This window comes from Podarcis bocagei (assembly GCF_964188305.1).
Source record: "Podarcis bocagei genome assembly, chromosome: 3".
NCBI lineage: Eukaryota > Metazoa > Chordata > Lepidosauria > Squamata > Lacertidae > Podarcis > Podarcis bocagei.
This window is the reverse complement of record NC_138127.1, coordinates 99,502,580-99,624,475: the sequence shown is the minus strand read 5'-3', so window position 1 is coordinate 99,624,475 and position 121,896 is coordinate 99,502,580. Positions and strand designations below refer to the sequence as shown.

General features: G+C 46.3%; 1 protein-coding gene and 2 long non-coding RNA genes across 5 annotated transcripts in view; 2 read left to right on the top strand and 1 right to left on the bottom strand.

The window, feature by feature from the left end:
* The first annotated feature begins 622 nt into the window (after positions 1 to 622).
* On the top strand, positions 623 to 78,851 carry LOC308584271. 2 transcript variants are annotated; one of them, XR_014006726.1, is made up of 3 exons: positions 623 to 830; positions 60,823 to 60,963; positions 78,303 to 78,851. It is a non-coding gene; the product is annotated as an uncharacterized lncRNA (long non-coding RNA). The 2 variants fall into 2 exon arrangements; XR_014006727.1 differs by lacking the exon at positions 623 to 830 and adding an exon at positions 30,019 to 30,116.
* Positions 78,852 to 80,029: 1,178 nt separating this feature from the next.
* Positions 80,030 to 88,136, bottom strand: LOC308584284. The gene is made up of 2 exons (XR_014006739.1): positions 88,042 to 88,136; positions 80,030 to 80,638 (listed from the first exon to the last, which is right to left on the bottom strand). It is a non-coding gene; the product is annotated as an uncharacterized lncRNA (long non-coding RNA).
* A 20,232-nt stretch (positions 88,137 to 108,368) lies between these two features.
* EFEMP1 (EGF containing fibulin extracellular matrix protein 1) overlaps positions 108,369 to 121,896 on the top strand; it is a 70,780-nt gene continuing 57,252 nt past the window's right edge. Inside the window, exons 1-3 of one of the 2 annotated variants that reach the window (XM_081188710.1) lie at positions 108,369 to 108,610; positions 119,896 to 119,985; positions 120,712 to 120,799. In XM_081188710.1, the coding sequence (XP_081044836.1) occupies positions 120,716 to 120,799 (84 nt within the window). In that variant the 5' untranslated portion in view covers positions 108,369 to 108,610; positions 119,896 to 119,985; positions 120,712 to 120,715. The remainder of the gene's footprint in view (positions 108,611 to 119,895; positions 119,986 to 120,711; positions 120,800 to 121,896) is intronic. The other variant, XM_081188709.1, reaches the window with a different exon arrangement.

Below are 121,896 nucleotides of genomic sequence, written 5' to 3'. Positions count from 1 at the left end.
CAGTGGCAGCGCCACGGCCACTGCGAACATCTAATTACCACCCAAAGTTTAAACTCTCCCCACTGAGTTCTTGCTTCCCAGCTGAAACATTTCAGGCTTCTGGCTTCCCGGCTTGCAATCACACCCAAATCATGTTCTTTAACCTTTTGCATTTTGGAAGTCGGGGGGGGGGGGTGGACGACTGATTGATCCCGCTGTGCTCATACCTGAAGCTGATCGTTTCCTTTCATTCTCAAAATCGTGTGTGGTGCAAATTGTACATTTTTTTTCAGAGTTGGGAGTTTGTTTGCCCAGGGTGGTGATGGTGTAGAATTAACAGAAAGGCATCTTGCGTTATGTACGTACGCTGGCGTGCATCTGTGTGTGTGAGCCCAAACGTATAGTGTATGTGTGTATCTTTGTGTATACCAGCTCAGAAAAACCATAGGTCCTGCAGTGATGAGGGAACGGGAAAAATCAATACTTGCCATGTAGCATGTAACCAATAGAATAAGGGGAATGATTTATGGATGGAAGGATGCAGTCAGAATCATCTGGGGCCTTGTACAGAGAGGGAGAGGGAGAGAGGGAGGTGGGGGTGAGCCGGACTGCAGTGATTATTCCTACTGTATGGCCAGCGCTCTCTCTCTCTCTCTCTTGCTTTTGCTCTCTCTTTTCTGCAGCAATAACCCCTTTTCTCAAAGCACTGCGGGACATAAGCAAAAGACCAGCAACGTGTGGCATGTACCAGCTTTTATTGCCGGGGCTCAAGGATGACGCTATGTCTCAGGTACACTTCGAAAGAAAAAGAGAACGATGGACTCTCCAGAGTCCGCTCAGTCTTCTCCCAGGTACGTCCGCTCTTAACGTTTGCCATATCGGATGGGCTTCGCGTGGCTAAGATTAAAGAGACCCGGTTTATTGTTGTTGTAGTAATAGTTGTTGTTATCATTCTTATTATTGGGTCATTTCAATATTACAAGACGCCCAAAAAATTAACCACCAAAAAACCGTGGAGACATATCAATGGAAACTCCTGCATGCTAAGATGAGTTTCTGCTGGGCTGCTTAAAAAATAAATAAATTAGATCACCAGGAGAGGCAGCAATGTATTATTTAATGACTGCTATGGTAACTTTGAGCAAGGCAGCGCTATTGTCAGTTCCTGAAAACAAACAAACCAGGGAGGAAGGGTCTCTGGAAGATGCGGCTAGGATGAAGGCTTGGCAAAGTGAAGCTCTCTTTCAGCTGTGTCTCTCTGGTGCCACCTGAGTGCATGCATTTACTCAGGAGTAAGTCTCGTTGGTGGCAGCAGAACTTGCTTGCGAGTAGGTCTGTGGGCTAGGATCGGCACCGTAGGTTTGGATCTGTGACTTGCTTCGTAAAAGATTGTTATAACTGTGCTGCGTGTGGCAAAAGAGCCTGATCAATGCCAAACTGTTTTGTTTTGTTTTCAGTGCCTTCTGTCTATAATACACATATATATTACACACACACATACACACACACATATATTGCTGAGAATGGAATACTCGGGTCATGTTTACAGCCATAGAGTTTGTCGCAAAGTAAGGTCAGAAGTGTGATTTAGACATTTACAAACAACTTACTACTGCGCTCTTTCCCCTTTCTCCTCTCAACCTCTGTACAATATTCAAAAACAAGTCTTCCCAGTCATTTGCCGGCCACGATATTACTGTGAGGTTGCTGTGAAAATTCCCACAGAACAATGGGAGCGACCCTGTCTCAATAGTCCTGTCCAAGTCATTTGTGAGTCTGTCAAAATAGGTCAAAACAGTGAATTTCAGCTATACAATTCTATAATAATATGTAACTTTTATTGACAGCAGGGCACTGTTCAGCCATTTAGGTATGGAAGCTCACAAGTAAACTTTCTGATTAATTTGCCCACGTGTGATGTAAAGATGAGGTCACATTTATTATTATTATTATTATTATTATTATTATTATTATTATTATTATTTGGTTTTCTGCTGAACAGGCCAAACAGCAGCACGGTAACATTATGTTGTGTTGTTATTCTGCTTTTTTCCCTCTACTTCTTCATTATTAAATGCATCAGCTATACAGTTTGCATTCCACTATGGAAGAACAGATGGACATATGGATTTCTATCAAGCAATCACAAATATATATTGTGTATCTATAAGTCTGTCTGTCTAGATCCACACCTATCTCAGCCAATTGCATTCAACAGTAGTCCTACCCGGAGTAGACCCATTGAAGCGAATGGGCACGACTAATTTAGATTCATTCATTTCAATGAATGGAAGGTGGAAGGGGAGTCCTCCACGCTGCAACATCTTGTTGCAGGTCTCCAACAGCAAAAATCAGGTGGCCTAGCAGCTATTCAAAAGTAAGGTAGTGACTTCTGCATACTTTGGGGGGGAAATCCCTAGGAATGCAAAATATGTGCTAGTAAATCAAAAAGAAATGTATTTTAAACCCCACCACTGTCCCAAAACGTTCTGACAAGGACCTGTCAGCTTTCCCAGGCATGTGGACTGCTGAGGTGTCACTCAAAAAGGTGGGAGAAAGTAAAGTGAGAGAGAAAGGAACCACCAACCCACTATATCAGAATAAAATGCTTAGGTTTGGGGCTGGAAGCAGAGCGGGGAGAGGAGAGAAACTTTTCCTTGTTTCCCTTCTTGAAACTCCACCCACCTCAAAGCACAAAGGCTCCTGCTCCAACCTGTTAGATACACCATAACATTTCACTGCTGGTCTTCACTAGTACAGTGGTACCTCTGGTTACGAACTTAATTTGTTCCGGAGGTCCGTTCTTAACCTGAAACTGTTCTTAACCTGAAGCACCACTTTAGCTAATGGAGCCTCCCGCTGCCGCTGCGCTGCCACTGTGTGATTTCTGTTCTCATCCTGAGGTAAAGTTCTTTACTCGAGGTACTATTTCTGGGTAAGCGGAGTCTGTAACCCGAAAGGTCTGTAACCTGAAGCGTCTGTAACCCGAGGTACACTGTACAGCACTGAAGCTTTATATAGCTCATTTCATGTTTCCACATATAGAATCATAGAATCATAGAGTTGGAAGAGACCACAAGGGCCATCGAGTCCAACCCCCTGCCAAGCAGGAAACACCACCAGAGCACTCCTGACATATGGTTGTCAAGCCTCTGCTTAAAGACCTCCAAAGTAGGAGACTCCACCACACTCCTTGGCAGCAAATTCCACTGTCGAACAGCTCTTACTGTCAGGAAGTTCTTCCTAATGTTTAGGTGGAATCTTCTTTCTTGTAGTTTGGATCCATTGCTCCATGTCCGCTTCTCTGGAGCAGCAGAAAACAACCTTTCTCCCTCCTCTATGTGACATCCTTTTATATATTTGAACATGGCTATCATATCACCCCTTAACCTCCTCTTCTCCAGGCTAAACATGCCCAGCTCCCTTAGCCGTTCCTCATAAGGCATCTTACCTTTCCCGCCCCGACCTGGCCACAGTGATCCATGCGACAGTCATCTCCAGGCTTGACTACTGTAACTCGCTCTACGCGGGGCTGCCCTTGAAGCTGTCCCAGAAACTCCAGCGGGTACAGAATGCTGCAGCGAGGCTCCTCACAGGGTCTCTGCCATGGGAGCATATTCATCCAGTGCTTTTCAAGCTGCACTGGCTCCCGGTGGAGTACAGGGTCAGATTTAAGGTGCTGCTTTTGACCTTTAAAGCCCTTCACGGCCTAGGACCCTCGTACCTACGGGACCGCCTCGCCTGGTATGCCCCACGGAGAGCCTCAAGGTCCATAAATAACAACACCCTAGTGGTCCCAGGCCCTAAGGAAGTTAGATTGGCTTCAACCAGAGCCAGGGCCTTTTCAGCACTGGCCCCAACTTGGTGGAACGCTCTGTCTCATGAGACCAGGGCCCTGCAGGATCTGATCTCTTTCCGCAGGGCCTGTAAGACAGAGTTGTTCCGCCTGGCCTTTGGATTGGAGCCAATTTGATTCCCTCCGCCCCCTTTTTCTTTTTTCTTTTCCTTCTCCTGCAATGAGGCTCCATTTTAATATTTTAATGTTCCATTATTTTAATGTTGTATTTTATTTTTGTTTTTAAGTTGTAATCACTCATCTTGTTTTTATTATTGCTTGTAAGCCGCTCTGAGCCCGGCCTTGGCTGGGGAGGGCGGGGTATAAATAAAAAATTATTATTATTATTATTATTATCGTTTCCAGGCCTTTGACCATTTTGGTTGCCCTCCTCTGGACACGTTCCAGTTTGTCAGTGTCCTTCTTGAATTGTGTTGCCCAGAACTGGACACAGTACTCCAGGTGAGGTCTGACCAATATATGTGTTTCATGCGTTGGTAAGACTGTTATTTTCTGCATTATTATTTTTTAATGGATAATTTAGGCTAATAATAATAATAATAATAATTATTATTATTATTATTATTATTTATTTATTTATACCCCACCCAGCTTCCAGCAAAATATTAAAATACAATAATTCATCAAAAAAATTAAATGTTTTCCTAAACAGGGCTACCTTCAGATGTCTTCTAAAAGTCAGATAGTTGTTTATTTCCTTGACATCTGATGGGACGGCATTCCACAGGGTGGGTGCCGCTACTGAAAAGGCCCTCTACCTGGTTCTCTGTAACCTCACTTCTCGCAGGGAGGAAACCGCCAGAAGGCCCTCGGCACTGGACCTCAGTGTCCGGGCTGGATGATGGGGGTGGAGACGCTCCTTCAGGTATACTGGACCAAGACCGTTTAGGGCTTTAAAGGTCAGCACCAACACTTTGCTCTGCCACTGAGCTACAGGGGGTTTAGCTGTGAGTTGACATGTTAAGGATTGTGCTGTCAGATTCTTGTTTCAGTGTCCCCATTTTGTGGAGTTTGCTGTTTTCCTATTATGGCTGTTGTAATATCATGAATGGGGACGCAGGTGGCGCTGTGGGTTAAACCACAGAGCCTTGGACTTGCCAATCAGAAGGTCAGCGGTTCGAATCCCCGCGACGGGGTGAGCTCCCGTTGCTCGGTTCCTGCTCCTGCCAACCTAGCAGTTCAAAACCACGTCAAAGTGCAAGCAGATAAATAGGTACCACTCTGGCAGGAAGGTAAACGGTGTTTCCGTGCACTGCTCTGATTAGCTAGAAGCCGCTTAGTCATGCTGGCCACATAACCCGGGAGCTGTATGCTGGCTCCCTCGGCCAATAATGCGAGATGAGCGCCGCAACCCCAGAGTCGGCCACGACTGGACCTAATGATCAGGGGTCCCTTTACCTTTAACATCATGAATAATATTATTCCTATTTGAAAGAAAACGTATCATTTTTTATCTTATTGTTGTTGTTATCATTCACTTGATTCTTCCACTGCTTTATATCTTTAAGGGGGGAAAAAATCTCAAAGTGGTTTACAGCCTACATTGAAGCATCAGATAAAACATTCCAAGCGGGGGGACGGGCCAAAAAAGCTGTATAGATGTGAATGTTGACCACAAAAAAATGAGCTAGCTTGTTCAGGTGGTTCTCCTCACAGTTCAGAGATCTGCCCCTTTCCTTCTTTTGCAGACACCCCATGATCTGCTACTAGGTGGGAGTGTTGGAGGAGGGCCAGCCAAAAGCACCAACCTCTGGGTCAAGGCAGCTCAAAGATATTTTGCCGCCTGACGCAAAGATGGCGCCTTCATTCCATTCCATGTACAGAACCTGAATGTACTGGCTGTTGAATCTTACTTCAACACTGGTGATGGGATGGCATCATCCACAGCGCCTGAGGAGCATTAGGCTACCCCATGAGGTGAGGGGCAAGCTGTGTGGCCACTGCCTCACCCTGCCCAATGGTAGGGACGGCTTTGTCTTCAAGTAATGTCAAACACTGACTGTTTTCGTCGCATTTCTTAGAATGTTTCTTCTCTGTTTCTGGAACGAATGAATTTTACACAGAGAGAGAGAATACAGCGTGCTTACCCTGGGAGTAAAATAAAAGGCATGTTGAGAATGAGAAAGAAGGGGGAGAGAGAGACCCATAGCATTTTTTTGATATCATAATTGTTAAGAGTATTTCTCAGTGCCAGCAAATATAATCAAAGCCTGTTGTTGTTATTAGTACTTTCGTGGTGGTTTATGGCCAGCTTTAGTGATCTCACTCTTGTTTTTCTCTTTCCCTGTGAAACGGAGTTTCATTTAAGTTTCATCTAATGGATGGGAAACCAAGCAAGCCTTGCTGGTCCCAATTAAGACCTTAAAAAATCATGGCGTACAAAGTACATGTGCTTTAACTGGAGACTCAGCTACATTAGTAAAGAAAAAGCATTTTATAAAAGTGACACCAGATGGCGCTGTGGAGTCCCGTCTCTTGCCAACATGATTTCCCATAATAAAGTTTGCAACGCGTTTTCCTGAAATGCATTTTTTTGGTGTCTCAATTCAGCCTGTATCAGAGAGGAGACTATTTTGACCTGTATGTGTCCTTGTGTGTGTGTGTGTGTGTGTGTGTGTGCACGCGTGTGTGTGTGTGTGTGTGTGTGTGTGTGTGTGTGTGTGTGTGTGTGTTTATTTAGTACAGTGGTACCTTGGTCCGTTCCAAAACCAAAGCGTTCCAAAACCAAGGCGCGCTTTCCCATAGAAAGTAATGCAAAATGGATTAACTGATTCCAGACTTTTAAAAGCAACCCCTAAAACAGCAATTTAACATGAATTTTACTATCAGACGAGACCATTGATCCATAAAATGAAAGCAATAAACAATGTACCGCTCTAGAAAATAAATAAGACAGTATTGTAGATGATTAAAACTAAAATTAGTTTCTTTTCTTACCCGCACTGATGATAGTCATTGTTTGGATGGGGAGCAGGGGCTTTTAGCCATTTCAATCAGTAGCTGAACTTGGTTCCACACAGTCACAAAAACAAATTAACTGAAAAAGCTTCAAAAACAAAAATGCAAAATAAATAGCAAAAACAAAAATGCCAAACTTAATCCGTTCTGGAAGTCTGTTTGACTTCTGAAATGTTTGAAAACCAAGGCGCAGCTTCTGATTGCGGCAGGCGCCCTGGAAACAATAGATGACAGCCGCATCAGACGTTCAGCTTCCAAAAAACATTCGAAAACTGAAACACTCTCTTCCGGGTTTTCGGCGTTTGGGTACCAAGGCGTTTGAGAACCAAGGTACCACTGTACACTGATATCTTGCCATTCCTTTTAGGAGCTGAAGTGGCGTGTATTATTCCCCCTTCCTCCTGCTTTTATCCACACAACAACCCTGTGATGTAGCTTAGTCAGCAAAAATAAGAGAGAGACACTGGTCCACAGCAATTCAATGAGCTTCATCGCTGAGGGAGGATTTGAATTCGGGCCTCCCAGCCGCTAGGCCAACACTCTCACCATTCTTGTGTTGTTTTTCTTAGCAGGCAATTTCTCGTGAAGCAAGGGTGAAGACCACTGCTCTCCCCTCACCCTTTATTTTCTTTTTAAACTGCAACATCTCAGGTGTAGGTTTACCTAGGTAAAGGTAAAGGTACCCTTGACCGTTAGGTCCAGTCATGGCCGACTCTGGGGTTGCAGCGCACATCTCGCTTTATTGGCCAAGGGAGCCGGCGTACAGCTTCCGGGTCATGTGGCCAGCATGACTAAGCCACTTCTGGCAAACCAGAGCAGCACACGGAAACGCCGTTTACCTTCCCGCCGGAGCGGTACCTATTTATCTACTTGCACTTGGACATGCTTTCAAACTGCTAGGTTGGCAGGAGCAGGGACCGAGCAACGGGAGCTCACCCCGTCGTGGGGATTCGAACTGCTGACCTTCTGATCAGCAAGTCCTAGGCTCTGTGGTTTAACCCACAGTGCCACCGACGTCCCATGTAGGTTTACCTAAGTGAACACAAATACTGGTACAGGTTACACTTCAGGTTACAGACTCCGCTAACTGGGAAATATTACCTCAGGTTGCGGCATTCATCTCGCTTTATTGGCCGAGGAAGCCGGCGTACAGCTTCTGGGTCATGTGGCCAGCAGACTAAGCTGCTTCTGTCGAACCAGAGCAGCGCATGGAAATACCGTTTACCTTCCCACCGGAGCGGTACCTATTTATCTACTTGCACTTTGACATGCTTTCAAACTGCTAGGTTGGCAGGAGCTGGGACCGAGCAACGGGAGCTCACCCCGTAGCGGAGATTCGAACCGCCGACCTTCTGATCGGCAAGTCCTAGGCTCATAGCCACTGCCAAACATCTAGCAGTGTTTCTCAACCTTGGGTCCCCAGCTGTTGTTGAACTACAACTCCCATCATCCCTGACAACTGGTCCTGCTGACTAGGGATGATGGGAGTTGTAGTCCAACAGCAGCTGGAGACCCAAGGTTGAGAAACACTGGTCTAGAAGCAGAGAGTTCCACAGGGCAGGGCCTGGAACATGAAAGGCTTGGTCCCTAGTGAAGGCCAACCAAATCTCGAAGGTGTGCAGAATCACCAGAGGTGCCCTATCATAGGATCTTAGCAGTCAAGGTGAATTATAAGGGATCAGGTGGTCCTCAGGTTACTTTGATCCCAAGTTGACAAATGCTGACAGATTCTCATGAAAACTCTTACTTAAAAAAAATCACAAACTGTTGTGAAGATGGGGCAAACTGAGCTGAGGACTGATTAGAAAAGGAGAGAAACCCAAACTGAAAAATACATCCAACTATAATTATAATAAGGGACACGGGTGGCGCTGTGGGTTAAACCACAGAGCCTAGGACTTGCCGATCAGAAGGTCAGCGGTTCGAATCCCCGCGACGGGGTGAGCTCCCGTTCTTCGGTCCCTGCTCCTGCCAACCTAGCAGTTCAAAAGCATGTCAAAGTGCAAGTAGATAAATAGGTACCGCTCTGGCGGGAAGGTAAATGGCGTTTCCGTGTGCTGCTCTGGTTCGCCAGAAGCGGCTTAGTCACGCTGGCCACATGACCCGGAAGCTGTATGCCGGCTCCCTCGGCCAATAAAGCAAGATGAGTGCTGCAACCCCAAAGCCGGTCGCGACTGGACCTAATGGTCAGGGGTCCCTTTACCTTTTATAATTATAATTGTCAGAATTTTTAACCTTGAAGTTTGGAGTTCTTTTGTCTTAGAAAAATAATAATCCCGATTGAGACCTCATCCGGACTTCCTTTTACGCCATGTTTCTAGGCACAGATCTGTGCTTCAAAGCACTGTGTCTCAGCACTTTTTCTCCCCAGCGCTTTCCCCGTGAAAAACCGCTCTTTAGTGCTGAATCACTTGGCTGGTTGGTTGGTTGGTTTTAACACAGGCAAGCATTCGCTAATGGCATCTCTCTCCCTGCGCCTTGTAGTAGCGCAGACTGCCAAACCTGTTGCACTCAAATGGGTGAAGCAAAATTGCTACGCTCGTTCTTTAAAGAAAAGGAACATTGTTTTTTAGTTGAGAAGTAGCAAAAGGGACGTAGGTGGCGCTGTGGGTTAAACCACAGAGCCTAGGGCTTGCCGATCAAAAGGTCGGCGGTTCGAATCCCCGTGACGGGGTGAGCTCCCATTGCTCGGTCCCTGCTCCTGCCAACCTAGCAGTTCAAAAGCACATAAAAGTGCAAGTAGATAAATAGGTACCACTCTGGCGGGAAGGTAAACGGTGTTTCTGTGCGGTGCTCTGGTTCACCAGAAGCGGCTTAGTCATGCTGGCCACATGCCGACTCCCTCAGCCAATAAAACGAGATGAGCGCCACAACCCCAGAGTCGGTCACGACTGGACCTAATGGTCAGGGGTCCCTTTACCTTTACCTAGCAAAATATGCTTAACCCCTTTCCTACTGAATGTTTCACTGCCCTGACCCCCCCACCCCCACACACAACACAACTGCTTCTGCTCTCTGTGAGGTTCAAGGTGTGTGTTTGTGATCTGTAATCTCACAGAAGCAAAAAGAGATGGGCATCATTTGGAGTGGAAAACAGCAAGTAAGGCAAGGGTTAAGCTCCCCTCCCTAGGCTGCTTTTCTTCTGAGAAAAGTTAGATTCGGAAGAATATCCCCCCCTCCTATTATGTTTTACAGTGGTACCTGGGTTAAGTACTTAATTCTTTCTGGAGGTTCGTTCTTAACCTGAAACTGTTCTTAACCTGAAGCACCACTTTAGCTAATGGGGCCTGCTGCTGCTGCTGCTGCCGCACCGCCAAAACATGATTTCTGTTCTCATCCTGAAGCAAAGTTCTTAACCTGAGGTACTATTTCTGGGTTAGCGGAGTCTGTAACCTGAAGCGTATGTAACCCGAGGTACCACTGTATTGTAATATTATTGGTGTTGGCCGCCCTGAGCCCAGCTCTGGCCAGGGAGGGCGGGGTATATATATAAAATATTATTATTATTATTATTATTATTATTATTATTATTATTATTATTATTATTATCCAGCAACATCAATAATGAGAGGGCCCAGGGTTAAACAGAAGTAGAGTTCTCCAGCAGGTATCAAGACCACGGGACTCAGCTATACAGCTGCAAACAAAACATTTTCAGCTTGTTGTAAAGTGCAATATACAAATACGACACTAGATGGCGACTAGATGAGCTACGGCAAATCCAATGCATTTTTCAAAACTTTTTTTAAAAAAAAAAAACATTTTTCACAGCGTTTTTCATATGTGTGCAGATTCCACCCAAGATGGCGTCGGTAGAGTCTGTTGCATCAGCAGCAGCTTCCAGAAAGCAACTGAAGCTTTGAGTGCTCAGCTTGCCTGCCTCAACCTTCCTGTTGAACTCGTGCTTATTCTGACTGTCCCCACGGTCTACATACTGAGGTAGATGGAACAATGGTCTGATTCTGTGCGACAGCTTCTTATGCTACTCTATTGCTGATCTGAGCTTTGGCCCAGATTAATGGGTTGTGTTTAGTGCTCTGTTCATGTAGTTCCACTGGCACAGTGGAACTTCGGTTTCCTCTCCCCACCGCCACGCAGTGGCGTAGCGTGGGTTGTCAGCACCCGGGGCAAGGCAAGTAATTTGCGCCCCCTAACCCGTGGATTTGCGCACCCTAACCCGTGGATTTGCGCACCCTAACCCTAACCCCCAGATGTTGCGCCCGGTGCGGCCGGCCCCCCTCTGCACCCCCCACACTACACCGCTGCCCCCACATACCCCGAAAATTCAGAGCTGATGTTGAGGGTGTACAAAGGGCTAAGCAGAGAAAGCTCCATTCTGCACACAGAAGTCCATTGCGCCAACGAAGTTGCAGCTCTTGATACCTCCCCAATGTTGCCTCCAATGTGAGGCCCTGGTGGCAACTGTAGAATAGAATAGAATAGAATAGAATAGAATAGAATAGAATAGAATAGAATAGAATAGAATAGAATAGAATTTATTATTTATACCCCGCCCATCTGGCTGGGTTTCCCCAGCCACTCTGGGAGGCTTCCAACAAAGTATTAAAATACAGTAGTCTGTTAAACATTAAAAGCTTCCCTAAAGAGGGCTGCCTTCAGATGTCTTCCAAAAGTTTGCTAGTTGTTTTTCTCTTTGACATCTGGTGGGAGGATGTTCCACAGGGCGGGTGCCACTACCGAGAAGGCCCTCTGCCTGGTTCCCTGTAAACTCACTTCTTGCAGTGAGGGAATCGCCAGAAGGTTCTCGGCGCTGGACCTCAGTGTCTGGGAAGAACGATGGGGGTGGAGACGCTCCTTCAGGTATACTGGACCGAGGCCATTTAGGGTTTTAAAGGTTAGCACCAACACTTTGAACTGTGCTCGGAAATGTACTGTATAGGGTGTTCAAAGTTGTGGGAAGGGTGGGGGGGATTCATTCAAATTGGCACACATTCAGCTCCCCAATTTTCCCAGCTCCTTGAGTGGGGAATTCTCCTTTGCTCTCTTCTTAAAAGAAGCCATTATCAATCCATTTGTATTTTGCAAAGGTAAAGGTACCCCTGACCATTAGGTCCAGTTGCAGACGACTCTGGGGTTGCGCGCTCATCTCTCTCTATAGGCCGAGGGAGCCGGCGTTTGTCCGCAGACAGCTTTCCGGATCATGTGGCCAGCATGACTAAGCCGCTTCTGGCGAAACCAGAGCAGCGCACGGAAACACCGTTTACCTTCCCACTGGAGTGGTACCTATTTATCTACTTGCACTTTGACGTGCTTTCGAACTGCTAGGTGGGCAGGAGCTGGGACCAAACAACGGGAGCTCACCCCGTCACGGGGATTCAAACCGCCGACCTTCCGATCGGCAAGCCCTAGGCTCCGTGGTTTAGACCACAGTGCCACCCACAAACTTGGGTGCAAAGTAATTGCTAGTGGGCTGTTAACGGCTCATTTTGCTGGTTGGTCGGGGAATGTTCAGCCCAGTCTTTTTATCCCAAGCAAGCCACCCCAGAAATCTTAAAGCCCTCCCCTCCTTTTGCTCCCTCGATTATCCTTCAGCCATTTCCTGGCACCCCCCATTTTTCACCTCTCCTCTTCTCTTCTATTCTCCCGATATGAAAGATAAAGCAAGGTATGGATTCAAACAGTTGTGCAGGCACCACCCAATAAACCACTACTAATTGTAATGGATTTTTGTTGTTTGTTTCTTCTTCCAACGAGATTTCCATGGTAACATTTCCACATCCTATTGTCATGTTGGGGGGGGGGGCGCAGGCGGTGTTTGCTCTCTGAGAGGGTTAACTGTGGGGCAGCAAAGGGCAGGCAATTGGTCAGCCTTTTATTTTCTCTGGTCCTTCAGCAAAGGTTAGTTGAGGTCACCAAAAGCCAAAGGGTAATTACTTTTTCTCTACAGGGTTAAAGTCGCGCAGATTGCGATTGGGACAACTGTACGGATGACCTTCGGTTCTCTCTCTCTCTCTCTCTCTCTCTCTCTCTCAGTGGCGTAGCGTGGGGGGTGCAGGGGGGGCCGGCCGCACCGGGCGCAACATCTGGGGGTTAGGGTTAGGGGGCGCAAATCCACGGGCTAGGGGGTGAAAATTACTTGCCTTGCCCCGGGTGCTGACAACCCACGCTACGCCACTGCTCTCTCTCTCTCTCTCTATCTTTAATTTTCGTTATTTATTTCCTTCTTCTTTTTTTAACCAAGAGCAAATAGCAATAAGTGTGGCAGGCAGGATAAAGAAGCTGGAGATGATAGATAGATGATAGATAGATAGATGATAGATAGATGATAGATAGATAGATAGATAGATAGATAGATAGATAGATGATAGAGATAGATAGAGATAGATAGATAGATAGATAGATAGATAGATAGATAGATAGATAGACATAGATGATAGATGATAGATGATAGATAGATAGATAGATAGATAGATAGATAGATAGATAGATAGATAGATAGATAGATGATAGATAGATAGAGAGAGATAGATTTGCAAGTTAGGCCATAGCATGCTTTTTCAGTACGCTATAATCTACTAACAGCCCTGTTTGGTGGAAATTTTTAATGTTTGATGTGTTATCATGTTTTTAATAGTGTATTGGGAGCCGCCCAGAGTGGGAAACCCAGCCTGATGGGTGGGGTATAAATAAGTTGTTGTTGTTGTTGTTGTTGTTGTTGTTGTTGTTGTTGTTGTTGTGATGTCTACAAAGAAGGAGGGGTCAGTTCAGCAAACCCTAGCTGGAAAAGGTTGAAGTGCAATTTAATACAAAAAACCAAACAAAAAGAACAAACAATTTGCTTCATTTATATTATTATTTAAAAAGGAGCTGTTTTATTGCTCTATGACATCACCTAATTGAATCACCATAAGCTGTATTCACTGGGTGACATCCCATCCGCACCAATCATGTAAAGCCATGATACCGCTTTAAACAGTCATGGCTTCCCCCAATGAATCTTGGGAAGGGTAGTTTGCTAAGGGGGCTGAGAGCTGTGAGGAGGCCCTTATTCCCCACACAGTGCTGCGTTTTCCCAGGGGAAGAAGGATCAACCCTTGAACCAGGCGGGCAGGCTGGTGAGCGATATTTGGCAATCTCCCCCCCCCCCAAAGCTAAACTATGGGCAACCCCCCCCCAAAAAAAAAGCTCAACTCTGGGCAATATCCCCCCATTTTCTTAATTTGAAGTCTCCCAAAATAGGACTCATTTTATACACAGAAAAATACGGTAAGGCTTTTCTCATGTTCCCTGATGTAAATCACAGATATAGGTATTCCAAAGCGTTGAAGGAGACAAATGCCTCCTCCGAGAAAGAGGCTCAGATTCTATATATATACATTTTTATTAGTTTTTAATATATTAATTAACATTCATACAACAAAACTTCTCATCTTATACAATATTTTTTGGACTTCTGTCAACACCTCTGATAATTTCCCGTTCTTTATTACTTATTATGCATTTCTTAATTTCATATTACCTTTAATTATCAACAACTAATAATTCTCCTTATTGTCTTTTTTGCAATTATTTCAAATAATTCACCTTACAAAATTTCTTGCAAACCTGCTAGCGTAATCTGTGCATCACAATTACTTTTCAAATTTCCTCCAGTCTTCTGAGAATCTCTGGTCCCGCAGGTTTCGATTTCTTCCTGTTAGTTTATCTAATTCTGCATTAGTTTCATCCTCCATTCTTTTTTCGTCGGTAGTGGGGGCTCAGACTCAGGGTATTTCACTCACTCGTCTAGGCAAAAAACCCCAGCCTCAGTACATGAAATCTGGGGTTCATGGAATCATAGAACTGTATTGATGCTTTTGAATTCTGTGCTGAAGGAGACCCTTGAGAGTCCCATGGACTGCAAGAAGATCAAATCTATCCATTCTGAAGGAAATCAGCCCTGAGTGCTCACTGGAAGGACAGATCCTAAAGCTGAGGCTCCAGTACTTTGGCCACCTCAGGAGAAGAGAAGACTTCCTGGAAAAGACCCTGATGTTGGGAAAGATGGAGGGCACAAGGAGAAGGGGACGACAGAGGACGAGATGGTTGGACAGTGTTCTCGAAGCTACCAGCATGAGTTTGACCAAACTGCGGGAGGTAGTGGAAGACAGAAGTGCCTGGCGTGCTCTGGTCCATGGGGTCATGAAGAGTCGGACGCAACTAAACAACAACAACAGAGTTGTAAGGGACCCCAGGAGTCATCCAGTCTAACCCCCCACAATGCAGGAATCTCAGCTAAAGCATCCATGACAGTTCAAGACCTGGCATCCTTAACCGAGGCAGCTCTATGCAGGCACAATAATTAAACACCTGCTGGACCTCCCACCCTGAACATCCAAAAGGGAGGGCCACCCAAAGGCAAAATGGATCACACATGACTGTGTTGTAGTTGCTGCTCCTAATTCATATTTACAGCCTTGGTGTTAGCCAATGACTGCAGCCGATGTAAAGGTCAAATGGTGGTTGCTGGAAGTAGCCTCTGTGCGTCTGTGCGCGCACACACACACGCTTGAAAATCGCAATTCAGCACCCCGATGGATGGGCTGCTGGCTTCAACAGATCCTCGGACTCAGCAAAAGTTATAAATACTGATAAAGGCAGCAAATGGAAGATATAGCATGCAATCAATTTCGCTTGCTCTAGATGGGAGAATAATGCATCACTTATAGACTTGGATGTATAGAGCGTTGCATGTAAATTATTGAGTAACTTCCCTGCCATTTTCCCTACAAGAAAAGGCAGTGCGGCAGGAAGAAATTATCAGCACATTGGCCTGGGCTCACGAGAAAGCCATCTGCTATATCCACATCCCTCTGGGGTGCTGCCAGTGGCCTAGAGACTTCAAAGAAGCGTTGTCCTGTAGGGTTCCTGTGTCCCAGGTAGAGCATTAAAATGGTGCCCCATTGCACCTCAAAAGCACTGTAACTTCTAGCTACCCCTATTTAGCAAGAACAACCACCGGAATATCGGGTGCTGACTTACACTGAGGCAGACCATTGGTCAGTCTAGTCAATTGGTCAGTCTCCAGGGTCTTAGAAGGGTGTTTATTCTCAGTTCTAACTTCTGCATGCAAAGCAGATGTCCTACCACTGAGCTATAGCCCTTCCTCAGAGCCTCAGTCTCTGCTTAATCTCTGCATTACACAGTTTTTTTGTGATCAGCTTTTGTTCGTGTGGGTCACTGAGCCCTCCCGTGGTGCAATGGGTCAGAGCCTCTGGCTGTTAACTGAAATGTTGGTGGTTGGAGCCAAACCAGGGATGGCTGTGGGCAAGATTCCTGCACTGCAAGGGAATAAAATCATCATCATCATACAGTGGTGCCTCGCAAGACGAAAAGAATCCGTTCTGTGATTCTCTTCGTCTAGCGGTTTTTTCGTCTTGCGAAGCAAGCCCATTGAAGGATTAGCGGATTAGCGCTATTAGCGCTATTAGCGGCTTTTAGCGGCTTTTAGCGGCTTATTTGCTGATCGGATCAGCTGATAAGCGGCTTAGCGGCTTAGGAAAAGGGGGGAGGGGGAAAAACCAGCAGGAACTCGCAAGACATTGTCGTCTTGCAAAGCAAGCCCATAGGAAATTCGTTTTGCGAAGCACCTCCAAAACGGAAAACTCTTTCGTCTAGCGAGTTTTCCGTCTTGCGAGGCATTCGTCTTGCGGGGCACCACTGTATTTCATTTATACCATGCTGGCCACATGACCCGGAAGCTGTATGCCGGCTCCCTCGGCCAAAAAAGTGAGATGAGCGCCGCAACCCCAGAATCGGCCACGACTGGACCTAATGGTCAGAGGTCCCTTTCCCTTTACCTTAATCAAGGGAAACTATTGCAGTGAATTTTTGTGGTGTAACAAATAAGGCCAACAAACCCTACTTTTGTTTTGTCTGTTAGCATTCATGTTGCATCTCTTCTGGGGCTATGGAAATGATGGATTTCACATGAATTCAACCACAATCCTTAACCAAAAAGGGATAAAAATATCCTTCTCACCCCAAGGATATTTTGAAGCAGAAGAGTGGGCTAATGTTACACATGGTAAAGTGTGTTGCTTTGCCAGAGGTAGTCAAGGGCCCAAATGCTGGGGGGGGGGGGGTTAGTAGTGGTGGTGAGGAAAGGCCTTTAAGGGTTTCTGAAAATCAGAATACAGGGTCAGTGGAACAGGCCAGAGGTCAAGATGAAACGTCAAGCCTGGACAAGGGATGGGAAGAAATCTGATTCAGTTCACATTTAAAGATGTACAGCGGTACCTCGGGTTACAGACACTTCAGGTTACAGACTCCGCTAACCCAGAAATAGTACCTCGGGTTAAGAACTTTGCTTCAGGATGAGAACAGAAACTGTGTGGTGGCAGCATGGCGGTAGCAGGAGGCCCCATTAGCTAAAGTGGTACCTCAGGTTAAGAACAGTTTCAGGTTAAAAACGGACCTCCGGAACGAATTAAGTTCTTAACCCAAGGTACCACTGTACCTACCTAATTTGCACTTTCTGGGGGAAAAAATATGAACTGAAACACATCTAATTTTCAAAATTCGCACTTCTCCAAATTTTGCAATGCTGTTCTTCCACCAAGTAATGTGTGCAAAATACATATACTGCATTAAAATGTGTGAAAAGAAGATACCAAAATTCATTATATGAAGGGAAATGGTTTTGCAACAATGTACACGTTGATCAAAGTTGCATTAAAAAATGGTAAATTCACACTCAAGTGCTAATGGATTTTCACGAGGACCTTCTTTTTTAAAAAAAAATGACAAACTGATGTAGGAATCTGGAGAACTGAAAACTGGAAGGACGAGAAACTAAGAGAAGCTGAAATGGACAAATTTGCCCATCTGTAGTACAAACTCACTAGATCTCATGTAGACCCTGCTGCTCAAGTGTAGCCAATGTCCAGTCTAGGTGGAATCGATTTGGAAACTTTTTCTCTGTGAAACTGCAATTACATCACTCACCACATGGGGCAGTAGTGGCACTTCATCGAGAAGCTGCAGAGATGCGCCTGGCCACAAGGGGCAGTGGTCAGTAGTTCCTGGCACTTTGGCATGAAACAAGAAGGATTTGACTCTTCCTTCCATCCTATCAGAAAGCAGTAAACATCTAAAAACTTAACTATCTTGTCCTTTGCTTTGGTCCAGCCCAGGGCTGGATTCAGGTTTGATGAGGCCCTAAGCTACTGAAGGTAATGGGGCCCTTTATATGTCCAGCTGTCCTTTGTCAACAACAAATTGCCACTGTTGTTTGTGTTGAATATATGCTATATGGTAATTTATGGACCCAATAGGGATCTAAAGCCATTTGCACATCACAAAATATGTATTTTATGAAAGTAATTTTGAACTGAAATACAATTAAGAAGTATATCAACCATGAAATAATTATTAATCTCTAACTTAAAATGATTTTTTATTCATAACAAACTTAATAATGCAAACACATTGGCATTTGACAATAACAAAAGGAACTTGAGAAACACAATTTACAAAAACTCATAATCTAGTCTCTAGAAACCACTGTATATAGAAATGAGCAAACCAGTGATATATCTGAAGGAGCATCTCCACCCCCATCGTTCTGCCTGGACACTGAGGTCCAGCTCCGAGGGCCTTCTGGCAGTTCCCTCCCTGCAAGAATCCAAGTTACAGGAAACCAGGCAGAGGGCCTTCTCGGTAGTGGCATCCGCCCTGTGGAACGCCCTCCCATCAGATGTCAAAGAGATAAACAACTACCTCACATTTAGAAGACATCTGAAGGCAGCCCTGTTCAGGGAAGTTTGTAATGTGTGACATTTTAATGTATTATTAATCTTCATTGGAAGCCGCCCAGAGTGGCTGGGGAAACCCAGCCAGATGGGCGGGGTACAAATAATAAATTATTATTACATTATTATTACTATTTAGGGAGCTGGCCAGCAGGCAGGGCCCATTACTTACATCATAGGAGCCTACACAACACAAAACACTGTTGCTGTATGTAGGTTTTATATTTGTTTTTTATCTTATGTTTTGGAAATGTACATTAGGTTTTTTTCCCTTTAATTTTTTGGGGGGCCCTAAGCTATAGCTCAGTTGCGGATATGCATGGAAGCGAAAGGAAAGTCCAATGCTGTAAAGAAAAATATTGCATAGGAACCTGGAATGTAAGAACCATGAACCTGGGTAAGTTGGATGTGGTCAAAAATGAGATGGCAAGAATAAATATTGACATCCTGGGCATCAGTGAGCTAAAATGGACGGGAATGGGCGAATTCAGTTCGGATGACTATCATATCTACTACTGTGGGCAAGAAACCCGTAAAAGAAATGGAGTGGCCCTCATAGTCAACAAAAGAGTGGCGAAAGCTGTACTGGGATGCAGTCTCAAAAATGATAGAATGATCTCGATACGAATCCAAGGCAGACCTTTTAACATCACAGTAATCCAAGTTTATGCACCAACTACTGGTGCTGAAGAAACTGAAATTGACCAATTCTATGAAGACTTACAAGACCTTATAGAAGTGACACCAAAGAAGGATGTTCTGCTCATTATAGGGGATTGGAATGCTAAAGTAGGGAATCAAGAGATAAAAGGAACAACTGGCAAGTTTGGCCTTGGAGATCAAAACGAAGCAGGGCAAAGGCTAATAGAGTTCTGTCAAGAGAACAAGCTGGTCATCACAAACACGCTTTTCCAACAACACAAGAGACGACTCTACACATGGACATCCCCAGATGGGCAACATCGAAATCAGATTGATTATATTCTCTGCAGCCAAAGATGGAGAAGCTCTATACAGTCAGCAAAAACAAGACCTGGAGCTGACTGTGGCTCAGATCATCAGCTTCTTATAGCAAAATTCAAGCTTAAACTGAAGAAAGTAGGAAAAACCACTGGACAGGTAAGATACAATCTAAACCAAATCCCTTATGAATACACAGTGGAAGTGAGGAACAGGTTTAAGGATTTAGATTTGCTGGACAGAGTGCCTGAAGAACTATGGGTGGAGGCTCGCAACATTATACAGGAGGCAGCAACTAAAACCATCCCAATGAAAAAGAAATGCAAGAAAGCAAAGTGGCTGTCCAACGAGGCCTTACAAATAGCGGGGGAGAGAAGGCAAGCAAAATGCGAGGGAGATAATGAAAGATACAAGAAATTGAATGCAGATTTCCAAAGAATAGCAAGGAGAGACAAGAAGGCCTTCTTAAACGAGCAATGCAAAGAAATAGAGGAAAGCAACAGAATGGGAAGAACCAGAGATCTGTTCAAGAAAATCGGAAATATGAAAGGAACATTTCGTACAAAGATTACCATAATAAAGGACAAAAGTGGTAAAGACCTAACTGAAGCAGAAGACATCAAGAAGAGGTGGCAAGAATACACAGAGGAATTATACCAGCAAGATATGGATGTCTCGTACACCCCAGGTAGTGTGGTTGCTGACCTTGAGCCAGACATCCTGGAGAGTGAAGTCAAATGGGCCTTAGAAAGCACTGCAAATAACAAGGCCAGTGGAAGTGATGGTATTCCAGCTGAACTGTTTAAAATTTTAAAAGATGATGCTGTTAAGGTGCTACACTCAATATGCCAGCAAGTTTGGAAAACTCAGCAGTGGCCAGAGGATTGGAGAAGATCAGTCTACATCCCAATCCCAAAGAAAGGCAGTGCCAAAGAATGCTCCAACTACCGCACAATTGCACTCATTTCACACGCTAGCAAGGTTATGCTTAAAATTCTACAAGGAAGGCTCAAGCAGTATGTGGACCGAGAACTCCCAGAAGTGCAAGCTGGATTTAGAAGAGGCAAAGGAACCAGAGACCAAATTGCAAACATGCGCTGGATTATGGAGAAAGCTAGAGAGTTCCAGAAAGACATCTACTTCTGCTTCATTGACTATGCAAAAGCCTTTGACTGTGTTGACCACAGCAAACTATGGCAAGTTCTTAAAGAAATGGGAGTGCCTGATCACCTCATCTGTCTCCTGAGAAATCTCTATGTGGGACAAGAAGCTACAGTTAGAACTGGATATGGAACAACTGATTGGTTCCAAATTGGGAAAGGAGTACGGCAAGGCTGTATATTGTCTCCCTGTTTATTTAACTTATATGCAGAACTCATCATGCGAAAGGCTGGGCTGGATGAATCCCAAGCCGGAATTAAGATTGCCGGAAGAAATATCAACAACCTCAGATATGCAGATGACACAACCTTGATGGCAGAAAGTGAAGAGGAATTAAAGAACCTTTTAATGAGGGTGAAAGAGGAGAGCGCAAAATATGGTCTGAAGCTCAACATCAAAAAAACGAAGATCATGGCCACTGGGCCCATCACCTCCTGGCAAATAGAAGGGGAAGAAATGGAGGCAGTGAGAGATTTTACTTTCTTGGGCTCCATGATCAGTGCAGATGGTAACAGCAGTCACGAAATTAAAAGACGCCTGCTCCTTGGGAGAAAGGCGATGGCAAACCTAGACAACATCTTAAAAAGCAGAGACATCACCTTGCCAACAAAGGTCCGTATAGTAAAAGCCATGGTTTTCCCAGTAGTGATGTATGGAAGTGAGAGCTGGACCATAAAGAAGGCTGATCGCCGAAGAATTGATGCTTTTGAATTATGGTGCTGGAGGAGACTCTTGAGAGTCCCATGGACTGCAAGAAGATCAAACCTCTCCATTCTGAAGGAAATCAGCCCTGAGCGCTCACTGGAAGGACAGATCGTAAAGCTGAGGCTCCAATACTTTGGCCACCTCATGAGAAGAGAAGACTCCCTGGAAAAGACCCTGATGTTGGGAAAGATGGAGGGCACAAGGAGAAGGGGACGACAGAGAATGAGATGGTTGGATGGTGTTCTTGAAGCTACCAGCATGAGTTTGATCAAACTGCGGGAGGCAGTGGAGGACAGAAGTGCCTGGCGTGCTCTGGTCCATGGGGTCACGAAGAGTCGGACACGACTAAACGACTAAACAACAACAACACAAGCTATAGCTTGTTTAGCTTATACAGTGGTACCTCGGGTTACATACGGTTCAGGTTACGTATGCTTCATGCTAACCCAGAAATATTACCTCGGGTTAAGAACCTTGCCTCAGGATGAGAACAGAAATCGTGCTCTGTCGGAGCGGCGGCAGCAGGAGGCCCCATTTGCTAAAGTGGTGCTTCAGGTTAAGAACAGTTTCAGGTTAAGAACGGACCTCCGGAACAAATTTAGTACTTAAACCGAGGTACCACTGTATGTAAAACCGGCACTGGTCCAGCCCTGGTCAAGATTCAGATCTGAAGAGATTGCTTTAAACCCCATGTTCAACCATCATATTTTGACTGGCACCCACTTATAAATCACTCTCCATCTGATCATCAACATTATGATTCCTTTCTGTCTTTACTAAGGAGAAGATGAGCTGTTCTTGATTACACCTGACTTTCATGCAGTTTCCAACGAGCAATGTTGCAACACCCCATTACCTAAATGGACCCAGGTGCTAATATGAAGATTCAGGCAATAAATAACTTCTGGATTTTTTTCTGTAAATACCTAACCAGTAAGATGCCCTTCATAAGCTGTAAGGCTGAGCCACAAATTCTCACTTGAGAACATTCAGCTCAACAGTTGAATGCTCAACAGCTCAACACTTGTGGACTTTCAGGGAGGTGAAAAACTGGATTGGGAGAGAGAGATTTTGGAGGGTTGTTTGAAAGGTTTTTGGGGTGGGCTTACTGGTTAGGAGTTCAGGAATTAACAGTTCCATTCTGCTTTCTTTTTCACATTTTTGGAAGCTATAGCAGTGATAGAGCTACTCTCAGAAGTTGTTTGTTTGTCCATAATCCCATAATATTATGCCATGATGTAACACCTTTTAGTGGCATTGTGGTGATGCTCATGGTGTCAGCTGCCAACCTAACCCACAATGCTCCTGTAATGAATACCCTAAGAACTCTCCACAAACCACACCCAGCAAAAAAGGATTGTTGTTGAGGAAAAAATATGTATAAAAGGAGAATTCCCTGGTTGTCAAGATCCAGGTTTGGGGCAAGTACTCTTTAATGAGAAAACTCCAGCAGAGACTTAAAATCATAAAAATATGCAGCAATGTGAAGTGTGGAAATAAAGACTGTTAGACCTTTAAAATATACCCTTCTAAGTTCCTTCCAAAGTTCCCCTCTTCCCCTATAATAGAAAAAGACTTTTTTTACGTGTGGTAAGTTAAGAATTGGTTTACTTACAAACTGTTCAAAGGTCAGGTTCGTGTGCATTTCCATACATCATTCAGAAAGCTCAGGCAGTAAAACTTGGCAGTTATAGCGATGAAAGTTCCTAAATTATGGGCATAGGAATTATTGGTACAGTGGTACCCCGCAAGACGAACGCCTCGCGAGACGAAAAACTCGCAAAACGAAAGGTTTTTTCGTTTTCGAGTTGCCTCGCAAGACGAATTTCCCTATGGGCTTGCTTCGCAAAACGAAGCTTGCCCCGGGGACAGCGGGTCTTCTCTTTTGAAGCAAGGGGCGGCGGGGAGAAGCAATCTTCTCCCTGCAGCCCCAGGTCCGGGGACAGCGGGAAGCGCTTCCCGCTGCCCCTGGACCTCTCCCCACCACCCCTTGCTTCAAAAGAGGTCTGGGGACAGCGGGAATCACTCCGAAGTGGGGCGGGGGGCGGGAACACCTGCCCCCACCGCCCTGCTTCGGAACGCTGCTCCGAAGCGGGGCGGGGGGGAGGGAACACCTGCCCCCACCGCCCGGCTTCGGAACTCAGCTCTGAAGCGGGGCGGGGGGGCGGGAACACCTGCCCCCACCGCCCCGCTTCGGAATGCTGCTCCGAAGCGGGGCGGGGGGCGGGAACACCTGCTCCAGCCGCCCCGCTTCGGAACGGTGCTCCGAAGCGGGGCGGGGGGGCGGGAACACCTTCTGAAGGCGGGCGGGGGGCGAAAGTCTTTGTCCCCCCTGCCTGCCTTCCCAGGGGCTTTTAAATCGCCCCGGACAGCGGAGAAGTCCTCCGCTGTCCCGGGGCGATTTTAAAATGCCGCCCGCCAGCATTTTAAGATCGCCCGGACAGCGGAGAAGTCCTCCGCTGTCCCGGGGTTTTTTAAAATGCTGGGGGTGGGAAGAAAAGCCCTTGTCCCCCCCCCCAGCCTTCAGAAGAGGTCCGGGGACAGACTGTCCCCGGACCTGGTCTGAAGGCGGTTTCCCTAGGAACGCATTAATTGATTTTCAATGCATTCCTATGGGAAACCGTGCATCGCAAGACGAAAAACTCGCAAGACAAAGAGACTTGCGGAACGAATTAATTTCGTCTTGCGAGGCACCACTGTATAGTGGTTTGTAAGACCCATGCAGCTCACATGCGGAGCTGCTCTGATCGACTGGATGGGGAAGAAAGACTTGATTGAGCTAAGCCTGGCAGGACAGCTTACTCTATGGTCTTAACCCCTTCATGCATTAATAACATGTTGCTTATTCAAGATTGGTTATCCCACAAAAAGCACCAGTCTGGAGGGGCCCAAGTGTGCCTGCCGATTCAAGTGTTGCGTTCACATGCCTTAGCGATGGGCTGGTTCTCTTGGGAAGTGCATGTAGACTCGCTAAGGCACATGTAGGACACAGGAAAGCAGCATTCTCATGGACCATCTCACATCTATTTTGGCTCTCGGGCAATTTCATGAAGCAAAAGGAAATGCCCTCATGTAGCGTTGTGAGTCTCCACCATTCATGACTAGCAGGAACTTCAACTGGTTGTGGTTTTCTACTTGAACTGAAAGACCCACATAAGGTGCCCAGTCTGGAATGGTGCCTTCCTGCTATCAGCGTGGAAAATTCATCACTCTGGGAATACAGGCATCTGTGCCCCACACCTGCAACGATTCTACTCTCAAAAAATTGACCCTGTTGCAAATGTCAACACCGAACACACACCAAATACTCGCCGAATATTTGTTATCAGCCCAGGCACCTTCAGAGCAGCTGTTGAACATCTGGCTGACAAGCAGCTGTTAAATTTAGCCTTGACACACATCAGTCCCAGGGGATTTGGTCAGAAGGCACATCAATCCAGCACATTTCTGAAGCTAAGCAGACCTGGGTCTGGAAAGGACCTGGATGGGTGACCACCTAGGAACCACACGTAGGCTGCAGTGGGTTCCATGATGGAAGAAAGACGTGGTATTTTGTGGAAGAAAATAAATTAATAAATACATTTGTGGAAGAGCTTCCAAGATTTTGTTATTGTTTAGTTGTTTAGTCGTGTCCAACTCTTCGTGACCCCATGGACCAGAGCACGCCAGGCACTCCTGTCTTCCACTGCCTCCCACAGTTTGGTCAAACTCATGTTAGTAGCTTCGAGAACACTGTCCACCCATCTCGTCCTCTGTCATCCCCTTCTCCTTGTGCCCTCAATCTTTCCCAACATCAGGGTCTTTTCCAGGGAGTCTTCTCTTCTCATGAGGTGGCCAAAGTATTGGAGCCTCAGCTTCAGGATCTGTCCTTCCAGTGAGCACTCAGGGCTGATTTCCTTCAGAATAGAGAGGTTTGATCTTCTTGCAGAAACTCTCAAGAGTTTCCCAACACCATAATTCAAAAGCATCAATTCTTCGGTGATCAGCCTTCTTTATGGTCCAGCTCTCACTTCCATACACTACTACTGGGAAAACCATAGCTTTAACAATACAAGGTTGTTGGCAAGGTGATGTCTCTGTTTTTTAAGATGCTGTCTAGGTTTGTCATTACTTTTCTCCCAAGAAGCAGGCGTCTTTTAATTTCGTGACTGCTGTCACCATCTGCACTGATCATGGAACCCAAGAAATGGAAGTGCCTGATCACCTCATCTGTCTCCTGAGAAATCTCTATGTGGGACAAGAAGCTTCCAAGATAGAGGGTGCAAATTCCTGGCATGGTTGGAACCAAGTTATGACCAAATGATGCTTAAGAAACTAGTGAAGTGGTCCCATTCACGCAGAGACTTCCACTTTCCCTTTCATCACCCTGTGCACCTCTCAAAACTGTTCTGGGTTTCCACCCAACCCTGAGGCAGGGAGAAGAGAAAAGCCAAGTAAGAGGAACGACAGACGTTTATAAAATTAAGGGTGGCATGGAGAAAGTGGAAACAGAGAAGTACACTAGAACTTGTGGACGTCTGATGCAGAAGATTCAGAAAGGACAAAAGGAAGTACTTTTTCATGTAGCGCACAGTTAAACTGCGGAACTCTCTCCCACTGGAGGCAGTGATGCTGCCGATTTGGATGGTTTAAAAAGAGGATTGTACAAATTCATGTTGTTGCTGCTGGCATCCATCTGTCTTCAAGAGTAAAGTCAAACCATTGGGAAGTTACAGCACCTGCTGTGGCAGTAGAGACGAATACAGGAGAGACATGTTTCATTGCAGGTGGGGCCGATGAAGGTTTCCAGTTTTGCTGCTGCAGATGTACCATTGCATTTCTTCCCTCATGTAGCCATGAGAGAAATTCATGTAGGAGAAGGCTATGAGTGGCTACCAGCCATGACGGCAACCAACCGAGGTCCATAGCAAGGTCAAAGACGGAAAAACCTTAAAGGGCGGGAGGGTGAGAAACAGGAACAGCTGATAGGCGGGAAAAGAGGGAGATCCCAGGCCGCCCCTGCGTTAAATAGGGCAAGCCATGCCCCCGGAGCCAGCCGATTGGATGGCCAGGGGGTGACACGGCCGGGGATTCCCCCGATCGTGCAGGAGCTGGGCTTTGTGAGAACAGGATGCTAGACTTTGTGAGAACTTTGTGAGAACTTTGTGAGAACAGGATGCTTTTGTGAGAACAGGAGACTTTGTGAGAACAGGATGCTAGATCACATTGGTGTGATCCAGCAAGCTATTCTCGTGTTCTTAAGAGAGGGAGAAGTTCCATTGCGCATGCCGAAGTCCTTGCGCGGACACAACCACTTTCCAATAAATTCATTGCTGAATTCTGATATGCTTCGGACAGAATAAAGGAGAGTGATCTCCTCATCTCATCCTCCGTGTGCTCAGTGCTATCCCTTCTCCCTTTCTCGTTGCAGTCTAAGCCCCATTTGTCACACAAACGTGGCCCAAACATCTTTGCATTGGGATGTAGCAGCCCTAGGAATTGATCTCTCTCTCTCTCTCTCCCTCTCTCCCTCCCTCTCTCTCTCTCTCTCTCTTCCCCACCCCCACCCCTCCTCTTCCCCAGCAGCCGCCCTGTCCCCAAACCGCCACGCAAACCACAGGATGTGGATCGATATACCTTCAATTGGAATAATTGTTTTCCTTTGTAAGGCCTCCCTTCCTCCTAGCCCTGAATGGAGAACTGTGTGATTGACCTCCAGAAAAACAGCAGATGTGACTAAAGCCGAGCGCCTCTGGCCTAATCACTCAAAAGCTTGGACCTTGGAAAATAACCGGGGAGAATACTCTGAGCAAGTGCTGGGGAGCTGTGGGAAAGAAACAGCAGGACGAGCTTTCAAAGAGCAACTCTTTTCGATAAGATGCGAGCACACACACAAAAAGCCTCCAGACTTCCCAAAATTGGCTGTTCTCTTTTATATTATTGCATGCACATGTAATAGATAATAATAATTTATTATTTATACCCCGCCCATCTGGCTGAGTTTCCCCAGCCACTCTGGGCGGCTCCCAATCAAGTATTAAAAACAATACAGTGTTAAATGTTAAAAACGTCCCTGAACAGGGCTGCCTTCAAATGTCTTTTAAAGATAGGATAGCTACTTATTTCCTTCACATCTGAAGGGAAGGTGTTCCACAGGGTGGGCGCCACTACCGAGGAGGCCCTCTGTCTGGTTCCCTGTAACTTTACTTCTCGCAATGAGGGAACCGCCAGAAGGCCCTCAGCGCTGGATCTCAGTGTCAGGGCTGAACGATGGGGGTGGAGACGCTCCTTCAGGTATACAGGACCGAGGCTGTTTACGGCTTTAAAGGTCAGCACCAACACTTTGAACTGTGCTCGGAAACATACTGGGAGCCAATGCAGATCTCTCAGGACCGGTGTTATGTGTTCCCGGCGGCCACTCCCAGTCACCAGTCTAGCTGCCGCATTCTGGATTAATTGCAGTTTCCGGGTCACCTTCAAAGGTAGCCCCACGTAGAGCGCATTGCAGTAGTCCAAGCGTGAGATAACTAGAGCATGCACCACTCTGGCGAGACAGTCTGTGGGCAGGTAGGTTATATAATAAAAAAAAACGAAAAGGCCTACCTGGAGATGCCGGCATAGAACCTGGACCTTGCGCATGTCAAACAGATGCTCTACCACTGAGCTACAGCCCTTCACCCACCAAAACATCGCAATATATGTAGCTGACTTATACTGAATCAGACAATTGATCCATTTAGCTCAGTATGGTTTGCAATGCCTGGTGGCAGCTCTACAAGTTTTTCAGAGTAATTGTTGCCTTGTTCCATTTAGATTTTGGGGTTCTTCCTTAAGATTCTTCACGGGTTTGGGGTGAGATGGACTTTCCAGTCTGCTAGTGTGCAAGGGACATGGGCCAAGTCCAGACAATTTTGCCCATCCCTAGTTGTACACCTCCTGCCAACCCAGCAGTTTGAAAGCACATGAAAGTGCAAGTAGACAAATAGGTACCGCTCCAGTGGGAAGTTAAACGACGTTTCCATGCGCTGCTCTGGTTCGCCAGAAGTGGCTTAGTCATGCTGGCCACATGACCCGAAAGCTGTACGCCGGCTCCCTCGGCCTGTAAAGCGAGATGAGCGCCGCAACCCCAGAGTCGGCCACGACTGGACCTAATGGTCAGGGGTCCCTTTACCCTTTACCTTTAGTTGTACACCAGCCTTCTAGAGCCATGGAAAAGATGACCGATCTATCTTCTGCATGACAACCCTTCAGATATTTGAAGACTACTGTCACATTCTTCACCTTCTCTTCCCCAGGTGAAAGATACCTAGCTCTTTCTTTTCTTTTCTTTTCTTTTCTTTTCTTTTCTTTTCTTTTCTTTTCTTTTCTTTTCTTTTCTTCTATAATATTCTTTATTGATTTTCATTTACATACTCCACATACACATATTGTTTTACATTTTACATTTATATTTGCTCCTAAGAGCCGACTTCCTTCCTTCCTTCTTCTGGCTTTTTATACCACATCTAAATTTTTCACATTGTCTTCATCCGTTTTGTATATTTTTGTTCTTCTTTCGTATTTGTCCATAGAGTGTCTATAGCCAAATAAATGCTCCTGTATATACAGTTCTTATTGTCTGTCTGTATTGATTCACAACTACCATTGGTTAGATTAATCGCATTATACATTTTACTTTTTGTTATTTTCTTTATCCAGAATTTTTCTTTGTATTTCACATTATGAGGTTTATTTCAGTTCTACTGGTTTCACTATTTCACCTTATCCTTCCTATATATGACATAAATTTTTCCCATTCTTTTTGAAATGTTTTATTGCCCTGTTGTTGAATTTTCCCTGTTAATCTAGCTATTTCTGCATATTCCATTGCCTTCTGTCACCATTCTTCTACCGTTGGTAATTGCTGTTGTTTCCAAACCTGGGCAGGTTTAGCCCATACCTAGATCTTTCAATCGTTCCTCTTGCCATTTTAGCATCCTAGTTATCTCCCTGTAAACCCAGTAGGTCAATATCCTTAAAATGTGGAGCCCAGAATGGGGGACAGTAAGCCAACTGTGGTCTCACCACCTCAGAACCGAAATAATTGTTACCGTACTTCCTGTGAGCTGGACTCTGCCAGTATACTGTAGAATTAAGCTTCCAGATCAAATATAAATGAAACAGGTTCATTTTCCCACACACACAATAGCAGGACACAAATGCGATAAATCGATTTTTTAAAAATATAATAAATATTGCACCAAATTCTCCTTCTCTCTGTGTTTATCAATACATCTACTGACTGGAAATGGATTCCTCTTCCAGCTTATTTGCAAAAAAGAGAGAGAGAGAAATACTTCAGTTTGCTTTTATCAAAAGAATATGTGTTCAGCACACGACGGACATTAGACCTAACCCTTGGGTTTTCGGTCTTTTATGTCTAGCAATTAACAGCCAAACACCTTGTCATAAACATTTTAAAAGGTCAAAGAGATTGCAACAGTTTGGCTAAAGAGATAAATGGTCAAATAAAACATCAAATTGTTAATTCCCAGGTGACAAAAAGCGACGTAGACCCGATCAATAAGGAGGCCCAAAGCATTCTGGGGAAGAGGGAAGGGTCAGCCTTGAAGTGTTAATAACTTGTTCACATTATTTTCCTCCAGTTTATCATGTGACATAGCAGGTCGCCAAGCCTTTTTAGCAGCAAGTCAGTATTAGCAGTCCAGCAAGCAAGGGAGGATTTAGAGAAATTGCTAACGTTTAAAAGGAAAGGGAAAGGACAGGTAAGTCACTATCCTTGCTAAATCTGCATTGTTAGCCAAGCCGGGCAAATGTTTCTCAGGGTTTCCTTTGCATCTTGAGTCGGGTGCTTCATGCTTTCATCAAAGATTGGAAAATCTCCCCCTTTTTTCCCCTCAAACCGTAATTTTAATTGCAAGACAGATTTTCGTTGTCGGTTTCTTTGTGCACATACTGAAAAAACAAAAGGCGTCCTGTGCCTTTTTTTAGTATGGGTTCTTCAGTCATCGGACTCATTAGTTCATAAACGTAAAACTTGTGGCATAAAAATTAAACGGTTATTGGACAGCATCACACAGTTATTTGTGTGTGCAATATATGTTTGTGGGGGGATGTATCTATAGTCAGAGAGAGAGAGAGAGAGAGAGAGAGAGAGAGAGAGAGAGAGAGAGAGATGTTTTTATATATCTTACTGACATCAACTTTACAGTGGTACCTCGGGTTAAGAACTTAATTCGTTCCGGAGGTCCGTTCTTAACCTGAAACTGTTCTTAACCTAAAGCACCACTTTAGCTAATGGGGCCTCCCACTGCCGCACGATTTCTGTCCTCATCCTGAAGCAAAGTTCTTAACCCGAGGTACTATTTCTGTGTTAGCAGAGTCTGTAACCTGAAACGTCTGTAACCTGAAGCGTTTGTAACCCGAGGTACCACTGTATTGCCGATTAGCTCCGCATAAATTCTAAATGCCAAATTCTTTCCAAATAATATTGACAGCATTGTTTTGAACTCTGCTGGAAATAACCATTTAGGCCAAAGCCCATACTATAAATGCCATATTTTAAATATCCCTAGTTATAGTTTTGGATGTCTGTATGTGATGCCAATAAAAGGTTTGATGATGGTGATGATAGTTATCATTGATGGCCCACAATTTCTGGCAGCTGTCCCTGGAAAATCTCAGTCCATGTTCCGCTTCTGATTTGGCTTTTTCTGTAAGGACCAAAGCCGGGTGGTAGAGTTGATGCCTTGCATGCAAGAATGGTCCAATCCCATTCGAACTCCTGTTAAAGAAAAGGATGTGGGGCATAGCTGTCAACCGTCCCTTATTTGGCGGGAAACTCCCTTATCCCAGCGCCGTGTCCCACTGCTGTCCCTTATTGATTATGTCCCTTAAATTTCCCGGGTTTCATGCAGGAGGGAAGCAGCGGCTTGGGGTCCTCCGACGCGAGAGAAAGCGTGCGCACGAGCTGCCGTGTCTCCGTCTCTCCCTTTTCCCCCTTGGGCACATTGTGAGGAGACGGGTGGCGGAGGACAGGCAGGCAGCTCCTCTCTTGCGAGACTTCCGCCATGCTGCCAGGGGAAGCCAGAGGTGTAGGGTCATCTAGTCCAACCCCCTGCAAAGCACAGTCAGTCACAGGAAAAGCAGCATGGCTCCATCAGTGCCGGATTTATGTATAAGCTAAGCAAAATCCCTTATTTTGGCTGCTGATCCCTTATTTTCGAGGCTGCTGGTCCCTTATTTTCAAATCTGTAAGCTGACAGCTATGATGTGGGGAGACCCTGTGGCTTTCCAAATTTTGCTCAACTACAATGCCCATCATCGCTGACCATTGGCCAGGGCTGCCTGGGACTGATGGGAGCTGGAGTTCAGTAACATCTGGAAGGCCACAGATCCTTGAGTAAAAAAAGGATGTTGCATCCGGTGGCGATGCGAACTACTTCCCTGCCTAAGACCCTGGAAAGATGTTGCCAGTCAGAGTTCGCCGTGATGATCTGAATGGACAAATAGCCTGGCTCAGTGTAAGGCAGATTCCTATCGTGGGAAATATTAGGAACCAGATTTTTATTTCTAACACTATTCTGGCAATGCCTTTGTCAACTATTACCAGTGTGTGCATTTAGAGTTAAAATCTGAGTAGGCAGCCAGTAGAGATGCTCAAGAATTGGTGTGCATGTTTAATAATAATAATAATTTTTATTATTTATATCCCGCCCATCTGGCTGGGTTTCCCCAGCCACTCTGGGCTGCTGCCAGCAGAATATTAAAATACAATAATTCATCAAATATTAAAAGCTTCCCTAAGTGAACCAACCTAATATGCGTTTCCTGGGTGGTTAATACAAATTTCCGTTTCCCCACATCTAGAATTTTGCAATACAATTCTTTACTTACATATATATTTTTTTAAAGTAGCGAAATGGATCTTTCAGGCTCAAATGTTTACAGAAATGTGTGTTTCTCAGGAAAGCGAGAGGGGGTAAAATGTGTGTTTGCAGAAAAATGCATTTAAAACCGAGCGGCATTTTGTGAACTTTTAAAACCAAAGCCACAGACCGATGCAGAAATAGGATAGAAAGGATTTCTGAATGAACGCTTGTGGAGAGCCAGTGTGGTGTAGTGGTTAAGAGCGGTAGTCACGTAATCTGGGGAACCGGGTTTGCGTCTCCACTCCTCCACATGCAGCTGCTGGGTGACCTTGGGCCAGTCACACTTCTCTGACGTCTCTCAGCCTCACTCACCTCACAGAGTGTTTGTTGTGGGGGAGGAAGGGAAAGGAGATTGTTAGCCGCTTTGAGACTCCTGAAGGGGAGTGAAAGGCGGGATATCAAATCCAAACTCTTCTTCTTCTTCTTCTTGTGAAACTGGCACTAAGTGAAACCTAGTGGGCAGTTGTATTTTGGCATGCAGACATTTATCTCCCAGCCATATCTAAAAATACAGACGCACACTTATGGAGTAGCAGCTCTCGGATTCCCTTCCATCTCCAATAAGTAGATGGCCTACTCTATTATTATCCTCACGTATTTATTTATTTTATAAAATTATTTATATACCACTCTCGTAAAATATCAGGGCAGTGACATCGTTTAGAAAACCATTAAAAGCAATATAAATCATTTAATTGACCGACTACCCGAGGACATTAATTTTAAACATCGCCATGGACCGTTGCCAGCATAAAGAAGTCTTCAAGAGACCCCTGAAAGTGAAGAGGGGAAAAAACAAGTACGCTTGCCAAATAATAATAGTATTACTTTTTATTAAATTCAGTGCACGAGCTACAGAAAAATCCTGGAGCAGCTCACACCAATAACAAAAGGCTATATCTAAAATACATTGAAACTTCACCAAGAAAAGAAATCAATGGCAAAAACTCCCATCGGGCAAAGTGACGTGCACCGACTGCATGAATTCTACACAAATTCCCTGGAAGAGTAAAAATGTTGTCATCTGGTGCTGGAAAAAATGTCAGTGTTGGCGTCCAGCGAGGTCCCTTGGGTGCAAGTAGGGGGCTACCACTGAAAAGGCCCGTCTTCTCACTGCCACCCTCCGGACATCTCTTGGAGGTGACACCCAAAGAAGGGCCTTGCATGATGATGACTGTAAGGGTCTCGATAGCCTTCATAGCTGTCAACCGTCCCTTATTTGGCGGGAAAGTCCCTTATCCCAGTGCTGTGTCCCGCTGCTGTCCCTTATTGATGATGTCCCTTAAATTTCCCGGGTTTCAAAGGAAGCAGCTCCTCTCCCTCCCTCCCTCCCTCCTGGCCAGGGAGGAGGGAGGCTCCAACTGTGTTGCTTGACTGCGTTGCTCACCCAGTAAGGAGTCTAAGAATGACTGGGGGATGGAGCTTGCATGCCTTGTGCCGATCAAATCGGCCGCGTTTCCTGGAAACTCGCCTTTGCTCAGCACTTCCCAGTGGAGAGGTGACGGTGGTTTTCCTAGCTGCATCCCCTTTGCTGGGTTGCTGCGCTGTGGGAACCACCGCTTGAGGCTTCGTTTGGCTGCTGGCTGGGCTTTCTGCCTTTGGCTCGGAGGGGCTCAGAAGTCGAACATACCTGTGCTCTGAAAATCCCTTATTTTGGCTGCTGATCCCTTATTTCCGAGGCTGCTGGTCCCTTATTTTCAAATCTGTAAGTTGACAGCTATGATAGCCTTGTATGAGGAAAAGGTGTCCACAAGGTTTTCAGAGTCTTGAGCTTTATAGGTCAAAAACAGCTCTTTGGCTTGGGCTGCACACAGGCAGCAAAATGAAGCTGTGTGGTGTTGAAATAGTAGATTTGACTAGATCAGAATGGAAGTGAAGTGGTTTTTTCAGGCTCCCCTGTGTTATTTTTTTAAAAAATCCTGCTATTAGGTAAATAAAATCCAAGCGCAACAGGCAAAACATTGACTAGAATACTCTTCCCTGATGTGCTACCTTTCTATTTGCAGGGAATTTTTACATAGGGCAGCATTCAAAAGTGATATCCCCTCCCCCGCCCTGCAGCTTGACGTGGTACAGTCCATTATACGTACATCATGTGCTGTTGTGCCGTAACAAATGTAACCCGATTCATTCATGATTTTTGACGTCTTTTAATATATTCTATCAGTGAACTCAGTTCGCTGAGGACTGGTCCTTGTGTAGCCCAAACAGTGCTCTCCGGCGTCCGTACAGGAGGAGGCAGTCTTAGCGGGTTTGGAGGAACCCAAAGTTTTGCAGAAATGCATTTTAAAACTTTTAAAAAACAACCCTAAAGAGAAATAGAGTTTGTTTGTTTGTTTAGTGGAATAATGAAGTACAAGTTCTCATAAATCCATATGCAGAAAAGTCTGCTTTATCAAGCAGGATTTGCCCCTCTTTCCCCCATCCTGAAATTGGCTTGGGGGGGGGGTCGGGAGGAGCCCAGAACAGTTTTTAATGTCTGATGCTGTATTGTTTTTTATATTCAGTTGGAAGCTGCCCAGAGTGGCTGGGGAAACCCAGCCAGATATGCGTGGTATAAATAATAAATTACCGTATTTTGCGCCCCATAAGACGCTCCGGCCCATAAGACGCACCTAGTTTTTTGGGGGGAAAATAAAGAAAAAAAATTTTATTTCCCCCCCCCAGGTGCGGGGCTGGAAGAACCAGGTCGGGGAACAGTGGGAAGGCACGCTCTGCCTCCCCGCTGTCCCCCGAGCTTGTGGGGCTGGCGATGGGGAGAAGTGCACCAGTCCCGGGAGGGCAGGCAGCTCTGTGCCGCCATCCCGAGCGGGGCGGGACTTAGCACCCCGCTCGGGATGGCGGCGTAGACCTGCCTGCAGTCCCGCGACGGCAGGCAGCTCTGTGCCGCCATCCCGAGCGGGGCGGGACTTAGCGCCCCGCTCGGGATGGCGGCGTAGACCTGCCTGCAGTCCCGCGACGTCAGGCAGCTCTGTGCCGCCATCCCGAGCGGGGCGGGACTTAGCGCCCCGCTCGGGATGGCGGCGTAGACCTGCCTGCAGTCCCTCGACGGCAGGCAGCTCTGTGCCGCCATCCCGAGCGGGGCGGGACTTAGCGCCCCGCTCGGGATGGCGGCGTAGACCTGCCTGCAGTCCCGCGACGGCAGGCAGCTCTGTGCCGCCATCCCGAGCGGGGCGGGACTTAGCGCCCCGCTCGGGATGGCGGCGTAGACCTGCCTGCAGTCCCGCGACGTCAGGCAGCTCTGTGCCGCCATCCCGAGCGGAGCGGGACTTAGCGCCCCGCTCGGGATGGCGGCGTAGACCTGCCTGCAGTCCCGCGACGTCAGGCAGCTCTGTGCCGCCATCCCGAGCGGAGCGGGACTTAGCGCCCCGCTCGGGATGGCGGCGTAGACCTGCCTGCAGTCCCGCGACGGCAGGCAGCTCTGTGCCGCCATCCCGAGCGGGGCGGGACTTAGCGCCCCGCTCGGGATGGGGTGTAGACCTGCCTGCAGTCCCGGGACGGCAGGCAGCTCTGTGCCGCCATCCCGAGCGGGGCGGGACTTAGCGCCCCGCTCGGGATGGCGGCACAGAGCTGCGCTGGTCCCAGGACCGCAGGCAGCTCTGCAGGGCCACCGGGAGCGGGGCGGAGCTTCTCCCCGGCTCCCGGTGGCCGGGCAGAGCTGCGCTGGTCCCAGGACTGCAGGCAGCTCTGCACGGCCACCGGGAGCAGGGCGGAGCTTCTCCCCCGGCTCCCGGTGGCCGCGCAGAGCTGCGCTGGTCCCGGGATTGCAGGCAGCTCTGCGCAACCCTCGGAGCCGGTCTCCCGAGGGTTGCGCAGAGCTTCCTGAAGCCTGGAGAGCGAGAGGGGTCGGTACGCACCGACCCCCCTCGCTCTCCAGGCTTCAGCGAAAGCCTGCATTCGCCCCATAAGACGCAGCACATTTCCCCTTCATTTTTGGAGGGGAAAAAGTGCGTCTTATGGGGCGAAAAATACGGTATTATTATTATTATTATTATTATTATTATTATTATTATTATTAGGAGAAGGAAGGAATTGTTCTCCTTGGCAAACCAAAATACTCACCCTGATGGATGGATCGATCACCTTAGCATGAAGTTGAATTCCTGCTATGATATATTCCTATTTGGATTACAAACAACTTCTTGTTGTTGTTGTTGTTGTTGTTGTTGTTAATTAAATTGAAAGATGAATTGAAGGTCTCAGGGTGGTTCACAAGAAAGGATAACCTCACACAAACACTACTAATTGATGGTTGGCTTATATTAACAATATTTTAACACATGATTTATTTTAAACTACTTTATGCAAGCTATACAAATAAGTAATGTAAAAAGAAGAAGTTGCTGCCTAAAATACTATGGGTGGAATTGCAGCAACTGGTCTTTAGACGCATTACTGCCTCCAACTGTGGAAGCAGAACAGAGTCATCCTGGCTAGTAGCTTTCTCCTCCATGAATTTGCCTAATAATAATAATAATTTATTATTTATACCCCACCCATCTGGCTGGGTTTCCCCAGCCACTCTGGGCGTCTTCCGACCGAACATTCTCCTAAACAGTTGTCTTTTAAAAGTAAAATAGTTTTAATTGCCTAAAGTCTTTACTTTTATTCATCCTGCACCTTCCAACATCACTCTTTATAAAATGGCCATGAGCTCTAGCGTTAGCGGAGAGGGAGCGAAAAACAAGAGTGCCTCTAATTTCATCTGTGAAAAGTTGGAAAGGGCTGGAATTGTTCCCCCCCCCCTTTCATTAAGAAAAACTGTGTCCTCGCATTATCCGCTCCGCGCCCTCCAAATCGATACAGTGCAAATGAAAGTTGAACTGGAGAGTTTTCACTCCGTTTGCCGACAGACACGACGGATGGAAACAAAAGTTAAAGAGAAATGATTCCGCCAGACCGTGCTTAGCTACTCTCTCCTTCGTGAGGGGAGTGAAGTTATGGATTGGGGGTGGGGGGAACCTGCCCTCCCCTCCCTACAGTTGTTGAACTACAACTCCCATCATAAAGTGGACCCAAATTGGGTCAAAAAAGCAAGATTTTTAATAATACTGAAATAAAATAAATAACCCAGGTTCCAGGGATACGATAAGGAAGGCTAGATGAATAGAATAGAATAGAATAGAATAGAATAGAATAGAATAGAATAGAATAGAATTTATTATTTATTTATTTATTAAAATGATATTTATTGAAATTTAAAGACAATAAAAGGTATACAAAATTAAAAATAAGAAATAAAAAAGAATAACAATAATAAAAGAAAAAGAGATACAAAAATACAAAGACAAAATACATAAAAAGTAAAAAAAAGTTAAAAAGAAATCAATATTTTCATATCTTATATTTCATTAACTTATTTCCTGACCTCCTCACACACCCCTTTTTTGTATTCCAGTTCACGTGGTTAATTCAGCAAATCCTTACTCTCTATCATTTATCTTTACTCAATATCTTAACCTATTATAACTATATATTTTCAACCATTGTCAATCCGTATTTACATATTCTTGTTAATCTTTTTACCAATACCGCTTATTTTCAATCCAACATCCCTTTAACATTCATTAATTTTACAGTATTTCTGCAAGTAGTCTTTAAATTTCTTCCAGTCTTCTTCCACCACCTCTTCTCCCTTATCTCGGATTCTGCCAGTCATTTCTGCCAGTTCCATGTAGTCCATCATAGAATTTATTATTTATACCCTGCCCATCTGGCTAGGTTTCCCCAGCCACTCTGGGCAGCTTCCAACAAAGTATTAAAAAACAGTGGTCTGATAACATTAAAAGCTTCCCTAAAGAGGGCTGCCTTCAGATGTCTTCTAAAAGTCTGGTAGTTTTTCTTTTCTTTGACATCTGGTGGGAGGGCGTTCCACAGGGCGGGTGCCACTACCGAAAAGGCCCTCTGCCTGGTTCCGTGTAACTTGGCTTCTTGCAGCGAGGGAACCGCCAGAAGGCCCTCAGCGCTGGACCTCAGTGTCCGGGCAGAATGATGGGGGTGGAGACGCTTCTTCAGGTATACTGGACCGAGGCCGTTTAGGGCTTTAAAGGTCAGCACCAACATTTTGAATTGTGCTCGGAAACGTACTAGGAGCCAATGTAGGTCTTTCAAGACTGGTGTTATGTGGTCTTCCAGTCACCAGTCTAGCTGCTGCATTCTGGATTAGTTGTAGTTGCCGGGTCACCTTCAAAGGTAGCCCCACATAGAGCGCATTGCAGTAGTCCAAGCGGGAGATAACTGTCCGAAATGACTCCCAGGCTGCACACCTGGTCCTTCAGGGGCACAGTTACCCCATTCAGGACCAGGGAGTCCTCTACACCTGCCCGCCTCCTGTGCCCCCAAAACAGTACTTCTGTCTTGTCAGGATTCAACCTCAATCTGTTGGCCGCCATCCATCCTCCAACCGCCTCCAGACACTCACACAGGACCTTCACCACCTGCACTGGTTCACTAGATTCCCTGGTTGTTCAAAGAGACCCCAGAGAGACGAAGGAGCCTGCAGTCTGGCCAGTTATTACAGACTCTCCAACTGTCCCTATTTTCCAACGACAGTCCTGGATTTACAGAAGCTGTCCTGGTTTCTGATTTGATCCCAGAATGTCCCGCCTTTCCTTAGGATGTCCCTAATTTCATTGGAGAAATGTGGGAGGATATGGAGTTATGCAAGTGAAATATACTCAGTCCTGTCCTGTAGTGAATTCATGCTCTTTATTGCACCTTGTAAAACAGTGATTGAATTGCCCCCCCCCCAAATCTCAGACTTTTATATACATTAGTTACACAATGTTATTTATACATTAGTTACACAATGAGCCCCGTCTGATTGGCTGATTCTGCTTCCCTCCTGGAGCCTGATTGGTCTTTTCCTGCAGGCCTATCAGTTGTTGCATTCAACCATCCAACCAGCCTAATAGGCTGATTAACTTCTTCCTGGAGCCTGACTGGTCTTCTCCTGCAAGCCAATCAGTTGTTGCATTCTAGGATCCTACTTCCCTATTGTTCTAGGATCCAAGATTAGTACATAACACCGAGCCAATGAGATAAGCAACTATACAGCCTTTAGAAGATATCTCAAGGCAGCCCTGCGTAGTTTTGCTACTTTTCTGTTGGCAGCCACCCAGAGTGGCTGGGGCAATGCAGTCAGATGGGAGGGATATAAATAAAGTTATTATTAATACAGTCATACCTCGGGATAAATTGTGCTTCAAGTTAAGTATTTTCAGGTTGCTCTCCGCGGCGACCCGGAAATAACGGAGCGCGTTACTTCCGGGTTTCGCTATGCGCGAATGCACAGACGGTCAAAATTACATCACACGCATGCATGGAAGCGGTGAAACGCGACCCGCGCATGCGCAGACGCGGGTTGCATTCGCGTCAGGATGCGAACGGGGCTCTGGAATGGATCCCGTTTGCATCCCGAGGTACCACTGTAATAATAATATTGTTGAATAGGGTGTCCCTATTTTCATCGGCGAAATGTTGGAGGGTATGTTATTATGCATTTGGTGATGTGCAATGCGAGCACCCTATTTGCAGCCCTGCATTCCAAGGTCTCCTCCAACTCTAAAATACTGGTTCTAGCACATCCTTGCATACCCAGGCAGGCAGCATAAGCAGAACATTATTTATCAAGAACCTAATGAGCTGCCACACAGGAATAGCTGGCACACAGGAATAGCTTGGCCCTTCCGACAGACCGGAAACCAAGCCCTGTTGCTGCCTTCTGCATAATAATAATAATAATAAAATTTATTTATACCCCGCCCTCCCCAGCCAGAGCCAGGCTCAGGGCGGCTAACACCAGTAAAATTACAGTAAAAACATAATAGGAAAAGAAGGGGGGAAACCAATTTAAAATACAGGTTAAAATGCAATTTAAAATGCAGCCTCATTTTAAAAGTAGCCCATAGATCAAAACCATAAGGGGAGGGAGGAACATAAGGGTCAGACTGAATCCAAACCAACAGCTTTGTCTTGCAGGCCCTGCGGAAAGTTGTCAAGTCCCACAGGGCCTTAGTCTCTTGTGACAGAGCGTTCCACCAAGTTGGGGCCAGTACTGAAAAGGCCCTGGCCCTAGTTGAGATTAAATATTGGATCAGGTTTTTACTATGCAGGTACATTGGCTTGGCTGCGCTCTGGATCAAGCCAGTAACTGGGGAGTGGGAGAGGTGCAAAGGGTATGATTCTGGTACACATCGTTCCTCTGTCTGAAACCTTACACCATTAAAAAAAAAATAATCAGGGCCCCTGTCCTGTCTGAATTTCCAAGAGAAGGAGCCCCCTTCTTCCATTCTTTTCTCTCTCTTTTTAATAACAATACGTGACCGTTTAGCCTTCCTAAACAGCAAAGAACAAGCCGGCCGCTGTTCACAAGCCAGGGCCTTTTATGATACAGCGATCAAAAGCAGTAACATGATGAGTTAATTGCGATGGAACATATCTCATCATCATAATTTAACTGCAGAGGCCCAAGAGAAAGGAACGAGAGGTTGGGGCTCCAAACCAAATAGCAGAACGCACCTGGTGGCATTTCAGCAGCAAGGAAATGAAGGGAACTTTGAGCCCACCTTCAGGCATTATTAAAGGGAAAGGATTTCAAACTGAGAACCATGTGCCCTGGTGTGCCCCCTCCCCTTGCACACCCAGGTTTTCCTCATTCAGGAACAAGGTCTATAGGGGACTTGCAAGCATGATTCTTAAGGGCTCTTGGTTATGTAGAAGCTTGCAGGTGCCTTTATCCCAAAATTGTAGAGGTGGAAGGGACCCTAGTCATCTAGTCCAACCCCCTGCAGTCCAGCAATCACAGCTGACAGATGTTTAAAAACCTTCAGTGAATGAGAGTTAACCACCTTCCAAGGTAGGGTAAAGGTAAAGGGACCCCTGACCATTAGGTCCAGTCGTGACCAACTCTGTGGTTGCAGCACTCATCTCGCTTTATTGGCCGAGGGAGCCGGTGTACAGCTTTCAGGTCATGTGGCCAGCATGACTAAGCTGCTTCTGGCGAACCAAAGCAGCGCACGGAAACGCTGTTTACCTTCCCGCCGGAGCGGTTCCTATTTATCTACTTGCACTTTGAGGTGCTTTCGAACTGCTAGGTTGGCAGGAGCAGGGACCGAGCAACGGGAGCTCACCCTGTCGCAGGGATTCGAACCGCCAACCTTCTGATCGGCGAGTCCTAGGCTTTGTGGTTTAACCCACAGCGCCACCCGCATCCCCCAAGGTAGGGTAAAGGTAAAGGGAACCCCTGACCATTAGGTCCAGTCATGACCGACTCTGGGGTTGCGGCACTCATCTTGCTTTATTGGCCGAAGGAGCCAGTGTACAGCTTCCGGGTCATGTGACCAGCATGACTAAGCCGCTTCTGGCGAACCAGAGCAGCGCACGGAAACACCGTTTACCTTCCTGCCGGAGTGGTACCTATTTATCTACTTGCACTTTGACGTGCTTTCGAACTGCTAGGTTGGCAGGAGCAGGGACCGAGCAACAGGAGCTCACCCTGTCGTGGGGATTCGAACTGCCGACCTTCTGATCGGCAAGTCCTAGGCTCTGTGGTTTAACCCACAGCGCCACCCACGTCCCCCCAAGGTAGGGTAGCAGCTGACAAACCAGCCAATGCCGGTAAAGTTGACCAACCCAACTCTGAGACCAATCTGGATTCTACTCAAGTACAGTACATGTTCACCCATAAGCCAAAACTCGTGTATCAAATATGGACAGTGTGTGTGTGTGTGTGTGTGTTTTGTGTGTGTGTGTGTATTGATCAGCCCCGAATGAACTCTCGAAAGGTCAGCCATTTTATCCACCCCAAATTGAATGTCTGCCATTTGCATACAGCTGGAGGTCAGAGCTCGGTGCAAATTGCAGTTCTAATCATGTGTAAATCTAATTGCGCCATTCTTCTGTCATCGGCCTCATGTCATCTGGAAAAGAATTACAGTTTCCCATAAAGCATGCTGGGAAAAGGGCTACATATATAGTTCGAAAGGCTGGCTGGGATCCATTTTGTCAGCGGCGATAAATATCACAAAGCCAGCATTTCACCGTGACAGCGTCTGTCATAAAAATTCTGCTGACCAGTCCTTCATATCCTCTCCGTCGGAACCTGTGCAGATGTTCTAAATAATGACTCTGAAAAGGACAGTTGCAGAAATGGATCAGGTTCAAAAAAAGCCAAGCATGATCAAGGAGCTAGAACAACTCTCTTATGAGGAAAGGTTACACCTAGAGCTTTTTCTTTCAGGGGGAAAAAATGCAAATAAGTGTGTAAAATTATGTGTGGAGAAAGTGGATAGGATCATAGAATCGTGGAGTTGGAAGAGACCACGAGGGTCTTATAGTGCAGTCTTTCCCAACCGGTGAAAGCAGGTGGCGCTGTGGTCTAAACCACTGAGCTTCTTGGCAGGGGGTTGGACTCGATGGCCCTTGTGGTCTCTTCCAACTCTATGATTCTATGATTCTTGGGCTTGCTGATCAGAAGGTCAGTGCAGTGGTACCTCTGGATGCGAACGAGATCTGTTCCGGAGCCCCGTTCGCATCCTGAAGCGAACGTAACACGCATCTGTGTGTACACGGGTCGCGTTTCGCCGCTTCCGTGCATGCGTGTGACGTCATTTTGAGCATCTGCGCATGAGCAAGCGGCGAAACCTGGAATTAACGCTTTCCGTTACTTCCGGGTCGCCGGGAGGTATGACTGTAGTTCGAATCTGAGCGATGGAGTGAGCTGTTGCGCCAGAAGCGGTTTAGTCCTGCTGGCCACATGACCTGGAAAGCTGTATGTGGACAAACGCCGTCTCCATCAGCCTGAAAGCGAGATGAGCGCCGCAACCCCAGAGCCGTCTTTGACTGGACTTAACCATCCAGGGGTCCTTTACCTTTTAACTTACAGGTGAAAATCATGTAAATGGGTGGCCACAGCACGAGGCTTGGGGGCCACCGTGGGATGTGAAAAGTGAAGAAAAAAGATAATTAAAAAAACAAAATCCTGATAGGATGGCTATCCGCTTGGCCAATCGCAAGCAGGTAAGGGAGCAGTCCATCAGGGCCTAGAGCTCCATAAAATAAAATAATAATAATAATAATAATAATAATAATAATAATAATAATAATAATAATAATAATTTATTTATACCCTGCCCTCCCCAGCCAAGACCAGGCTCAGGGCGGCTAACACCAGGTATAAAAACAATTGATTAAAATACAACTTAAGAACAAGATTAAAATACAACATTAAAATGCAGCCTCATTTCCGTAGAAACTCAAATCAAAAACTTTTTGGGAATGAAAACGTCAAATCTTCACCAAGGCCATTTTTGTCCCATGTGTTTGCTTGGAGCAGTCCTGGTTTTTTCTCTGGCGGGAGAGAGCGATCGCTGAGGTTCCCGATTTGAGCAGTAGAGCCCGCGATCCAGAACCCCCAGGTCAAGTAAGTGTGGTGGCAATGGGTAGTGTTAAGTTGTGGGCGAACATAGCAGACGACACAGCTATTTCTCCAGAGCAGCTCTTTATTTGTAAGCTGGACAGAACTGAACAGCAAACAGCTCAGCCGGCCTGCTTTTATAGGCAGCCGACTGTCAACATTGTAGCAACAACAACCCAGGGTTTCCCGCCTAAAATAACTGACGTGGACCTGAGTGAAAACTATCTACAGTATCCCCCTGCTGGCCCAGGGTGAGGACTTCAGTACATAACAGGTAGGGCTGGGCAAACTGGAGCTGCTTGTTGCTGCCGCCAGGGCTGCACCTGGTGGCAGCCTGGGCTTGACTCCCCAAGGTGCAGGGTGCAATCCACTCCAGTGCCTAGCGAATCAGGGCCTTTGAATGTTGCCAAGGGTGCAGGGCGTGTCAGCAGTGTCAGCCCAGTTCTGCAAGGTGCAGGGTGAAATCTACTCCAGAACCTAGCGGATTGGGTATGTCTGGTGCTGCTGACTTGCATCTAGTAAGTGTCTACTCAGAAGACAACCGCAATGAGTTCAGTAGGTCTTACTCCCAGGTAAGGGTGTGGGGAGCTATAGTTTTAATGTTTAATAGGTTATTGTATTTTAGTGTTTTGTTGGAAGCCGCCCAGAGTGGCTGGGGAAACCCAGACAGATGGGCGGGGTATAAATAAATTGTTGTTGTTGTTGTTGTTGTTGTTGTTGTTGTTGTTGTTGTTGTTGTTGTTGTGTTTTATCTAGGCAGCCAGGGCTCCTCCGGATGACAAGATCTTTTTACACCAGGTCAGCTCTGTGTCAAATAACTGGGGTCAAATAAGTGTTGCTTACTTTTATAATACATGGAAGATGGATCTCCCTCAGGAGGTTGTGGGCTCTCCTTCCTTGGAGGTTTTTAAGCAGAGGTTGGATGACCATCTGCCATGGATGCTTTAGCTGAGTTTCCTACAATTTAGGGGGTTAGACTAGATGACCCTTGGGGTCCCAGCTCTATGATTCTATGTTTTTTCTGCTTCAACAATATTTCATTATGTTCCTATCATTTTAAGGAATTGTATTTTGTATAAATTATAAAAATTATAAATACAGTGGTACCTCTGGTTGCGAACCTAAAAAGACCTAAAAAGAGTGCAACCTGAAGCACGGTATCTGCGCAGGTGCACGGTGCGATTCGGCACTTCTGCGCATGTGGGGGAGGGAGACAGTGCTCCTGAAGGTAGGAGTCTATCAATTAAGGAAGATGATCATCCAAATGTCATAGACCAAATGGAGCAAACAGCACGCGGACCTAGTGGTGGGAGGAAAAAATCCTTAAATAAGACACACGGGGGAATGATTAATGGACTTCAATGTCTGTACACTAATGCGCAAAGCATGGGAAATAAACAAGATGAGCTTGAGCTCTTGGTACAGCAAACTAAATATGACATAATAGGCATCACTGAAACCTGGTGGGATAAGTCCCACGATTGGAATGTAATAATGGGGGGATACAATCTATTTCAGAGAAACAGACCAGACAAGAAAGGAGGAGGAGTGGCGTTATATGTCAGGGATGTGTATACCTGTGAAGAGATCCAAGATTTAGAACCTCAAAGCCAAAGTGAGAGCATTTGGGTCAAAATTAAGGGAGAGAAGAATAACAGAGACCTCATTGTGGGAGTTTACTATAGATCCCCAAGCCAAACGGAGGACATAGATGATGCCTTCCTGGAACAGATGGCCAAGCATGCAAAAGGAAGGGAGATAGTAGTAATGGGGGACTTCAATTACCCGGATATTTGTTGGACGTCAAACTCAGCCAAGAGCATAAGGTCAAACAGATTCCTCACTGGCCTTGTCCAGAAAGTGGGAGAAGCAACAAGAGGAACAGCCATTTTAGATCTGGTCCTAACCAATGTTGATGACCTGGTTAGTGGGGTAGATGTGGAAGGATCATTAGGCGCGAGTGATCATGCTCTTCTGAAGTTTACTATACAGCGGAAAGGAGCAGCCAAGCATACTAGGACTCAATTTCTTGACTTTAAGAAAGCCGACCATAAAACTTAGGGAAGTGCTGGGTGAGATCCCATGGATAGCAATACTAAAAGGAAAGGGAGTTCATGATGGCTGGGAGTTTGTTAAGAGGGAAATAGTAAAAGCACAACGTCAGGCAATACCAATGAGACGGAAACATGGAAGGTGCCTAAAGAAGCCAGGGTGGCTATCTAAAGAACTTTTAACTGAATTAAGATTAAAAAAGGATGTGTACAAAAAATGGAAAAGGGGGGAAACCACCAAAGAGGAATTCAAACAAATAGCCAGCACGTGTAGACACAAAGTCAGAAAAGCTAAAGCACAGAATGAACTCAGGCTTGCTAGAGAGGTTAAAAGCAACAAAAAAGGCTTTTATGGGTATGTTCGTAGCAAAAGGAAGAACAAAGAAACAGTGGGGTCACTCAGAGGAGAAGATGGTGAAATGCAAACAGGGGACACAGAAAGGGCTGAACTCCTCAATGCCTTCTTTGCCTCAGTCTTCTCCGATAAAGAAAACAATGCCCGACCTGAAGAATTTGGAGCAAATGATTCAGCAAAGGAAACACAGCCCAGAATAACTAAGGAGATAGTACAAGAATATTTGGCTAGTTTAGATGTATTCAAGTCTCCAGGGCCAGATGAACTGCATCCAAGAGTATTAAAAGAACTGGCAGATGTGATCTCAGAACCACTGGCAGTCATCTTTGAGAATTCCTGGAGAACAGGCGAAGTCCCGGCAGACTGGAGGAGGGCAAATGTTGTCCCTATTTTCAAAAAGGGGAAAAGAGAGGACCCAAATAATTACCGCCCAGTCAGTCTGACATCAATACCAGGGAAGATTCTGGAGCAGATCATTAAGCAAACAGTCTGTGAGCACCTAGAAAGGAATGCTGTGATCACCAATAGTCAGCATGGATTTCTGAAAAATAAGTCATGTCAGACTAACCTGATCTCGTTTTTTGACAGAATTACAAGCCTGGTAGATGAAGGGAACGCAGTGGATGTAGCCTACCTTGATTTCAGCAAGGCATTTGACAAGGTGCCCCATGATATTCTTGTAAAGAAGCTGGTAAAATGCGGTCTTGACTATGCTACCACTCAGTGGATTTGTAACTGGCTGACTGACCGAACCCAAAGGGTGCTCATCAATGGTTCCTCTTCATCCTGGAGAAGAGTGACTAGTGGGGTGCCACAGGGTTCTGTCTTGGGCCCGGTCTTATTCAACATCTTTATCAACGACTTGGATGATGGACTCAAGGGCATCCTGATCAAATTTGCAGATGACACCAAACTGGGAGGGGTGGCTAACACCCCAGAGGACAGGATCACACTTCAAAACGACCTTGACAGATTAGAGAACTGGGCAAAAACAAACAAGATGAATTTTAACAGGGAGAAATGTAAAGTATTGCACTTGGGCAAAAAAAATGAGAGGCACAAATACAAGATGGGTGACACCTGGCTTGAGAGCAGTACATGTGAAAAGGATCTAGGAGTCTTGGTTGACCACAAACTTGACATGAGCCAACAGTGTGACGCGGCAGCTAAAAAAGCCAATGCAATTCTGGGCCTCATCAATAGGAGTATAGCATCTAGATCAAGGGAAGTAATAGTGCCACTGTATTCTGCTCTGGTCAGACCACACCTGGAGTACTGTGTCCAGTTCTGGGCACCACAATTCAAGAAGGACACTGACAAACCCGAACGTGTCCAGAGGAGGGTAACCAAAATGGTCAAAGGCCTGGAAACGATGCCTTATGAGGAACGGCTAAGGGAGCTGGGCATGTTTAGCCTGGAGAAGAGGAGGTTAAGGGGTGATATGATAGCCATGTTCAAATATATAAAAGGATGTCACATAGAGGAGGGAGAAAGGTTGTTTTCTGCTGCTCCAGAGAAGCGGACACGGAGCAATGGATCCAAACTACAAGAAAGAAGATTCCACCTAAACATTAGGAAGAACTTCCTGACAGTAAGAGCTGTTTGACAGTGGAATTTGCTGCCAAGGAGTGTGGTGGAGTCTCCTACTTTGGAGGTCTTTAAGCAGAGGCTTGACAACCATATGTCAGGAGTGCTCTGATGGTGTTTCCTGCTTGGCAGGGGGTTGGACTCGATGGCCCTTGTGGTCTCTTCCAACTCCATGATTCTATGATTCTATGATTCTATGTGCAAGCGGCGAAACCCGGAAGTAAACCTTTCTGGTACTTCCGGGTCGCCACAGGACGCAACCTCAAAAGACAGGACATGAAGCAAACATAACATGAGGTATGACTGTAAAACATGTTCTATTTACACACACACACAAAATACAGTGGTACCTCGGGTTAAGAACTTAATGCGTTCTGGTAGTCCATTCTTAAGCTGAAACTGTTCTTAACCTGAGGTACCACTTTAGCTAATAGGGCCTCCTGCTGCCGCCGTGCCACTGTTGTGCAATTTCTGTTCTCATTCTGAAACAAAGTTCTTAACCCGAGGCACTATTTCTGGGTTAGCAGAGTCTTTAACCTGAAGCGTCTTATTTATTGGGGGGGCAGCTTCCCCTCCTGCCCCGCCTTGGCTACATCCACAGGAAGGAATCAAGGTCAGAAGGGGCCACGGTCGGGAAAAGGCTGGGAAACACTGATCTAATCCAAGCCCCTGCAATGCTGGAATCTCTTTGCCCAACACAGGAGTTGAACCCACAACCCTGGGACTAAGAGCCTCATGCTCTGCAACTGAGCTATGCGTTTCATATGGGAACAAAGAGGCGGCGTCTGTATGATACATGGTTTATTTACATATAATGCAGCCTGGACCTAGATGGAGAAAGCATTCACATCCCAAGAAGATCCTCTTCGTTCCATTGCTGCAGCTTCGGTGTCCAAGAGACCCCAAACATCATGTCTGAGCCTCTTATCTGTAGCATAAAACAAGCTGCCTGCCTCGTGCACTGGCCCCCTCCTCCAAAAAGAGTTATTTTTTTCCTGGTCGCTTTTCTTCATTGCCCACTGCAGTTCTGCCCCTCCCTCCTGGAACTCTGAGCTTTTGTCTCTGCTAACTATCTCTCACCTCAGGGAGGAGCTTTGCCCATTTTCTATCCGGCTCAGAGCTTCTGCTAATGGCCTTCGCCATTCTGGTGTTTCCCTCGCAAAGGAACTTCTGCCAGGCTTTTTCCTGGACACTGGTTTAAACTCCAGACCCCACTCTGGAATTTAATAGTTCGTTTAAATTCTAACTGGTTGATGAATTCAAATATTTTAGGGGACTCTTCCCCCTCCCTCCCACCCACCCCCCCAAAAAACCTCACACCCTTGTGCAAATTAATTGAAACAAAGCATGTTTTCTATCTTACTCGTAATCCTGTACTCAAAACAAACACGAAAAGTCAGTTGATCATTATGGTGTCGGAAGCCTGCAGCCAATAGAAGGAATGATGCGCTCGCCACAATATACTGAGGTTCCACGAAAGAGAGTTATTCCAGGGCTGGAAATGAGGTATCCTGACAGTACTGGGATATTGCGGCAGGACTTAGCCCCCTGTCACACATCGAAAGTGGTGAAGAAATTCGTGGCAGAGCAGCAAATACATGTACTTGATCGGCCAGGGAATTCCCCAGACGTGAATCCCATTGAGAATTTGTGGGCTATATGCAAAAGTCGCCTCCGTGCTGTAGACTGTACGACTATGGAGAAGCTCCTTCAGGCACTGATTCAGATGTGGTACAGGGATCCGAAAATCAACAGTGACTGTTTGAAACTATAGTGCTACCTCAGGTTACATATGCTTCAGGTTACAGACTCTACTAACCCAGAAATATTACCTCGGGTTAAGAACTTTGCTTCAGGATGAGAACAGAAATCATGCTCCGGCGGCGCAGCAGCAGCAGGAGGCCCCATTAGCTAAAATGGTGCTTCAGGTTAAGAACAGTTTCAGGTTAAGAATGGACCCCCAGAATGAATTAAGTACTTAAGGTACCACTGTAGTAGACTCCACGCCAAACCGTGTTCAAATGCTGCTTAAAAATAGCAGAGGTCATATCTGTTACTAATGTACGTACAGTCATACCTCATGTTACGTCCGCTTCATGTTGCGTTCTTTCAGGATACGTCCCACGGTGACCCGAAAGTACCTGAAAGGGTTACTTCCGGGTTTTGCCGCTCGCGTATGCGCAGACACGCGAAATGACATCCCGCGCACGAGCAGAAGCGGTGAATTGCAACCCACGCGTGCGCAGACGCACAGACGCAGGTTGCATTCTTTTCATGTTGCGAACGGGCCTCCAGAACGGATCCCATCCGCAACCAGAGTTACCACTGTATATGTGAGTTTTGTACAATAAGCTACATTGTTTGTTTCAATTAATTTGCACAAGGGTGTATAACAACATATTCCATTAAAAGCTTTGCAAGCTGGAGAGAAGCATCATTCAGTTCTATCAAGTCTCTCTGATTGAGGTATCTGCCTCGTTCAAGTCTATGTGAAAGATATTTACAAAGAGCCTAACCTCCTTCCAAGTTCTGATCTTGGAAAGAGCCAGAGAACAACTGGTGCGAAAGTGAACAGCTACCCATTAGTTAAGCAACGGCCACACTCTGCGCCTGCCTTGAGCCATTATGAGCCTCCCAGGGCCCCCTTGGCAGTCCGTCGCTAACAGCCCCGAAGCAGCAGGAATGTGGAAGGAACAGGTGCTGGGGCTTGCCACAGCTGGGACCCACGCTGCGCAAAGAGAATAAGTGGCGCTACTGCTGTTTTTCCAGCAGCCTTGAATGAAGCCACCTACCTGAAGACGCTTAATTGTTTGACTCGCCTATAGATTTTCTTTTAAATGCCGGGTGCTGGCAACGTTTAACTCCTTCGGCTGCTGTCGACAGGTCCCTGGTGTCGTCGCCTTTCCCTAGCATTGTTTAAGGATCCGGGAAAGGTCTCTGGTCTCTGTAATATGGAGACTTGTGTATGTGTGCTGACGAATGCAGACTGTCAGGTGTGCGTGCAGGAGCCAGGCCCTGTGACCAATAGGGCTCTGCAGGACTGGGGCCTTCCTAAGTTTGTTCTGAAGAGGCAAGGCGCGGCCGCACAGGTGAGGCCGATTGGTAACTCACAAGGGCCGGGAAGGGATATAAGGTCAGCATTTTCCCTTCACCTCTTTGCCACAGCAACACGTTCCCTGCCTTGCTGCATTTGACTCCCTGCACCTTGGACCCCTGACTTCGTGACTCCTTGCTTCTTGATCCTCAGACCCCTGACTTTGTGACTTCTTCCTCCTTGATCCTCGGACCCCTGACTTCGTGACTTCTTGCTCCTTGATCCTCGGACCCCTGACTTCGTGACTTCTTGCTCCCTGATCCTCGGACCCCTGACTTCGTGACTTCTTGCTCCTTGATCCTCAGACCCCTGACTTCGTGACTTCTTGCTTCTTGATCCTCGGACCCCTGACTTCGTGACTTCTTGCTTCTTGATCCTCGGACCCCTGACTTCGTGACTTCTTGCTCCCTGATCCTCGGACCCCTGACTTCGTGACTTCTTGCTCCTTGATCCTCAGACCCCTGACTTCGTGACTTCTTGCTTCTTGATCCTCGGACCCCTGACTTTGTGACTTCTTGCTCCCTGATCCTCGGACCCGTGACTTTATGACTCCTTGCTTCTTGATCCTCGGACCCCTGACTTTGTGACTTCTTGCTTCTTGATCCTCGGACTCCTGACTTTGATTACTTCCTCCTTGATCCTCAGACCCCTGACTTCGTGACTCCTTGCTTCTTGATCCTCGGACCCCTGACTTCGTGACTTCTTGCTTCTTGATCCTCGGACCCCTGACTTCATGACTCCTTGCTTCTTGATCCTCGGACCCCTACCTTCGTGACTTCTTGCTCCTTGATCCTCGGACCCCTGACTGTGTGACTCCTTGCTTCCTGACCCTCAGACCCTCGGCTTCTTGACTCCCGGCTCTCTGACCCTCGGACTCATGGCTTTCTGACTCCTGGCTTCTGGACTCCTGTTCCTGCTCCCACCCTGCCATCTTGCCCCCAGTCCTGACGTCCTCAGCCGGGACTTCATTGCCCGTGAACCGAACCGTGACACAGACCCTCCAAGTGTCCCTATGTTCCAGGGACAGTCCCAGATTTACAGAAGCCATTCTGGTTTCTGATTTGATCCCGGAATGTCCCGCTTTTCCTTAGGACGTCCCTATTTTCATTGGAGAGATGTTGGAGGCTATGGCAGGCTGTCCTGTTTTCATTGGAGAAATGTTGGAGGGTATGGAGTTTCTGCTACCTGAGCCATCAGAAGGCAGCCTTGCATAGGCTGTATATCGTCTTTTGGGCTGCAACCACCAATTCCTGTTCAGCCTCTCTCTCTTTCCGGCTGGTCGAAGTCTTCCCATTTCCCCAATGAGGCTCTGCTCTACCGGAGGAGTGGTAGATATAGCCAGAAGATCTGCTTCTTGGACTTTGATATCTAGAGTCGCAAGGGGAGGCCCTCCCTCCTCCATCCCTTAGTTGCCAACTTTCCTGTCCCAGCCCCCCAGTCTGTTCCTTCTTCCTTCTTTCTCCTTTTCCATCTGGGGCCACCAAACCATGCCAGATCATAATGGAGCTCAGGGGCCCATGGCAGCAGTTGCTCATCATCTGGGAGCTCTGCTGTTAATGTAGCAAACATACTGTGCATGGAATCTGTGATTTTTGTGAAGATTCACAACCTTAAAATGAAAAGAAAAAGGAAATTCCACCCACAGTACATTCACAGCTTATCAGCAGAGTTGCCAGAATATCAACAAGTGGTGCAAAAGTAAAGAATGGACAGGTGAGGGGTGCAGGTATGTTACTTTTCAAAAACATATTGCAAATGCCAAAACCTGAAAATGCTGTGTATTAATAAGGTATTAATTCTTCTTTCATTGAATTATGTAAAAAAAACCCATAAAAGGGCATGCAACTGCAATGTGAAAACCTAATTGTTTTCACTGTTGAACAAGATAAACAGAACAATTTTTGCTATTCACTATTACGAAGTGAATTTCTCACACTGGTATCAGCAAAGAACTTTGCACTTGCAGTGATAGTGTCCGCTAGCGGCCTAGAAACGTTCTGGGATCTTCAGTTCCTTTTAAGACTTAAACAGTGTGCTGTTTTCTCAAATATTGCCAGATTCCAGACATTGTTACACCACGAAGAAGACAACTGGAAATTGTCAAATGCCTTCCGTTTTTCAGAAATGGGCATTTGAGCAACTGCCGGTAGCCTCCTTAAGCGTTCCTGGGAATGAATATAAAAATAAAAAGAAGGGGATTGTTGCTTTGTTTTTCTGACCCTTCAATTTAGATATAAAAAACTTATACTGTGATGACAACCCATGAAGATACTATGGCCATGCTAAATTCACTGTTGTCCTACCAGGCACACTAACTCTAGGGGACGGAGGTGTCATCAGTCCCCTCAAAATTCCTTAGCGGGTGACTCAGCCCCCAATATTGAGGGAACAGAGGAGGCCGAGAGTGTTGAAGGCGCAGCCATTGAAGCTGCACAGTGGTGGGCAAGGCCTTCTCCTGAGGATGCGCCTCATCCCAACAATGTGTCATGCGTCACATGTGTGTTGTCACAGGCACACATTGTGCCACAGCCCCTCAGTTTACAGCCCAAGGCACCACCTCTGTGTCCTACTTTTCTGGGCCAACTGAGGTGGCAAATGGATGGACTTGTCTTTAAGTTGCCAGGCTCAGTATGAGCAAAATAGAGCCCTTCAGACTCAAGTCTCCCATTTCTGAATGAGCTGAACCCCATCTAAAAGTAGGGTTAAAGTTTTGGGGAAGTTCCAAAAAGTTTACTGTGCATTTCTGAAGCAACTAAAGCAGATGGGAGCCTGTGGCCTTCCAGAACCTGTTGGACTTCCAACTCCCATCTGCACCAGCCAGCATGGCCAATGGTCAGCGGCAATGGGACTTGTAGTTTGGCAACACTTGGAGGGCCAGAAGTTTGTGTAACAATGACAAAGCCACTTCCGACCTCAGGAGGAGGTGGTGTTGCGGGCTCACGCCCCCAACACCCGCACGGAGGCTGGCTTCCAGCCCCACGCGATCAGGGGAATCCTCGGGCCGCGTCATCCCCTGGCCAGCCAATCGGCTGACTCAGGGGGTGCGGCCTGCCTCATTTGAGGCAAGCACGGCCTGGGATCTCCCTCTTTGGCCGCTCAGCTTTTTAGGTTTCCCACCCGCCCGCCCTTCAAGGTTTCCTTTCTGACCTTGTTATGGACCTCGGTTGGTCGCCGTTGAGGGGCCTGGTAGGAATTTTTTCCACTTGGCAAATTGGCACTGGCCATTTGGTTTTTCACCTACCTCGTAGCAAATCGTCACAACTTCCTTGGTTTTGGCGGTTAGGCATTGTTAGGGGTATTGTTATGTAGATGTGTTAGGGGGGAGGAGCGCCATCACCTCCCCCAAATATTGAAGGCTAGTCCGGTAAAGGACTCCGGGGGCGTGGCCCCATCCGAAGCCTATGGAGGCCAGGACCTAGGGCACGCCCCCGAGTGGTGACCCCGGGGGAGTCCCTAGTTGATGTGCATCAGCAGGGCTCCCCCTGCTGGAGTTAATCCTTCCTGGTCTTCAAGCAAACAGGCTGAAGCCGGATAGTCGGTTAGGACCAATGCCTAAGCCAATACCGCTCTTTACCTGTAACCAATAAAGTTGTGGCCTATTTTAGCCCATTAAACTAAATACTTGTGTCACGTGTCATTATTTCCTACTGGTGGGAGGCGGGAACTCGCCACGCAACAAGAAAAAGTATACCTGTTATGGCTAGTTGAAATAAAACACTTAAACAGTACCTTTTGCCCCATCAAAGCTTCTTCTGAATGAATGGTTCCAACCTTTTCTTGAATAAGATAGCAGGGGACTCTCTTTCCGCTTCACACAGACCCTCCGAGTTAAAAGACTGGCTCTCTTCAGAGAATACTCTCTCTCCCCTCTTTTCTTTGTAGTGTTTTGGGAATTTGCACACTCACTGCTGCTTGGAGTCAGTCTGCAAACTTCCGCTAACAATGCAATCAAGTAACTTCCATTCCCTGCCTCCTTTTTAGCAGATTGTAGAATAATTTAATAATAATAGTAATAATAACAATAAACTGGGCAAGGAGAGGAGGGGGAAGACCCTACAGCTTTGACAGATGGTACTCAGCGCTTGACTCCTGCTGAGCTCAGCAGGGCCGATGGTTTAGCACTGTCAAAAAGACTCTTGCCTATGAAGTGGATAACAAAGTGTGGGCTGCCAGCCTCCTTTCCTATAGAAAAGCTCGGTTGTTGTAACATGTTGCTCGTGCCTTTCTTTCGCTGCGGTGGGGGGAGCTTAAAAAAAGAGAGACAGAAAACCTCCTGAAAGCTTTCGGCTGCCCTATGCGGTGGGCAGATGCTTTTGTGCTGGAGAAATTGGGAAGGGAAATCAAAGAAGCAGGAAGCGATGCGGCAGGGAGGGAACTTCGGAGGCCCAGGCGAGCTCCGGTGGCGAATTTGGAAGACTTCAAAGAGGATTCCAGCTCAAAGGGAAGACCTAGATATTGAATAGATGCTGCCTAGTGTCGGCGGTTCTTTCCCTTTGCCAAATGAGCTAATGCCAAAAAGCAAAGTGGACTTGGGCTATAAAATGCTGCTTTAGCAGAATTTTCGCTAGCGACCTCTCGGCTGCAAACCTGTTGCCATCCCGCCGTGTTCTCTGTCTCTTCAGACATGCCCTCACCCGCCTGGCCAGATTGGGAGCATTGCAAACAATCCTTTCTGGTAAGCCTGAAAATCTTTTTTTATGGGGTGAGGTAGAAAGTTATGTTAACTGTGGAAGTTGTAACCCTTACCGCTCTGTTACAAACACCTTGATTTTCCTGTTGTGGAAGGAAGAGTGTTGGCCCATTCCCAAAAATGTATGTGTTACAGTGAATGTCCAAAATTAGGTGGGAGGCTGCACTGATAGGCGAATGTTGACAATCCCAGATTAATTTTGAGCCGACATGAAAATGGATATAGATGGAGACATGGGTGTATTTCAACTCTTGGAGAGTACACAAGTAAGCACTTGTCAGCTGTCACCAGTGTATCTGAGTTTTTGGAGATTCACCTGGTTCACCCAGGATGGTCAGCATTTGCAAACTGAATGCCAACCACCAAATTTTGGATACTCTCTTGGTGTAGTTATAAGGCAACCTGCTAAAGAACTGCCACCCGCTGGTGACATTCAAAATCCAGAGTTAATTCTATAATGTCACGCTGCTAAAAAGTTTTAATTTGGCTTCCTTTTTTGGCACGTAAGACGCAAGGGCATGTTGAAATCAACAGCGCGTACTCTTATGTAGGGTTGTTCAGGGTTGAAACGCCAAAAATATAGCACACTGCTCAATATGTCGATTCTCTTTATACTTCTCCATGGACATAATTTGCTTCAGAAAAATTAATGTGGCATTAATAACTGAAATATAATTTGTGGCGTAAGTTGAAAAGGTCCGGTCCCTGAGAATCTCCAGGTAAGAGATCTTAGCCGGCAGGTATATAAAGGAGGGGGTGAATAAGGTGGGAGTTGAATGGCAATGAAATGCAAAAATTACAATCCTTTATAATCCTACACAGGTTTATTTTGCTATTACTTTAATATTTGCCTATTGTGTCTATAGAATTGTAAAGGGATGAGCGCACTCAGCGAAGAGCATTAGAGTACATGTAGTTTGCTTTTTGATTCTAAGGAGAGAAAAACATAGTATTTTGGCAGAAGCATATTCCATTTTCTGAGGGCCACTCCATATATCCTTTTTTATTGTGTATTCATGATGACTTGCACTCATGGTGCTATCGGGGTGATTATACAGAATCCTGCCTCCTATACTGCTTGCACCATCAAAACTTCCAAGACATGCTTCCTTTCCCATCTTTATATGCCCCATAGCTTCTTGCTGAAATTCTTGAACATTTCATCCCACAAATGCACGGCGGAGGGGGGTAGTCCTGCTTTTGTTGCACTATAGTTCAAGAGCTGGGGTATGTGGGGGGTTAGGGGAGGGGTAATATCGCTGGACACGGGTGGTGCTGTGGGTTAAACCACAGAGCCTAGGACTTGCCGATCAGAAGGTCGGCAGTTCGAATCCCCGCGACAGGGTGAGCTCCCGTTCCTCAGTCGCTGCTCCTGCCTAGCAGTTCAAAAGCACGTCAAAGTGCAAGTAGATAAATAGGTATCGCTCCAGCGGGAAGGTAAACGGCGTTTCCGTGCGCTGCTCTGGTTCGCCAGAAGCGGCTTAGTCATGCTGGCCACATGACCCAGAAGCTGTACGCCGGCTCCCTCGGCCAGTAAAGCGAGATGAGCGCCGCAACCCCAGAGTCGGCCACGACTGGACCTAATGGTCAGGGGTCCCTTTACCTTTAATATTGCTGGTGGGGGGCACGTCATGCTCATTCTGCGGTAGTTCGGTCCCCACCCGGCACTCAGCTCTCACCTGTGGCTCCTAGAAGTTGTCAGCATGTGACAACGGCTTCGACTGGCCGGCTAAAACAGGTGAAGATAACTCATGGATCTCAAATGTTCTGTGAGGTTGGGACTTCCTCTGCATGTGAAGACAGGCTTTGATGGATGGAATAGATGAGACCAATAGTGGGTCCAACGGTCGAGAAGGTGGTTTCTTCATGTGCTGTAGAGGGAAAAGAGGGGCAGATGGGGCTCATCAACCTGGGAAGGCAGCCCATCTAGGAGAAGGAAAACTGTGATCTTAAACCTCCACTGCCTTGCAGGATACCTTCAGGAGTAAAAAAAAAAGACCAATCTGGAGAGGCACTGAAGTAACATAAATGCAAGGGGTGGGAGGGACGTTTTTAGGGGACAGGAATGCGTCACCTGTGCTGTATCTTTCCATTCTAACCCCCCAAATCTGCCTCTTTTGGGGGGTAACTTTCTGCCGTTTTGGCTTACTGCTTGGGGTGAAGACACTACACCAGAGAGAAGACTGTCTGTGGGCTTTCCCTCAGTGGAAAGGGGACCAAAACACAACCACTCTACCAAATTCACACATTTTTTCTGTTCTCCAGCCAGGTAATAATAATAATAATAATAATAATAATAATAATAATAATAATAATTAATAATAACAATAATTTATTTATACCCTGCCCATCTGGCTGGGCCTCCTCAGCCACTCTGGGCGGCTTCCACCAAAACACAATAACCTATTAAACATTAAAAGCTTCCCTAAACAGGGCTGCCTTCAGATGTCTTCTAAAAGTTTGGTAGTTATTTTTCTCTTTGACATCTGGTGGGAGGGCGTTCCACAGGGCGGGTGCCACTACCGAGAAGGCCCTCTGCCTGGTTCCCTGTAACTTGGCTTCTTGCGGTGAGGGAACCGCCAGAAGGCCCTCGGCGCTGGACAGAAATGAATGCGTGCTTTACTGGAAAATATCATGCACAAATGCATTGTGTTTGCGGAAGCTGGTTTGCAAAAGTGTTTCTTTTAGGAGAGATTGCATATGAAAATGTGTTTATTGGGAGAAATTCAAACAAGAACACTGATGATTTTCAGGATGCCTTTTTTAAATCGTCACCGCCACCACCATTGCAAACTAATGTGGAAACGCTGACAGGCCTTTGCAGCTATTTGATTTTTATTTGGATCAGCCAGCCACCTTAAGGATCATCAGTAGTGTTTATATTTAATATTTATTTCTTAAATTGCGTTTTATGTTTTAACATTTTACGCCACCCTGATGTTTCATCCTACGTTGGTACAGAAATGCTTTTTTTTAAAAAAAAAATGCATAGAACTGAACTTAAGATTGCAAAAATGAGAAACCAAATACCGTATTTTTCGCTCTATAAGACGCAGCAGACCACAAGACGCACCCAGTTTTTGAAGGAGTAAAACAAGAAAAAAAATATTCTGAATCTCAGAAGCCAGAACAGCAAGAGGGATCGCTGCGCAGTGAAATCCCTCTTGCTGTTCTGGCTTCTGGGATAGCTGCGCAGCCTGCATTCGCTCCATAAGAGGAACACACATTTCCCCTTACTTTTTAGGAGGGAAAAAGTGAGTCTTATAGAGCAAAAAATATGGTCGATCTGCCCATCTCTAGGCACCTTTCGCTTCTGCTTGGGAGCTCATGAAATTGTTAACTCCATTATATTTTCTTTTAAAAAAAGAAATCTGTGCAAGCCACTTTGATGACCCAGTGTGGAAATATTTCCACGAATAAAATAAATATGGCAATTGGTTGAGAGGGGAGCTATTCTCTCCTTAGGTGCAAACTGCTCTCTGCAGAGTTGGGAAGAGGCCCAACGCCAGAGTCTCTGTCTGCAGAAGCCCCAAATCTCCACCTCACCCCTTCTCTAGAGAAATCCCCCTCCTCTCCGCTCCAAGCTCCATCTCCTAGTGAAAGCACAACATGCTGGCAGGTGGCGTTTGGACCCAGGAAGCGAAATCTCTGGACCCTGCATCTGTTGCACCTGCCGTTCTGCGGCTGGGGTCTCTGGCTTTGTTGACTAGAAAAAGAGACAGGGCATCATGCCAGGAATTCGTGTGCCTTCTGAGCCAGATCCCAGTTGCTAAGGGGCTTGGGGAAGACATCAAGAGAGAAGGGGGAGAAATAAAAAATAAAAGTAAATCTTGTTTTTCCTTTTTCACAGAGAGAGGTGTGGGCAGATTGTATGTTAACAAGGAGAGGGAGGGTGTTCTCAATCCCATTTGGAGAAGGGCGGTAGCTCAGTGGCAAAGCATCTGCCTTGCGAAGCAGAAGGTGTCAAGTTCGATTCCTGTCATCTCCAGGTAGAGTTGGGAGAGAATCGCTGCCTGGAAACCCGGAGAGCTGTTGCCAGTCTGTGTTGGCAATACTGAGCTAGACCATCAGAAAGTGTTTATTTATCTGGCGGCAGCGGGGGACCGGACCCAGAATTAAATATAAATTACTAACAGATTCAAAAGAAGGAGGGGGATTTTCTCTGCCGGATTGGAAGATATATTTTGATGCCGCAGCCCTTTGTTGGGTTAAGGAATGGATTAAATTAGATAATGCTGATGTTCTTGATTTGGAGGGGTTCGACAATGTACAGTGGTACCTCTGGTTAAGTACTTGATTCGTTCCGGAGGTCCGTACTTAACCTGAAACTGTTCTTAGCCTGAAGCACCACTTTAGCTAATGGGGCCTCCTGCTGCTGCTGCGCCGCCAGAGCACAATTTCTGTTCTCATCCTGAAGCATAGGCTCCATAGGGTGCACCGGACCATAGAGAGCACCTAGGGGGTTTGGGGGGGGGAATCAAGAAAAAAATTATTTCCCCCCCAGCCCCAAAGAGGCTGCACGCAACCTCTCCCTAACGGAGGAGTTGCACGCGGCTATGTCACAAGCCAAGGCAGCCAGCTGGATGGATCCCGCTGGCTGTTTTGGCTTCCTCTTTAGCCCCTGCTGGGAGAGGCTGCGCGGGGCTAAAGACGCCATAGCCACGTGCAGCCTCTCCCTGCCAGAGGGGCTGCGAGCGGCTATCCCTGAAGCCTGGAGAGCGAGAGGGGTCGGTGCGCACCAACCCCTCTCGCTCTCCAGGCTTCAGCGAAAGCCTTTGGAGCACGGAGGGAGCGCTCCCTCTGCGCTTCGGAGGCTTAGCGTTGCTATCGCTGAAGCCAAGGAGCCTGCATTCGCTCCATAGGACGCACACACATTTCCCCTTAATTTTTGGACGGGAAAAAGTGTGTCCTATAGAGCGAAAAATACGGTAGATAAAGATACAGGTACACAACACATTTCAAATTAAAAAGTGTCTGTGCAACACAGAAAGCTGCCTTAAACTGAGTCAGACCCTTGATCCTCCCAGCTCAGTAATGTCTACACATGAGGTCCCCAATGTGGTGCCCATGGGCACCATAGTGCCCTTAGGCACCCCCTTGGTGCCTTTCAATGCCCCCTGCCCTCCCATTAAAATTTTGGGAAGGTTTTTTAAATATATATGTATAGTTTGGCTGAAGAGGTTGCCTCCTTGGGGGAGTCAAGTTGTTATATTTTGTTTGTTTGGCGTAGATGAAGAAGCTTGCATATTGAGGACTGGGAATGAGGGCTCTTGCATTGATTGCAACTTGGGCACTATTGTAAAACTGCTGCATTTTTATTTTATTTTATTTACTTGCTTGTTTCCAGGACTAATTCAAGAAGATGCAGCTTTTGACAGTCAAAGCCTGGAGCAGCCTGGATCTCAAGGAGAACTTTCTCTCCTATAATCTCCTGGGGCTTTTAGGATCTACAAGTGAGACCCTAATCTAAGTTCCTTCCTTTAGCAAGGTAATGTTATCATCTACCTGGGGCAAGACCTTATCTGTTGTAGCCCCAGAGTTGTGGAACGCTCTCCTCCGTGAGGTCTGTATTAATTCTTCATTGGTAGACAGGGGGGAAATGTGGCTATTAATTTGGATGTTTGGGGATTGGTGGAGATACTTGTGTAATTAGAAATGTTCGTTTTGATTCATTTAGCTGAGGTTGTTTTTTCTATTTCAAATGGATTGCTTTTATTTGCATTTTCAAACAGTAAAAAAAATGTGAGCAGGTGCTCTTTTATTGAAAGATAGTGTAAATAAATAAAATCCTCAAGGCAGGGAACATGTTTTGTTGCTGTTTATATTACTCTTTATTTACAGAAATTGTACTGTATAATGTCTGGACGTTCTGTTTATTGAGCATTCATCCTTGATTTGCTTGCATAAAGCTTATGCCAGAGTCTAGATAATATCTAGTCTTTTTGAACATTTGTTTATATGGCAAATGAGCATTCATTCTCCATTCACCCTGATTTGCTTGCAAGGTGTTCATTCATCTTCTATATTATATTCATTCAGCCCATACATTTCTGTGCATCTTCCCCACCGCAAAACTCCCGGTTCTCCATTAAAGTAGATCTATTGCAGCAGGGGAGTCCTTGAATCTACTTTAATTATGCAAACTTATCATTCCAGTATGTCCAGTCTGGAGAATGCTCTAAGTTTTTTAAAAATAATACCCACGAACTTCCTGCTTCCCTCTGCACCCCTATCTATATCCCTCCCATCAGAAATCCCTCATGTTGTGAAATTGTACCTGCTATCAAATAAGCAAAGCAAGTGGTTGTGCTTCTTTCATTGCAATGTATAAGAGCAGGGGTCAGCAAACTTTTTCAGCAGGGGGCCGGTCCACTGTCCCTCAGACCTTGTTGGGGGCCGGACTATATTTTGGGGGAAAATATGAAGAAATTCCTATGCCCCACAAATAACCCAGAGATGCATTTTAAATAAAAGCACACATTCTACTCAGGTAAAAACATACTGATTTAGAAGGCCATTGGGCCGGATCTGGCCCCCTTAGTTTGCCTACCCATGTAAAATAGGTTTGGATCCTGCCCCAATATACACATTATTTCTTGTAAGGCAGGCAGGTCCAAAGTCCATTTCGGGTGTCTAATCGGTTTAATCCAGCCCCTGTGGCAGTTTATTTCCTGGTGTAAAATCCTAAAAAAAAAACCTCAACAATTTCAGTCCTAAAAAAAAGATCAGCAACTGTGGTCGGCCCTTTGGCCGGCCCTCACGGCTCTTCACTTAATCAAATCTGGCCCTCTTTGAAAAAAGTTTGAACACCACTGTTGTAAGGTAAGGGAGAGAAGAGGCTAGGCTTGTCTCCAAGTGTAACTCCCCTTTTATACCGGGACAGAAAAAATTGTTGTGGCAGAAATGGCCCCTCAATATTCCACAGCCCACATGGTGGGAAGAGGCCAATGGGGTCTATTACGCCTAATACGTCTAATACGTCTATTAAAACCAATTCAATGCGAGTGTCGGTGAATCACCACTTACAGACAGCAGGGGGAGTGCTACGCTCATTCCATTACTCTCTGAATTTTTCTCCTGCTGCTGCGCTGCCTTTCTTCGATTCATCTATAATAAGAGTGCAACTTGCCCAGAAAGAACTATGACAGCAACAAATAGCCCTCGCTGCTTGATTTTAAGGCCACGAAGTTTCCAGACAGGCTGTTCCCCTTTCCATTTCTCTTTTCCAACCGATACCCAACATTCCTGAGCTACTGGGCACATTCAGTCCCCATCATTGGGCCATTGTGGGGGGTAGATTTTTAGTTTGCTTTGTACTTTGCAAGGCTTAGGATGCCTGCCACCTGCAGCATGCCAATACCTCCCTCCTGTTTTTTGGTGGGCTTCTTTGGTGCCATTCCTGTGGGCACTCGCCCCCTGAATTTGCTATCAGGAGGAGAAATTATTGGCTGCTTCCATCAAGCAGTGACAACATTTTAGATTTGCCTTCTTTTTTTCCTATTGTGTTTAAGAAAGAAGAAGTAAAATACACCCAGCTTTTGCTATCTTTATCGACTGGGTGGGGTGGGGAGCCATAGCTTTGTAGCATGCTTTGCATATAAATACCAGATTCAATCTCCTAAGAAATGTTTTGTTGACGAAAGGAACAACCACGGGGTGCTAGCATCAGCCACAGTGGGGCCTGTGGGCCCTGGCATTTGCACAACTTTGCTTCGTACTGATGCCTGGCCTGCCATGCAAGCCCTCCCACCTTTGGAGGTACAGTGGTTGGCAATCAAAGACGGGGCCTTTTCGGTGGTGGCACCCTTGAGTTGTGCACTATTTGTTCCAAGGACAATTGGCTTGTTTTCCTTTTGGCATCAGGTAAAGACTCCTCCTCCCCCCTCTTCTAGGCCTTTATAGGTTCGTTTCAATTTTGCCCTTTCTGGTTTCAACCTTTATTGCTGCTTTTTAAATTTATGGGTTTGCTTTGGCTACTGTTTTTTGTGTGACTGAAAGGCTTGCTTTTTAATGTGAATTGTGTTGTGAAGCTTCCCCTCACCCTTCTGTACAGCCCAGAGAGATGCCTTGAAAGTTTCAGACGAAAGGCAGTTAGGAATCTTTTAAATACAGGTGATAAAGTGACAGTTGTGATTATTACCTTTGTAGGGTCAAAGTCTTCTTCTACAGAGGCCAACAAGCTCTGCTTACAACACATGCAGATGAACACTGGCAGTACACAATGCAGTACAGTGGTACCTCGGGTTACATACGCTTCAGGTTACATACGCTTCAGGTTACAGACTCCGCTAACCCAGAAATAGGACCTCAGGTTAAGAACTTTGCTTTAGGATGAGAACAGAAATCGTGTGGCGGCGGCGTGAGGCCCCATTAGCTAAAGTGGTGCTTCAGGTTAAGAACAGTTTCAGGTTAAGACCAGACCTCCAGATTTGATGTATTTTATATTTCATATTCTTTATTCTTCTTTTTTCTTTTCATTTTATTTTTTTCTTTTATTATTGTTTACTCTGTCTTTTGTTATGTTTTTGTATGAAAAATAATAAATATTATTGTGAAGAAGATAAGAAAAGACCAGACTTCCAGAACGAATTAAGTTCTTAACCCGAGGTACCACTGTATATACATGCATACATAACTGGAAAACGATAGAAAAGAAAGTGGTATTCTATCAAAGGGAGGGATGCATTCGAATCAGAAAACTTGCGTGATCTCAACAGAAATGTTCACAGCCTACAGCTGCAATCCTGCCTGTGAGTGATTCTCCTGAGTAGACATGCATGAGACTGCCATGTTCATATATCAAATTCTGGATATCAGTTTGCCCAGAAGTTCAGTTCTGTTGAAAAAGCCACGAACTATCCTAGTCTTGTGTGTTGCAGAGAATTGAACTGGATGACCCCTTGGTGTCCCTTCCATTTGTACAATCCCATGATTCTACCCACCCCCCAAATTTGATGATAGCGTCCTGGCAAATTGCACTGAATACTTTTTTATAATAATTTTTTTAAAAGCAAGCCAAAGAGCTCACGCTGTGCCTTGCATCTGCCTCCTAAATGAACTCTAATAAGATTTACTTAATCCACTTGAAAAGGGGGGAAATGCTGTTTTTGTCCCCCAATTTGTTGAAACATCTGAAAGTTCGCAAGGTTGCGACCCCTCTTTCGGAAAGGGGAATCCCCTGCCACCTGTAAATATCCTGGGGGAAACAGTTGGGAACAATGAAACACGTGCTGGTTAACTGTTGCCCGGGCAACGGTTACGGTTCATCCGTAGGGGGTCTCCGGCCCCACCAAGGCTTTGTCCGCAGGAGACGTGGGCCAGCTGTTGCCGAATAGCCATTATGGAAGATCATTGTGAACTAATAGTCAGCCGCACAAATAGGCCCCTGTTCGTTCTCAATGGGTTTTGTCTTTTTCAAGGGGGGTGTTCCCTGCACCTCCCGCAGCACATAACTCTCCAAGTTAGCATCATGAAAACAGCCCTTTCCTTTAGATGCATAAATATCCCGTTTATAATACAGTGGTTCTCGAACATTTTTTTCCTCAGGCCACACTTTCAGAACAAAAAAATGGCTCTCGGAATTTTTTATTGATAAGAAATACATTGGAAAACACGAGCAGGGTTGTCCTCGGAATCATTTGCTTACATTTTGAAAATATATCTATTCGTATTCCGCAAATGAAAAAAGAAAACAATTGTTTTGATATTATACTATGCTACACTGAAATGTTTAAATGTTCTTTGATTGTCCTTGAGTTTTCCTGCCATGCTGGTCATTCTCTCCTGCCCCACCAGTGTGGCACACCACACCTTTGAGAACCACTGATTTAATAGAATGGACACCAGCTTAACATTGGTTACTTAGGGCCTTTTCATGTATAGGTTAGATGTAGCAGAAATATCCAATAGGATGGTGCAGAATGATCCTGGGTGAAAGAGTCAGAATAGTTAGGAAATTCTGAGTCCCTGAAGCAAAAACCATTCTGCCATGGATATTGCAGCTCTCTGGTCTTCCCCACCTGCGTTCTTGGGCATTGCATCTCTGGGGTGGCCCAAACAGGCCATCTCAAGATCTCACGGGAGCCAAGGTAGGACTCCCTGGTCCTGAGTGGGGTAACTGTGCCCCTGAAGGACCAGGTGCGCAGCCAGGTGAGTCATTTTGGACTCACAGCTGTCCGTGGAGGCGCAGGTCAATTCTGTGTCCACGGCAGCTGCTTATCAGCTCCATCTGGTGCGCAGGCTGAGACCCTATCTGCCCATGGACTGTCTCACCAGAGTGGTGCATGCTCTGGTTATCTCCCGCTTGGACTACTGCAACACGCTGTACGTGGGGCTACCTTTGAAGGTGATCCAGAAACTACAACTAATCCAGAATGCAGCAGCTAGACTGGTGGCTGGGAGTGCCCACTGAGACCATATCACACCGGTCCTGAAAGACCTACATTGGCTCCCAGTCCGTTTCCGAGCACAATTGAAAGTCTTGGTGCTGACCTTTAAAGCCCTAAACAGTCTCAGCCTGGTATACCTAAAGGAGCATCTCCATCACTGTCGTCCAGGCCGGACAGCTCTGAGGGCCTTCTGGCGGTTCCCTCCCTGCGAAAAATAAGGTTGCAGGGAGCCAGGCAGAGGGCCTTCTCGGTAGTGGCGCCCTCCCTGTGGAACACCCTCCCATCAGATATCAAGGAAATAAACAACGCTCTGACTTTTAGAAGACATCTGAAGGCAGCCCTGTTGAGGGAAGTTGTTAATGTTTGATGTTTTATTGAGTTTTTAATATTCTGTTGGGAGCCGCCCAGAGTGGCTGGAGAAACCCAGCCAGAGGGGCGGGCTATAAATAAATAGATGATGATGATGATGATGTATGAATAGAAGGAGTGGCCTCGTGACCTCGCAAGCTTTGATCCAAGTCACAGACTGAGAAATCTCTGCAGGCAAATGTGATGGCATGACCGTGATCTCACAGCTACCTGTAGAGGTTCCGCGATCTGGAGGCCTTACAATCCCAGGGTGCACCTTGAGCATGTATTGCCAAAAGGGCTGATAAATTCACAGTTGCGCAGCAAACAATTCACTTGTGTTGCTCTATTTTTGCTCTGTTAAACTGGATTACTCTGGAAGAGGCCCCCACTATGATAGCATCCACAACCATAACAGGCAGCCGGTATTAAGTAATTTTGGCAAGATTTATCATGCAGGAGCAAGAACCTGACTTCTGGGATGTTTGCAGGTAGGATTTCCACCTTTTGGTATGGGCTGAAACTGTGTGATCTTAGCAGGACACACCAACTCTTAAGTGATGCGTCTTCCTTCATTTTGGTGGTAGAACATCTGCTTTGCATGCAAAAGGTCCTAAGTTCCATCCCCGGCATCTTCAGGTAAGGGCTGGGAGAGAACCCTATCTGAAGTCCTAGAGGATCACTGCAAGTCAATGTAGACAATACTGAGCTACATGGATCAGTGATCTGTCTCGGTTGTTGGTATCCATCTGTCTCGGGAGACAATGGAAGAGTATGCCCTCAAGAGTGAAGTCAAACTGTTGGAGAGTTGCATGGCGAGTTCCCGACCCCCCCCCCAGGTGGAATTAATGACACATGACACAATTAATGGGCTAAAAAAGGCCACAACTTTATTAGTTACAAGTGATGAGCGCTATTGGCTTAGGCATTGGTCCTAACCGACTATATCTGACTCCAGCCCATCTGCTTGAAGTCCAGGAAGGGTTAATCACCAGCAGGGGGAGTCCTGCTGATGCACATCAACTAGGAACTCCCCCGGGGTCACCGATAGGGGGCGTGCCTTAGGCCCTCACCTCCCTAGGCTTCGGACAGGGCCACGCCCCCCAGAATCCATTAACGGACTACCCTTCTATATGCGTGGAAGGTGATGGCGCTACCTCCCCTCTTCCATCTACAGAACTATACCAATGCCTAACCGCCATTACCCAGAAAGTTGTGACGATTTGCTACAAGGTAGGCGAAAAACCAATTGGCCAATTTGCCAAGTGGAAAAATTCCTATCAGGCCCCTCAACGGCGACCAACCGAGATCCATAGCAAGGTCAAAGAAAGAAAACCTTATAGGGCAGGAGGGTGGGAAAACAGGAATAGCTGGCGAGCGGACAAAGAGGGAGATCCCCGGCTGCGTCCTGTCTTTATAGGGCAGGCCACACCCCCGGACCAACCCGATTGGCCGGCTAGGGGGTGATGCAGCCAGGCACCCCCCAATCGGACGTGGAGGGACCGTGAAGCCTGCAACCCCACCTCCTCTGGAGGCAGAGAGGCAGAGATGAGTCCGGCTGGTGATGAAGCCAGGATGTCTCCCCCTCCTGATGCAGCAAGCTCTCCTCCTCCCTGGTCTCCCAGAACCAGAACAGGGCCGAAAAGGGCAGAGCCGCAGCAGACTGCATGCAGGCGCAGTCTCTGATCACTAGGGGGAAAGCCCTGAAGAGGAAGGGACTTTGATGGCTGCAGGGAGGCAAGGACTTTCAGTCTTGGCAACTGATTCATGGGGCCAGACCTACTCAGCCAAGTCTGTGAAGACTGTGTTTTTGCAAATAGCTTCTTGGGCTTGTTGATCAGAAGGTTGGCAGTTCGAATCCCCGCAACGGGGTGAGCTCCCGTTGCTCTGTCCCAGCTCCTGCCAACCTAGCAGTTCAAAAGCACGCCAGAGCAAGTAGATAAATAGGTACCGCTGTGGCAGGAAGGTAAACAGCGTTTCCGTGCGCTCTGGTTTCTGCCACGGTGTCCCGTTGCGCCAGAAGCGGTTTAGTCATGCTGGCCACATGACCCGGAAGGCTGTCTGCAGACAAACGCCGGCTCCCTTGGCCTGAAAGCGAGAGGAGTTCCACAACCCCATAGTCGCCTTTGACTGGACTTAACCATCCAGGGTCCTTTACCTTTACCTAGGCTGACACTCAGCCAAGTGTGTGAAGATTGTGTTTTTGCAAATAAAGAGTTAATTCCAACTTTGAAGATAGGACTTTCTGCTGGCTCACTCTTTGGCACCAAGCCTCCTTTATCTAGTGCTCTGACTAGAGTTGGGCGGCCTTCCCAAATGTGGCAGATTTTAGTGGCTACATCTTCTTGCTGTCAATCAGAATTCTGTAAGTCCAGTGGTGCCTGACAACAGAGACCTGGTCCCTCCAGAAGGGTCTTTGCTGAGGGCTTTCTCAAACATGGAGAGATGGACAAGTGATAAGAAGCTAAGGGCCTCTTCACATGGTTCTGGGATCTGACAGTGGCTTTCAAAATGCCTCCTTGAACCCTGCTGTTATTAAGCTCTGGCCGCAAAGTACGTCCTCCTTGAGGGCTACAAATGTTTAGCAGAAGGAGTTTATATGCTGTACAAGAGACAGCTGTGCTCTGAAGTTGGCACGTAAGAATCTCTCCAGCTGTTAACCCTGAACTTCAACCTGGGGGGCAAAGAACATAAAAATAGGATTATTATTTTTTGTTTCCACGTCCTTCGTTTTACTACATCAACATGCCGCTTGTGGCCAAAGATCTTTTTTTATGCCTTTTTAGCAACCTTGAGTAATATAAGGGAAACAGAATAGCTCAATGTCATAAGGAAGACTTGGCTTGGGAAATGTTTATCGCTTCTGTCTCCCGGAGCCAAAATCAGGGCATTCTTCTGTCGGATTTGCGATGCCAAACAAGGGACAGACAAATCTGTCAGTTTGTGTTTCTCTCTGTTTCTCATTTGTTTTTACTATCTCAAGTTCAATTTGCCCCCTTTTCTTTATTTTTAATGGGGGAGGGGTTAGAAGTCTGCATAGAAACCACACACTTTTTATGCAGCTTTTTCAATTACACACATTTTGGCAAGGATTTTTCCCCTTGATATAATATATATATGTGTGTGTTCCTGTGCACACTTCCTTTGAACACCTACCATATTTATTTGGTGTAGGCAATTTTTGGCTGGAGAAGCACATTGCAAAATTCAGGAGTGCGATTTCTGAAGGCTAACTGGGCTTTGGTTTGCATATTGGTGCAGGGAGTGCCAATTTGACAATGTGAACTGGACAAATTTTGCAGTCCTTGTAAAAAAGAAAAGAAAGAAAGTCAGCTTTGATGAACCCTTTTACAGTCCAAACCGATGCTCCTGTTCAGCGTGCGCGAGCAGCAAACGCAGAAGTAACCCGTTTCGGTACGTCTGGGTTTGCCGCGGACGTCTGCCGAAGTGGACGCTGGACAGGACGAACTTATACGGAGGTACCACTGTAAATGGAAAAAAGTACAAAGATTCATAAAATGCTTAGGGGTATGCGTACCCCCAGAAAAAAGCACTGATCATTATTATTCTAATCTGAATTTCAGCTACACATTCAAAACAGGGTGTGGGTGTGGGTGCGTGGGTGCAGGTGTGTGAAGCAAACTTGAAAATTCATGATCATTTTTGAAACATGTCTCCTAAAATACATTGCTATAGGTTTGTAGGTGCTGGGATTTAAATTTATTTATTTTTCTTTATTAAATTTGTATACCCTTCATCCGTAGATCTCACGGCGGTTCACAACAAAGAATTTAAAACCGTGTCCCTTGTGTGTTTGAGCTGAGCTCTAGCTGCTTCTAATCCTTTAATTAGCATGCGTGAAAGACTTATTAACTTCCTACACTGTGTACTAGACACCTCACTAATCTCTTGAAATCAGCATGTGTTAGAAAGCAATGGAGTCAACTAATTCCCCTTTAAGGTGTTAGCCTGGAGTGATGTGTCATTCACATAGCAAGACGATCAAAGGGAGAGACACCTTTGCCTGTGTTAAAAGAGGCCAGCGCTTAGCTTAGTGAGGGGAGAGCAAACCGGGATGTGATTTGGAAAGCAAGGCAAGCCTAGTAGAATAGCAGGACCCCCTTAAAATGCTGGTGCAGATTATCACAGCAGGCTCAGGTTGTATATATATGTAAAGAAACCAATATCATAATGACATCACGGTCTTCACTGTGCTCCATTGTACAAATGGAAACACAGACCCAAAGTAAAGCATGCCTGGAACTCCCTGAAATCTCACATTGCTGTCGAGATCGGGGCTGGTGTGTAAGGTAAAGGTAAAGGGACCCCTGACCATTAGGTCCAGTTGTGACCGACTCTGGGGTTGCGGCGCTCATCTCGCTTTATTGGCCGAGAGAGCTGGCGTACAGCTTCCGGGTCATGTGGCCAGTATGACTAAGCCGCTTCTGGCGAACCAGAGCAGCACACGGAAATGCCGTTTACCTTCCCACCGGAGCGGTACCTATTTATCTACTTGCACTTTGGCGTGCTTTCGAACTGCTAGGTTGGCAGGAGCTGGGACCGAGCAACGGGAGCTCACCCTGCCACGGGGATTCGAACCGCCAACCTTCTGATCGGCAAGTCCTAGGCTCTGTGGTTTAACCCACAGCACCACCCGCGTCCCTGGGGCTGGTGTTTAGCAATATTTTTATATGCAATTTTCTCTAACATGAAACATTTTTGCGAACGTAATTTTTTAAATGAAATTTCCGAAATTTTTCAAATTAAATAATTACAGAACAATTTTGTTCCGGAGATTGATTTCCCACCCTCACCTCCGCAGCGTTTTTACTCAAACCCTTTTCGACTACGTTATAGACCTAACGTAGAACAATTTTGAAGGCCTGTATGTGCCAGTGTAACACCCATGCACCCAGTATATGCATGAGGTTATTGCCCCAAATATTTGCATTTTAATGCCGATTAAATTTTGCATTGAAATGCTGAGGGGCCCCGAAGCTCAAGCTTCATCAGTTTTATCATAGGTCCGCCCTTGGGTGCCAGTAAATCTGCCACAGAATTAATTTATTGCTGTGAGCATGTTGCAACGGGGAGGGGATTTGGTTTTCTGCCTCAATTAGCTTCGTCTCTAGGTCATTCCCCTCCTCTGTCGTGCTCCATTTCCTCCCCTGGCCCTCAAATCCAGCTTTTCGGCCCTCTTCTGCATCGCAGGGTAATAGTAATTTGGGGTCAGCGGTAATAAAACATTGCAGCAACTACAGCTGTTGTTCTTTCCCTGTTTGTGTGTAAACCTCTTCCAAGACCACCAGCTCAACGTCTCCCTCACATTTCGCTGCATTCCTTATTACCCAAGATGAACTAAATAAGGCACTCAAGGGAACGAGCTCCTCTTTTCGCGGTTTTGCTGTTTCGCACGTGCCAAATACCACTGGACCAGAATGTAGCGCTGTGAAGGGAGATGCTTGACACTTGCAACACCCTCCAAACGCTTTGGCAGTTCGTTTTCCCAGCAGCATCAGGCAACTCTTATTCAGATCAAATGACTATTCTTTCAGATCCGGTCTCGGGGACAACAATGCTTTCAAATGTACAGTCATACCTCTTGTTACGTTTGCTTCATGATACATTTTTTCAGGTTGCTTCCCGCAGCAACCTGGAAGTACCAGAAAGGGTTACTTCCGGGTTTCGTCACTCGCGCATGCGCAGACACGCAAAATGACGTCACGTGCATGCACAGAAGCAGCGAATCACAACCTGCATGTGCACAGACGCACAGACGTGGGTTGCGTTTCAGGTTTGAACAGAGCTCCGGAACAGATCCCGTTCGCAACCAGAGGTACCACTGTACTCCGATAAGAGATAAAGAAAACACCAAGGCAGAAATGTGTCCTACAACGAAAGAGCTCAGAACAAAAATCACCATGGAAATAAGTTTAGACCGAGAGATCATGACTGCATTTGCACATACCTCTGAGCCATGGTTGAACGTTATAAGGAAGCACCACAACAAAGGTAAAGGACCCCTGGACGGTTAAGTCTAGTCAAAGGCGAGTATGAGGTTGTGGTGCTCATCTCGCTATCAGGCCAAGGGAGCTGGCACGTTATGTTATGTTCTTAAATACATGCAGTAAAATAAAACAAATTTTTACCTTGATTTTCTCTTTAAAAAAAAAAAAAAATTATGCATCTCTTCGGGTGGTGGGGAAGGAGGGAACTGCGTTATGGTGCCCAACCACCTTAATCCAGCTCTTCCCTAATGCCACGTTAGCCGCCAGAGCTTTCAAACCTGGAACAAGGCGTTGTCGCAGTTGTGAGCCGAGTTGTGCAAATCCACTCCCTGGCCAGATTCCACAGATGGCTGTGAGCTGGTGTAATCTCAGCTGGCAACTGTGAGCAGTTAACGAACCCTCTCACAGTGGTATCTGGGATTATGCTAAACACGGCAATTGCGTTGCTCTGTGGCAGATCGATCATGTGCCTGCGGAAGATCACGGAGCAGGAGAAGATCCCTTTGCACGGAAAACAGCCGCTCTCAAACGCACAAGATCGGCATTTGACTTCATTGACTTCTGCACATCATGAAGTGCCCTGTCTAAATTTGATGGCTCGTGCAGATAATAACTCAATCCACTCTAGCAGTATCTTGGAAATATATTTGTCAGCTCGGTTCATGCATATGCAGTTGCAATTCATTTTTCCTCAACCCACAGAAAGCATGCTTCAGAATGATGCTTGGCTGTTTGTGGAAATGGATACAAAATGTATTTTTATTTTATGTTTCTGAATGATAGTCCAGTCTACAAACATTTTGATAAGCCTTTGGCTTCCATTCTGTGAAGGGAGATCTCTTTGCCTCACCACACCACACCCCACAACAGCAAAATATTACTAGCAGTTCTACCACATTCTAAACAACTTTGTGCAACCATAGATATTATGGTTTTATATGCAGATAGCATCTCAAGATACCACAGGAGCCAGCACTAAATCCTAAGCGGAAACAAATGCTCCCCAGATCTGAAAAACTTTCTTTCTGGGCTGTCAAATTTCAAGCATTCCATGAATTGGGAAGCAGCCCCTATGGACACTGTATATCATTTCCTGTCTTACGGGAAGCATCTCTTGAAATAATCTGAACATTTGCTGACTAACTTGTCCTAGTTTAGGTCTTCCACCCACAGGCACTGAACTGAACTGATTCACCCCTCCGCATAGCTTGTAGAGGCAGAAATACTGTTCAAAAGGGAAAAAATTAAGGAAGTGTTTTGAATCATAGAAGAGTTGGAGGCAGCCACAAGGATCATCTAGTCCAGGGATGTCCAACAGGTAGATCGTGATCTGCCGATAGATCACCTGTCATCTGTGGTAGATCGCGGTAGATCGCGAGACGCTTAGTGATTCCACCCCCATAGAAAGCTGTGCTGTTTCCGTGAGGCGAGGTCCGAGTCCAGTCCGAGGTCGAGGGTGCAGTATTGAAGCCGTCCGTCAAAGCTGAAGCTGGGTCCAAGGCAGGGAGTCGGGCGAGGTCAGGAGCTCAGGCAGGAACAGGCTACCAACAATGTTGCTCCCGCAACCTGGGACTGGGGCTGGCCGGCTTTTATCTGCTCCGAGGCATAGGGCGGCCCCGGTCCACAGGTGACTCGCCTCTCCTGGCCTGGAGGCAAGCACTCCTCCTGTGGGAACTTAGTTCCCTCCACCTCTCTGCCCTGAGCCTCTGCAGCTCAGGAGAGGCTGGAGGGTTACCGGACCCAGAGGCAACCTCAGCTTCCTCTGACGGGGCTGAGAGTGGAGCACCTGCAGGCAATGGGTCCTCCATCACCTCAGGAGCCAGAGCAGACTCAGCTGATGCCTGCACCTGAGGATCCAGCACAGGTGAGGACCCTTCAGGCTCAAGCCCCAGCCCCAGTTCAGCTGGTTCTGGAGGCGGGGACTCCTGTGCAGGCTGGGATTCCTCAGGTTCAGCGTCCGAGTCCGAATCCCAGGCCATCACAAAAGCTTTGGCTTACCTGTCAATAACAATGGGCAAATCACAGCCAGTATTTTTATAATGTGGGTAGATTACAGTCTCTTTGGAGTTGGACATGGCTGAATTCTAGTTCCACCCCATGCAAAGCAGGAATCTTTTACCCAACATGGGGTTCGAACCCGCAGCCCTGAGATTAAGATTCTCATGCTTTACCGACTGAGCTAGCGGGCAGTACTACCCCCTGGAAAGCAGTGGGATTACCTAGGGGGGACTAAGAGGCAAGGGGCTGCTGGACTTTGAAAAGCTAATATCACTAGATCAAGGACATCAGTTTTGAATTAATTAAACTAAATATTTTCCATTGGAATTTGAGTCAACATGCAATCGATTGTCACTGTTTCAAATTTTATCGTGCAGTTACCTTCCTTAGTGGGTCATGCAAACCGCTATTCTGAATAATGTTTTTTTATAGGGTGGGGTAGCGGGCACTGGGGGTGAGTTTGTGGAACCAAGGGGGCCGTGGCACAAAAATGTTTGGGACCCGCTGGTCTAATGCAATAATAATCAGTGTGTGAAGTAGGCTGAGGAAGTAAGGAGGAATCATGCATCCTTATGTTCCCCTACCCTCCAAAACAGGGGCTTGCAGAACAGGCTGGCTGCTGCCTGCTGGAACTCGTGGGGTGAAAAGCAGGGAGGTCAACAGTAGGTGGCGCCAGAGGCAATGACAGGTGTCACCTGCTTGGTCTAAATTCACCCTCATCTGCTCTGAGTTCCACAATGGCAACACATGAGGCTGAAGATTCTGCACAGTGGCAGAATCGTAGTCAACAAGGTTAATCCGAGGTGCCATTCAGCACTGGGTTTAGGGCGCCACAGGTGGTTCCCCTGCACAGGGTGCCATGCCAAAGGTGCACACAATTGAGAAGGTCCATAATTGAGAAGATCCATTTGGGGGTGCCAGGTTTTGGCCTTGTTCAGGGCACCAAAGTCCGCCCCTGCACAATTATGGCTAATTGGAAACGGACAGCACCAACCCCTGGACTGGTTCGGGACTGACTGGGGTTGGTGGGGTGGCACCCTGTTCATCCTCATGGACCACCCTTCACTTGCTGTGAGGGTGCACACCTGAGGGATGGGTGCTTCTCCAAAAATCTGCCCACCAAAAAACTGCCACCTCTTTCATCAGTTTTACCTCGCTCTGCCACCTTTAGGCAGGCGCCCTTGCTAGATTGTTTTTAGACGTCTACCAAAGGCCTTTTTATTTCAGCAAGCCCATCCAGACATAAAATTGGACAGTTTATTTGTTTGCAAATCCGTGTAGCTTTATTGGCAAGTGAACATGCTTAACAAGCAATCTCTTTCCTCAGATTCTAATCTGTGTTTCATCCTTGGTTATCTTGTGTGTGTGCATTCCTTGCTTTCTAATGGCTTTGTGGATTTGGGCTGCTTCTGTGTCAGTAATTGTACTGTGTACATCGCCTGGGGGGTTTTATGATTGAGATATTATTAATTAAAGTCCCCTCCCCCCCCAAAAAAGCCTTACATGGGAAATGAGAATGGGGAGGCAGTGAAGGCAGTGGTAGGAGGGCTATCACTTCCCTGCCAGAGAGAGCAAGGGAGGAAAGACTGCATTTCCCAGGATGCCTTGGTGCGAACGTGACTCTTAATTCCATCCATTCCCCCCAAGGGCATGATGGGACATGTAGTCACCATACATGACCCAACTCTGCCAAATGAACTGAAACCTTCTCTGCTGCCTTCATCGCCTCTGCAAGGAAAAGGTGAGACGTGATGGGACAGGTGACCAGGATAATGTTGAGGATGTTGAGCATACCATCCACCTTTTTGAGGACGCATTCCCATGGTGAGTCATGTGATCTGCTCCACACTCTCAGCTCAGAAAAAGTGCTTTGGGGGGTGAGATCTTGTGTAAAGGTATCCCTGCCCGTAGGGGCCAGTCGTGTCCGACTCTGGGGTTGCGTGCCCATCTCGCTTAAGAGGCCGGGGGCCAGCGCTGTCCGAAGACACTTCCGGGTCACGTGGCCTACGTGACAAGCTGCATCTGGCGAGCCAGCGCAGCACACGGAAACGCCGTTTACCTTCCCGCCAGTAAGCGGTCCCTATTTATCTACTTGCACCCGGGGGTGCTTTCGAACTGCTAGGTTGGCAGGCGCTGGGACCGAGCAACGGGAGCGCACCCCGCCGCGGGGATTCGAACCGCCGACCTGACGATCGGCAAGTCCTAGACGCTGAGGTTTTACCCACAGAGCCACCCGCATCCCGAGATCTTGTGAGGCGCCCCAAAAATGCTTTTCTCAGGGTGTGAGAGCACGCAAGATCTCGGCACCCAACATGGTTGCCGCAATCTCACACAGAAAAATGGGCTGTCCTTTTCCCCCAGGGCACTTGGGAGGTATGTATAAAGGTAAAGGTAAAGGGACCCCTGACCATTAGGTCCAGTCGTGACCAACTCTGGGGTTGCGGCGCTCATCTCGCTTTATTGGCTGAGGGAGCCGACGTACAGCTTCCGGGTCATGTGGCCAGCATGACTAAGCTGCTTCTGGCGAACCAGAACAGTGCACGGAAACGCCGTTTACCTTCCCACCGGAGCAGTACCTATTTATCTACTTGTACTTTGACGTGCTTTCGAACTGCTAGGTTGGCAGGAGCAGGGACCGAGCAACGGGAGCTCACCCCGTTGTGGGGATTCAAACCGCCGACCTTCTGATCGGCAAGCCCTCGGCTCTGTGGTTTAACCCACAGCGCCACCCGCGTTATGTATAAAGGTAAAGGGACCCCGTTAGGTCCAATCACGGATGACTCTGGGATTGCGGCGCTCATCTCGCTTTACTGGCCAAGGGAGCCGGCGTACAGCTTCCGAGTCATGTGGCCAGCAATCTCACGCAGAAAAATGGGATGTCCTTTTCCCCCAGGGCACTGGGAGGTATGTATATGTCAGGCATAAAACAGCCGGTCAAAGGAACATTGCACAGGATAGAACGGGGGGAAGTTGGAGGCCACAATACTTCTGAATACCAGTTGCTGGAATCCGCAGGTGGCGAGAGTGGTCTTGTGTTCAAATCCTGCCGGAAAGTTTCCCACAGGCATCCGGTCAGTCCCTGTGAGAACGGAATGCTGGACTAGACTGGTCATTGGCTTGATCCAGCAGACCCTTCTTATGTTCTAGAGTTAAAGGGCTTATTGCCTCCATACATTTTTATCAACCAGAAACAACAGTGAGTGCAAAACAGCCCACCTCCATCCTCTTTAATGTAGTCGATAGTATTTCCAAAAGGGAAGCAGTCCTCCCAGCCTGGTGGACGAAAAAGTGCCTGAACAACACACCCAACCAAATGGTAGATTGTGCGCTGTGGCAGTTTAAAACAAGTGGGAGCTGCAGCAAAATGTTGCTGCGTGGAATTCAGGGGTTTCAGCCACTCCATTCCGTTCCCCCTCCTGGTTTTTTGTTAGCATTCCATGGCTATTGAACACACTCCCTGAGCTCCATGTCTCTTTGTGCTCCCCCCGCCCCAAAAAACTTATTGCCCTTTCCGCAAATATTGAGGTTCCCCTGAGTCTGTACGTGGGTGGTGGTGCTGTTATGGCAATGTAAGGAATGGCACTCACTGCCTGAACATTGGAAATAGAAGCGATCTTTCTTTCTCTCTCTCTCTCTCTCTCTCTCTCTCACACACACACACACACACACACACACACAAAGGTGTAGCCTGCAGAGCTTTTGATGTCACAGATACTGCATCAGGAACTGATTGGATAATAATCAGGCACCATCAGTTCCTAATGCATTGCCTTCAGCATCTAAACGAGCATCAGCAAAATTCTCAAATTAACCCGTCCAGCTATAGTACAGATGCCCCCACTTGGTAGTTTATTTTATTTTTTGTAAGCCAGTTCCAGAAAAAGGTCTGATACCCCACCAGTATTTTGCTCAATGCAGAATGCCAAGCAAGTAACATACCTGTTTTCTGCTGCTTTCCCGGGCATTGGGTCCTTGGTGACACATATTGTTTGCTGTTCAGAAATGATTGTTCAGGATCGTGGTGGCGGTAGGATCCCAGTACGCAATCCCATTGTTAATACTGTTTGTGCTTTCCAATCTTCCAGGGCGGCCATATTGCTTCATTTCCAACCACTGCACTTCCCATCACTTCCAGCCAGCATCCTGTCACTTTTTATAAGACCGTCTTTCTCCATATGAACCTCCCTGGACTCTGAGATCAACCTCTGAGGCCCTTCTTTGTGCCTCCTCCATGAGAGGTCCAGAGGGTGGCAACACAAGAACGGGGCCTTCTCTGCAGTGGCTCCCCATTTGAGAATGCTCTCCCCAGGGAGGCTCACCTGGCCTCTTCATTGTACACCTTTAGGTGCCAGGCAAAAACCAGGCTTTGGGTTGATTGGCATCTGATGCCCTTTCATATGTGTTGTGGGAGGGGGAATTATTGTTTTGTTGTTGTTCGTATTTTTATATTGTAATTTTATTTTGCGGACCACCCTGAGGACTACAGAGGAGGTGCTTTATGCAAATATTAGTATTATACCATAAATTAGGGCTGCTTAATCTGGGTTTTCCCAGGGAATTGCTCAGCAAAATGGCATTCAGGCAGATTTTTGCTGAATCCGCAAAATGTCCGGGAAAATCTGAACGTATGGCAAGTTGGGGCTCAACCACTTTGTCCAGATTTTCACTTTGGGGGGTATGGCAACCCTGCCACAAATGCTCCAGTTTATTTCTTTGTCACACTTTTGATGTGCTAAAGTGCAAGAGTGCCTCTCCAGACAGCAATAATGTGGTAACATTGGGGAAGGATAGCAGAAGGACTAATAAGGCAGAATGATGTGGCGATGGTCCAGTATAAGTCCAGCACAAATACACTATTATTGCATCAAAGAAATACTGCAGAATGTACCAGTCTGGAGGGGTGCTTTAAATATATGGCCTCTTACTTCTCATGAAAGGTCCCTTACCTTTCCCGCCCCGACCTAGCCACAGTGATCCATGCGACGGTCACCTCCAGGCTTGACTACTGTAATTCGCTCTACGTGGGGCTGCCCTTGAAGCTGTCCCAGAAACTCCAGCGGGTGCAGAATGCTGCAGCAAGGCTCCTCACGGGGTCTCTGCCACAGGAGCATATTCACCCTGTGCTTTTCCAGCTGCACTGGCTCCTGGTGGAGTACAGGGTCAGATTTAAGGTGCTGGTTTTGACCTCTAAAGCCCTTCATGGCCTAGGACCCTCGTACCTACGGGACTACCTCTCCCGGTATGCCCCGCGGACAGCCTCAAAGTCCATAAATAGCAACACTCTAGAGGTCCCGGGCCCTAAGGGAGTTAGATTAGCTTCAACCAGAGCCAGGGCCTTTTCAACACTGGCTCCGGTCTGGTGGAACGCTCTGCCTCATGAGACCAGGGCCCTGCAGGATCTGATTTCTTTCCTCAGGGCCTGTAAGACAGAGTTGTTCCGCCTGGCCTTTGGCTTGGAGCCAATTTGATTCCCTCCCCCTCTTTCTTTTTCCTTTTTCCTTTCTCCTCCTGTGATGAGGCTGCATTTTAATATTTTAATGTTTCAATATTTTAATGTTGTATTTTAATCTTGTTTTTAAGTTGTATTCATTCAACTTGTTTTTATTATTGCTTGTTAGCTGCCCTGAGCTGGGGAGGGCGAGGTATAAATAAAAATTATGATGATGATGATGATGATGATGATGATGATGATGATGACACTTGTGGTATCATGTTGTGGCCTCCTTGATGTAGCCCTTCCACGTTCTGGGCTTCCAGAAGTCTTTTTTCAGATGTGCAATAAAAGAAGGCTGAATAAATGACAAAAAGCTCATTTGTTAACACTTTTGTTTTCCCGTCTTAAAGGGCCATCAGAGAGAAATGCCTTTCTGAGCTTTATAAGGTGCCGACTGAAGACCGAGCTGGAGGCCACACGACATCGCCTCTCTCCACTGACTGCCCATCGGATGTTATTTGCATGCTAGCATCATATTCCAGTAAGGGTATGAAATAAGTTACACCCAAGAAGTTTGCTCTTGGGACGCCCCATCGGAGATGCTTGCTGATGAGTAACTGGCCTTTTAAGGCCGGAGACCTCCCCTGTTGTGTTGAAGCTCTGTCCCATTTGGCCTTGGGTTTGAGCAGATCCGCAGCCCTGTCTTTAAACCCCTCTAATCCAATCCTTCCGGGAGCTGCAACTTATTGCCTAAACCAGAGTTGACCTACTCAGAAACGCATAGCTCAGGGCTGACTCACACAGGCCGCTCCAAGGGAGCTGTCACTCAAGGGCCTTTGCACCGCGTAATGCTTCTCATATGGCCGGAGACAAAAAATCCCTGGTCCTCAGCCTGAGATTGCCTTCAGATCAATAATCCTGAGCTCCGTGGGCTGCATTCCTTCCTGGGAAAGCGTCCAGGAGCCTCATGCTAGCAATGGAAGGGGTCTGGGGCAAAACAGTGAAAGGTCATGTTACCTTTGAACAAATGGGCGAGTTTCTACACTCATACACGAACCCTCTCTGTCCTTTGGCCAAGCGAGCAACAGGTACTATCACAGTTCAGAGACCGGTGTGATATTCAGAGCAGTGCTCCTCAAACTTGGGTCCCCGGCTGCTGTTGGACTACAACTGCCATCATCCCTTGGCCACTGGTCCTGCTAGCTAGAGATGATGGGAGTTGTGGTCCAACAGCAGCTGGAGACCCAGGTTTGAAGAACACTGGTTGAGAGTCAGAAGGAGGGTGTGACACAAGGCTGGTAAGGGGTGTGGCATGGGGAGAGGGCATGTGACTCGGGAGTGGGTATGGTCTGGAGAGGTGTCACCACGGGAAAAAGCTGGCCCTTTTTACATGAGGGGATAGGTCAGAACTCCATGTGGTGCTGGCTAGAGCAGGCATAGGCAAACTCGGCCCTCCAATGTTTTTTGGGACTACAACTCCCATCACCCCTAGCTAACAGGACCAGTGGTCAGGCATGATGGGAACTGTAGTCTCAAAACATCTGGAGGGCCGAGTTTGCCTATGCCTGGGCTAGAGGAACCTGCATGCAAAGACCAGGGAGAATGGCTGGACCCAAGCTTGCTGAAGTTATGAGGAGGCACCCTTGGGGCGTGATGCTCTGCCCTCCCTCCATCAAGGCTAAGTTGTATATATGTATAAATAAAACCATATATCTTAAAGACACTACAGTCTCCGCTATGCCTCATTTTAAAGGAACACAAGCCCTGGTTAAGTGCCAAGGCCCCTAGAATCTTGCTACCACTTGGCAGAGATTGGAGTGGCCTGTAACACAGTTGAAAGGTGTGGGGGGTGTTATTAAACTTGTTAGGGGGTGGTAAGGATGACAGGGAGTTGGGGAGAAGGAGGTGGTGCAAGCAATACTCTGCCTACATTGGCTTTTCCTTTCCCCTACCCTGATGCAAAACTTTAGGGTTGTGCAAGGCCCTCAATCCTCTTTGGGGCATTGAGCGATCCAGCATGTATCAGGCCCCAGACCAGATCAATAGTGCCTTGCCCCCTCTTATTATTTATCCATAGGATTCTGCAGTAAGTCCTTTACTTAGGGGGGACTACACTATGTTCCCCTTCATGGATCACTGCCGTGCCGATCGTGGCCACTGGTCCCATCACCTCCGGGCAAATAGAAGGGGAAGAAATGGAGGCAGTGAGAGATTTTACTTTCTTGGGCTCCATGATCACTGCAGATGGTGACAGCAGTCACAAAATTAAAAGATGCCTGCTTCTTGGGAGGAAAGCAATGACAAACCTAGACAGCATCTTAAAAAGCAGAGACATCACGTTGCCAACAAAGGTCCGTATAGTTAAAGCCATGGTTTTCCCAGTAGTGATGTATGGAAGTGAGAGCTGGACCATAAAGAAGGCTGATCGCCGAAGAATTGATGCTTTTGAATTATGGTGCTGGAGGAGACTCTTGAGAGTCCCATGGACTGCAAGAAGATCGAACCTATCCATTCTGAAGGAAACCAGCCCTGAGTGCTCACTGGAAGGACAGATCCTGAAGCTGAGGCTCCAATACTTTGGCCACCTCAGGAGAAGAGAAGACTCTCTGGGAAAGACCCTGATGTTGGAAAGATGGAGGGCACAAGGAGAAGGGGACGACAGAGGAGGAGATGGTTGGACAGTGTTCTCCAAGCTAACAGCATGAGTTTAACCAAACTGGGGGAGGCCGTGGAAGACAGGAGTGCCTGGCGTGCTCTGGTCCATGGGGTCACGAAGAGTCGGACACGACTAAATGACTAAACAACAACAACAACACTATGTTAGAACCTGGTCCTGTTAACATGGAGGAAGGGGGAAGTTCCCATCAGTAAATCAACTTAAGCTTGGTTGATTAATCTATAGCTAAAACATATGGCCCTGATTCCCAAGTTTATCTCCCCATCCCCAACCATAAAAATACAGGACAAACAAATCGCACTTAACTTTCCATTATTTCTTTTCCTTTTTCTTGAAGTGAAAACATGAGGAAAATCTTATTCATCATTAATGATGACAAAATTAACTTTTAGCGTCATTCACATCAGTTCCAGATTTCAAACCACAAGAGACCATCATCCTCACTCCTTCCAGCAAATTCCACCCAGTCACTAATTACGAAAGAGAGATAAAGTTTGCCAACAAAGAAATTAATGAAGAAGATTCATCGCTGCCAATTGACTTTACTACTAAGTTAATGGGGAAAATATGTTGCAAGGAGAGCCACCCAAAAGCAAAGAGAGATTGCCCATTTGCTCAGAGGCGTTTTATTCTAGAAGAAACATTTATGACATTGGCCAGCTTAATCTAATTTGAAAGAGAGAGAAAGAGAGATGAATGATATGAATCAAACTCAACCCTTGCAAGACCGGTCCAAGCCATTTTGTTCCCTGAAACAAAATGCAGGGTGGTATCCTCTATGCAAAGCTGACTAGACCAGCAACTGAGTCCCATTTTTAAAATTGGGATTTTTCAGTCCTCAGGTGTGACACCCAGCCTTAGGGACAAGTTGCCACTTATTGTTAGAAAACCAGCAATTTCACATTTGCATTCTTTAAAGAACGATTAGTTAGGTAACCTCTAGACCCAACAATGTGTTTGTTTTAAATACAGTGGTACCTCATGTTACAGACTCTTCAGGTTACAGACACTTCAGGTTACAGACTCCGCTAACCCAGAAATAGTACCTCGGGTTAAGAACTTTGCTTCAGGATGAGAACAGAAATCGTGTGTCGGCAGCAGGAGGCCACATTAGCTAAAGTGGTGCCTCAGGTTAAGAACAGTTTCAGGCTAAGAACAGACCTCCAAAACGAATTAAGCTCTTAACCCAAGGTACCACTGTCAATAAGCCATAGAACTTGATCTCTTGTCTTCAAGACTACTTGCCTCCATTCCTCAAACACCCTGCCTGAGAAGGTTAGTTCAGACACAGAGATCTGCTGTACAGTGGTACCTCGAGTTAAGAACTAAATTCGTTCCAGAGGTCTGTTCTTAACCTGAAACTGTTCTTAACCTGAAGCACCACTTTAGCTAATGGGGCCTCCCGCTGCTGCCATGCCGCCAGAGCACGATTTCTGTTCTCATCCTGAAGCAAAGGTCTTATCCCGAGGTACTATTTCTGGGTTAGCGGAGTCTGTAACCTGAAGCATTTGTAACCTGTATGTAACCCGAGGTACTACTGTATATATCTTCCACTATGTAGACAATAAACAACAACAACCATTCAGCTCCTTTCCTCCTTCAGAATATCTTTGACTCCCTTGTCACCCCAACATCCAACCTCCTCTCTAGCCTGGCTCCTGCTTCTAATGCAATTAAATAATCTTTTAACGCAGGTCTGAAATGTTTTTAGTGACATTCTCCTTGAAGAGGGAAGGCGGATTACAATACATTGTGTGAGATGCTCTTTCACACGTGCAGAAAGGCTCAGTTCTTATATGAAGGCTAAAGTCCTTATACGCATTTAACTGGGAGTATCACCATGCCGACAAAGGTCCGTATATTTAAAGCTATGGCTTTCCCAGTAGTGATTTATGGAAGTGAGAGCTGGACTATAAAGAAGGCTGATCGCCGAAGAATTGATGCGTTTGAATTATGGTGCTGGAGGAGACTCTTGAGAGTCCCACGGACTGCAAGAAGATCAAACCTATCCATTCTGAAGGAAATCAGCCCTGAGTGCTCACTGGAAGGACAGATCCTGAAGCTGAGGCTCCAATACTTTGGCCACCTCATGAGAAGAGAAGACTCCCTGGATAAGACCCTGGTGTTGGGAAAGATGGAGGGCACAAGGAGAAGGGGACGACAGAGGATGAGATGGTTGGACAGTGTTCTCAAAGCTACCAGCATGAGTTTGACCAAACTGGGGGAGGCAGTGGAAGACAGGAGTGCCTGGCGTGCTCTGGTCCAGGGGGTCATGAAGAGTCAGACACGACTAAACGACTAAACAACAACAACAACCTCTTTAGCTGAGATTTCTGCATTGCAGGGGGTTGAACCAGATCACCCTTGTGGTCCCTTCCAACTATACACTTCTATGATTATAAGTCCTACTGAACTTAGGCTGTGTGTACACTGTACATTTGAAGCACATTTACGGCACATCACTTTTCCCAAAGAATCCTGGAAACTGGTTTGTTAAGTTTGCTGGGAAATGTAGCTCTGTCAGGGGATAAACTACAGCTCTCTGGATTATTCAGGGGAAGAAATGTGCTTTAAATGTGTTTTGAATGTATGGCACGTACGCAGCCTCAGTGGGAATTACTTCTGAGTAGGCAAGCACAGGGTTGTGCCGGTAAATCTCCTGTTTCTGTGGGATGTAATGTTCATACTTTCCTGCATTGTTAAATGGTCTCTGCTTCTTACAGTATGTCGATGCTTCATTGCTAACCTTTTTTCAAGTGTGTGCTCACAACAGAAGATATAATATTTCTAAAGAGCTTCTTTGCTCATCTCCATCGATATCGTCCCCACCCCCAGCCCAAGCAATTCTGCCACTCCCAAGCAAATTTCATCCTGCTCTGCTCTAGGTGATCCTGAAATATTTTGTAATTCCCAGAACCTGAAACTTAAGACAAATTGCTGGGCTCAAAGGTCTCTTTGCCTTGCCAAGTTGGGAACGTTCCAGATTAGTTTCCTCCCTCTCTGCCCCCCCCCCAGTCACTTATCATACTGAAGTTCCTGCTTAAACAAACTCAGCAACAACAAATATAATGAAATTGCAGTTCTGTCAAGATGCACATGACCCAGCCTTGCAAGTTGACACATGCATACATGACTGCCAAGCATTCCGAGGTATCCAGTTCCTAGTCTAAAACTTCACTTTGACTCCAATCAAATTCACAAGACGTCCACCGGCAGTTCATTTATTTTGTATTCCAAATCTACTTGCAGTTCTCTAATCCTGTTCCATAGCCACTACCATTTTCCCAAGGGCTTGGGACAAGTGTACGACAACCTCTGTGTAACCAATAAAATGAAGGATTCCTTAGATTAAATATATATGCATAGACGAGGCAGTTGCCAGAATTCCATCTTTACCCCAAAGAGCAGAGGCTGGGTTATGCAAATGAAGGGGTGGAGCTATGCAGAGAGAGGCTCAGCATGGCTTCCATTGAGTTCCATGTGACAAAAAACAAAGATGATTATTATTATTATTATTATTATTATTATTATTATTATTATTATTATTTATATCCCGCCTTCCCCAGCCAAAGCCGGGCTCAGAGCGGCTAACATCAAATGTATAACACATTAGCATAAAATCAGACAATCGATTAAAATATATCCTCAAATCAGATCAGGGTCAGAATAAAATCCAATCAGACGGCAACCCGCAGATTAGGGTTGGGGACCTTAAATGCTCACCAACTGTTTGTGCTGAACTTATATGGGTCTGTGAGAAAAATTGGGAGGCCACTTTCATGCAAGTTCTTATGAAAGGGGAGAGGGAGTCAGAGTGAACCCCAACCGAAGGCCAGGCGGAACAGCTCTGTCTTGCAGGCCCTGTGGAAAGATGTCAAGTCCCACAGAGCCCTAGTCTCTTGTGACAGAGCATTCTACCAGATTGGAACCACAGCCGAAAAAGCCCTGGCTCTGGTTGAGGCCAGCCTAACCTCTCTGTGGCCTGGGACCTTCAGAATGTTTTTGTTTGAAGACCGTAATTTCCTCTGTGGGACATACCAGGAGAGGCAGTCCTATCTATCTTTGTAGACAGCTGTGCTATCTACAAAGGAAGCTATGTAATATTAGGTCAGAATATTCATACATCTAGCCCAGTATTGTCAAGAAGCGACTCTCTGGAGTCCCAGGCAAATCCTAGAGAGGAGGGTCTGGGCCAGCAACTTCCTGTTCAGAATCTTGCTGCTTTCTTCCATCACTGCTTCTGAGTTCCCTGCCCAGTAGTCTGCCAGTTTTGAACTGGTGTTGGGATCCCAATACAGGGTTGGGATTCCCCACTACTACTACTACTACTAATAATAATAATAATAAATTTTATTTATACCCCGCCCTCCCCGGCCAGAGCTGGGCTCAGGGCGGCTAACACCAATAAAATCACAGTAAAAAACATAATTGGGGGGGATTTAAAATACAGGTTAAAATGCAATTTAAAATGCAGCCTCGTTTTAAAAGTAACCGATAAATCAAGACTATAAGGGGTGGGAAACATAAGGGTCAGACTGAGTCCAAACCAAAGGCCAGGCGGAACAGCTCTGTCTTGCAGGCCCTGCGGAAAGATGTCAAGTCCCGCAGGGCCCTGGTCTCTTGTGACAGAGCGTTCCACCAAGTCGGGGCCAGTACTGAAAAGGCCCTGGCCCTAGTTGAGAACAATCTAACCACCTTGCGACCTGGGACCTCCAAAATGTTGTCATTTGTGGAGCTTAAGGTCCTCCGCGGGGCATACCAGGAGAGGCGGTCCCGTAGGTCCGAGGGTCCTAGGCCGCATAGGGCTTTAAAGGTCAAAACCAGCACCTTAAACCTGACCCTGTACTTCACCGGGAGCCAGTGCAGTTGGTAAAGCACTGGATGAATGTTATCCCGTGGCAAGGAACCCGTAAGGAGCCTCGACGTGGCATTCTGCACCCACTGGAGTTTCTGGGTCAGCTTTAAGGGCAGTCCTGCCTAGAGCGAATTACAATAATCAAGCCTAGAGGTGACCGCTGCATGGATCACTGTGGCCAGATAAGGGCGAGAAAGGTAAGGGACTAACATAACAATCTCCAGACTTGGGCTGATGGAGGCGGACACAAAGGTGGTGTCAGAGATCATGAACGTGGTCTTGGGGAAACCACTCTGAAGTCACCTTGTCTAGAGTGGCTTGGGATTTGATGGCCACCATAACAACCAAGAATGCTGGGCCCAACACAAGTGTCAAGATCTGATTTTCTGTACTGGACGGGGGAGGAATGGTCTTTACTTATGAGAGCTCATACCGGCTCCAGAGGCGGATTTTGGGGGGCACAACTGGTTCAGTCGCACTGGGTGCAGAACTTGGGGGTGCAACTAGGGAGCACCGCAACTATTACAGTCATACCTTGGATCCTGAACGCCCTGGAACTCGGACGTTTTGGCTCCCGAACGCCACAAACCTGGAAGTGATTGTTCCGGTTTGCAAACGTTCTTTTGGAACCTGAATGTCCAGCAGGGCTTCCACAGCTTCTGATTGGCTGCAGGAGCTTCCTGCAGCCAATCAGAAGCTGTGATTTGGTTTTGGAAGCCAAACGGACTTCCAGAACAGATTCCGTTCGACTTCCATGGTACAACTGTATTTAGAATGGCTCTGGGATTCAGGGGGTGCCAAATTTTGGTACTGCGCTGAACTTTGAGGCCTCAAGGTCCACCACTGCTGGCTCCCTACCTGAATAAAAATAACAACCCTTAAATGTTCCATTTCCTGGAACTTCACATTTCTGGTTCTGCTGGATTCCTGGACCCACCCAGCCTATGGATCACATCTTCCGACTTTTAATAATTTGCATCCCATGAGGCACTGGGCCCCCATGACATCATAAAGTCCTACCCATGACATCGTAAAGTCCTGCCAGTGACATCTCTGCATCCCTACGTAGATCTTAAGGTTAAGGGTGACAGAGAATAGGAAGCCTACCTCCAAATGGAGCTGCTGAAAGCAGCCATTGATACTGGTATCTGCTGGGCAGTGTCCAGAAGGAAGAGGAACAGCAGAGGTGCCATAGCAGATATTGCTGTCCACTTCCAAGGAGGGTGGGAGGAGTTAAGCCCAGTCAGCTGGCCAGCTCTGCAGGTGTAAGGGGGAGAAGCAGATTGGGAGATGCTAAGCATCCCAGCAAGTGGGACGCGGGTGGTGCTGTGGTCTAAACCACAGAGCCTAGGGCTTGCCGATCAGAAGGTTGGCGGTTCGAATCCCCGCAACGGAGTGAGCTCCCGTTGCTCGGTCCCTGCTCCTCCCAACCTAGCAGTTCAAAAGCACATCAAAGTGCAAGTAGATAAATAGGTACCACTCCGGCGGGAAGGTAAATGGCGTTTCCGTGCACTGCTCTGGTTTCGCCAGAAGCGGCTTAGTCATGCTGGTCACATGACCTGGAAAAACTGTCTGCGGACAAACATCAGCTTCCTCGGTCAGTAAAGCGAGATGAGCGCCGCAACCCCAGAGTTGTTCGTGACTGGACTTAACAGTCAGGGGTCCCTTTACCTTTAAGCATCCCAGCAGCACTTCCTAGGGGTGGTATTTATGCGCCAGGCCAGAACCAGTAGAGATCCGAACAATGAGGTTTATTTTATTTTTTATTTTAAAGAAAGTTGCTAAACCTCTTGGAAGAGATGGTACAAAGTAAGATGTGCAGGCAAACTTCTAAGTGAGAGGTGCAATGAGCCAGCCTTACTGCTCTCAACTTTCAGTGTTTGCTAGCCAATGAATGAAGTCAGAGTTGTGATTGACAAGTGAGTTGTCTGCCCATCAGGCAACAAGAGTCCAGCCCCAAAGACCTGCTGTTTCCCGCTCCCTGTTTTTTCTTCCCCGCTTCGCTGTTGTTTTCTACTCCTTGCCATCTCCAAAGTTTAAAAGATCTACGATTTCCCCTCATCTCCCTTTGCCTTTCTTCGCAGACAGGACTCATCTTTCCTGTGTCAGGTTCATCTGAGGACAGGTAATCCCTACATGTTGTGGTGGGTTGTTTTTTTTGCAAACACCGCTACACAAGAAGTGTGGGTGGGAGATGTTAGAGGATTCCACCTCGATATGGCAAATGTGAAATCTTTGCAATGAGAACTTGCTTCCGAGTAAAGCACGTGTGGGATTGTTAGCATGCTCTGAGCTGCCTTGGAGGTCATCCGATCAAAAGCTGAGGTCTTTTAGAAGATATGATCTGGCTGACATTGTTTATATCACACCTTGGTAGCATGCACGGTCCCACTCTCACCCACATGTCAATCTTATGAAACCCTGTGAGGTTGGTTTGAATTGCAAGCTTGGCTTGCAAGTATGAACTCTCACTTTGGGAATAAGCACACCTGAGTGCAAGTGAGGTTTATGAAGTAAACGTACAGTAATGTGGTCAGATTAAGATGGGCTGAAGCTTTGGAGCTGTACCAATTTGCAAGGTGGAGTGAGGGACCCAGAAAAACATAGTTAAAGGGAGCAAAATAATAATAATAATAATAATAATAATAATAATAATAATAATAATAATAATAATAATTTATACCCCACCCATCTGGCTGGGCTTCCCCAGCCACTCTGGGTGGCTTCCAACACAATATTAAAATACAGTAAATAGAGTAAAATGTGATGCCTGTAATACAGGCACTAAGTCTTTCCCCACTACTTACTGATTTACCCAATCTATGAGCCTTGTTCAAAGATTTAAATCTCCCAGCTGAGAGATTGATTATCTCATTAACTTTTTATTAGGGGAAAGGTCCTCCTTATACTTCTGAAAAAGTAACCTGTTTTGCCTTTAGACTACCAGTTTTAAGGAGAAAAGTTTGCTGGGATGATAAGTTAAATTCTTCAGTGGAGCAAACTGTTATCCAACAGAATGCCTGGTTTTCATAATTACTTTGCATAATGTGTTTTATTCTGTCGTATGTGTCTCGTTTTGTTTTGTAATGGCTTCAGCTACACAAAAATAAATAATATTGGAATCCCCGTTTGCAGTAGTATTTTTCATAGAATCATAGTTAAAAGGTCCGTATAGTTAAATCTATGGTTTTCCCAGTAGTGATGTATGGAAGTGAGAGCTGGACCATAAAGAAGGCTGATCACTGAAGAATTGATGCTTTTGAATTATGGTGCTGGAGGAGACTCTTGAGAGTCCCATGGACTGCAAGAAGATCAAACCTCTCCATTCTGAAGGAAATCAGCGCTGAGTGCTCACTGGAAGGACAGATCGTGAAGCTGAGGCTCCAATACTTTGGCCACCTCATGAGAAGAGAAGACTCCTTGGAAGAGAGACTGATGTTGGGAAAGATGGAGGGCACAAGGAGAAGGGGACGAAAGAGGACGAGATGGTTGGACAGTGTTCTCGAAGCTACCAGCATGAGTTTGAGCAAACTGCGGGAGGCAGTGGAAGACAGGAGTGGCTGGTGGGCTCTGGTCCATGGGGTCACGAAGAGTCGGACACAACTAAACAACTAAACAGCAACAACAACATAGAATTGAAGAGTTGGAAGGGACTGCAAGGGTCATCAAGTCCAACTGCCTGCAATACAGGAACCTCAACCACCTCTCAAAGCACTAGTTATAAAATCCAGGGTGAGTGAGATTGCCAAGGTGGGCTGGGGAATCGCTGGAAAGGGATCCTAAAATAAGGGATTTCAAAACTATCAGCAGAACCATATGTAATATCTCTGTTTCTCCACAAGAGGGCAAATATAACAGGTAGGCGATTTCCTGTTGCCCTTGATCAATCACATGCAGAATCTCTGCAGTGAGTCCTTAAGGCAGTGGTTTTCTTCCCCCCACACCCTCACCAGTCCACACTTTTGGAATAAAAATTTGCTTGTGCTACATCATAGTTTTTATTGACAAAGAATGCACAATGCATCTACGTAAGAATGTGAATCATTCCCAAAATATAAACGAGCCTCTTACATATGTACAGTGGATGCTCGGGTTGCGAACGTGATCCGTGCGGGAGGCATGTTCACAACCCGCAATGTTTGCAACCCGCAGCACTGCATGTGCGGGTTGCGATTTGGCGCATCTGTGCATGCGCAAAGCGTGATTTTGCGCTTCTGCGCATGTGTGGCCGCCGAAACCCGGAAGTAACCCGTTCTGGTACTTCCAGGTTTCGGTGGGTCCATAACCCAAAAAAACGCAACCTGAAGCATCTGTAACCTGAGGTATGACTGTACCTGTATGCAAACTCAATGAAAAGTGTGAGCTTGCTTTTGCTGGGTAATCTCTCAAGGGTCTCCTCCAGCACCATAATTCAAAAGCATCAATTCTTCAGTGATCAGCCTTCTTTTCATTTCACCATACAATTCAATAAAAAAGCTGATCTAAATAAACAAAAGAAAAGAAAGAGAAAAGGAACACAGAGAATACAGAGCCCTCTCTCAAAGGTAGAACTTAATCCTTGTCTCATGCAGAAAGAGTTTGACCCCACCGGTTAAAGGTGGGCATGGGGGCAACATGGAAGTTCCGCCTATGGCATGTTCTCTTTATGGTCCTATCCATACACAACACCTCATTCCTTAGCTGTCATAAAGTGTGGCTAGGATGGCTTTGGGTCCTCCAGACTGGGGGGAGAGGGAGGTTTGGAGGTATGCAACACATCTCAGATGCAATAATGGTGCTTTCGAACTGGGTTTTTACTGAGCCGTCCAGCCATCATTTTGCACTGTTAGTTGTTTTGCAATGCTTCCAGCCCAAAAAGTTTGCAGCCATAGACAGTATTGAAAGTGGAGCTGCGTAAGATGGAGGCCAAGAGTATCAGCATTGCTGTGTTTTGCATATGCATGGAGCCCCAGCTGAAAAACATTGTTTTGGTTCTGATCCGTTAAAGCTGTTCCTACATTCTTGCACTTTACTCTTCAACCAAGGCCAGATCTCCAAAATGCCATCTGTGGCAAACATCTGTCGGGAGGAATAACTTAGGCCTCAGTGCATCTTGTTGCAACGCACGAGGATCAGAGGCTACAGAGTCCTTCCACGTTACGATGACAAATTTTCCAAAGAAACAGCCCCCATCTTGGGCTTTTAAAGGTCAACATTCCAAAGTAGTTCCCTTCACAAACCACAGATCTATTTTAGCCGATATCCTCCTGGAAAGGAACCTCCTACTTACGATCGCTGCATGGATTTTCCTATCCCCTCATAGTCTATCTTAAGACCCCTGCTGCTTTTGAGCAGTGATTCCTGCAGTACTGGACCAAGGCAACATTGTTTGCTTGCTTGTTTCCTTCCTTCTCCAGCTGGGCAAATGATGTGACGGGTGTCTGTCGGCTTGAAAAAGTTCCCCACCACCACATGTGGCATTTGAGCCCAATGACGTCATCCATGTTCCTTCTGTCATAAATGGATGTGCAGAGAAGAGGCTCCACTTGGTTTTGTGGAGGCAAAATCACCACCTTCCAATGGTCTTCAGCCATGGAGCTTTGGGGGGCACGAAACCATCTTTCAGCTTTGTCAGGATGAGTAAATCTGGTCAAGATTTTGGCAGGCCAACAGAGAGTCAATCGCTTTATGCTGGTGGAGAGATAACAATCTTTGCAGACTTCTGGAAAGTCAAAGATCACATCCACGTCATTTGAAGCACATCACTTTCTCCCAAAGATTCCTGCTAACTGTACAGTGGTAGCTCAGGTTACATACGCTTCAGGTTATATACGCTTCAGGTTACAGACTCCACTAACCCAGAAATAGTGCTTCAGGTTAAGAACTTTGCTTCAGGATGAGAACAGAAATCGTGCAGCGGCGGCGCAGCAGCAGCAGGAGGCTCCATTAGCTAAAGTGGTGCTTCAGGTTAAGAACAGTTTCAGGTTAAGTACGGACCCCAAGAACGAATTAAGTACTTAACCTGAGGTACCACTGCAGTTTGTTAAGGGTGCTGGGAATTGTAGCTCTACAAGGGGCAAGCTGTGGTCTAAACCACTGAGCCTCTTGGGCTTGCCAATCAGAAAGTTGGCGGTTCGAATCCCTGCGATGGGGTGAGCTCCCGTTGCTCGGTCCCTGCTCCTGCCAACCTAGCAGTTCAAAAGCACGTCAAAGTGCAAGCAGATAAATAGGAACCACTCTGGCGGGAAGGTAAACGGCGCTGCTCTGGTTCGCCAGAAGCGGCTTAGTCATGCTGGCCACATGACCCGGAAGCTGTACGCCGGCTCCCTCGGCCAATAAAGGAAGATGAGTGCCGCAACCCCAGAGTCGGCCATGACTGGACCTAATGGTCAGGGGTCCCTTTACCTTTACCTTTAAGGCAGCTGCCTATGTCCCTTCCTATTCACAGAAGCCATGTACATTTTAATTAATTTATTTATTTTATTGAACTCTAGCCACAGGGCTTAACTAAGCACCCCAGGTATTGGGGGGTCGGGATTGTTATCAAGTGTTCAGTGAGTGTTTTATAAGGATTTCAGAGTGGCAGGCTCATAGCTGAAGGGCAAAGAGCAGCTGATAGTTTTAAACTTTAATGTTCTGAAAGGGACAGGGTAGTCTATTAACCTGGGGTGCCAATTTGAATAAAATATTGGGGGGGGGAGGTAAGCCCAGCCCTGCATAATCGATCACATGTTCTGGTGCTCACATACCATCTGAATGGCAATGTCCATCAATGGGGGGGGGGAGTAGCAACCTCAAATATTTTATTGGGGAGCCGAAGACCCCTCAGTCCCTAGAAATTGGCTTCTATGCTCCATGGCCACAATCTCATGCCTTAAAGCCTGATGACTCCCAGCTAAGGACAGAGAAGAAATTAAATCTTGTTTGCATTTTAATGAGAAACTACGTAATTCACTCTGCTCGCACCAATACGCGAACCAAAACACACCTATCCTTCAAAATTCGAATTTCTCTGAATTTTGCAATGCAGTCCCAAACAATGTGTACAAAAATGCAGATTACAAGGGAAAGTGCGCGTGAAAATGCATATGTGACTGTATTGAATTTATTCCTCTATAAATAATATTTATATAACACTATTTATTCAAGGTCTCAGAGCACTTTGCAACAGGTGCACAAAACTATAGGGGATATTGCTTGCAAAAAAATGTGTGCGTTAAGCAAAATTGCATACAGAGATGTGTTTCTTGGGAGAAATTTGCAGTAAAATACTGGTTAATTTTAATGAAGATACTTTTTTAAAAAAAAAAGCAAAGTGCTGCAGCAGGGGCAAGAAATGCATTTATGATTTGAAAACTGAGGGGACCAAAACTGACAGATTTATCCATCAGTACTCTTAGGAAACTGTGCTGAATTGTATTTGCATTTTTTGTCTTCTCTGGCTTTTTTTTTTTTTTTTTTTTTTTTGAGCTTCCTAGGAACTTTGCTGACCTGCAAAACAGACCTCCTGACACAGATCACCCAGCATGTTTGTCCAATGTTCTGCTGATCAACCAGTGGGAAAATTCCCTTATTTTTTGCCTTCTTTTTTTTTAAAACTTATTAACAATTTTTTCAATAGACAGGAGGGGGGAGCCCTTTTGGAACTATTAGCTGCGCATGGGTGCTAATCCCATTCCACTCCACGCGTTCCCTATTATGCAAGGACTCCCATGGAAGAAGGAACGTTTAATTCCTCAATCTGGACCTCTTCCAGGGCTTAATGGAAAAATATATTGTTGACATGCGAGCCTGTTATAAAAGGCATCGTTCCGTTCACATCCAAATTGTGTTCAGCTGAATTTCCATCACACTTGGGGGATGTGGAAGTTTACTCTCTCCCCTCCCTCTCCTCATCCCCTTTCTGTCTTTCTGCACTTTCTCTGGCCAAGGAAAAGCCAATGGTGTAAGGAGAGAGAGAGAGAGAGAGAGAGAGAGAGAGAGAGAGAGAGAGAGAGAGAGAGAGAGAGAGAGAGAGTGTTTGTATATTCAAAGGTTCTTTCAGGAACATCCAGCCCACAATAAAACAGTCCCTCAGCAGCTTCTCGCAGGACAGTCACAGAGTGTTGCGAAAGCTGATAATTGCTGATTCATGACAGATTTAGGAAAAACATCAGCTGAAGTAATCAGGTCAGGGCAATGGTGTTGACCACAGAGCTGGAAAGAGACACAGCTCCTTCCCTGTGTCCCCAACCCCCAATTCCTTTCACTCACATTTCGCTCGCCACGATTATGTCCAAGCCTTCACTGGTAGAGGACAGTTGCTGGGTGCCATTTCTGTTCTACAAGTTGAAGACCAACATCTGATTCACAACAGAAGAAGAAGAAGAGTTTGGATTTGATATCCCGCTTTATCACTACTGTGGTACCTCAGGTTAAGTACTTAATTCGTTCCGGAGGTCCATTCTTAACCTGAAACTATTCTTAACCTGAAGCACCACTTTAGCTAATGGGGCCTCCTGCTGCTGCCGCGCCGCCGGAGCATGATTTCTGTTCTCATCCTGAAGCAAAGTTCTTAACCTGAAGCACTATTTCTGGGTTAGCAGAGTCTGTAACCTGACGCGTCTGTAACCTGAAGCATACGTAGAACTTAATTCGTTTCGGAGGTCTGTTCTTAACCTGAAACTGTTCTTAACCTGAAGCACTGCTTTAGCTAATGGGGCCTCCTGCTGCCGCTGCACGATTTCTGTTCTCATCCTGAAGCAAAGTTCTTAACCTGAAGCACTATTTCTGGGTTAGCGAAGTTTGTAACCTGAAGCGTATGTAACCTGAAGCGTATGTAACCCGAGGTACCACTGTACCCTAAGGAGTCTCAAAGCAGCTAACAATCTCTTTTCCCTTCCTCCCCCACAACAAACACTCTGTGAGGTGAGTGAGGCTGAGAGACTTCAGAGAAGTGTGACTGGCCCAAGGTCACCCAGCAGCTGCATGTGGAGGAGCGGGGAAGCGAACCCGGTTCACCTGATTACGAGTCCACCACTCTTTTTAAAAAATATATATATATATTTTATTCAGTTTTCAGATACAAAGATTATAAACATAAGCTGAAGCAAGAATTAAAGAAACAAGAAAAAGAAGAAAGAAATAAAAAAGAAAAACCAACTGTTCAACACATTTTTTAAATAACTAACTGGACTTCCTCACATCTCCCTTACCCTGCATTCTTTATAATAAAATTATCAGCAAATTATTACCTTGTTTCGTACCTTATTTTGTACTTTTCAAATACTATACCTCAAATTTTTCATACTTTTCATCAATTACTTATATCCTAAATTAAACATAGTATTACCTTAAAATTTAACCTTTTCTTACTTAAAATATAATTTCCTAGTTCCCAACTTTAGTTGCTGAAGCTATAGTTTCTGAATCGTGAAAATTTTTAACATTCATATAACTTATATTGTTTTTGTAAATAGTCCTTAAATTTTTTTCAGTCCTCTTCCATTGTTTCTTCTCCCAGATCTCGGATTCTGCCATTCATTTCAGCCAGTTCCATGTAGTCCATCAATTGCGTCTGCCATTCTTCCAGTGTGGGCAAATCTTGTGTCTTCCAATATTTTGCGATGAGTATTCTTGCTGCTGTGGTCGCATACATAAAAAAGGTTCTGTCCTTCTTTAACACTCTCTGGCCGACAATGCCCAAGAGGAAGGCCTCCGATTTCTTGATAAAGGTATATTTAAATACCTTTTTTAACTCATTATAGATCATTTCCCAGAAGGCCTTCACTTTTGGACAAGTCCACCAGAGGTGAAAGAATGTCCCTTCAGCCTCCCTACATTTCCAACATTTATTATCAGACAGGTGATATATTTTTGCAAGCTTGACTGGGGTCATGTACCACCTATACATCATTTTCATAATATTTTCCTTCAGGGCATTACATGCCGTGAATTTCATTCCGGTGGTCCATAACCTTTCCCAGTCCTCAAACATAATGTTATACCCAATATCCTGAGCCCATTTTATCATGGCTGATTTGACTGTCTCGTCCTGAGTGTTCCATTTAAGCAGCAAGTTGTACATTCTTGAAAGTATCTTAGTCTTTGGTTCAAGCAGTTCTGTCTCTAATTTCGATTTTTCCTCCTGGAATCCTATTTTTTTATCCAACTTAAAAACCTCTTGGATTTGAGCATAGTGTAACCAATCTCGCACCTTATTTTTTAATTTTTCTAAACTCTGCAGCCTCCAATTGTCTCCAATTTTTTCTATTATTTCCCAATATTTCGGCCAGCCGGCCTCCATATTGGGTTTTTTTCGGGCCTTGGCCTCCATTGGTGATAACCATCTCGGGGTCTTATTCTCTAGTAAGTCTTTATATTTTGTCCAGACAATAAATATTGCTTTTCTGACAATATGGTTTTTAAACATTTTGTGAACCTTTACCTTGTCATACCACAAATATGCATGCCAACCAAAAGCATTATTAAACCCTTCCAGATCCAGGACATCAGTGTTCTCCAAAAGTAACCAATCCTTCATCCAGCAGAAAGCTGCAGCTTCATAATATAACCTTAAGTCCGGCAGGGCAAATCCCCCTCTTTCTTTTGCATCAGTTAGTATTTTAAATTTTATCCTGGGCTTTTTGCCCTGCCAGACAAACTTAGAGATATCTTTCTGCCACTTTCCAAAACATTCCACTCTGTCCACGATCTGTAGGGTTTGAAACAGAAACAACATCTTTGGCAATACATTCATTTTTATAGCTGCAATTCGACCCAACAAGGAAAGTTTCAATCTTGACCAAATTTCTAAATCTTTTTTGATTTCTGACCAGCATTTTTCATAATTATCTTTGAATAAGTTCAAATTTTTAGCAGACAAATTAACCCCTAGGTATTTCACCTTTTTAACCACATTTAACTCTGTCTCTGTCCACCACTCTTAACCACTACACCACACTGGCTGTATGCACGTAGGTGTCTTTAAAAAAAAAAAAGGCATCTCTAATCACATGGTGGTTTTGGATAAGGTTAGCCATATTGATTTGTATGCTGTTGGTGGATTTTTGTCATTGTCTTGTTGGGCTGTGTATGTGATAAAGGGGAGCCATACCGGGGTGAAGGCGTCTTCTTCTATTTGTCCCAGTGTCACTTTCAGTTTATTGGTTAATTTTTCTAGTAAGGCTGTTTCCCATACTATTTGGTACCATTGGTCCATACTTACTCCTGACAGGTCTCTCCAGGGTCTGGTTACTCACACATGAAAACAAAGACCACCACCTAGCAAAACTGAGGGGAAGAGTTAGAGGAGTAATGAACCAGGAAATATTTGGAGAATGGAGAATATTTAAGGATTAAAGGATTAGATAAGATCATATTGTACCAATCACACCATATTAGCACAACTTGAGTGATACTTGTAAACACAACAAATACCGTTTGTGGAGTAGACGGAAACAATATTAAAGAATATAAAACTGTGCGAAAAAAACGACAGTAGAAACAGTACAATGAGAATGATTGGAAGACTCGTTTTGTCAGAAATCTTTTTTATTTAAGTGTTTAAGTATTAATTAGGAAGATTAAGTGTTTTTTTATGTACGTAAATCTGCTTTCTCTTCTTTCTTCTTTCTGTATTTTCTTTTCTTTTTTCTTAATTGTTTTTTCTTTAATTTTCTTTTTGTAGTATGATTGTAAATTCTTTGTAAATTCTTTGTATAACTGTGTGTTTTTTAAACTAATAAAGATTATTTAAAACAAAGACCACCACAGCCAACCACAAATGAACAACCGCAACCTAGGCCAACCCCAACCTCTCTCACCACCAAAGAAACACAAGTGAACAGCAGAGAACCTGCACAAGCAACGCTGACACAAAACCCAACATATAGTAAGTAAAACAGAAACATCGCCACCCGATAGAAACCCCACTCATCTTTTTTTCCCCCTCCACATCTTTCCCCCTTTTCTTCCTAATGTCTCGACAAATGAAAACGATTTGTTTAAAAAAATGTTACATGGGGGAGGGGGGAAATAAAATAGTCACTGGCAGACTCCGTCAGTGGGCGTTTCTTGAACCTCTTCCAACATAAAAGTTGTTTGACACCCAGTCTCCTCCTCCTCTCACTGCGCGGGAGTCTTCTGCGCAGGGAAGGCGTGGGTAGCGGAGGACCTGGGCTCTCCTCACTGATGTCCAGTGAAGAGTCCTGGAGCCCTCTCTCCAATTCCCCCGTCTGCCCCCCCCCCTTTATCCCTGGTGTTGCGCTTATTGGCTTCCCCCTCTACTGAGCTGTTTCTCCCCCTACTGCTGGGTCCTTCGCCAGCATCATCTGGGAGCCTCCCCTTCGCCTCTCGCTCCGATGTCAGTTCCATGACAGTTCTCCTTCCTTGGAGGTTTTTAAGCAGAGCCTGGATGCCCATCTGTCACAGATGCTTTAGTTGAGGTTCCTGCATTGCTTGGTCTAGATGGCCTTTGGGGGTCCCGTTCAACTCTACAATTCTCCGATTCTAGTATTCTTCTTGGGATGGGGAACTGACACCTTCATCCTTCTAAAGCAGCAGTTCTCAACCTGTGGGTCCCCAGATGATGTTGGACTACAACTCCCATCATCCCTAGCTAGCAAGGCCAGAGCTCAGGGATGATGGGAGTTGTAGTCCAACAACATCTGGGGACCCTCAGGTTGAGAACCGCTGTTCTAAAGCCTGCTCTCCTGCCAAGGCAGCTTGTTCAATGTCACCTGAACCCTAAAGGTGTTGACCTTTAAAGCCCTAAACAGCCTCGGTCTTGTATACCTGAAGGAGCATCTCCACCCCCATCGTTCTGCCCGGACGCTGAGGTCCAGCGCCGAGGGCCTTCTGGCGGTTCCCTCATTGCGAGAAGCAAAGCTACAGGGAACCAGGCAGAGGGCCTTCTCGGTAGTGGCGCCTGCCCTGTGGAACAGCCTCCCATCAGATGTCAAAGAGATAAACAACTACCTGACATTCAGAAGACATCTTAAGGCAGCCCTGTTCAGGGAAGTTTTTAATGTGTGACATCTTAGTGTATTTTTGGTCTTTGTGGAAGCCGCCCAGAGTGGCTGGGGAAACCCAGCCAGATGGGCGGGGTACAAATAAATTATTATTATTATTATTATTATTATTATTATTATTATTATTATTATTAACCTCATGTCGTGCATTAGCACTGCTTTTGTTTCAACCCCCTTCAGGATGATTAATTCCAGCCCGGATATGATAAACGACTCCTTTGCGACTGCACATAACTTCGTTAACTCCTGTGCAGCACCATCGTAAAGACCCGCACATTAAATTCCTTCCCGGGAACATCAGAATTTCCTTTCGGGTCATTAATAATCGCAGATGAAACTCAGGCTGCCAGTGTTGTGAGCCAGGCCACGCATCCTCAACCAGTCTCAGATGTACGTGTCGCATTTCTGACATTTGCTTGCGGGAGGTGAATTGACAGAGGGAGGCAATTCCTCCCCACCGCCTTGCAGATATTCCCTCTGAGCAAAGATTGATAAGCGTGGCTGTGGCCCCACATTCTGAGAGGCTGGGAGAATCACTTCTACCGCTGGAGACTCCTGCCAGAAGATCACTCAGTGCTTTAAGGCCTCGCCAAGGATTGCAGATAACAGATGGATTTGGGAGAAGCAGCAGCTGGGAGGCCAAAGATGAAAAGTTATTTGCACACACTACTAGGCAGGTTGGGAATCAGGGGGTGGGAAGGGCCTCAGTCTTGTATACCTGAAGGAGCGTCTCCACCCCCATCGTTCAGCCCAGACACTGAGATCCAGCGCCGAGGGCCTTCTGGCGGTTCCCTCATTGCGAGAAGTAAGGTTACAGGGAACCAGGCAGACGGCCTTCTCGGTAGTGGCGCCCGCCCTGTGGAACGCCCTCCCTTCAGATGTCAAAGAGATAAACAACTACCTGACATTCAGAAGACATCTGAAGGCAGCCCTGTTCAGGGAAGTTTTTAATGTGTGACATTTTAGTGTATTTTTGGTCTTTGTGGAAGCCGCCCAGAGTGGCTGGAGAAACCCAGCCAGATGGGTGGGGTACAAATAAATTATTATTATTATTATTATTATTATTATTATTATTATTATTATTATTATTATAGTTCAGGGGTAGAGCATCCGCTTTGCATGCAGAAGGTCCCGAGTTCAGTCCCTGGCATCTTCAGGTAGGACTGGGAATGCTCACCTCTCTGAAACCCTGTCGGGTGTCCATCAATATGCAGATGATACCCAGCTCTACCTCTCAAATCAGAACCAGTGAAGGCAGTGAAGGTCCTGTGTGAGTGTCTGGAGGCGGTTAGAAGATGGATGGCAGCTAACAGATTGAGGTTGAATCTTAAGACAGAAGTACAGTGGTACCTCGGGTTACAAACGCTTCAGGTTACAGACGCTTCAGGTTACAGACTCCACTAACCCAGAAATAATACCTCGAGTTAAGAACTTTGCTTCAGGATGAGAACAGAAATCGTGTTCCGGCGGCGTGGCGGCAGCAGGAGGCCCCATTAGCTAAAGTGGTCTTCAGGTTAAGAACTGTTTCAGGTTAAGAACGGACAACCGGAACGAATTAAGTACTTAAGCCGAGGTACCACTGTACTGTTTTGGGGGGACAGGAGGCGAGCGGGTGTGGAGGACTCCCTGGTCCTGAATGGTGTAATTGTGCCCTGAAAGACCAGGTGCACACTGGGAGTCATTTTGGACTCACAGCTGTCCATGGAGGCACAGGTCAATTCTGTGTCCAGGGCAGCTGTTTACCAGCTCCATCTGGTACGCAGGCTGAGACACTATCTGCCTGCAGACTGTCTCGCCAGAGTGGTGCATGCTCTGGTTATCTCCCGCTTGGACTACTGAAATGCGCTCTACGTGGGGCCACATTTGAAGGTGACCCAGAAACTACAACTAATCCAGAATGCGGCAGCTAGACTGGTGACTGGGAGCGGCCGCCAAGACCATGTAACACCAGTCTTGAAAGACTTACATTGGCTCCCAGTACGTTTCCGAGCACAATTCAAAGTGTTGGTGCTGACCTTTAAAGCCCTAAACGGCCTCGGTCCAGTATGTCTGAAGGACCATCTCCACCCCCATCATTCTGCCCGGACACTGAGGTCCAGCACCGAGGGCCTTCTGGCAGTTCCCTCACTGTGAGAAGCCAAGTTACAGGGAACCAGGCAGAGGGCCTTCTCGGTAGTGGCACCCGCCCTGTGGAACGCCCTCCCAGCAGATGTCAAAGAAAACAACTACCAGACTTTTAGAAGACATCTGAAGGCAGCCCTGTTTAGGGAAGCTTTTAATGTTTGATGCATTACTGTATTTTAATATTTTGTTGAAAGCCTCCCAGAGTGGCTGGGGAATAATTTTTATTATTAGTAGTAGTAGTATATAGACAATATTAAGCTAGATGGACTAACCATCTGACTTGGAATAAGGCAGCTTTCTATTTTTCTGCGATTGTCAGTGCATTGATTCCTGTAGAAATGAACATATGCAGGACGGCTGGAACTGTGTTTGCCACTCTGAGAATTGCAGCTCTCTGCAGGGAATCAGAGTCTGCGAACAACTCTCTGCACCCATAACAGACTACATTACCCAGAATTCTTTGTGGCAAGACATGGCAGTTTACCAAAGGTGTCATGGACTTTGAAGACACTCCAACTCAGGACAAAAAGGAGAAACGGGCTAAGAGGAAGGCACACTTGGCAAACCCTCACCGTGATCAACTCCCACCCGGAAGCTTATGTCCCCACTGTGGAAGGACGTGTGGATCCAGAACTGGCCTCCACAGTCACTTACGGACGGACTCAAACCATGTTTGTGGAAGATAATCTTACGCAGCTATGAGTGATTGCAGAAGAAGAAGAAGAAGAAGAAGAAGAAGAAGAAGAAGAAGAAGAAGAAGAAGAAGAAGAATGTGGTATGATAGCTGAATAGGGCATGGCGCTGACAATGTCAAGGTTGCAGGTTCGATATCTGGACAGCTGCATATTCCTGCATTTCAGGGGGTTGGACTAGATGATCCTTAGGATCCCTTCCAATTCTATGAGAGATCTATGAGATCCTACTTTAAACACAGGGTGCAGATTGGCCCAAGTGTGTATCTGATCCGGATAGATGTCACCCAAATGAACGACTGAATCGTCGTATATCAGGGTTTTGTTTGTTTGTTTTTACTTTAGCAGTGCTCCCTATACATATTTACTCAGAAGTAAATCCCACTTCCTTCCAAGCCAGTGCGCATCCTAAGAAAATCTATACCCTTCTTCTGAGACTGCTGTGGTCACAATTCAGCCACAGTTTCAAGCCCTGTGGATTCAAAGATAGAAATTTAAGCAAGTGCTGAAAACTCCCATTTGAAGGCCATCCAACTTTTAAAAAGTGCTATGTGTTTGCTGGATCGTGCCCCCCACATTCTGCTCTGCTCACCTGATCAATTGCTACAGCATTTTATTCCTTACCATTTTTATATTTTTTTGCCATTTGTACCCAAACCCAAACTTTTTGCAAGTTTTACAAGCGTCCATCGAACACTCCCTACTGACTTGACCTTTTCGGTCAAGAACCTGATGTTGAAAGAGGGTGGAGAGGTCATATGGTGCAAATCCAGATTTGTTTTCTTTATTTTGCAATTTGTACTTCTTCTTTCTTGGAAAAGGGTAGGCGCTAGGCTACTGAAATGGTTCAGTTCCAGACCATTTTCTAGAAGTTTAGGTCTATTTCAGCAGGGAAGTTTGTGGCGCTTTCAAGACTCGGCACATGGCGTGTGACACAATGGTTAAAGCTTATTTTATTTATTTCATAAAGTTTACACACAGCTTTTGCGCATGCAGTTTAAAGACAGGATGTGTTTAGTCTGTGGCGTAAGCTTTTAAAGATGATGCCAGGAGTGCCAACTTGGCCCTGCGACTGCGGGTGCCCAGGGCTGTGGGTGCCACGGCCCTGGCACTGAAATTTGTGGGTGCCTGGCTCCTTCATGGGGAATTCTGTGGGTGCTTGGCACTAGTGGAGGAAGAGGAGTGCGGGGGGAGCGCACCGCCCCTGGCAGCGCGATCCCAGTGGGGTGCCATCGCGGCTGCCCCCCTACCCGAGCTGAGCACCACGCCCCCAGGACACACATCACGCCCCTGTGGGTGGTGCGCCATGCCCCCAGGATGCATGCCAGGCCCGACCCCACCTGCTCTCCGCCACTGGTGCTTGGGCACCCAGGGTCCCAGGGAGTTGGCACTTGTGGCTGATGCCATGGTCAGTTAGGCACAAAGTCGTACAGTGGTACCTCGGGTTACATACACTTCAGGTTACATACGCTTCAGGTTACAGACTCCGCTAACCCAGAAATAGTACCTCGGGTTAAGAACTTTGCTTCAGGATAAGAACGGAAATTGTGTGGCGGCAGCGGGAGGCCCCATTAGCTAAAGTGGTGCTTCAGGTTAAGAACAGTTTCAGGTTAAGAACGGACCTCCAGAACGAATTAAGTACTTAACCCGAGGTACCAATGTATTTGAAAAGTTTCCATGTCTGTTAATTGCCAGAAATTTTACAGGGAAGGTGAAAAACAGGGAGGGCATAACCAATCTTTTTAGATTAAGCATGTTCCACTGAATGCAAAACTAGACTGCTAAGAACTGTTTTGGGCTTCCAATTTCCAGTCCAAGAATCTGTTGAAACTCAAACGATGCTAGGGGTAAATGCATTTTATTTACAGCAGTGTTTCCCAACCACTGTTCCACGGCACACTAGTGTGCCACGAGATGTTGCCTGGTGTGCCGCGAGATGTTGCCTGGAGGGAGGCGGGCGAGTCGGGCGGAGAGAGGCGGGGCGGCGGCGGCGAGGAGAGGCCGCCCAGTGCGGGGCTCTCGCCGTCTGCCTGCCTGGCTGCCTGCGAGCTCGGCGGGCAGCACCTCCGTCCGCAGCGCCCGCCTCGCAGCTCTCATTCCCTGCCCCTGCCAAAGCTCACCCAGCCAAGCCGCGCTCTCCTACCTGCCTCGCTTTGCTGCCTCCTCCCCCCCCCCCAAAGCTTGGAGGTTCCCCGGCAAGGGGGAGGGAAAAAAATTGAAACTTACACTTTCGTGCGTCCCTCCCGGCGTGACGCTGCGCGCTGACGTCACGGGGCTGTAATGGTGGTGTGCCTCGAGATTTTTTTCATCAAACAAGTGTGCCTTTGCCCAAAAAAGGTTGGGAAACACTGATTTACAGTGGTACCTTGGGTTACAGACGCTTCAGGTTACAGACGCTTCAGGTTACAGACTCTGCTAACCCAGAAATAGTACCTTGGTTTAAGAACTTTGCTTCAGGATGAGAACAGAAATTGCATGGCGGCAGCGGGAGACCCCATTAGCTAAAGTGGTGTCTAGGGTTAAAGTGGTGTCTTCAGGTTAAGAACGGACCTCCGGAACAAATTAAGTTCTTAACCTGAGGTACCACTGTATTTGCTGAAGCAATCAAACAGCAATACAGCTCCGCAACTGACTCACAATTTACGGAGACTGAACAAGATTGACGACAAAATATAACACCTACATCTAGAGATCGGCACTGGTTGCTGATTTGCTATCCAGCCAAGTTGAAGATGAGACTATAAAGCCCTTAAAAAACTCGGGACCAGTTTAGCTGCGAGATTGCCTTACCCCTGTATATGCCTACTTGACCTCTTCAAGGGCCAGAACTGCCATTGTTGCATGTGCCGCATAATACCCATTCCACATACGTAAGAAAGCAATCCTTTACTGTGGCAGCACCTACACTTTGGAACTCCCTGCCACAGTGCCAGGTTACCAAACAGGCAGAGTAGAATCATAGAATCATAGAATCATAGAATCATAGAATCATAGAATCATAGAGTTGGAAGAGACCACAAGGGCCATCGAGTCCAACCCCCTGCCAAGCAGGAAACACCATCAGAGCACTCCTGACATATGGTTGTCAAGCCTCTGCTTAAAGACCTCCAAAGTAGGAGACTCCACCACACTCCTTGGCAGCAAATTCCACTGTCAAACAGCTCTTACTGTCAGGAAGTTCTTCCTAATGTTTAGGTGGAATCTTCTTTCTTGTAGTTTGGATCCATTGCTCCGTGTCCGCTTCTCCGGAGCAGCAGAAAACAACCTTTCTCCCTCCTCTATGTGACATCCTTTTATATATTTGAACATGGCTATCATATCACCCCTTAACCTCCTCTTCTCCAGGCTAAACATGCCCAGCTCCCTTAGCCGTTCCTCATAAGGCATTGTTTCCAGGCCTTTGACCATTTTGGTTGCCCTCCTCTGGACACGTTCCAGTTTGTCAGTGTCCTTCTTGAACTGTGGTGCCCAGAACTGGACACAGTACTCCAGGTGGTACACAGTACTCCACTGGTCAATGGGCCCCACTCTTTTTAGGGGCCCTGAGACAATAGATCGAAGTAATACTGCGTAATAAAATTGGTTTGTTACAATTGTTGGTTGGTGAAATCAAAAACATATTGGGAGATCATTTGCGAAGGAGCCCCTGAGATTTCAGCTGCCTAGCGGTCTCCACAGGGTCCTGAGACCTGCGGGAATAGGGAGGTATACAAATTGCAATAATAATAATAATAATAATAATAATAATAATAATAATAATAATAATAATAATAATAATAATAATTAATATTATTATTAATAATAATAATAATAATAATAATAATAATAATAGTAGTTATGTGCTGAAGGTCTCACCCTGGGCCAGCAGGGGGATACTGTAGATAGTTTTCACTCAGGTCCACATACACAAATAAGGAATTGAAAGTGACATTCAGTGATTGGATAGTTACAGAAAGTGGTTACTGTTAAGTTGTAGTGGAGCTCTATATAAGCAGGCTGGCTGAACCCTTCAGTTCAGTTCTGTTCTGGCCTGTGAATAAACAAGAGCTGTTTGAAGAATCACTGTGTTGTCTGATATGTTCACCCACCACCACCACCACAACAACAACAATTAATCCAGTACTGCCCTCTCAATGGAAACCAGGCAGGTGCCTTCACTGCATTCTTTTGGCACCTGCTAACATTTTGGTTTAGACAAGCTTACCTAGACACGTAGAACATCCATGTATATTTCAATCTGTTTTAACTTTACGGAGGATTTAATTTTTTCAGTGCATGCAGTACAGTGGTACCTCGCAAGACGAATGCCTCGCAAGACAAAAAACTCGCTAGACGAAAGGTTTTTTCGTCCGCGATTTGCCTCGCAAGACGAATTTCCCTATGGGCTTGCTTCGCAAGACGAAAACGTCTTGCGACTTTGTTAAACCGTTTAAACCGTGCTTCGCAAGACGAAAAATTCGCTAGACAGCAAAACTTGCGGAACGAATTAATTTCGTCTTGCGAGGCACCACTGTAGTTGTTTTCACTGTGTTATGTACTGAGTTGAATAGGATCCAAATTGCAGCAGTCTGATTGGTCCTAGAACATTAGGATCCAAAATGCAGCAGTCTGATTGGTCCTAGAACAATAGGATTCAGATTGCAGCAGTCTGATTGGTCCTAGAACAATGCAGCAGTATGATTGGTTGGCAGGAACCACCCAATCCTGCTCCAGATAGAAGTGAATCCACAACCTGATTGGCTTACAGTAGAATTCCAGAATTAGCCAATCATGTGCAGCCCATTGTGTAAATAATGTATATAAAACAGATACTGTGAGGGGACTTTCATTCATTCCTCCTCACCACTATGAGCTGAATAAAGAGCATGAAATCACTTTGCGACTCTGAGTATATTTCACACTGGTAATTTTATTGCCCAATCTAAACCGCTTTGCGTTTCCTTGCAGTCGCTTTTACAATCAAGCGATGTATACATTTTGTGAAACAGAGAAAAGAAGCTTGTGCCTCGCTCATAAATGTGCCCGGTCTTTTAAGGTGCCACAAACTCTCTGCTGCGTTTCGGGGGCTGGGGTTGGACTAGATGACCCTCGGTGTCCCTTCCAACTCTACAGTTCTGTGATTCTATCAAACAGACCACGGCAGGGCTACCTTTCTGGAACGCGCCCTGAAAAGGAATCCCTTTACTGAGCAGCGCCTTCCCATTGAAAGAAGGAAGCGCAAAACAAAATATGAAACATGAAAATAATAAATTCTGGGTTTGCACCGCGCGACCTCTCCTCCGCCCTGTGTTTCGACATCAGGCTCCTCTCAGAAAGGGTCGAGTCAGCGGAAGATCGGTAGGGGGCGTCCAATGGATGCAAACAGTAGCCGGGAAGTTTGTCAAAGATCTTTGCTAAGGGAGGCGGTGCGGGGAACACGCTCCATCTGCGAACGGAGCGCAGCGAAGGCGCAGGCTTAACCTGCCGTTGGGGAGAGAGCTTCCATCAGCTCTCTCCAACTCCTCTCTCTGCAAACTTGGGCGTCTTGCAGCCAGGCTCGCTTCGGGAAGGGAGTCGACCCTCTTCCCTCCTCACCTAAGCTGCGGTCTTCAAGAGGGGCATCGCGTTCTTGCGGCTGTGCAGGTAAGGCGCGCCCGGATTCGGATTCAGATTCGGATTCCGATGGCACGCAGCGGCGGCGGGAGAGAGAGAGAGGTGATTCCTCGCTTGGTTAGGTGGGCAGATTCTTGCAAAGGAAAGTTTCTGGCGCACCGAGATTTGCGGGTGCAAATGGATCAATTCAAGGATTTTCCGTGCGCCGAAGTGGATGCAGTTTGCAAATCTTGCAAGCGGAATGTAGGGGGTTTTTCCCCCCTTGGGGTGGTTTGTGGGTCGTGTCTCCCACTCAGTCCGATTAGACTCACTGGAAAACTTGAGCGACTTCAGGAGATTGTTTTCAGCGCCTAGGACTTGGTGGGGTACCACCCTCAGCTGGGAAGGTTTTCTAGTCCAGGGGGGATAAGAATGTTAGGGTTGGTGTGGGGAGACAAGCAATCGTTGCTTGCTTTTACATATATTAAATTTATATCCTGCCCTTCCTCCCTAAGGAGCCCAGGAGGTAACATGAGATTATAGAAAGAGGGAGAAGCAATTGGGAAGGAGGGAGGTAGTGTTCTGAACTCCTTGTCTGGCTGTGCAAACCTAAGGAATATCAACTCAGAAGGAAGCTCCGCTGCCTGTTCAATTAAAGACTTCCTCTCCTATGTTGGCTGCCCTGTTGGAGCGGAAACCTTTAACTGAACAGGCAGTGGGAACTCTGTGGTCCTTAAACACCATTTTTGGGAGTTAACTCTCCTTGAATTCCACAGGGCTTCAGTTTCTGAAACGCAAATATGTTTAGGGTCCAGTCTGCTTGGGGTAGGAGACAGAGGCGGTTTTAGGGTAGCGCGACCGGTTTGGCCACACTGCAGGGGGTGCCACAACGATGCTGTAGAACGGAGAGCGAGAGAGGCTTTGAATTTGAGAGCCCCAAGTCCACCACTTCAATCAATCAGAATAGTGAGAGGTGACTAGGCAATGCCATACCAAAATTAATAATATCCAAAGGGGAAGGGCAACCTGGAACTTTATTCTCCGGGGCGAGGGGAGGTTTCTGGACTTAACGAAGGATACCTTTCTTCAGTGGCGTAGCGTGGGGGGGTGCAGGGGGGCCGGCCGCACCGGGCGCAACATCTGGGGGGCGCTCACACTCGCAGCTCTCTGCCCCTAGGGCAGAGGGGGCGCAAATTACTTGCCTTGCCCCAGGTGCTGACAACCCACGCTATGCCACTGCCTTTCTTAAAATAAGGGGGCTGGCTGGTTGTTGAGAGCCAGAGTGGTGCAGGGGTCAGGGTGTTGGGCTGGATATTGGGGAGACACCTGTTCAAAGCCCCACTCAGCCAGGAAACTCGCAGGGTAACCTTGGACCAGTCACGCCCTCCCAGCCCATCCTACCTCTCAAGGCTGTTGTGAGGATAAAATGGGGGGAAAGGAAGAATGGCGTATGCCACCTTCAGCTCCTTGGAGGGAAAGTGGCACATGGATGTGGTAATAAAATAAAGAAAATCAGTAAAGCCAGGGAGTTGGTTAGAGCATGGTGCTGTTATATGCTGAGGTTGCAGGTTCGATCCCTGTATAGGATGACTGCATATTCTTGCATTGCAGGGGGTTGATTCTAAGATTTAATGCATTTCTTTATGCGCCCATACATTCCACACACAGAGACACCAGTTCTTGATGAAGTAGGTAAAATAATAAGCTGCAAGGACTTGGTGGTTTTGTAGCCACATTACCCTGAGGCAGACCATTCCAGCTGGCAGCAGTTGGGGGTAGTGGGGCGTTCCCACAGCCTTCGTACCTGCTTTAAATTTTTAGAGATGGGGGAGGAAATAGGGGGGGCCTAGATAGGTAGGGTGTTGTGTTATGTGAGAGAAAGGGGGGAAGGTGTAAGAGAAAGGGTGTGTGGAGAACGGATCCTGTATCAATGGGGTTCGTCCTCGCATGTGTTTGAATGGAGGCATGCGATGTTTGAGTGAGAATGAATGGATGGTGTATGAATGGGGTGAACGGGTGGGGGTGAGAAAGAGAGTGGGGTGTGTCCTGCAAAAATAGCTGCTAGTTGCTACATCAGAGATGGCGAACCTGTAGCCCTCCAGATCTCGTTGGACTACAACTCCCATGATCCCTCACCACAGGCTTTGCTGGCTGGGGCTGATGGGAGCTGGGGTCCAGCAACATCTGGAGGGCCACAGATTCCACACACGCCCCACTGCATCCCTGTCTGAGATGGGCCAACAAAACGGATGCCACTTTGCCTGACATTCTCACAAACTTTTGGACCAATCTGATATTCATCCTCAAGCATAGGACGTTAAGCACTGGCATTATTCCGCATGCTGAATTTAGGCCACTGTAAGCCTGGGGGTGGCGCTCTGGGTTAAACCACAGAGTCTAGGACTTGCCAATCAGAAGGTCGGCGGTTCGTATCCCCGTGACGGGGTGAGCTCCCGTTGCTCGGTCCCTGCTCCTGCCAACTTAGCAGTTTGAAAGCACGTCCAAGTGCAAGTAGATAACTAGGTACCCCTCCGGCGGGAAGGTAAACATCATTTCCGTGCACTGCTCTGGTTCGCCAGAAGTGGCTTAGTCATGCTGGCCACATGACCCGGAAGCTGTACACCGGCTCCCTCGGCCAATAAAGTGAGATAAGTGCTGCAACCCCAGAGTCGGCCACGACTGGACCTAATGGTCAGGGTCCCTTTTCCTTTTTAAGCCTGCCAATCCTAGCTGATTGCACTTTGCATCCAGGTCACCGATTGACCTAGAAATTAACCACTTGCCATTTTGCTTGTGGCAAGTAAGAAATTTTTCCAGGTGACCAAGCAGGAATATTTCTGTAAAATGGAAGAGAAAATGTCCCTCTCTGCATTCCTTTTTAAGGCTGCTGATATGCTGCAAATGGTGTATGTGTGTAGCGAACAGGCAGGTAAAATGTTTCTAACTTTGGTGGATTTATTGGCAAGACTGCCCTAAATATATTCCACTACTAAAGGGGGGGGGGGTAAATGCTGGTTGCTTCCTGCAAGACCATAAGCCCTGAACCTGTGGAGCCTTTTCTGTAGATGGCACTGAAGGGGCCTGAATGAGATATATTGTACTGGAACCAGAAGATGTATTGCCTAAGAGAAGACACTTGATAACGAGTCTGAATACTCTAGTTGTAGAATACTCTAGATCTGGAATGGGGCTGAAATAAGAAACATGTCCACTGGATTTTGTACACCTTGATCTGATCCAGTAAAAGAATTCTCAACCTCTTGTGTTTTGTGGGAACAGGAAGCGTAGCAGAAGGCACCTCTGGCAACCTTCACAGAATTATACTTACAATATATATAGCAGAATTTGAAGGGGTGCATCCAAAGCATCCAAAGAATTGTTCTGGCAGTGCAAGGGTGTTCTGACCCACCGTTCTGGGGTTCCCCCAACCTTCTGGAGCAGATTTGGAGAGGGCCTGGACCACACACAGGAGGAGGAGGAGGGCTGGAAAAAGGTCTGTTGCACAAGTGCAAATCCTTGTGCAGACAGGACGAGTGCACTGGATACTGCCCAAAGCTTTTCACATACCTCATTGTGATAGTCCTTACAACACCCCTGTAATGTAGGCCAGTATTATTGTTGTTGTTTCTTCCTTTGAACACTTAAAGAGCCAGTGTGGTTAAGAGCGGTGGACTCGTAACCTGGTGAACTGGGTTCGCTTCCCCGCTCCTCCACATGCAGCTGCTGGGTGACCTTGGGCTAGTCACACTTCTCTGAAGTCTCTCAGCCTCACTCACCTCACAGAGTGTTTGTTGTGGGGGAGGAAGGGAAAAGGAGAATGTTAGCTGCTTTGAGACTCTTTAGGGTAGTGATAAAGCAGGATATCAAATCCAAACTCTTCTTCTTCTTCTTAAAGTATAGAGAAAATAAAATATTGGGGAGCAAGTCCCCTACATATTCTCACAAGAAAGGGGAAAGCGTTCTTTCCCAAGATAATTGCTCCCTTTGCGTCTGTCCAAGGTCGAAGATGGAAGAAAGCAAAAATTACCACATGCTAGTGTGGCAGTTCAGGGTTTTAGAGATGCAGGACAATGTGGGTGTGAACCAGCTGCAGATGCTGCAGTACAGAGATGTATTATGCAATATGTTTTCAATGTGTGATCATAGAATCATAGAATTGTAGAGTTGGAAGGGACCACGAGGGTCATCTAGTCCACCCCCTGTGATGCAGGAATATTTTGTCCAATGTGGGGCTCAGACCCAGAATCCTGAGATTAAGAGTCTCATGCTCTACTGACTGAGCTATCCCAGCCTACAAGTTGTGTCTATTGCAGGTGAGATTTGAACAGGGGACTTCGCAGGTCACTCTTCTCCACAATACAAAACCAGTGCTTTATTTCTTATTTCTTTTTTTAAATAAAATTTTATTCACTTCCTTCTGTCATTTACATACATCTCCTATCAATAACATACATATTACAACTCTTCACCCCTTCCCTTCTGGGCTTCCCTCAGCTTCCATTTCTGATTTCAGATAGGTAGCCGTGTTGGTCTGCCATAGTCAAAATAAAAAATTCCTTCCAGTAGCACCTTAAAGACCAACTAAGTTAGTTCTTGGTATGAGCTTTCGTGTGCATGCACGAAAAGTGTATCTGAAGAAGTGTGCATGCACACGAAAGGTCATACCAAGAACTAACTTAGTTGGTCTTTAAGGTGCTACTGGAAGGAATTTTTCATTTCTGATTTGTTACCCGGAAGCTGTACGCCGGCTCCCTCGGCCAATAAAGCGAGATGAGCGCCGCAACCCCAGAGTCGGCCACGACTGGACATAATGGTCAGGGGTCCCTTGACCTTACTACATACTGCTGCTTCTTAAAATCCACTATATCATTTCTTCATTATTTTAAATGTTCTCTGTTAATAAAGATGTGAGTGTTTATTTAAATCCTGCCGTCAAGTTGATGTTCTTGTTTCTGCAAATATATTATAAAAGGTCCCCACTCTTTTTCAAAGTCACTGTTGTCCTTTTCTCGTAGTCCATCCATCAGTTTTGCCAGTTCTGTGTAATTCATCAATTTCTCTTGCCGTTGTTCTTTTGTTGGAATTTCTCCAGTCTTCCAGTTTTGTTCTATCAGACCAGAGCTTTATTTCTAAGCACAAAACTCTCCCACCTTCTTATGCTTTCTACTTGAGTTACTTTTCATTTATTAAACTTACAAGTTGATTGTCACATCTTCAGGCAACTTACATACAGTTGATAGACTGATAGATACACACACACATACATAATACCGTATGCTTTTCACATGTGCACCATCATCATTTAGTGCAAACAGCACCAGGAGTTGATATGGCATATGTGTTGGGCATTGATGCTCAAAGGTTTTGTGTCAAGACTCCCACCATTGCAGGCTCAACACTTTTTGAATGGGACGTCCTCTGCACATGAGGTCAAGAGATAAGAGTGGAATTCATGTTTGTGTGGATGACCTTGTTCAGTGGTCACAGCTGAAGCGAGTCATGAGGTTCGGTTGAATGCAAAGTGGGTTCAATGGTTCATATCATTACATTGGTAAAGAGGGGCAGGTGCTGTCCTGTGTATTTCAGGAAGTTGGAGAGTTCAGGTGATGCCTAGGTTCTGTGGTACGGAGGCTGGATTTCTTGTGTCGCTTTTTAGAGCACTTTCACACATTACGCAGAGGCTGACCTGGGTTTGCCACCTCGTGTACACTCAAAATACCTCAGGGGTGTTATCATACATATGGCATCCTTAGGCAACTGCTGAGGCTGCAAAGCCCGTTTTGAAAGCGACTGGGAGTCACCATGTTCATCTCCCACAATGCCCCAGAAAGATGCAACATCAGGGGTGAAATATACTCGGAGTCGAGAGTGGATTTCATGCTCTTTATTCAGCTCATAGTGGTGAGGAGGAATGGAAGTTTGTCCAGAATGTCTGCTTTATATACATTATTTACACAATGAGCCCCACGTGATTGGCTAATTCTGGGATTCACCTGTAGGCCAATCAGGTTGCGGATTCACTTCCACCTGGAGCTGGATTGGGTGGCTCCTGCGGACCAATCAGACTGCTGCATTCTGGACCCTATTGTTCTAGGACCAATCAGGCTGCTGCATTCTGAATCCTATTGTTCTAGGACCAATCAGACTGCTGCCTTTTGGATCCTATTCAACTCAGGACATAACATGGGGCATTATGGGAAATTAACATGGCGGCTCCCACCCACTCAGCACAGCACTGCTGCCACTGCCTCAAGTCCCAAAGTCGGTGGGCCCCTCCCCAAAATGAGACATCTTGCCCAGCTTCCCCTTAAACCTGGAGCCAGCTTAGTTGCTATAAATGTAATATCTGGCCCATAATGAGGGTCTGTTCCCGATCCTTGCAGGTGGTTACATAGCAAAAGTCCAATTCTGCCATCAGCCTCTTTCTTGCCAAGACCAGGCAGCCTCTCATTCCTTTTCTGATGGGAAAATCCTATGTGGTCGCTGATGGCTGTTTAGAGAAGATTATAGGGTAGCTTCCTACACTTCCTATATATTGCATCTGTGGTTGGCCACTCTGGAAAGAGGACGCAAGAGGCCCGGTACCTCTCTTCCTCTCTCTCCCTCTGTTCCCACCACCATTGGGCTCAGGAGCAACTTAGGTTGGGAAATGTGGACCAGCACATTGCTGGAGGGGAGGGAGTGCAAATTCAATAGTGACATATAAGAACATGGAGGTCTGCCTTGTATTGAGTGAGAACACAGTTCCCTCTAGATCAGAATAGCCTACTGGCAATTGTGGCGATCTCACAGGGTCCCGGACGTTTCACCGCCTTTTGATCCCTGTGCCACCACTTTATTTCTTGCTGCCACCACCCAGGCCCTACCTGGTACAATACTGAGTCCAGTCAGGGTTAAAACCACAGAGCCTAGGACTTGCTGATCAGAAGGTCGGCAGTTCGAATCCCCGTGACGGGGTGAGCTCCCGTTGCTCGGTCCCTGCTCCTGCCAACCTAGCAGTTTGAAAGCACGTCAAAGTGCAAGTAGATAAATAGGTACCGCTCCGGCGGGAAGGTAAACGCCGTTTCCGTGCCCAGCTCTGGTTCGCCAGAAGCGGCTTAGTCATGCTGGCCACATGACCCGGAAGCTGTATGCTGGCTCCCTCGGCCAATAAAACGAGATGAGCGCTGCAACCCCAGAGTCGGTCATGACTCAACCTAATGGTCAGGGGTCCCTTTACCTTTACCTTTACCTTTAACAAGTGTGTGGTTTCATAAACGGTATTGGTCAATTACAATCATGGGGTGCCTATCCAGACCTATAACTTCAGCACCTGCTCTCACTCACTAAACCACCTCTCAGATATTTACTCGTCTTCCTAGCCCCTAACTGTTCCTGACTCAGCTCATTTTGCTACACTGACTCAACCTACCCACAGACTCTATCCCAATTCACTCCTACTCCAACCAACCTCCCAACGAACGAACTCCTTCGCCCCTCCCAGAGCTGGCTTTATAGTCCCTCTGACTCCACCCCCCTGGGTTCTGATTGGGTAACCTGTTTAACTATTTCACCTCCAGCACTCTCATATGTTAACGTCGCAGCAATACTGGCAGTGGCTCCCCAAGGTTTCAGAGAGAGGGGACATTTCCGTCCCACCTGGAGAAATGCAGACCCTCCAAGTGTCCCTATTTCCCAGGGGCATCCGTGATTTAGAGAAGCCGTCTGGAATGTCCCACTTCCCCTTAGGATGTCCCTATTTTCATTGGAGAAATGATGGAGGGTATGGAGTTATCCGAACCACTCAAACCGCCTGAAGGCAATCCTGTGCACGGAAGTTTTTTTAAATGTTTAATTATGTTTTTTTATATATGTCAGAAGCTGCCCAAAGTGGCTGCAGCAACCCCTTAAGATGTGTGGGGTATAAATAGTAAACTTATCATTATGGAATGGGATGTCCCTATTTGCACTGGAGAAATGTTGGAGGGTATGAAAGTGGGGAATAGAATCTGGGATCTTGAGCATTTTAGGGGAGGAGGGGGGCGGGTGTAGCAGCTTTTTTTTAATAAATATTTATTAAAGTTTTCACAATATTACAAAATGAAAAAGAAAAAGGAAAAAAATACAAAATAGAAAGCAGTTAAAAACAATTCCAACCTTTTGTCGCTTATCTTTCATTTAATTGTTCAGTTTATTAGTTCAGCAATACCTTTCCCTCATTATTTTATCCTGATCTTTAATCTAGATATATTGTAGCATTAAATTTTTACCTGTTAAAAATCCTTTTTTTTCATATTCTTTTATACCATTACAGCTAGAAACCACTTAACCTCAATCCGACATCATTCTAACATTCATTAATTTTGCAATATTTCTGTAAATAGTCTTTAAATTTCTTCCAATCTTCTTTCACCGTCTCTTCCCCCTGGTCTCGAATTCTACCAGTCATTTCTGCCAATTCCATACAGCTTTTGAGAATACCACATGGTAACGTTGGATCTGGCCTTAAGAGTACATTGAGCAGGAAGAGAGTTTGCTTACAGTCTTACAGATACAAAGGTTCTTTAAGGTTTTTCTTTCAGGTGGACTCAGATGGCGATGCTAAAGACTGAGATTCTTATGTGGTGGCCAGATTACTAGATGTTCTCATTTTACGTTTCCTTGCTGCCTTTTTATTTCTGTAAAATGCCCCTACCCGCAAACAAAAATTCAAAAACGGAACCAACCTCTGAAATAACATGATACGATAATCTTTATTGTCATTGTACCATACAGAACAACGAAATTGGAAAGAAAAAAAAATCTACATAAGACATTCAAAACCAACAAGCCTGCTATCCCAGCTATCCCAACCTGGTTAGCCCCCTAAAAACTCTGATACCCCATTTTTAAAATACAATATACTCCCATAGGGGACGCGGGTAGCGCTGTGGGTTAAACCACAGAGCCTAGGACTTGCTGATCAGAAGGCTGGTGATTCGAATCCCCGCAACAGGGTGAGCTGCCGTTGCACGGTCCCTGCTCCTGCCAACCTAGGAATTCAAAAGCACGTCAAAGTGCAAGTAGATAAATAGGTACCGCTCCGGCGGGAAGGTAAACGACATTTCCATGCGCTGCTCTGGGGTTCGCCAGAAGCGGCTTAGTCATGCTGGCCACATGACCCGGAAGCTGTACGCCGGCTCCCTCGGCCAATAAAGCAAGATGAGCGCTGCAACCCCAGAGTCGGCCACGACTGGACCTAATGGTCAGGGGTCCCTTTACCTTTTATACTCCCATAGAGTGTGAATAGTCTCCCATAGAGACTAATGTGAAACCAACAGCAAGTCAATTTAAGGCCAGCAATAACAATCAGTATTAAGCACCAGCACGGATTAAAATGAAGCCATCTAATCAGCCTGAATTGGCTTTTAAGAATCAAAAAGTTGTTTCGCAAAGCATAGAGAGCAGTTGAAGCCTTGCATAGCTGTTCCATAAAGTGGGGCTAGTTGTATATAGGCCCTTGTTCCACACATACCCCCCAGCAGTGGGGCAGGAGCTGATTTCTCCATCGTGCTGTCATTTGCAACAGCCAGTTGACACAGGTCCAGGTGGAAGGGCAGTTATCCGGGGAGAGGCGAAACCCACACACATAGCCCTGCCAATGTGGTTGCTTTGTTTACAAGACATGAGCTTGTATCATAGGGAAGCAGTTCCCATGCTTCTGTGTTGAGTTAGGTGGGACAAGGCGGTTCCTTCCATGGGATGTGTTCACCCTGAGGCATCCCATAGAATCATAGAATTTTAGTGCTGGAAGGGACCACGAGGGTCATCTAGTCCAACCCCTGCAATGCAAGAATCTTTTGCCCAATGTGGGGCTGGAACCTTGAAATTAAGAGTCTCATGCTCTATGGACAGTACTATCCATCACAAGGGAATTGTTGTTGTTTAGTCGTTTAGTCGTGTCCGACTCTTCGTGACCCCATGGACCAGAGCATGCCCGGCACTCCTGTCTTCCACTGCCTCCCGCAGTTTGGTCAAACTCATGCTGGTAGCTTCGAGAACACTGTCCAACCATCTCGTCCTCTGTCGTCCCCTTCTCCTTGTGCCCTCCATCTTTCCCAACATCAGGGTCTTTTCCAGGGAGTCTTCTCTTCTCATCAGGTGCCCAAAGTATTGGAGCCTCAGCTTCAGGATCTGTCCTTCCAGTGAGCACTCAGGGCTGATTTCCTTCAGAATGGATAGGTTTGATCTTCTTGCAGTCCACGGGACTGCTCTAACTTCCATACATCACTACTGGGAAAACCATAGCTTTAACTATACGGACCTTTGTTGGCAAGGTGATGTCTCTGCTTTTTAAGATGCTGTCTAGGTTTGTCATTGCTTTTCTCCCAAGAAGCAGGCGTCTTTTAATTCCATGACTGCTGTCACCATCTGCAGTGATCATGGAGCCCAGGAAACTAAAATCTCTCACTGCCTCCATTTCTTCCCCTTCTATTTGCCAGGAAGTGATGGGCCCAGTGGCCATGCTCTTCGTGGGGATCACAAGGGGATATTCCCCCCCCCAAAAAAACCCCTTATTTGCTTGTGCTTCTTGAAACATCCCTCAGCTCACACTACCCTAATTATCTTCCCCTATTCCTTTTCTTGAGAGAGGAAAGCAGTTTGATGACACTTATAATAAGGGGCCTTCATTCAAAGCCTTCTTGTGCATTGAAAGAATTCAAGTCTGTGTTCCCTGCTGGTTGACCTTTGATGCTATATTAGCATAAATGCATTGTGCTGTACCATGCAAGGATAGGGGAGGGGAATCCTCAGCCAATCGGGAACCCCTCCCTCCTTGGGATCTGTATGCTTGCAACATCCTTTTCAATTCAATATCTGGAAGCCATGGGATCCCCACCCTTTCCCTGACACCCTAGTTTTCTATGTGCAGGGAAATTGATTTGGTACAATCGATGAATCAACTCAGCAGAGCTGGCAAATGCAGTCAGTAGTGCAAATCGCTGGGGCTGAGAGGTGATTGCTGCCTCTTGCTGTGGGCTAAGGGTGTTAAGAGTAAGATAAAGGGTTGCAAAGAAGCTATCCCAGAGATTGGCTGGCCATTGAACTGGGCCTGCCTTTAAACACTAACACAGTACGGACCTATGCATGTTTATTTGGAAGTAAGTCCTTGATTGTGGTCAGTGGAGATGTAAAATGTACATGAGCTTGCAGCCTTGCTGGGACAAAAACATGGGAACCTTTTGAACCGACCTGAGCAATTTGGACGATGAAGTTTAAACAGAAAAGAATCTGTCTCTGGAGAACAGCGGCTTTTACATAAGGCACAATTCACAGTTATTATAATACCGTCTGTGTTGTTGCCTTCCCCTCCTCAGTTCCAGAAAGGTACAAGCTTGGAGCATCACTAAACTACAAGCAACACTCTTCTGTTTGTCTCAGGGCTCAGTTCTGCCCTCTCTCATCAGGTAATTTCCCCATCTTCTCTCCTGGGGTACATTTACAGATCTTTGTCACTCTGTGAAGCATTTCTGGTTGTTTTTTAGTTTTAAATTCAAAAAATACAAAGTTAAGGTAAATCATTCCCATCACAGGTACATTTGTTTGGCCATTGAAGAGGACTTTAGGCTGAAACGCGTCCGACCAGTTGCTCTAAGAGGCTCTCACCTTTAACTCACACTTGGCCTATAAGCAGAACACAGGAGTGCGTTCTTAATATTTCTCTGTAGTGTGCATCTCATCTTACAGAATATTTAAAAAAAAATATAAGTGGGCATAACCCATAATCAAGTGTTTTACCTTACCTTTTTGAAATTTTATTCTGCTGAAGAGAGCAGTTCTTCCATATTTGTGTGTGGTTTTATGCCTGGTTTAAAAGAACACATATAAGAAAACGAAGTTGAATTATAAATCGTTCAAAGTTCTGTTCCCAAAATTTTTATTCACATTTAGGTCACCCAGCAATTATGGGGCCTACTTTTAGGTGTCGTTCAGTGAACTAATTCACTGTTAAGCTAAACTAGTCCAAGCATTGCTCTGAAGTGGTACATCCCAGAGACAGGTTTGATCCTGCACTGAAACCCAGGCATCTGCTAGGCCTCCTTTCTCAGTTTCTTGCTATCAGGAGTGCCTGCCTGCCATCTACCTGTGGTGTTCTTGTTGTTGTTTTTAAACTGGGTTTCCTTTCTTTTAAGATCCATGATGGCGCTGTTCGCTGTCCTCGCTGCACTGATGCTCGCTACAGTTCATGGACAGGAAGGAGATGAAACCATCACATACACGGTAAAGTTGAGGGGAGGGGATGTTGTCTACTCCAGGACTTTCAAAGCAATCCTACAGAAGTTAATAGTACCAGAATCTGTCTGGGGGCCAAACTACACATGAGGTTAAAAGTTAAATGCAATTATGGAAAGGATTTGCTGCGACAATTATTAATCAAGATACAAGAGATGGGAGGAGGAGGAGGTCATGGAAAGAAGGTAATGGAATTTGGAGAATTTGATAAGGATGGTTTTGTTTTTTCTTATGTTTTTGTTTTTTTCTCTTGTTTGTAATTTTCTTTTTTCTTTTTTGTGTGTATTTTTTAAAAAAAAATCTTTCATTTCAATAAAGATCATTTTTTTTAAAAAAAAAGTTAAATGCATCCTCATATTGTAGAGATGGGGAACCTGTGGCCTTGCAGGTGTTAATGAACCACAACTCCCATTATCCCTGGCTATTGGCCATGCTGGGTGGTGCTGATGGGAATTGGAGTGCAATATTTATTTATTTATTTATTTATTTATATCTATTTGTTATTTATTTATTTATCTGTTGAATTTATATACCGCCCTATACTCGGAGGTCTCAGGGCAGTTCACAGTAGAATCTGGAGGGTGCCTTCTTAGGTGTTCCTGGTTTAGATGTTCTTCAGCTGTCAAAGCACACCTGCTTCCCCGTTATTCATAGTACCATTCCCAGCTCCTCCTTCAAATCCTTCCTCAGAACCCACCTCACTCACACCGCAGCAGATGTCAACTGGTCTGTATAACCTAGTAAGGCCTATTTTTTTTTATTGGCATTGGTTCCACAGGGTCTTCCCCATCAACAGTTACCCAATCCCAGTGCGTTTTTGTGGGGGAAAGGTGTTGAAGTTAGTTAGCTAGCTAGCTAGCTAGCTAGCTAGCTAGTTAGTTAGTTAGTTAGTTAGTTAGTTAGTTAGTTAGTTATTTGCAGTCACAGTGCCACCTCCACCCCAGGCAGTGGCTAAATTTAAGATGTGATTAATAAATTCAAGCAGGCAGTGATCTAGATTAGAAATGGCCACAACTTTATTGACTGCAGATATAGGTGGATTTTTGGCTCAGGTGTGTATACCCGTTCCAAGACAAAAAAAGAAT